Consider the following 144,179-nt stretch of genomic DNA (forward strand, 5'->3'; position numbering starts at 1 on the left):
AACTTTAGTTGAAGTTAGTGGCTTCACATAGAAATCATCAGGTCCTGCTTCCATGAAAGTTAGAAGTTACACCAACAATTTTAGTATTCACTCATTTGCTCGCAATTTTATTGTGCTCATGAAATAATAAGAAAATCAAATATACTTTAAGGATAGTATTTATTAGAGCTAAGTTCATAAAAAATGGTTATATATACAATTATAACGTATTGATATAAACTATAATATTTGGTATATTCGATATAATTATTCTTCAAATTATATTTTTTTTTTCAAAGAATAAAACAATAAGATATAAATATCGGTATTTTTCCGTTACCATTTACTAAAATTAATGCACCAATTCTAATTTGTTTATACATACATTTTTAGTTAAATTCAAATAATTAAATTATATAAACACGTAAAATTCTTTGCTAGTTGAATTTGATTTTAACAAATAGTAATAATATAATGAATGTGATACTTATTCAATATATATATAAATATAAAGTATGAGATATTATATATAAGATATGTAAATTATTAAAAATAAAAATAGGATAATACCATAGGTCCATTCATGATTATATATGTTATTATCCATTAAAAAATATCTAATATTAGTACACAATAAACATTTATGCTATATTGTTTACTAGTATATAAAACTTTATGCAGGAAACATAAACTGAATATTTTCATTGATTACATGCATAACAATTATTATAAAGAAATGTAATAAGAATTTAAAACTAGCACCAAAATACAATATGGTTTAAAATAATAGCTCACTGCTAATTTTTCTATGAATTTGAGAATGAATTTTGGTAATGACAATATCTACAATCTCAATATTTGTCTTTATATAATGAATCAAAGTAAGAATATTAAGTATTTGATTTAAAAAGAAAGCTATGAAGGTTGAGAAATGTTCATGAAATAGCATTACATATGACCGTAAAGCAAAAAAGTTAATAGAATATGTAAATCAAATCTAGTAAGTTGGATTTTTTTTTTTCGATTTTGTGATGAGAAAATCCAATGTTATATTTGTAAATTTAATTATAATTATTCGACATATTTTTATTATTAAAATCAATAAAATCCGCTCATAAAAACTTTTTTTTTTAAGAAAGTCAACGGCAGAACATTATCTTTATTTAAAAAGTATTCATCTAACTTTCACATTTTTTAAAATATAATAAAAACAAACAAATGAAGTCACGTAGTAAGAAATATAGAAAAATAAGTCCGTAGAAATTAATAATTAAAAAATATGTATATTTATAAAAATATGATCATATTTAAAAAGTCATTTATCACACTTTTAAATAACTTAAGTGAAAAATGTAAACATTATCTTGTTTGGTAAGAATATTTTCAGATAATTAAACATGTTAACAATCAACATCATAAATATAACTAATAAAAATTAAGATATATCCCAAAAATATGCCCAAAATATTTCATTGAAATAAAAAGAAAAGATTGTTATTTTGGAAAAGAAAATAATCAAGCACAAAAAATCAGTATGTGCTTATAAATAAAATAAATTGGTTAATGAAATAGAGCACAAATTTATTTTATTTTTTTTATAATTGTTGACATAAAATTATTGTTTATCATCTTTGTTGAAGTAAAATAATATATTTTATTATGAAAAAAATAAATTGATATATTTTTTTTGAGAAAAAAAATTAGTAGTATAAATTATATTTAATTATTCTCCCATTTCTTTTTCAATTGTGAAACAAAATTATAATTAACATTATAAATTATGGAAATATTTCTTCGAAATTTATTTATCTCATTAGTTAAATAGTTTATGTGTTATTTTTTTTTATTTACAAAAATTTATGATTTTGGGTTAAACTGTACTTCTGTATGTATTTTTATTTAAAGATTATTTGTATTATAGTTAATTATATATATGAATTAATTCATGAATATATGAATATACTTAAAAAATATTAATATAATTAAAAAGTTGATAGAATTATTAAATAATACGCATATATTCAGTTTTTGATATATTTATTTCTACCTTATTATCTCTTTTTTTTTCCTCTAAAAGAACCACTATTAATCTTAATTTTTAGTTTATTTAATTTTTCTCATAATATTTATTATATATAAATGGTTATATATAATCTACTTAGTGCTAATTTATGAATATAAATTATTATTGATATTATATTAAATTATTGATTAAAAAAATATAAAGTTTAATTTTGTTTAATTTTGATACCAATAAATACTCTTAAAAACTTAAACTTTGTAAAATGTTAATATACTACAAATTAAAAATTAACTTTAATTAATTTATATTAATCAAGTTTTTAAATTTTTTAAATAATCCAAATACATTAAGATATTTGCGAAAACTGGAAATTGAGGAAACATTTAAATATCTCGAGATAGTTTTTATATTTTAGACTTTTACAATAAATGAAATTCTATAAAATAATGATTCATGTAATATAACCTAACCATTGATATATACATACAAAACCTTCCATATATATATATATATATATAAGATACCTAACTATACATGCAACAACTCCTATTATATATATCCATGTATTTGTTAATCCAATGAGTAATCAAAATGGTATTAGCTGGGAAGTCTTAGATAGAAGACATAATAGTTCATATCCTACTAAAATGTCCAGCCAAGAGTTTGATGAGATTCAAATGCGCTTGTAAGTCATGGTCGACTATGATACACCATCCAAAGTCTATTGCGAAAAACATTCTCTTCAACACCAACAACAAGAATACCAACAGCACCACCTCCCAACTCCTCATCAGTCGTATCAACAAAAACCCTAATCCTGATGATAAAGAGGAGCCTTCTGTGTTTTCTCCTTGTTCTCATAATAATCTTCGTGAAATTTTCATAAAAGAAAATGGAACCTCGCAACTGGCGAGTTGAACTCCCACCACCTAAGTTTCAGTATTTTAATCGAGAAGGGAGAAACATCACTGTTGATGTAATTCTTTTTAGATTTGAGTACTTTCCAGAAAGTAAGGATTACAAAATGATAAAATTCATGGAAATTCCTATAGAAGCTTATTATATAGAACTCTACAGTTTAGAAGAAGATTCTTGGAAGAGAATCAATGTTCAAGGAACAGGTGCAGTTGAATTTTTCAAAAACTCAAGCATGATGGTAAAGGGAACCTTGTCTTGATTTACTATAAATTGTGCCAACGATGAAGGAAGAATCACAACATTTGATATGGGTAAAGAGGTTTTTGTGAACATAAGGCTGTCTGGTATTCAAATATTTCATTGGATATCTCTTAAAGTTTAAAATTAAGTGTTTAAAGTGTTCATGAAGAAAAGATTTAGTACAATAGTTGAAAATTAGTATGAAGAAAAGATTAAGATGTCTCATGTTTGGAAAAAAAAAAGTTGTCAAAAGGTTTTTGGTGGGAGGCTGTGAATGTGGTTGTTTGCAAAACAGGCCACCAACAAAAGCGTTAAGAGACAAGACACGTTATGAGGCTTGGCATGGAACTAAACCGACAGTGGAGCACTTGAAAATACTCGGAAGCATTTACTACGCCTACATTCTAGAGACCAAGGGAGAAAAGAAGACAAGAATTGGCATCATTTTAGGTAGCAGCAAAATTACCAAGGGACTGTTGGTAAATGTCAAAGTAGATGAGAAAGCACACTGGAAATGGAAGGAAACTGAGGTGGAGATCTCAAGAAATCAGTTTGTTGTTAGGGATGATGAAGAAACTTCCTTTGGACCAGCTAAAGAAGAGATACCAGATTTGCTGTGAGAGGAACTAGAAGCTTGCAAGATATTTACAAGAAGTGCAATGTTGTTTCAATGGCCTAATGGTTGGTTATTGTACTTAGACATCCAGTAGGCCGAACATCATGTACGCAGCTAGTTTACTCTCAAGATTCATGCAATCTCTGGGTGAACTACATTTCAGGGCAGGGAACAGGTTGTTGAGTTATATAAGAAGATTCCTTGACTGTAAAATTTATTATGAACCTGAAGTTAAATCGATGGGGTTCACTAATAGTGATTAGGGAGGATCCGTGGATGACATGAACAACACTTATGGGCATGTTTTTCACCTTGGATCATGTATGACAAGCTAGAACTTAAAGAAACAAGAATAGTGGCACAATCTACAACTTAGGCAGAGTATATGGCTGCAAAAAGTGTAGTGAATTAGACCATATGGCTTAGGAAGGTGCTTAATGATCATGACCTGAAGCAAAATGAGCCTACAGCCATATTTTGTAACAAAAAATCAGCTGTGTCCATTTACCAAAGGATTAGCTGTTTACATTTGATTTCCAAATGATGCCAGAATATTAGCATACTTAACAACTCTACAGTCAAACAAGCCAAAAGAACTGTATTAACAACTAAACAACTATGTCAATGACCTGCAAGTATGAAACCAATTCAACATATCAAAGACAATAAACAACTAAACAACTACAAAATGAAAATTCACCACCAATCAAGAATCTATCCATGGGGATTCCCTCGATTCATCCCCTAGAAAAGTTCCTCATTCCAGAACACCAACACACACATAGTCATAACTGCAGCACCAATGCCAGTTAGATCACAGTTGCTGCTACAGAAACTTACAATCCAGACCAGACCACACAAGCTAGCTGTGAGAAGAAACATACAAACAAACAGGCCCTGGAAAAAATAGCAATTAATATCGGAGACAATAAATGATAAAACAATTATATAAACCACCAATCAAGGCTCCATCCATGGGGATTCCCTCAATTCATCCCCTAGAAAAAATCCTCATTCCTCAAATTGTTGCTATGTACATTATATGTCTAGAAGAACAATCCATAGAGGAAAATCGAAGCAGAGAAGCACAAAATGAAAAATTTTAAATCAGAAAAATTTTCATCTCATTACATTGAATTTATCAAAGAGGCTCAAAGAGCCATATTCACTTACATCAAATTTCAACAGGACTCTAACAGCGGTACTCACCTGTTACATCAAATTTCTATCCAACGAAGCAATACAGGATATTACTTCTTTTCCAATGGTATAAACAAATCAATATGAAGCATTACATTCAGATAATTGATGTATCAAATTCTCTTCCCTAAGTGCAGCCCTCTTTCTTATCTCACTCATCTCAAGCTTAAGTTGATCGCTTGCCATCTCCTCACTTTTCATCTTGATCAGCTCAGCAGGTTTGATATCTCCACAAAGAACCTTTCTCCTCAAGTCTGGATTTTTTGCATCCTTCAGGTTGAACAGAATTGACCTGTACTTCATCTTTTGATTACCAATGCAAGTACCCATCTGAGTAAACATCTCAGACTCAACCATTGCAGCAACCTCAACAGGATCCCTCAAACACATATTGTTTCCAACCTTTCCCCTAGATTCTGATGCCACCTTTGAGAAGGCTTCTTCAAGCATGGCCCTGACTTTTTTTCTTGATGCATCTTCCTCTTTCTGAGATGAAGGTTGAACAGGAGTTTGCAATGGCATCTTGAGGCGAATGATGAGCCCTTCGTTCGAAGCTTTGGGGGACTCTACCATCTTCAGAGATGAGGGTTGAAGAGGAGGCAACTTTGAAACATTGTCAGAACTCGGTTGAGCAGTAGGCGCAGGTCGCAACTTGATGCAAATGATACCGGGCCGCGTCGAACGTTTTGAGAGTTCGACCTCTCTCTTCTTCCACACATCGATAAGCCGAGAAGCTGCAGAGCATATCTTTCGGCTCTTGTGCTTGCAGAGATTTTGAAGCTTCTTGTAGAGGTTGTGGGTGTTGATGAGCTCATTGTTTAAGGGACAGGTTTCAAGCTTTTTCAAACATTCAACGCATCTGGAAATTTCAGATGAACCCCGAAGAATACCCTTTATGTTTGCAGAATCGGCGGCTTTCTTGGCAGCTGCAAGAATCTCCAGTGTTTCATCCATCTTGAAATCTTTCTCGCAGGCAATAGAGAATCTGTAGAAGGAAAGGTTTCAACGGTTTGTTTGGAAGAGAGAAACGCTGAAAGAAAACAGAGACTGAATCTCTCTTCTCTTTATCACAGAAGCAAGGAAAGGGAAGCGATTTGCAGAAGAATGAAAACAATGGAAGGAAACCCAGAGAATGTCTTTTATTCCGAAACAAGAACGGAGACAAACTGTAAATCCCTTCTCTCGGTTTGGAACAGAGAATGACTAAAAGAAAACACAGAGGTTGAATCTCTCTTTTTCTTACCACAGAAGCAAGGAAAGGGAAGCGATTTGCAGAAGAATGAAAACAACGGAAGGAAACCCAGAGAGTCTCTTCTTCTTATTCTTGAAAACAAGAACGCAAACAATCAGTGAATATCTTCTTTGGATTTCCGCTTCTGATCCTTCTTCTTTCTTAGAAACAGAGACTCTTCTTCTCCTCATCGGATCCGGAAAATAGAGTATAAATTTTGAAGTGAATTTCCTATTATGCCCTCCACTTACCGTTACTTTACCTGTGTTGCAATCTCGGGTCGGGTCTTAGCTGTTGCACCCCGCGCCATTTACAGTTACATTAAGCATTTCCCCATGCCCATGCCCAGGGCCAGTCCCATACCAAGGCACAGGCCGAGGCCCATACCCATACCCAAGCCCAGACCCAGACCCAGGCACAAACCTAGATCCAAGCCCAGACCCAGACCCAGACCTAGGTTCAGAGCCAGACCCAGGCTCTTGTCCAGACCCAGGCCGGGCCCAGACCCAGGCCCAAATTTAGATTCAAGCCTAGACCCAGGCCCAGATCCAGACCTAGTCCCTGGTCCAGACCCAGGCCCTGACCCAGACCCAGGTCCATACTTCTCTTCCATTTACTAATTTATATATATATATATATATGTATATATTCCTCTAATGCGGAAAAAAGAATGAATGCTAGAATAAATTAAATATGACAAAACTTTAATCAATTAAAAATTATTGTTGTTAACCCAAATCTTTTCTAAATGCAATTTGTACTAGAAATTGTAAACATAAATTATGGTTCTCCATTCTCTACTCTAAGCAACCAAATTTGAGGTTTTCATTATTTTTAGTTCCTTTTTTTAAAAAAAAATAAAATAAAGTTTAGTCGAAAAAATATTTAACTCACGATATAACATAATTTTTTCTTTAAAAATATACACAGAAAAAAAATTTTCAAAAATAAAATCAAAAGTAATATTTTTCTAACAGCGTACGTATGTTATCACTGTTACAAATGACATCTTGATTATTTTTAACTAAATTGTAAATTTATGTTTTCAGAGCTCGCAAACTCTAAGTAATACATCAACTTGCATCATCATTTCGTAACATGTAATAATTATTTATTGAAGTTTGTCAAGTCATTATAAAGAAAGCATTGTTTTCCGGCTCTTAGCTATGGGGGGGGTTTGCTATACACGGGTTACATTATGGGATGGTGGTGATGCAAAGGGTCGTTGTCCAAGATTTGGTCTATAAATATTGCTAATTAACTCGTTCAGTTTAAGATGCAAGATAATTATACTTAAATTGTTAAATACTGTATTATTTAAATAGATCAATATCTTATAAATACGTCAATCCAACTCTTTGGTTTTCATTTGGATTAAGTAGTTTAATATGTATAAAAAATAGAATCACATATCACGAATTCGTTATTTACAGACAATAAGGTGGTTAGGTTCATGAGATTGAATAGAGATACTTATCATCTTTTACAATATCAATTTCTTTACCTAGTTAGGATACAAGTTCGAAACCAATGTATAAATTTATCTATTAAATTTTTTAAAATAAATATAACATAAAAAATAATATTATTTAGAGCAAATAATACACTTAATTATTTATACAAATTTGTAAATATACATATCAATTGATGTAATAAATCACTAATTAGAAATTATTATTTCTTCTTGAACTTCTTGAGTAAATTAGTAATCTTAGTTGAACTTTAATGGCTTCATATGGAAATTATCAAGCCCTACTTCTATGAAAGCTTGTTTCTCTTCGTCGCCATAGATAGAAGTTACACCAACAATCACGATACTCACTCCCATTGCTCGTAGATTCATTGTTGCCTATGAAATAATAAGAAATATCAAGTTTGCTGATACTGATGCCACTAAAGAGTTTTTCGCTTGTCTTGACATGCAACTTAACAAAGTGAACCAGTTTCATAAAACCAAGGAGGAGGAGTTTATGGATAGAGGAGAATCTATGAAGAAACATATGGAGATTCTCTTAGAGCTCAAAAATGCTATCAGGCAACAGCATGGTAAAGGAGCTTCTGTGGAGGACTCAAAGGAGGATGCTTCTCTATCATCCACCATTTCTTCTGGTAACTAATCAGCTTTCATCTCATTTAGTGAGGAACACAGAATGATTAAAAGAAATTCTTAATATGATTTGTGTTTTTATTTTTTGCTTATTCCTGATATGGTATATTACATTTTACTCATTAACCTTTTATACACATGCTGACAAATGCATGCAGTCATGAGCATACTACATATATATATATATATATATGTATATATAAGTTATAAAACTTGGAACCTAAATATGCAGAATTTGATACCCTGTACTTAAAAGGAAATATGTTATAGTGGGTGAATTCTGAAGTTGCTTAAAGTGATGAGGTAAAAGTGAATAACAGTTAAAAGTGTGAGACAATGAAGGTAAACATAATATTTTTCAGCCTTAAAGGGCTTATTAGTTTGATTTCCTTTCTGTTTTCCTTGAATATAGAGGAGGAATCTGTGAAAAATAGAACAGAAACACAAGAAGTACAAGAGGAAGATGGTAGCAGTGATTTGGAGAAAAGTGAGGAGCCATTTGTAAATTCCCCAATATCAGATGAGGCAGGAGGAGTATCAATGAAAACAACAAAAGATTATAGAAAACTGAGAACACCATCGGGTCTGTGTTTTCAACAAAACTAAGTTGCAACATGCAGAGAAGATGATTAAGTGAGGGTATATTGAACTCTACAAAGGATTGGATTATCTCAAGACTTGCAGGTATCATTTTAAGCTCATGAATAATCAAAGTTGGATCAAATCTACATATGCCGAGCTTTTTTAAAATATAATTCTGACTCACAGGAACTTGAACATGCTGGCTTTCATTAAGATTTTGAAGAATCTGACAAAGTAAGTGGATTAACTGACAATTATAAATCTTTCCTTTTGGTTCGCAGAGGTAATGCAACTGAGATTTTCTCTTCTTGTTATTTATTTATTTATTTTTATTTCAGGTCATTGGAAAAGAAATTCTTCCCATTTATTTAAAAATAGTTGAGAGTTCTTATTTCAAAAGCTCATACAAGGTGATTGGAGCCAAAGATTTCATAAAATTCTCATTAGAACATCACACGAACATATTGTAATTTCGCATGAACTTATAGTAATTGTTAAAGATATTTTCCACTAACTAGTCTTTTCGTCTGATTAATTTTTCAGTAAGTGTGAAGTGGCCATTGATATCCAAGTAAAGATATCTTTGGTTTTCTTAAAATCAATCATATACATGCTTGTCTGTCACTTTCTTGGCAGCAGAACAATGTTAAACTACTTGCTTACCAGCTTTTGAAAATTACAGGCAATAAATTTAGCAGATGAAGTTGAGAAGCTAATCATCAAACAATTTTGCAGAAGAAAACCGGAGAAAAGCCTATCTCAAACCTCGTCAACGAAAAGAACTGCGTTTTGTAACTTGTTTCATTGGTGAGTTCCTTGCAGTTTTTATTTGAAAAATTAATTAAAGATCAATGGGATTATGTTTTCAAAACAAAGCTTTGAGCTTGCTTTTGGCAGAATGTATATGGACCCATTAGAACCTGCAGGAGATTTATATTTGAGGAAATTCAATCAAATGTATGTTAAACTGGAAAACTCCTTACGGCAATCTGCATCATTTTTCAGGTTATTCTCAATATATGTCGGAAACCACAAATATTATTCATCTGCAATTTTAATCTCGAGTTTAGAGTTATACTAACGAGTTTGTGAAGAAAAAACAGTGTCAAAAATTTGGCCTACACACTCACTTTTGTTTTGGTGCCATAGACTCATCCGAAACACCAATTAATGCTTTAGTAAAACCAATATCTCTTCTCTTTTATAGAAATTTTAAAATAAACTAAATGTGAATCTAAAATATATTCATATGAAGTCGTTGATATTAAATCGGCAAACGAAAACGTACTTGAATCCATAACAGAAGAAATCAGATATCTGTTTAACTTAATTAACAAAAAAAAAATAACTATCTTTTAGAATTCTCAAATTTTCTTTATTTCTGGTGATGAAATAATAGAATAGAAAAAACTTTACATATGATTTGGGGACTATAACGCTTTTTTATATTCTTAAGTTTTTATTATTTCTAATTTGACTTATCACAAAATTAGAAATAACAATTTTGATCTCTATACATAAAAAGCTCATACTTCATTTGATGCATTAAAACTCAATATCCGTTTAATTTTAATATATCATTTTTAACCGGACCCACTTAAATTGATATTTATTTATGCATAATAAAATTACATATAAACTCATACGATTGACCGAAATTCAACATATTCAGCTCAAGTAATATTAATTATTTCTCTCAATTTTTGTGGCTGTGTGATCAGAACTTTTCAAATGTCTTGAACAAGCTTAATCTAATTAATCAAGTGAATTTAATGCTTTGTCAAGAAATATAAAATCACGCTATTACGATTATGTGAATCAATATAACGTGAGTGAATGCAGATTAAAAGGATAATGATAAACATTTAAAATGATTTTTTATGATCATCGAAAATATATAAATTTAAGGGACCGAAAACGATATCATCAAACGTTAGCCACAAATATTTCTCCTAAATGCAATCATAATTTCTTGAAGAAGAACTCTCTCTTGCTTTCTCATCTTTAAAAATAAAAAACATAATTACTCTTACATAAAAATAAAAAATTAATTATTATAATTCTTTAAATAATTTTAATTTTCTAAAATTTGTCCTAATAATTTAAATTATCTTAAACTATTATTTCGATTTAATTATTTTATTTATTCCATTCAGTGTAAATATTAATCTTAAGTTATTATTATTTTAATTTAAATAAATAATAATTATAAAATTAATAACAAAATTGAAAATTAGATTTTTGTTTAAAATTAAAATTATTAGTTAAAAGAATACAAAATTATTCATACACTAATTAAAAATATTCTTCTTCTAAATAATTTAATTTTAAATTAATAAATATTATTCTTTTTAACCAATTTTTATTTGTATTTTTTTGACCGAATAAGCACAAAGCAGAAGCTCCACCAATCACAGTTCATGGTCATGGTATGGCTTTTTCCTTTAGTAAATACAGGTTTATCTTCCAATTATGGAGCTCACAAATTCAGGTTGTTTCTTGGATTTGATCGTCGATTTCTCAATTCTTCATGTGTGATCTTAGAAAGGTGGCGTGCTTCTTGTAGGTGGAAGGAAGGAGGTGTTGAGCGGTATTTCCTTGGCATGAGAGTTTGTGGAATTCTTACCAATTTTTGGTGAGGATCATCGCATCTCTTTCATTTTATGGTAAACCTAGCTCTTCATAATTTGTTCAGCTTTTAGTAAATTTTTTTATTCGAAGAAATCGAGGCTTTCTTCACGCAAATTCACCGTTTCTCAGCTGGTTTATTCTGCAACGAGAGCTTTGTTTTTGTCTCCGTTTTTTTTTTTTTAAAAAAAAAATGGAAATAACTATTGAACGATTCTGTCGGTTGAATTATCACCTGCGAATATTTGGTGGAAAGTATAAAGACGTGTAGTTCTACCTTTTGATAAGAAAACTCCAGTGATCTATTCTTTAGGAAAGTTTGCGCCGGTTGTCTTTTCCTTGCTTTATGCTCGGTTTGCTAACATAAATGTTTTTCTTTTTCTTTTTCTTTCTTTTTTTTTTTTTTTTTGGATCTTCTTTAGCTTGTAAGCTGGGCAATCTGTCAACGGCTCCGCAAAAACTTGCTAAGCAATTAGAAGATTTTGGCAGTAATGAAGGTATGTTGATTTTTATTTGTCTTGTGAGAAATAAATAGTTTTTTTTTTTTTTCCTGTCGTAATTTGGAGAACATGTACATGCCAAATACTGAGACTCGTGTTGATTTGTGGTCTTTTTACCCACTGGAAGGGAGCGAGCAGTTAATTTATTTAGTGTGGTCAATTAGAATGTGGGTTCTCTTTACCAGTCTGCTACTCTCCTCTCAACTCTCTCGATTAATATCCATGACGCAACTCTCTGATTACTTGCTTTATCTTCACCCAGAACGGTGCAGCATGAGATTTTGAAGACATTCCAGTCGAATTCAGCATTATGCTGTGCAAGAATATGTTTCTTGCTGCTGAACTGAATTGTAACTCTTTACATGCTGATGGAACATTCTCTTCTCGTTCCTGGAATGGTCAGCTTCTGTTGATTGATGTCGAGCTTTGAGAATATTGGTTGCAAGTTATTTGGTACGCGAGCATAAATGAAAGAAAATGAGTCATTCGGGGGAGGATAGCTCAGTTTCTTAAAAGAATAAAATGAAGAAACCAGAACATCATGTAAACTTCTCTACTAGAGATGTCAAGCCGACAAGTGATCTTTGGATAGATGGGATCATTTGTGCTTTTGAGTGCATATTTAGGCATAAGAGATCAATGAATGCAAAATGGGGTTCAAAAGCCCCAGTCAGAGAGCCAGATGGTGAGTATTTGAACATGCATATGCCAACAAATGGACTAATTGATTCGCCTTCCTTAAGCTTAGATGGGAGCAGAATGTTGGAATCCTCTTCCCTCAGTGAGTTGAGGGACAATGCAAATCTTCCTTTCAACGACAAAGACAGTCAGATGTTTCAATCAGGACAAATTGAAAGATATGAAGGTAGTTACTGGGTTCCAATTGGGTGGGCTAGGATTTCAGAGCTTGCTCAAACAGTGCAAGTGAATGCAGTATGGGCATCACAGCAGTCGGGGCCAGTGGATGATGAAGAGGGAGTCACTGTGGCAGATCTAGCAGCTCCATACTGGGAACGGCCAGCAGGCCCTGTATGGTGGTGCCATCTGGCTGCTGGTCACCCTTTTGTCGAATCATGGCTCAGTAATGCTAAGTGGTTACATCCTGCCATCAGTTTGGCATTGAGAGATGAAAGTCGACTGATAAGTGAACGGATGAAACACCTTCTTTATGAGGTATGTGGCTTATTTAAGTCGTAAACATGCTTTTAATTAACAAAAATTAGTTTAATGAATGATGTGATTCTTTGTAGTTGGGCTAGTATAAGTTGGTCATCTGGCATGAATGATATGTGAAATTTTAGGGTCAATCATTTATTGATGATATGAATCTCAAAAAACCAATTCACTCGGGAGTTAGGTGGTTGAAACAGACAGGATTGTGTTTTTTTCTATGCAATTTTATAGCAAATATGCACATGGGAAGAAGAGGGGACGAGGCCAAAGAGAATTAACATCTGACTAGATTCTACTTGTTTTTCTTTTTCCTTTTTTAAGATTTTTTATTTATAAATAGTTGTCCTAGTTTTAGGCTTGTTTTTAACTTTTTAGAATTCTGGAAATAGTTTCTCTTCAGTTCTTTTCCATCTTTTTTTAAGTGGCTAGTTCTGCTTCAGTTGGTCGTTTCTCATTTGCCTTGTAATTGATGAGACAATTCTTTTAGCTATGAATGAAAAGTGAGCAGAAAACTATCCATAAAGTTAGAGTTTCTCGCAGAACTATGAGGTTGTCAAGTTCTCTTTGATAGTCTTTTCACTGTCAAAATAGGTTAGAGATAGAAAGGCTCCTAGATTCTCTAATCCTTATATAAGGTTCCCGAGCTTCGGATATGGTCACAGGGCTTGCTAATGTGAAATCCTGTAGCAAGCGGGTTGCTTACTTTCCGGTTTTCAGTTTTATTGGCCTTTGGTGAGTTTCGTTTGAGATAACTATTGATCTTTCAGAGAAGAACTCTTTGGATTAATAGCTGATGATTTTATTCATGATAATAGGTTTATTTATTGGAAAAGATAATTGAATTAGATCTCTATTACCATTCTAGGAATTATAATCCTAGTTCTGTCCCCATTCCTAATCTAAATCTAATTATAATTTTAGGAATCATAGTTCTAGTTTTATCCAATTTTCCAATTTAAATCTATATACTTAAACAAAATCCTAAAATAATTCTAATTCTTATTAGTTTCTTAAAGAAACCAACTTCCTGGCTTACTATTAACTCAAACTCCTTCACTTTGCTTAAGGGAGATTTGAGTCCTTGGAAAGCTCAAGTAAAGCAGAAACCACTTTGCTTCCTTACCTTCCGTAAAAATTGTCCTTGATAAAGACTGGGGCTTTTATTTTGAAATGGTGGTGGTTATATAACATTGCATAAATGCCTATTTTATCACTCACAGACCTCATTTTTTTTGGAGGGTATCCACACAAGAAGACTCAAGGATAGTCCTTTCTCTTTGCAAGGAAGATGAAATAACCCGCTCAAAATTATTCCTTGCATTGTCAGACCTGATCCTGTTAATAGAAACACTATGTTGTGTAATAATTGTTATGTGAAAAATTGCAATAATGTTTCATATCTCTGATTCTTCCTTTCAAGAGAAATAAATAGGTTGTCGTAGTGCAATTATTAATAAAAAGATATGAAATATTTGGTCCCTGAAATGTTCGGGGCTCTAGATTGGCTCCAAACTTCAGTATCTATCAAAGAACAAGGTGTAGTAAACCTTTTATTACTCAAGGGACATGATACGTGATGGTCTTTAGCAAGTTCACAAGTATCTCAATGAAGCTACCAACAGTGAAATTTTCAAAAGGATGGGGAAACATGTATCTAAGCAAATTAAAGGATGGAGCAAAATCTCAGTTATGTTGGAGGAAGAACTTTTTGACGAGCAAGAAAGGGCTACCTAGTTTTTCTTGCAATATTGTCTGAAGATATCTAATTCACTTCCCTCCTTCTTGAGTTCTCCAAAATTGTTGCTTTTGGGTTGAATTTTTAGACAAGATGCCATCTATTCATGACGTATGCTTGCTTTTTTCATTGTTTTAAGCCCCCCATTTTGGCTGAGAACTTGAGCTTTTCAATGGAGTTTAAAGCAATTCTTATTCATTTGTTGTGACTTCATATAATATATGCACCAAATTCCTTCCCAGTTAAGTGGTTTAGAGTACTAAAAATTTTTGTTCTCATTTGTACCATTATCTTAGAGCTTTAGTTGAGTCTATCATTGTGAATTTTGTAAAGATCATGATTGAGCTATTTAACGTTCAGTAATTGAGCATAATTTTTCTTCGGCTCTCCTCAGCACCAATTATTACAAAAGTCTCATTGGGGAAGGTAATGTCCCTTTTCCGCAAAACTGAAAGCATATACAATCTAATTCTGAATTAAGGCAAGCAATAAGTTCGAAAGTTTGTCTCTTTCATCATAACTCTTGAGGATTGCAGCATCCTCACTACATTTCATCTTAATATTGTGGTAATTATCCATCTCAAGTCACAAACTTTTCATGAAGTTTAGTATTTATAAATGAGGCTGTAGCTTGCTTAAATATATACTCTCGATTTTGTAGATTAGAGTGGCATCTTATATGTTAGAGTACATCTGGCAATTAGCTTTGCTGATCTCTAGATCAATTGTGAGAAACAAACAGTTCCCACTGATTGCATTAAATTCCAGAATGAACAAAGATCACCAAATCTTCCTCATTCCCGAATTAATCAATTAAACTTCAGATCTTCTAGTTTTAGAATGGTTCCAGTTTCGTAGCTTAATTTTCCTCTTCCCTTTAGAAGGGCTCTCAGTTTGTGACCATTGAAAATATATATATATTTTTTTCCATTTAGTATGAAGGATTAATGTCTTGCAATTTCCCTGATTGACTAATTTGGCATGGATCCAATATCAGTCATAGAGGGGTTCAATGAATTTTCAGAGAAATCTATCATTTTTAAGAAAAAGATAAAGGAAGTAACCTTGATATGAAGACCAATAATAAACAAAATGGATGAATTTTTCTGTTTAGCAGTGAAAGCTGGAGAAAGAGACGGTTCAATAGTGAAGGCTGTAAAAACATCCAGATTGGACTGCTTGGATACCATGTAGTCATTATTTATACAAAAAAGTTATGCCTAACTTGAAAATTTTGACCCTACAATCAATTCCTAAAATCTAGGGATTCTTAAGAATTATGAATCAATTAATCTAAGTGATGATAAGAGGAAAGATTAGAGATTGTATAAGATTTTCTAGCTATAGAAATAGATGAGAGGACTCTGTACATATCTAGGATGAAATCGACGCAGATTTTCAACATATATATATGTATTTATTGTTTGAAATGAGGTTCTGATGTGTTGGCTTCTTTACTGTGCAAATATTAAGGTTCCAGTTAGGGTTGCTGGAGGCTTATTATTTGAGCTGTTGGGACAATCAGCTGGTGATCCATTTGTTGATGAAGATGACACCCCTGTTGTACTGCGGTCTTGGCAAGCACAAAACTTCCTAATAACTGTATTGCATATCAAGGGAAATGTGTCATGCATAAATGTGCTGGGCATCACAGAAGTTCAGGTTGTTCATGCTTGTATAGATGTTCTCAATGGCAGTCATTACAACTTTCTATTGTCTAATGAAACAAGTTTATAGTGATGCCATAATTTCTTATTCAAGCTTTTGGTGCTTTGCTTTTATAGGAGCTTCTTTCTGCCGGAGGTTATAACATGCCCAGGACAGTGCATGAACTCATAGCACTTCTTGCATGCCGTCTTACTCGATGGGATGATAGGTATTGAATTTTGTTCTTTTCCAAATTCAGTCCAGCTGTTTGACCCTGCTGCCTTTTAATGCAATGCAATTGATATGACTAGTTCAGATTTATGCATATGGTCCCTGGAAATGCACTTTGACATATGTTTAGTTGCAAGTTTTGTAGGACGTTAGCAATATGCTAAAAGGAAATTTTATTTGTTGTTCGTTTTACTTCAAAATGTCTGTGAAAGGCCAGTCTAGGTTGTCTCTTCGAGAGAACATCTGATAAAATTGGAAGGTTAAAATCTAGCTTGCTAAATGGCAAAGGTTTTGTTGTACTTCGTCAATGCATGGTGTTCTCATCTAGTCGTTACTTTAGATGGTGAATATGTTTTTGACTTTGAACCAATATTAGGTTATTTATACAGAGAAAAGGAAAAAATTGCGGAAAATCGAACAATTATACAATATCTGTCTTATGTAACATAGGGAGTCTTGTTCACTTCCAGTGATATAATCAAACGTTTTTACCCTATCTTGGAAATTTGGTTGTCATAAGTCGTAAACCTCCACTTGCTACTGTAAAGTAAGATCCAATCTCTGAATAATTTTCTGTGGTAAACGTGATATATACTAGTGGCATTAAGAGACTCGTGATTAGCATAAGTTTTTATAGTAATGGTTTTCTACCTGTCTTTAATTTATTTCAGGTTGTTCCGGAAGTACATCTTTGGTGCAGCCGATGAGATTGAGTTAAAGTTTATGAACAGGTTGTTTGGGGACATGAATCTATTTATTGAGTTCGGACTGCCACTTCGTACTCTGATAGTGACAATTAGTTCCTTTTTTGCAGGAGAAACCAGGAAGATATGTATCTTTTCAGCATTATTCTGAATCAAGAAATAAGAAAGTTGTCAAGACAGGTATTACACTTTCTCCGTCTAGATTGAAAGTCATTTGTGGAAAAGTTGTCTTTCTTAGAATCTTTTTCTTTCCTTTGTAGGTAGGGTGTTGTGTTGGGAGGAAGGTTTTCATGCCTCCTGAGCATAAGTCATGAATTTGAAATCTCCTAGCTTTAGCTCTTTGACAATTCCAAGTGGAATTGAGATAATTTATTTCAAATTTCTCACTTATTTTAACGAAGTTCATTTCTTCCAAACTATGTTTTTACATGCTAGTTCAGAGATCTCTATTCGAATTTTTTCAGGATCTTTAAGAGTTCAAAATTGTTATTGATCATTAAAAACTTATGGTTGCTGTTGCAGGTCATCAGAGTAAAGTGGTCTCTCCATGCAAGAGAAGAGATTGTCTTTGAGCTTCTCCAACATTTGAGGGGAAATGTAGCCAGGACTTTGCTAGAAGGAATAAGGAAGAACGCAAGAGAAATGATTGAGGAGCAAGAAGCAGTTCGTGGCCGCTTATTCACAATTCAGGATGTTATGCAAAGCACTGTCCGTGCATGGCTGCAGGTTTGTGCCAAACAAACCTAAAAAAGAAGTTACATATTTAATTGACATTTGAAGAATGATCTTCATATTGACAGATTAACTTCTACACATTGCTATGTCTCATGCCTATGAAAATTGTTAAATTCAGGACAGAAGCCTGCGAGTAACCCACAATTTAGCTGTTTTTGGGGGTTGTGGCCTTGTACTTTCCATCATCACAGGGTTATTTGGAATCAATGTTGACGGAATCCCTGGAGCAGCTAACACACCTTATGCTTTTGGTCTTTTTGCTGCCATCTTGTTCTGTATAGGAATAGTGCTAATCATTGTTGGACTGATCTATCTCGGGTTGAAAAAACCCATTACTGAGGAGCAGGTAGAAGTTAGAAAATTGGAGCTGCAAGAGTTGGTTAAAATGTTCCAGCACGAAGCAGAAACTCATGCTCAGGTTCGAAAAAATATTTCTAGAAATAACTTGCCTCCGACTGCTGGAGATGCATTTATGGCTGGTGCAGATTATGTTCTTATCAAATAAGGTGTGTTGATTCTCTTGTTGCTTTTTATTCCTTTTCTTATTATGCTTTCTTCTGTACAATGATACCAAGTTAATTGGGAAATGGTCTTTAAGCAAATGAACTCCACTTTGTAATTGCTAAATATTTGGGGTTCTACCCTGTATATGGTGAAGGTGATTAATATTTTATCTATTATCTATTATTCTTAGGCTATTTTTGTAATATATCAAATATTTTGTGAAATTCAGTTAGGATGTGCAAGGTAGGATTTGATTTAAATACTCGTACAATATCTTTGTGCCTTTTGGATTCTCCAATTGAATTGTCACTATAAATTTGAATCTTGTTCTAATTTAAATCTTCTGAGAACCAGGACACAGTACACCATTGGTTTTGAAGTCAATAGAGAATAAGAAATTAGCTGAGTTAATTCTTCTCATGGTTTGAGTGCGGAATTTTGTTCTAACTCAGGTGTTTTGAAAACTATCCCGTCACGACACCATGTCATCGAGTAAAAGTTCGAATTCACTAAGATTATGCTATCATGACTTCTTGCAGGAGGATCTACTGATAGTCCTAACGAGAGGGCTCGAAAACTACGTACATCTGCAGAAAGTGTTACTCGCAAATCTGCCCCTTGCTAATAGCCAATTCTATTGGGTTGTTTAATTGCAAATTCAAATAGCTTCTGTTCATGCAATTATCATGCTGGTTAGGTAAGAACATTACAATGGCGATTCTCATGCACCTTGTACATGCATAATACACAACCCAAATTTTTTTTTCAATTGCATGATTCTCATACCCAATCATGTAGATAAGGTATAAGTAAAGAGCCACTTACATTCAATTACCCTAAAGTAAACGAACAGACCTTTGTAATTTAAAAGAAATGGATACACTTTTCTAGTTAATCAAACCAATGACTACCCTGTTAGTCTATGTAGGCAGACTGACAACGCAATGAGATGTACGAGTAATATAGATATACATATATATATGTATATATATATATATGTATCTTGATGGTCGTTTCTTTTAATTCCTCTTTTCACTTTTGAAGTGGTGTGAAAGGAAAGAAATTCGAGAAGGTTTGATGGAATTGATATTAACATTAGAGATTGGTGAATTTATACTTTTCATTCTATGATTTTGGATAATTTTGTAAATGTCATTGATCATATATTGTATATGGATGGTAACTTTTTAATACTTATATTAAATTAAATTATGGAACAATTTTAAATTAAAATTTTTTATTATGTTGGAAATAAAATGTTTTATTTAATGATTTTAGCAAGTTGAGTATTGATATATATATATACATTTATATGTATATATACATGATGAGATACTCTAATTTTATAAATTTTTGTAAATTTTGATAAGAAAAACATATTTCCTATGATGAGGATTCACACTTACAGAAGACAGGTTATTACATATTGTTTTCCCTAATTGTTATATAACACATGCATGATATAAATTTTCAAGAGTTGTATTTAAAAAATCTAGGCAAGTAAAAATACGTGAATAATTTTTTAATTTCTCAAGTTTTTATTTATGTCCAAACCCAACTTAATGGGCTTAAATACATATCAGAAAAAAAAGTTATTTTTAGGGTTACAAACAAGTTTATTTGAGAGTAATATCATAATTTCTTACTATTAAATTTAACTCTTAGCTAAAGATCAATATTTATTTGATATAAAACAAAAATAAATATGTTAAAAGTCTTAAATTTGAGATCAAATCACGAATTTATATGAAGTTAGCCTGAAATTAAAGAGCCAGTTGAAAGAAAAAGTCTACTATCTCCGAGGTTATTAAATGTATTGGATAAAGAGTAAAAATCGACGTAAATTTTAGTACTTTAGTTTACCTTAAAAGATATTTACTCGATTTTTTATAAACATAAATATTTAGGTAATTCAGTTTTACTATTTTTCACACACAATTTCTTATGAACACAAGTATTTAGATAATTCAATTTTATTATTTTTCATTACGCAATTCAACAAGTTTGATTATTAGTAATAATTTATCCAATCCATTTTTTAGAACTCCCGTTGCGGCCTTTTTTCCATCAGAAAACCCTCTTGTTCCTTTCTTCTCGAACAAGGTAGGTATATGTTAGTTAAAAGTTTCGGTTTTAATGAGAAATCAATCAAAAAAAGATGTGAGAAATATATATTTATATATATATGGAAGATAACTACTATTGGTTCTCCAATATTGATATTTCTTCTTGTATTTTCATTTTACCCTTAAAACTCAACTTCCTATTTAATTCATAAATAACTTAAATTCCTTACTGTATTTCATTCCTCACAATTCCATAAACAAAACCCTATCCAATACAGTAACTAGTTTTACTGTCACTATTCTTTCTTACTTTTGGTCTCCTGTTGTGCCTTTTTTGCTCTCAAACTATTGACCATAACGAACTACTTTGATGCACTACCACTAAACTATAAGGAGATTTAGTGATTCTTGGTGAAATATTAAACTGTATTAATTATTAAAGATCATCAGTCCTCTGCAACTTACATATTAACAAGCTTCACCTTCATTCATGTATTTGATTACAACTGACATTCACATGCTTTAGATTAAATAGAAATTAACATGGAAGAAGACATGACTACTACAAAGGAATAAATACACCCTGCCCAATCTTTTATTATCATAAATCTATCAAAGAATATATATGTATATACCGAATTCGTGGGTATAAAAAATAACACATCTGCAAAAAAAAAAAAAAGTCTCTCCCCGCCCCCACCCCCTAACAGCATCCATCTGTATCTGTGCACCAAGTATGTTTGCCAAATCTAGGGGAAGCTTTAATATCTGCACATCCTGATGCTCAAAATGCTTCAGGAGCATATCAGATAATAGGAGGAAGCACTAATATCTGCACATCCTGATGCTCAAAATGCTTTAGAACCAAATCAGACAATAGGATGCAGATGGTTAACTCAAGTATCTAGTATCTGGATGCGCATGATTCATGGGTAAAGAGATTACCAGTATCAGGCACTGAAGTTCATGGAACGTTTGTATATTCAACTTTTTTGCGAATTATCAAATTTTACAGTTTAGTGGCATACTGATTCTCTACAACTTCTGTTGTATCCTGCACGGCATTATCTATATCAGTGATGACTCTCCATGAGATCAGCAAGAGTGATTTTTCCGCAGTTGCCCGTATCTAGCCTGTCAAACTGGTTACAGATAGGGGAAATGTCTTTCTCTGATATCTTTGCCATCTCCTTGAGCTTGTATATGACATATTCTGATTTACTGCAAGTTTAACAAATGGAATCATCAACAGAAGCTCAAACTGGCCATTCAAGCATTGGCTTCAGTTCATACATAGTATATGAATAATTGCATAAAAGACATTGAAAATCCTCGATAACTTAAAATGAATAAACAGGGCTAATGTAGAGATCATGATATTCTCAAACAGTTGATCTCTATATTCATAGGTCATTGTCGTTTGACTGTTCAAAGTTGCTTTTCCCTCTCTAGGTTATCTCTCTACCAACTTATCCTTTTTCTTTACCTTCCTGGAGCTTTGCCTGGGCCATCTGTCCAGAGCTCCCTACCATTGTCAGCCCTCTGATCTGAAATTATATCCTTTTCTCTAGAGAACTCCTAGTAATTAAAAGAAAATCATTTGACATGGTATCAAAAGGAGAAGTGAATGACCTCCCTAGGCTTCGCAAAATGGGCATAGATTTGGTTCTTATTCCACCTTCAACCTGGAAACTTAATGGTTGTTCAGATCCTTGTGTGAGTCGTTCTGTGTCAGTTCTTTTGGACCAAAGCGACAATGGAGGAACCTACAGAGAGGAGTTGGTAGGGAGTTATCTTTACAGCTTGGCAAGAATAAAACGGGTAACTATCTAGAACTCAAGGAGGATAACAAAGGAAGAAGAATCATGACATTCCCTCAAGGTACAAAAGGTGAAGTGTGGTGGCGGCTCCTTTTTTGGTCACCCAGGTGTTCGCTTCTCACTGGGTACCTGGGAAGAAGTTATAGCTGATAGGATATGTACATAACATTACAACTGAGTCAGTATTCTAAATGTTTTCTTTCACAAAGTTCCACATGAAGATGGACTCTTCCTTGTATAAATACACTTTACTAATATCATGATTAATACAGTGAAGCAGTTCTGAAACTTTTCACAGTATTAAACTTACTGATCTTTTACCAAAATGAGCTCTGCATCCTTTCGCTCCAGCCCTTCTATCTCTTCTTTTAAAATTTCTCATCTTTCCTTTGGAGTATCCCATTAACATAACCAACAAAAGTTATGTTAGTGGGACTATAAATTTCACCAACTTCCGCGTATAAAATCTTTGTTCTTCTCCGTATTTCAAGGATATAGGGCTTTTGACCATACATACGGCATCGGTGTATGTCCTCCATTGAAATCAGAAATGAAGCAGGCAGGCACAAAGCAGACAAACCCCGAAGCCCTCCTAGAAGTCTAGTACTAAAGTTTTGGTAACTTCAAAATTTTATTATTTTTAGTATTAGATTTCCTATTTGTTTTAGTATTTTCTTTTTCTATTAGGATTAACATTCTTGATCTTTTTAGCAGCTGTATTCTCATTTTATTAAAAGTAAAATTCCTAATTTAGTTTTGGCATTTCCTAATCTAGTTTAGGAAAGACCTATTAAGTATTCTACATGTATGACTATAACCTTTTGAGAGGATAGTATTCAGTTATTCAATAATTTTTTTAGAATTTCTCAGTTTTCTGTTTATGTGATGCAATTAAACCTATAAATATGATACTTAAGATTCCTTAATGTGATGTTTAAGAAATTTTAGGCATGATGTCCAGGTTTTTAATCCCTAAATCTCTAATTGGACAAATCAATTCTATTTGTCTTACATCAATTTAGTACGAGAGCTAAAAGATTCATAAATCCAATTCTCAAAATCCTACACAGTCCTAAAACTTATCTTCGAAAAAGAATAAAGAAAAAGAAAACAGAATATAAAAAAAAAGGACAGAAAACCTAACCCAGTCTACTGCCGCCGCCCTAGATCACAGTCACTGATTGGAGTTGATCAACACAGTCACTATAACTAGTCTAAGAAGACCCCGCCTGGCAACCCAAAAACCCCACAGCATAAATCCACCACAAACCACCATACTCACCCGCGCAACTCCTCTAGTCGCTGCCTTTCATGAATCCGAACTTCTGCACTGTCATGTCCTACACTGACCTCCAAACGAAAATTAGCACCTCCAGTAGAGCCAACTGCCAAATGGCCAGTGCCATACAATGACTAAAAGCCAACGCATGGACCCCAAGCACCTGCACCCGCGAGTGGGCCTTTTGTATCATGCTCTGTTTTGACTTTTTCAATCGGGTTTGACTAAATTGATTACCCTAGATTGGCTTATCCCCTCTTAGGCTGGCATTTGGCAATTGAAAAGGAGGTATTCTTGTCTACCTCTCTTATTTTGCAGCCTCTTCTGCAAAAGTATATGATGGAAAAAGTTTAAGGCATGTTGAATCGTGAGGAAGAGAATAAGTCATTATTCAAGGATGATAGGATTGACAAGTTATTCTTGACTGTAATTAAGCATAATTATGCAGCTAACGTAGAAAAAGATCCAAAATATTCTCTAATTTTCCAAACTGTAGCTTGCTGTAAGAATAAATGTAAAAAACTTGTCATTCACAAAGAATGTTGCAGAATGTTCATTTTTTTTTTTTGAAATAAAAAGTATAATATGATTTATTAATCTACAAACACTAAGGGGGTGCCAACCCAAAGACGAAAAAGTATTTACATGTCAAACATAATATTAATAAGGTCCCCAAAATCTTTAATTGTATACAGAGAATGACTCATAACTAAAAAAACTAGGGTCTGAAACCACCTATCTATAACCCTATCAAATTCATCTTCCACTCCCTAAAAACTCTCATGTCTCTTTCCCCACCACCCAAAAGACAGCAAGGGGAATGAGACTCGCATGTTTCTTTCCTCTATTAATACCCCTCTAGACCCGAATTTCGTCCCTTACCAAATTAGCCATTGCCTTAACTAATCCCCAGTGACTTGTAAGCCATGGTTCATAACTTATGTGCAAGCGGGCACCAAAGAACGATGTGATTACAAGATTTGGCTTCCCTCTTGCATAGAAAACAATCATTCACCAAAATATTTCTCCTCCTCATCAATTTGTCAATAGTGAGATACATCGACAACCTCTTTCCCACGGCAAAAAAGTAATTCTAAATAGAGAATTAACTTTTCAAATTTGCCAAAAAGAAAAATTGGTCTAAGTGGGGTTATTCTTAATTAAATAATTATAGAAAGATCTGACTAAGATAGACCTTCTGGAATTGAAACTCTAAATTGGTTGATCATTACTCCCATTAATTGAGGCGAAGGAGAATGTATTGAGGTGAGTCTCATAATCATTAATGTCACATTCATTGAGGTTTATCATAATTTCCATGTACCACTCCCTTTTTCCCCCTATATCTTTGAATGACTAAAAAATCGTAATCTTTTTGTACCCTACAATGGCATATATCTAGGGAAACTGATCTTTGAGCTATCCCTCTCTAAGCCAAGCGTCTTGCCAAAAACTGATTTTGCCCCCAATATCAACCCTCCACCTGATGCGATCTTGAAATTTATTCCTATCCATGCATATTTTTTACACATCCCCTTTCCAAGTAGTCTAGTCAATACTTTTTTTTCCAATAAAAATGTATAGTATGTATTAACAAGACACCAAAAAGAGAGTACCACCCATGTACAAAAAATCAAATCATGTTAGTATATCAATGACATTCCCAAAATCCACTAATAATGTTATGTTCTAATAAAATAAAACTAAAATTATGAATTCACCTATCTTTTAATCTATTGATCCTATTCTCAATATTGTCAAAAGTCCTACCACTTCTTTCCTTCCAATTGACACAGAAAACAGTCAAAGAAATCAAGTTAGCAATTTTTTTTTTTTTACATATAGCTCATCCCAAGCCCATATTTCTCCCTCAACAGACCCAATTACGACCCAATCAATCCCCATAAGACTATATATCAAACACCATAAGCTGTAAACAAACGGACACCACAATAAGAGATGGTTCCACATTTCCTCAGCTTGCAAGCAACAATAGCAAACGTTAACCATCACTCTTCTTCTAATTCTCAACTTTTCAATAGTCAAAATCCTCTCCCAGAAAGTCTCCCAAGCAAAAAAGGCAATACGGAGCAAAGCCTTGGTTTTCCAAATTCGCTTGGTTGGAAAGTTCTGTCTGGCCACATTCACTTTTCAGCTTCGTTGATTGTAGTAAGACTTAACTGAGAAATTTTCTTTTTTTTTCAAATTTCCACACAATCTGATCTACATTACTGTCTACAACCTAACCAGCCAACGGCTTCATCAAACCCTCATACTCAACAATTTCTCAATCATTCAAGTTCAGACTGACGTTAATAGAACATACAATACTGTCATATCAGTCCGGTAGGCTTCTTCAACTGTCATCTCCTTAGATTATGCAATATTGAAAATTCTGGGAAAACTTCTTCTTAAACAGCTCTCCCCGATCCAATCGTCTTCCCAAAAAATAATCCTGTTCCCTCTCCCTAATGTCCATGTGACACATTGCTGAAAGTTGCACCATTGCATTAGAATTTTTCTCCATAAGCCTCTTCCATGTGTGTTTGGAATCCTACCGTCAACTGTCCTACCCATATACATACCCCACCGAGCATGAATAATTTTTCTCCAAAAACTGTTTTCTTCTTTCAAATATCTCCAAATCCATTTTCTCTGGAGTGCTAAATTCATATTAACCATGAACCTAATCCCAAGGCCTCCATAAATGATTGGGTCTTTGATATCCTCCCATTTTACAAGATGGTACTTTCTCTTATCATCACTATCACCCAAAAGAATCTACATTGAATTGTTTTTAGGTTTTTAGCCACTTTAAGAGATATAGTGATTGTCAAAAGATAATATATTGAGATATTAATCACTGCGTTTTTTACTAGGGTGTGTCTCCCCCTTTTAGAGAGAAAATTTCTCTTCCAACCCTCTAGTCTTCTTTCAAACAAATCAATAACCGGTTCTCAAGATAATTGATCTTTACACTTAGCACCAAGTGAGAGGCCAAGGTACTTGAAGGAAAATTTTATATCTTTACAGCCTAAAATCATAGCATATGAACTAGCAACCCCATTACCACCAATTCTGCCCAATTCAGACTTGTATAAATTAATCTTGAAACCCGAGACAGCTTGAAAACACACAAGTACAAACCTCAAATGTAGTATGTTTCTCAAATCCGGTTGACGGAAATTAGGGTATCATCAACAAAGAATAAGTGAGAAACATCAATTCTCTCTTTTTGTCCCGCTGAAACTCCCCTAATCAAATGCAACTCATGTGCCCTGTTGACTAACCCGTTTAAAGCCTCCATCACCATTATAAACAAAAGCAGAGAGAGTGGATCCCCTTACCTCAATCCTCTAGAAGTATTAAAGAAATTAGAAAAACGGTCATTTATTAATACAGTAAAAGATGTAGTGGTCATACAAGCCTCATCCATTTTCTCCATTTTAGGCCAAAAACCATCGTAGATAGCATGCAGTCTACAAAATTCCAATTCACATGATCATAAGCTTTTTCCATGTCAAGTTTACACACCAAACTATCCTTTTTATTGATCAAGTCATCAATCGTTTCATTAGCAGCCATAACGGCATCAAAAATCTGTCTTCCCCCAACAAAAGCATGTAGGCTTTTCCCAATTATTTGTCCCAACACTTTAACTAGTCTCCTAGCCAACACCTTGGCAATGAGCTTCTATATACACCCAACCAAGCTTATAGGACTAAAGTTTTTAAATTCATTGGCACCCATTTTCTTGAGAATAAAGGCAATGTAGTGTTTAAAGATTTAAGAAACTTGTCATTGGAATGTAAATCTTTGAAAACAGACACAATATCCTCTTTCAGTACATACCAGAAACTTTAAAGGAAATTCAAGCTAAAACCATCGGGACCTGAAGCTTTATTACCATCACATGATTTTAAACCCTCTAAGAACTCCTCTGCATTAAATTCAGCTTCCAGAAGCTGTCTGCTCTCTTCAGATATTCTGTTAAATGACAAACCATCCAACTTTGGTCTACAAACATGAATCGCCTTATACATATTTTCAAAATGTTCCTTGGCAGCCTCACGTAAAGTCGGATTTCCCCCAGTTTTCTTGTTCTCGGTAACAATTTCCTCAATGTAGTTTATTCTGTGACAATGGGAGGCCAAAGTATGGAAATATTTCGTATTCCGATTACCATCCGCCGACCACTTTTCTCTTGACTTCTGTCCACACCATTTCTTCTTCCTTCAAATATGCAGCAAGCTGTAGCTTTAAATTACCCCTCATAATTCTCCTCGTCATTCAATCCATTGCCTACCTCCTTAGAGTCCAATAAACTGAATCCGACCACTGTATTATCAAACCTGCTCTTCTCATTCTTCAGCTCCTCTTTGGCCCATGCTTTGATAACAGTCTACAAATTCTTAAGTTTAAAGGCTAGTTTGAAGCTGGTGCAACTCTAAACCTCACAATTTTTCCATGAATTTTCTACCAAATCTCGGAATTTATCCTTTTTCAGCCATTTGTTGTCTAACTGAAACAGCACAGGTCCCCATTGGATTCCCTCAACCTCTACGCATACAGGATAATGATCATATGTGAGTCGGGGTAGTGTTTTTTGGCTTACATTGGTCAACTCCAGCAGGAAATTGGAGGATACAAAGAATCTATCAATTCTGGACATACTCTTTCGATTAGACCGTGTCCACTGCCCTTTTGACAACGGCAAATCAGCCACACCAATCCCGTCCATAACCTCCTTGAATTCAGCCGCCTCTGAAACCAAAAACAGTTACCGTTCCTCTCCCCCGTCTCAATGTCGTGTTAAAATCTTCCCCAATAATCCACATACTACCCCGTCTGGTTTTGCAGTTCTCCAATTTATCCCACAAAATTAATTTCTCCGCTTTATTGCCTCTGTAGTAAACCCTGGTGAACATCCATTCTATGTCCCCTTTGCAATTCTTGAAGATGCAAGACAAGGTGCATTGACCTTTAAAGACATCTAGACAACTAACCCAATCCTTCTTCCAAGAAATAATCATCCCCCCAGCAGATCCTTTGGCCGGAATTGCATGTCAATCCTAGTTTTTCTCGCACCGTATGCTGTTAATCTTTTCTTTGGCATGATCTTCAATTTTTATTTCTTGCACACAAACTATAATAGGCATCTATTTTTTCATACAGTCATTGATGACAAGCCTTTTATCTCTGTCAATTGCCCCACAGACATTTCAGGACAAAATCTTCCCAATAATTCACAAATCAACCTGATCCCGCCTACGACCATACCTTCTTTTTTTCTTCCTTCATAATTTATGGAAGACTCCAATCTTTTAAGCTCCCTAGGGGTGCCACTTCTCACTCTCTTTTTCTCTATTAAAACAGTCCGTGCAGTACTTGGGGGCACTTTCCTTTTTTCTATTTCAAAGAAGAAAAACTAAGTTAAGTATTTCATACCTTCAAAGGATATGCCCATTTTCTTGTTGAATTTGTTCACATTGTTAAGAACCCACTGCGAGCAATACTTCACCTCCCAGGCAGAGATGTTGGCTCCCTCCAGATTCAGTTGAATGGTCTCTACAATATCAGTGTCTTCCCTTGAATCCAAAAATGTGGCATCTGTTTCTACCACCACTAAGTTTCTGGTCTCCATCGGGATTTCATGCTTGTCGCACAATAGGTCCATAACCTTTCGCCGTTCCCCTTCAAAATCCTCCATTGTGGAGAAAACAGAGCATGCGTCTTCTTCTTCTCTTTCTCTCAACTCAAATTACTCATCTTCATGACCTCTTTTCTCAGTTTCCTCGGCCAATTTCTCTTCGTCAAGTCATAACTTAGAAAAGTCTTTTTCTCTGCTATCAGTCGACACCAATTCCTTAATTTCTTCCACTTTCTTAATGCTTGATGTTTCACCTTGGGTCGAGTTAGCAACAAGACCCGAATCCAAGCATGCGAGTGTGCCCCTGGCATTATCAGTCTCCATCTTCGATTTCCCTTTTTCTCTCCATGTGTATCTTTTCTTATCACCCGGCCATTTGTATTGTCCTTCTGTGTTCGGCCCATCGTTACAGCTCCCTTAACCCTTTTTTTACCAAAACGACGCTTGACTTTGTCGTTTTGATCATCGACCATGTAACCCTTTTCATTCTGGTTCTTTCCATTTGGACCAACCCAATTTGACCACTCGAATTGACTCTGCCATACCTGCCTCACCTTGCTTTCTCTTGCTTGAAGCGCCGCCACGTAAATTTTTGTACCTTCGAATTCCATTGCTACATTGGCGTTGATCGGGGTGTTGCAATGTGGGCAGTGAAAGGAGGCTTTCCATGGAAATTTCATTTGGTTCCGACTCACCTTAAGGCGTTCAAGTTCAATATTTCGTTCTTCATTAACGATCTTGGAAGATTTGACCGGTTTATCCACTAACTCAGAAGTTGCCACCATTAGTTTCCACCACCCTCCCCCCTACAGTCCTTCCGGAAAGAAAATCTTTTTTACTCTTCTGCCTCCTTGGACAGTTAGGTTAAGATATTCCCCTCACTGATTTGAGTCATATGCCAACCATAATTCGTAGTTCCTCCTCACAATGCTTTTGACTCATGTGCCCGGTTTGCTTTTCCACCAAAAATCACCGAGCGCGTCAAGAAACCAAACAAATTCCTTCTTATCTAAATAAATCGATCTTCTGAACCCACGCCCATTCTCCGTGATTCGTAAACCTTCCGCCTTCTTACCTTCGCAACATAGGTCGATGGATTTATTTTCTACGTATAGATACCATCTACCATACAAGTTCATGAAGGTACTTTGGATGTTGTGGTCGGAGAGGCTGGACTAGGGTTTTAGAGAGAAGAGAGATAAACCATATTTTAGTCTAGTTAATACTTTCGAGTATCATCCTCTATAAATCTCTATATCACTTACCTGGTAAGATCAAATTCATCTCCATTAATGATCTCAACCCCAAACCTCCCTGAAACACTGGCTTTTTTATGTAATCCTAGAATTTTGTTTTAATATCTACAGCTGAAAATTTCAATTTTTAGATGCAATCACATCTCCAACCATACAAACTAGCATGGACGAGTAAATCAAGCATTTTTGGTAACTTAACAGAGTCTTGTTTCTACTTGTCATGGCACCTACAGTGATCCAATCTTGTGTGACATAGTTCCTATAATGTTCACACATTCTTCCAAGTTAACTTAGGCTTTATTATCAAAATATTCAGCACGATATGACTACTAACACTTACATTTTGTGTGTAGCATAAAAAATGTAGTTTTAAAGTCTCTTACCACAGAAGAGATGAATAAATATAAATGTCCAAAAAAAACTGCAGTTAGTGGAAAAGATAAAGAGAAGGAGTATGTTAGAATTGAGAAATGAGAAGAACTGGCATGTCTGCCTACAAGTAAAGATTGAGGTTATTCATTTAAAAAAAAAAAAGTAAAGACTGAGGTTATTCAAGATCTTTCACTACCAACAGAGAGTTCTATGGAAGTTTAATGCAAGGAGGAACCTAAACCAATAATTGGAACTAATGATGCTCAGCTTAGAGATGTAGTGCAAGTCTAAATATGGTCAATTTTTGACTTCATTCTCCTATCAAGATTTCATACTTTTTTTTAAATGAAAAGAAATTGCAGTGAATCCCATCAAGATTGCATACTCATCAACAATTATGTACTTTTATTATGTTTGCTGTTAAAGAAAATGACTATGTGCAAAGTTTGTTAAATTTTCATAAAGAAACTCAACAATCAAGGTTTTACATTGTTCGCCACTTCAAAACTCGTGGATGAGTTTTCTCCAATCAGGAAAAAATGACGTAGAATGAGTTATGCCTAAATAAATTAAAAGTTATACTTTTTTAAATGTAAAATTATTATACTGTTTAGGAGTCTATTAATATAGTTTGGTAACTTTAGAATTTTATTCTTTTTAGTATTTAGATTTCTTATATGTTTTAATATTTCGTATTTGCATTAGCATTAGTATTCCTCATCTCTTGAGTATTAGTATTCCCATTTTTTTAGAAGTAAAATTCCTAATTTACTTATAGTATTTCCTAATCTAGCTTAGAAAGACCTACTTAGCACTCTATAAATATGATTTTAATCTCTTGAGATGATAACATTCAGTTATTCAATAATATTTTTGAGAATTTCTCAATTTTCTGATTATGCGATGTAACTAAATCTTAAATGTGATGTTCAAGACTTCTTAGATGTGAAAGACAAAATAGGTGTGATGTTTAGATTTTCTTATCCCCAAATCTCTAATTGGACAAATCAATCCTATTTGTCGTACATCAAAGAATTCCTTCGTTGTGATTTTATTCTCTATTATCTCTCTCGTGTTTTTTTTTTTTCTGGTTGTTATTCTCTCTTCTCTATCTCATTCATTCTACTTCTCTCTATATTTCTTCACCTGTATCCCTAATTTCCTCTAGCCTATCTTTGTTCTTCTATTCTATTCTCTATACCTTCCTCTATTTCTTTACTTTGTTGGACAATTCTGGTTCTACCATTACTTGTCCTTCATCCGTTAGCATCAAAACATAAGTTCTATCCCTACCTTCCGATTTTTACATTGAAAAAAAACAAAACAAAGAAAACCTCAAATTTTCCCACCATATTAGATTAATCAAATTTGCATATTACAATCAATTTCACAATAGATCAGCTTCAATTCACATGGAACTCAATGAAGTTTTTGTTACAATTCATCATATAATCTAACCGATTACAAACAATATGTTGTACCAAGTTTTTGGCCCCAACAGATGCATAGAGAATATTGAGATACATTCAATCATTTGTATCCAATATCAATAATTGAATATGCCTTCTATGTTAAAAGCTATCTCAATAGTCATTGCATATATTAATAATTTATGTCAGTTAAAAAATAAGGACAAAATAAATTTATACACGAAAGTCAGGAAAGCATGAGATCTTTCACAAGAGTGAAAATTTGAACTTAGGAATAGAACTAATACTTCTCAAGCATTTGAAGATAAAGCTTGAAGTGCCTTCCAAACCACCAATAGCAATTCACAAGACATTGGCTCCAGTTGAAATTGTTTTGTTTCATGATGATGATGCTGAAGAACTTCCTTATTCAACAATCTTATTCTACCTCACGCTATTGAAGAGGTTCCCATTTATAATAACTACATTAAAGAGATTTCTTAAAATAACTTTATTTTGTCTCATTGGTTTCATGAACTCAAGGAACCTATAATTCAATTAACCTTCAAATGTTGTTTGAAGATTAACCAAAAGCATCAACTTTTTTTGAAGATTTTGGAGAACATATTCGAGCTTTTCTATTTTAATGCTCCGCCACTTCAAAATTCGAGGTCGAATTTTCACTAAGTGGAATAGAATGATGCAGAACAAAATATATTAATTTGGAAGAAATTTTTTATCAAAGAAATCTTATGTAATAATTACTGATATTGGATATCTGTAATATTTGTGAATAGTGCATGTATCTCAACACTTAATGTATTCAAAAGAACCAAATATTCAATACAATATATCATATATAACCGAGTAGGTTAAATAATCAATCGAAACCAAGAGTTTGCTTAATTACATGTCAAAGCTATCATCTTTAACCACGATCTACTCTAAACCCGAGTAAATGCATTTATTTAACCAACTAACTTCAAAAGTTGATAAAATAGGCTACAAAATCATAGGGACCAGCCTCAAGGAGGGAACACCAGTCTACAAGAGCCTGAACCGAACTAATGAAAGAGTGAGCTGGTGAGGGTCAAGCTTCCTACTGAAAGCTCGTTTTCAAAATGGTGATTGAAGTTCAGGCCTTGGTCTTCTTTTTGACAGCTAGGAAGACAGAGATCTAAGAAAGTTACCTATATTTCAGCTTTTCGGAGCAAATGATGCATTTTCTAGCATATTTTGCAGTTGGTGCTCCTGGTATGGATTGGCTGGACCTCTCTAGCCTAACTACAGCGGCAATGTCAGCTTCCTCCTGGTGGTGGGCTATATCTGATAATGATCATGGCTTTTGGGCTGCTTTTGTTTTTGTCTTGGACATCCTTTTCTTTCCAATAACTACTTTTATTGGCAAGAATTTTTTTGGTAGGATGTGGAAACTTAATTTTTCTTAAAGGAAATGATAAATTTAGTGAGGAATGTGAGGATAGAAACCTAGCTTTGCACCAACTTATGCAAGACACATCGCTTTGATACTAATTTGTCATCAGCATCGCTTAGAAAGGGAGAAAATTTAAGAGAAAAAGAAAAACTATTTTTTTAAAATAAGAGAGAAAGAAAAACTATAGATGTAGACTAGGAGAAATTGGAAATCAGGTGAAGAAATAAAGAGAAATGTAGACTGAGCAGAATAGGTTTGACAAAGCAAAAACCAGAAAAGGAATAAGCGATAACAGGGAATAAAAATCTAGTACAAAAATTCTTAATTCATCATCAGTTTTCTTCTTCTTGATAGCTACTAGTCTTTACATAGGAATTAATTACAACCAACAAAAAATTATTGAAATAATAAAAGAAAATCAAAATTTCTATATGTTAAATCTAATTAATAGACTAAGTTTTTATCTCAAAAAAATTAATAGCCTAAGTTTTTAATACTTACGATAAACCTAAACAGATTAAATAAATTAGAAGTACTAAATACGAAGAATAACAATTATAAAAAAATATATTTTAAATATAAATTTGTTTCAAATTAGAATCTTTTTCTTCTGCATAAAAAATTACATAATTTACAAAATGCTTTCTTAGTAGAAATACATTAAATTCCAACACTAACAAGGCATGACAACTAGTGTGCCTTGACTATGAAACTTATTAGCCAATTTTGAGCCAGAATGTTCCAAGCACACATAGAACTTCCCAGCCAACTTGATGTTCTAGAAAAGAGATTATATCAATCACTTAAAACCTAAATGTGAATATAGACTATTATCGTAATAGTATTATTCTAACCTCAGAATTTCTAATTAAAATACAGAAGGGATTTCAAACATTGGAAAGAAAAACTACAGCAGGCACTGATGCAATCCATTTAATTGTAAATTCACGTTGTAGCAAACACCTTTGTCCATGGGGTGTAAGGCACTTATGATATGGGCAAAGTGGTACTCAACAAGCACGCTTTCAGCTTCTGTTAGTTTCTATATCTTAATTTATTATGAGCCATTTCTATTTTAAAAAAAAAATTATTATGAAGCATTTCATCTGGTGAGGGAGAAAGAGGCAACAATCAACAAGGAATTTGATGGCATTCCAAGAATATCATTTCTTATGCATTGAATGATCTGATACAAAAATCCAATATCATTCAAAAGTCATTTTATACTTATCAATTACAAATGCAGCAATAGTTAATATGTTGTTTAACAACCAATCCTAGAGTATATAACAAGACATAATGCATCAACTAATTGCCAACTTAAAAACTAGTCCATGAAACCTTCAGAATAGATTAGAATTTTCTAAATCTTCACATGTAGTAGATGAGAAAGCTAGTATCATGCAAACTATCTAATTCAATAAAGCTTTCTAAAATATGAAGGCATGAAATCTGACATTTACATCGTATCAAAATGCATATTATTTGCTGCTTCTTTTGGCATCAAGATTTAATTCAAAGTTGCATTTGTTATTCTATACCATTTCAAGTAAAAACTAACTCCAATGAACATGATGATAAAACAAATTCCAACATATAGTATGGTTTAACGATCAATAAAAGTACACAAATTTCAAACAATTTAACAACTGAATATGCGTCTATAAATAGTGAATAACTTCTAGCCATGTATTCCATCAATGAAAACCTAATTGAGGACAATGCCATACCTCACAAAGCCATTGTTGTCAATATCTGCAGCAAGAAACTGGGATACAGTCATGTCCTGACCAAGTACCCACTTTGCCATCGTCCTATGCCGCTTATCCACCCTAGCCTCAACCAAATACAAAAATGCTCGTGCAACCGCAAGGGTAGAGACAAGCAACCAAATTGAAGCAAAAATTCGACCTGACAAAGTCTTAAAGGCCCTGTCACCATACCCAACTGTTGTCACTGACATAACAGAAAGGTAAAATGAATCTAACCATCCAAGCCTCTCAACAAAATGCATAATACTGACACCAACTCCAATGCAAAGCACCACAACACCCAATGCCAATGCCACCTTCATCCTTATCCTCATTCTCCCTTTCTTCACATCAATGATGTATGACCCTGCATTATCCTTCTGAGTCCCACGCTTAACGGCTCTTAACATGTAGTTCTCTTGCAAATCAAGCACATAGCTTACCATCCCGCTAAGCAATATATCGATAAACCCAAATCCCACCAACACAAACATTATAGAAAACAACTTGGTAGACACATTATTAGGGGTAATATCACCATACCCAATTGTGCACATCGTCACAATACAAAAATACAATGCATCAACAACAGGATGAGTCTCGTGAACAATGAAATTATCACGATTAAACCAATATATAAACACTCCCAATGACAAATACAACACCAAGAGAACAAAGGCTTGCCTAATAATAGACTGTGTGGCGAATTTGGGTTTCGTAATTGGAGGATGAATCACATCACTGAGAACCGCCATGGCGGGTGCAGTTTTGGACCTGTGGAGATTACTCTTGGTCCATGGACAATTAGGATCAATCAACCAAGCTTGTGGTGATTGTAACTGCGATTGTTGCTGTTGCTGCTGCTCTTGTTGGAGTTGCTGTTTGGGTATGAATGGTTCTAAAACAGAAACTGGGTCTTGAATTGGGGGCGGTTCTTGTGAAAAAGAAGAAGAAGGAGGTGAAGGTATGGCGGAGGATTTTTGGGAATTTAAGGACAAAGTTAAAGCATCAACAATGGGAGATGAATCTCGTGGAGAAGAACAAGGGCCAAAGATGAGGCGGTCTTTGAGCTGTGATGGGCTGATAGGCATTGGTATGGAGATTTCATCTTCCTCCGGGAGAGTAAAGAGAGGAGGTGAGGGTTTCATTCTTGGGCTGGAAAATGAGAGAAGCGGTTCTTTCTCCATGAATCCAGAAATCCACTGCTCTTAGAATGATATGTTCGGGCCGTGTAGTAATTTTTCCTCCATGTTGAAGATTAGAAAGAGAGCGAGGGAGAAAATTAGTGGTGAGGAATTATATATATATATATATATGGAAAATATCATATTTAAAAAAAAACCACAAAATCTATTAAAATATATATTTGACTTTGTTTTAAGAAAGTAAATACATGGTTGACTTTTTTAAAATAACAAAATGTACTTATGAAGAAAAAATAAATAAAAATTATTAATTAATTTTAATTACTTGCTAAAGATACACATAATATTACCAAATAAATTTTTTTTGTTAATTATAGAATAATTATATTAATTGTACTTCCACAACATTTTTTTTTTTACGTACATTGTTAATAAATTCAAATATTTCGTATCTTATCTCAATAATATTTTAAAAAATTCCGTATACTATAATTAATTTTTTCAACAATAATTTTCTTTCTTTATTTACGATAATTAAAAACACAAACTAAGCACGATGCATCACCTATCTCGTACAACAAGCTCAACCCGGGAAAGAATTTAAGATATAATATTATTATAGAAAAATTTAAGCTAGAACAAATGATAATGAAGAGAATAATGACATAACTTGCAAAATGAACGTAAAAAAATTTTGCATAGATAATCATTTGATTTATATTACGTGTCTGATAATACATAATAAATTAAAATTATTATAGATAATGTTAATTAATAAGTGTAATATTTATGATTTTTTTTTTTCTTTATTTTAAATTTACTTTAAGAGTATACAAAGTTGAGATTAAATTATTACTATCATCATTGTTAATTAAAAAAGCAAAAATATAACAAACAATACAAAGAAAAAGAAAGAGTAGAAAGGAAAAGAAAACACCAAGCCCAATTCTTTTAGAACCAAACCCAATTCAATTCAATTCAAATTTCACCCAATTCAAATTAAACCCAAAAAACCTGTCTGCGTTGTACTATTACATCATAATGGTCAAACAGGTTTTTGAGTTTAATTTGAGCTGGGTGAGTTCTGATTTAGACCAATTCAATTCAATTCAATTCAAAATTCACCCACCAATTCAAGTTAAACCCAAAAAACCTGTCTGACCCATTATGTTTTTGGGTTTAATTTGAACTGGGTGAATTTTGATTCAGACAAAAACCTTTACATACCAACCTTTATCAGTACGACTATTTTCAATAATTGTTTTTATATTACCTTGTACTTTTTTGCTCTGTTCATTATCGAAACAAGAAACTAATGTGATGAGAGAGAAACAAAGGGTGTGCACTTTTATTATCTATCTCACAGTTGAATCCTTTCTTCTTCCTGCTTGTTTTGGTAGAAATTTTGATGAATGCATTATATGTCAAGAGGTGTTTGTAGTGGGTGAGAATGTTATAACTGTCCTTATATGCAATCACTTTTTTCATCATATCTATACTTGGACTTGGATGAACCAATCACTTTATTTGTCCTCATGGTTGTCTATATTATGTTATTATACATTTTAATTTCTAATTCTTCTTGTAATTATTTTAATTAGGTTTATGAAATTATAGAAAACAGGCTATATTTGTAGAATTTTCTAATTTTTTTGTAATCTTTTTAGTTGGGTTTATGAAATTGTAGAAGCAAGTATGCAAGTCCTCTGTATGTTTTAGCCAGTTTGCACCATAAAATTAGATTGGACAGGTTTGTTCGATCTGAATTGAATTAGATCAAATAGTGTTTATTCTAATTCTCGTAAAAAGTCTAGTTTGTTCCAATATGATATTTTCTGATACGTTAATAATAATTATTTTATACATATTATATAATATATAAAGTATGATATATATATATATATATGATATATTGCCTAGCCTTTGTCTATAGAACCCAATCAAACATTTTGAAATGTGAAGTATCTATTCCTATATGCTAAATAATGCATATTCATCTCTTATATCTACAGATAATAAATATATTATGTTAGAGAAATAAATATCTAAATCGCTCACAATTTTAATAAAGTAAAAGAAATAAGAAAAAAAAAACATAATTTTAACATGATTCGAAAGTATAATTACATTCACGGATAAGATCGACAAAAAAATATTCTACTATGATAATCTAAAAGTACATCGATAATTAAATTAGTAAACCTATATATATATATATATAAATTTCAAACAAAAACTTTCTACAATATACATAAATTATATCCCTAAGATATACATAAAATACCTACTAGAATAAACATCAAATATTCCAAAATATAGATAAAATATCTCCAAAATTCAAAATTCCATCAACTTGTTCTAAATTATAATTATTTTGTAGTAAATGTCAAACCAGTTACAATCATCTTTCTTTTTTTTTTTCCATTTGTAATAGTAATGAATGTTTTTTTTCTCTCTCTCTTTTAAATATCAGTTACTTTTTTTAAGTAAGAAAAATTTTGAGTGGGAAAGAAGAATAATTTAGTTCCTTCATTATTAATAAAATTTATTATTATCTTCTTTCTTTTACATATTTTTACACATATTTCTCTAGAGGAAATATAACATAAAAACTGGGTTCAGTTGTAAATTTTATTAAAATAATGGATTTGGTTCTTACATATCCACACTTTAGGATTTTCAGAGCAATCTACTTTTTTTTTTTTTTTTTTGAAGAACATAAGTCATTTACATTGTTAACAAAAAACTTTAACTCAAAGAATCCAATTCTAATTTTATTCTTTAAATATTAAACCTAACCTTAATTAAACCAAACAATTCATAAATTCTCGTGTAAGTTATAAACCCATATACATATATATATATATGTGTGTGTGTGTGTGTGTGTATACACATATACATACCTATATAATTTTTAGTTTAAAAGAAAGAGTAAGGTTATACAAGGCAACAAAACTTCACAGTTTTGCTTACAAGGAACCAAATTATCTTGTCTTCCGACAGTTTGCATCTTTAACTTTCCAACAAACCATTTTTATTTTACTTTACTAACAAATTATTAAGAATAATTTACTACTAGCAAGCATTAGTCTAATTAGTAAGTTCAATTCTTGTTGATATCACTGTAAAATTAAAATTCTGATTAAATCAGATCAGATCTTAAGACTCCTAAGGCGAGACTTAATGTCAATCTGATTAAAATCAGAACCTAATGGGAATAAATATTTTTTCAGTTCCACCGCATCAAATATCTGAGCTTTAACTTTTGATTCAGTACCAGAAAACAGTGAAAAGATAAACAACAAAAAGAGGGTTGATATATATATATATATATATATGCGCCTACATGTATATAAATAATGAGAAACATCAAGAGATTTAAATTCCCAACATATAAGTCTTTTTAGCTTTTGCTCTCTTCTTATAAGATAGCTTTTACTACTTTTTTGCACCTTCCCTTGCTTGCCAATTTCGACTACCCAATTCCTCCTTTCTCAAGTTTTGTTTTATTCTTCCTTCTCTCTTGGTGTGAAGGAAGCTTTGATTCTTGAAAATTATAATTATTTATACATATATACGTATATAAGATATCTAAGGATGGTAGAGGACTTCTTGATTGGCCTAGTTTTATTATATATTTCATTCTTTCAAAATCTTGAAGCTCAATTGCACATGGCTTCCCCACTTGCCTCTTGTCTTGCACTCTTCCTCCTCCACCTTCTAATCAATTCAGGTCATTTCCTCTTCCTCTTCTAATTTTCATATATATGTATATATATATATATATGTATGTATGTATCTATATGAATATATGTTAGAAATCTTCATCTCCTGTCAAATAATTTCTTTTCTAGTTTAACAAAACAGATATAATTGTTCTCTAACTTTGATTTTCTTCAATAATTTACTTTTATGCGTTCGAAAAGAGTGCAATAAATGAAAATAACAATAATCCTTAATAACATAGATGAATTTGAAAATAGCAAAAATTTGTCTCTTCAAAAACTCAACAGCTTACATACTTAAAAGCAACATTCATACGTCCACACATGTTTATGAATGTATAGTCACACAAACACACACATACAAACATATATATATATACACACATAGACATCTATATAAAGAAATAAACCATTGATGATATAAAATTTAACTCCCAAAAAATTTTCCTAACTCTGGAAATTTTGGCAGAAATAATAAAAATTCTAATACATTTTTATATTTTTTTTCTTTCTATTCTTTTGAAAATTGCAAAAAAAAAAAATGATTAAGTTTAATAATCTGATAAAAGCATAAACACATTGTTAATAAATAGTTCAGCAAACTTGTTTGTTAAAAATTTTATACATATATAAGTAGCTGCAGCTCTATTTTAAACAATCATAAACCCTAATTACCAATCTCATTGTGTTGTGATTAGAAATTGGAGTCCCTTTGGTGTTTGTAACTTTAAAGACCTTACAATGCATAAGCAGCAACTTCACTAACTTTTTCTGTCTCAACCTTTGCAGCCAGTTTTTTTGTTCCTTTCCCTTTCTTTTATCTTGTTCTTTTGGTTTAAAACTAATACCTCAAGAGTGATTTGAGTTCAGCAGTAAAATTTGTGAGCATTTAAATAATCAAAGAAAAAGGAAAGAAGTCATTGTACCTCTTTGTGTCTTCAGGTTCAAGTATAGCAGGGAAACCTTCGCCTGAAGCAATTAGAGAACAGAATGAATTAGATGGTCATCGTAATCGGATCCTCATTTCACCTTTGTTCACCGAAGATGAACTGGATACAGCTCCGGGTAATATTCCCGTCGTGAATCCAACAACTCCCGTTGTGAATCCAACAACACCTACTGTACAGCCAATAAATCCACCTGCCGAGACAACTACACCCACACCTGTAACATCAGGAGGCCAATGGTGTATTGCAAGCCCGACTGCTTCCCCAACTGCATTGCAAGTAGCCCTTGATTATGCGTGTGGCTATGGAGGTGCAGACTGTTCTGCACTTCAACCAGGGGCAAGTTGTTTTGATCCCAATAATCTGCGAGACCATGCTTCTTATGCATTCAATGACTACTACCAGAAGAATCCAGCTCCTACCAGCTGTGTTTTTGGAGGAACAGCACAACTTACCAACACTGATCCAAGTAAGATGAATTCGGCAACTGCTATAATTCAGTCTCATATGATCTATACCATTCAGGAAAATATTCATATGGATACATGCTTCAAGTTAATTGACCTTTGATACTCTCTTGCTTGCACCAGGTAACGGAAACTGTCATTATGCATCATCCTCTAAATCAACAAGGTATTCTCTCAACACCAATCTTCACATTTCCCTTTTTCAAAAAATAAAAGTAAACAAGCATTTAGTTACTTCTTTTGCAATACAGCATGACTCCACCAGCACCAGTTATTCCAGCACCAGTTATTCCAACACCCACTACAACCACCCCAACGATTACCACCCCTGCAACAACAATACCTGGTGGGAACACAGTCTATGGGGCAGCAGAACCAACAGGCCTTCCCAGCTCAGCCACCTCCATCTCATGCAGCTTTGTGCTTTTTTTCGTTGTATCTAGTCTCCTGGGATCACTTCTTGCTGCAGATTGTCTCCAAACATATGCAAAATAAGTTCATTTACCCTCTCTACCATGAGATGGCAATTACTCATCAGCAGCATGATTAGTTCACATAAGCAATGAGATTCGAGAATGAGATGCTGCCTCGAGACCTTATTCTCATTATAAGTTGTGTCGCTATACTTCATTGTCACGTGCATTTTAGTAGACTAGAAGCCTTCGGGAATGAAGGGAAGTTAGAATCTATTAGGTTCTTGTAGACAATTTTAAATAGTTACTTTGTACGCAGTGCTAGCACAATAAATTATTAGAAAAGGCCATCTTGCCATAGGACTGTTTTCTTGAAAGAGACTTAGAAAAGCATGGATTAATTGATGGCTCCGAAAAGAGTAAGAATCCTACAGAATCTTATCTTATTTGTTGACCTACTAGAAAACGGGTTAACAAACTAGGACACACTAATGAGCACGATAAGCAAACAACTGATGTGTTGTCATGTTTATCGCGCATTGGATTAATATTGATTACAAAAAAAAAAGACAGCTAGCTTACTGGAAGGGAATGTTCCATATAGTACCACAGGTAGAGAATCCCAATCAAAGACCACCTCCACACAACCGTATAGCACAGTGAAAATATGATATCCTTGTTATCTACAGTCACTACACAAAATGCATTAATAACAGAAACACATTTCCAGTACAGCAGTAGGAAGTTCTAATCCTATCATGTTCTTCAAAGAGCACAAACTAAACTTGAATTTTAAGCATTGTTTGGTAAATGAAAACAATTATGCAGTCTAAATTATCTAAATTCATCTATTATATCTAAAAATATGTGGGAGTTAAAAATGAAATAAACAATGGTTAGAGAATTAGTGAAAATATAACAAGAATTCACAATGAATAAAAAGCTTTTCCTAAATATGCTTTTATAGAACTAATTTGTACTTGAATACGATATATAGACACATCATCATTTTTTTGAAACATATATAGACACATCATTATACATCTTATAAATATATATAAAAATCTAAGAAAAAAACTAAAATATATTTTGATGGACATAACAGAGCTTTATGGGTAAATAACATTTCACTTATTATGGTCTGGTCTAGTTATAGTTTAATATGGTTTTTCTACTATTATATATAAAACTATTATTGAGTTTTGTTTTCGTAATTTGATTTGTTTAGCCTTGAAATTCTCCTTCTTCTTGTTTATAAGTTCAAAGAAGTATAAATATCCTAAGAGAAATTGACAGTTCAATGTATATAAAAAAATAATCAAATCACAATATACTGCTAAAAGAAAATCACAGATATTGAGATGCAATCATGTTAAACACAAGAGGTGAAATCATGCTTTGTACTTTAAATAAAAGAAGAGCTGAAAAATAAATGAAGATATGTTCAGTTAATATTCTGTCTGAAGATACCTTATCCTTCATATTTGTTTGCTATTAAAGAATAAAGATATATCTCCAATGATATGATCAGCATCATAATGTAAAGCATTTGAAATGTAAATTAAAGATGGAGTTAAGTTTCTTTTCTTCAAGATGCAGCAAAAATGTTAAGCTCTCAAGAAAATTAAACAAGCAATTGAAAGGCCAGTCTTAAGGTCTAGTTAATTTTTAATAAACTTTCAAATATGTGTGGTAGTCTTAGAACTGAAACATGCTCAGTCGAATCGGGCATGCTATACAAATACATTGAAACTATTCAACAATGTCAAACCATACTCTCAAGTGCCAAGGGAGAAATGAATTTGCTGTCAATATTTCATGATTCTTGTCCTTATTTTATTATGACTTCAATGAAAAGAATTTTCAGGATTAACTTCACCATTGAGGGGGGACATAAATGGCAAAAGGATTCTATAGACAATAATAAGATTATCATTTTCTATTTTATCCTACTAAACACTAGATACCATCATAACTTAATCATGAGGACAGCAAAAATGAATGTGGAGAATGGAAAAAGTTCAGCAGCTCATAAGCAAAAGTATTAAAAGGAAAAAAAAAGTATAGAGGAACGCTTCTACTAGAGACTAGAAAATGGAAGTGTTATATGGAACTAGAATTCTCTTTCTCATGGTTACAACCATTTTATTTAAAAAAAAATACCGTACATGCATTTCCATTGTTCTCTATAAAGGATTCGCAATTCTAAGAAACAAGAAAGTTCCATCAAGTAGGGAAAAATCGTTTTAATTGAGGTTAATCTATTCAAAGGTATGAATAGAATCACATGATTATTTCTCTTTCTTCGAGATGTTATAATTTATGTAAAAGAATGCGCAAAACTGGTGGTGGGGGAAGTTTGGCATTTGTTTGTAGACAAAGCAAAAGGTCTACATACACATTCAACACTCTATTGAACTTAGCATAATAAGCTTATATATCATTGACATGAAAGTAGAGAACATTACAGAAAAATAAATAAAACAAAAAAACTAATAAGAGGATAACTTCCTCATTTTCCATCTTCTCTAATGGTTCAAAAATAAGATTCTGAAATTACTTACTATTCATCAATTCTACTTAGTTCAGATGATAAGCAAGCACGATACTGCAGTAATACAAATGATGGCTATGGTAGCAATAATTGAACCTTGGTCAAAAGCCTTCTTCAAGCTGCCTGCTCGTGAGAAATGCTGGAAAGCCAGATAACCTGCAATCATCAAGGAAGTAATTGCACCTGCTTGTCTTCCCCTGTGAGTGGGTAACAGCATGAACGTAAGAACAAATGAAAAATAAAGTCTTGTATCTTCTCAAACAGAAAATCCACAAACCTTAATTGCATAACTTGATGAGGAGCCACAATCACCATGAGTAAGGCTACCGATGGCAATTCAAGTTCACCTGTGAACAAAAAACGCCCAGGAATAAGATACGGATCATTTGATTTCTTCTATTGCAGAGTCTGACAAGATAGGATAAAAATATATGCAAATACAAGCTCTGCATTGAGTCACAATCACAAAAGAAAAGCTGAGATTACAAGGGCCAAAAAACTATCAAAACCCCATCCCCCACCTCCAGCACCCCCAAACCCCCGGGAAGGCAAGTTCTGTGATTACAAGGTCAATATGTTCCAGTAGCTGTTTTGTATGCAATCAAGGATTAGCAAAACAAAATATTCAATAAAAACATAAATGAGCTCGTATCACAAGAAAAAAGTCCCGAAGGAGGTAAACTATTGCTTTTTTTATGACTAGAATTCCATTTTTTATAGGAAAAGAAAACATATGAAGTAAATTCTTGAAAAGTCTAGCATTGTACTTCCTAATACATGCACAACAAGAAAGACAAATAAAATTCAAACATGTACCAGTTATTACCATATTTTTACTACATTTATTATTTTCTACATGATGAACTCCTGGTTAGGTGGTATGTCACACCTAGTATCCCAAACATAATTTAGGATATCTAGCTTAAAAATAGTTGAATCATTATGAACATTGCTTATGAATGAAATGATATAGATATTCTCTACCTTACTTGAATATAATTTCACTAAACCAGAGTGCCTTCATGCAAGGTAGACGAATCCTATATGCCTCATTAATTGTAAATGGTAGTAGAGTTTACTCCAAGGTCTAAAGGAAAAGGCTTGGTTCTTAAGCTAGACTTTGCAAAAGCCTATGATCCTGCTAGCTGGAGTTTCCTTGATGGATTCATGGAGCATAAGGATTTCAGGGTTAGGTGAAGAAGATGTATAAAGGGATGTTTATCTTCTGTTTCCGTTGCGGTATGAAAAACTTCAAGATTGTTTACGGCATCTAAAGGAGTTAGGTAGAGGGATCCCTTATCTCTATTCCTCTTCACTTTGGTAACAGATGTAGGTATTAGAATGTTGAATAGAGCATTGGAGAGAGGTAAGATGAGAGGATTAGGGGTAGAAAAGGATAGGATGAAGGTTTCTCATTTACAATATGCCGATGACTTGATGTTGTTCTTGCAACATGATAATAAGGCGATTAGAAATGCACTCACCCTCATCCAAGTGTTTGGACACACATTAGAGCTGAAAATTAACCTAACTTACAGTGACCTCATCGAGATCAGTGTAGAGGAGGATATAATCGATCAGACAGCAAATCAGATAGGATGTATTAAGTTAAAGTGGGCCATTATATACCTGGGACTTCCATTAGGGCAAATAATACGTCCTTTTGGGACAAAGTGGAACAAAAAGCTAGTAAGAGTCTCAAGAGTTTGAAAGGGGGTCTCTTTTCTATATAGGGAAGGGTCACTTTGATCCAGACTTGTCTCTCTCACATACCTTTTTACTTCATATCATCGTTTATGATTCCTGCAGGGATAACAAATAGGATAGAAAGGTGTATGAGAAGATTCTCACAGGTGTTGAGGGGAGAACAGGGACCATTTAGTAAGTTGGGAAGTATATTGTCAGTCCAAGAGATCAAGGGGGCTGGGCATTCGGAAATCTTAGATTAAAGAATCTATCTGTATTGCCAATGCGGCTTTGGCATTTCTCACATGTTTTAAGTTTCTTCGACTTTTCACTATTTACTTCTTTTGCTTTCATTTTGTTGTTTTATTGGGAAAACAAGCCCTCATCTTATGCAACTTTGTTCCCCCTACTCATACTTTTAAATTAAAAAGAAAGAGAGAAGAACATTTTGAGTTGATCTTTTACAATAATCAATTCTTCTTTAAAAAAAAGAAGAAGAATGTTTTGAGTTGATCTTGCTTAAATCTTAAACTCAATACAAATATTTAAGAAAACCTACCAGGAATAAAGAAGAAAAGACGTACAAGAAGTGCCAAGAATGCAGTCCAAATACCATAATCACCCCTGCAAAGCATACTCATATTTTTACAACGGCATGAACTCATCAAATATGATTGGCCTGCTTGAGTGATAAGATGACATTTCTGAGACTTGCACACACATGTAAAGCCCAATAAAGCAATTACAAGTTGATGGTAGTGTGATGTAATCCAAAAGAGAAAATAACAAAGTCTCCCATAAAGGCTTACTTAATCCATGAGATGATGCTTATTGGTGCTTGTAAAGCAAATAACAGAACAAGAAAAGATTTCTGAACGCCTGTGCCTTTGGCAAGCATTAAAATCCTATACAAAAAAACATATATCAGAAATGCACCTAGACTATACCAGGCAAATTACTAAAGAAACATATCAAACTAATAAAATTATTTTTGCATCCAACATTCCTTATAAGTCTTAAATGCAATTAGCACTTAATATTACCATTTGAATAAAAACTTTACATGAAAATTGAGTTTAACCCCCAAATATAAAGGAAAAATAGAACTCATTTGCAAATCAATATTTTCATTTGGTAGTATTTTAAGGAATGGAATTCACTTCGGAAGTAATTAAAACATCATTAAACAATTACTTTTCTAATTCTATTAAATTTTAATAAATAATTACATAAATTGTTTTTTATGTAAAAGGGAGGTGGAGTTGTGTGTGTAATTACACTCTTATAGTATCTGTGTATAAACTGTGGACCTTAATTTATGGGTTACTGGCATCAATTGGGCATCAATTGGATAATAGCTAGTTCGGTGAGAGAAGACAATTGGTGTAGAAGGATATTAGCAGAGAGAAGAAACATGTTAGTCAGATTCTCTGTTAGCCCCTAACTATCGAACAGTTAATTTTTTTTTATGAAAAAAGTGTCATAATCCATTTATGTTATATTTTTTACTTAACAATCATTTTATATTAATTTATAAGATATCTTTTTAATAAAAAATTTTCATTTCATATTTATCAAATTTGTCCTTTATTTTACTCTCTTCAACATGAGTTAAAATTCTCATTTAAAGAATATTAACTCCAGACAAGGGCTACAACATTTTTTTGTTCCCTTTACATTTTTTTTGTTCGATTTGATCTCTGCCTTGATTTTACAGTAAATTAATTACTGTATTTTCAAAAAATATTCGAATTAGTCTCTCTTAGTCAATGACCACTAATATCGTTAACACCTAATATCACTTGTCAAACCTTGCTATATTACATCTTGTCACTTTTTTGCATTAGATGTCACGTTAAATATCATATGACATCTTAATACGAACAAAAAATTTAAATGTGGACTGATCTGAAATAATCTAATATATGTATATATATAAAAGAACCAATCGGCCTCAACAAGTTCAGGTCTATCCAGAGTTGACGTATTAATGGTAACTAAGAGAGAATGACTAATTCGAATACTGCTTCAACGTACAGGAAGTAATTTTACGTAAAACTGAGGCAGGAACTTTGCCGTCCAAACAAGTATTTGTACCATCCTTCCTCTAGTCTATTCTACCTTTCTCTAAGATGCTTTGAAAATCACACTCTCAAACAAGAGACACGTTTATACAAAATTATGCAGAGTTAGGGAGCTCATACCCAGAGGAAACAATTGAGATCCACTGGAGATTAGAGGCGGTTAAAGGCGCAGCGTAACACACCGTACCTCCACTCCTCTTCTCCTTACACCTCTTCTTAACCATCACCATTTCCTTGTGATTAATCGACACTCTGGAACATATAATAAAAACAACAAGAAGTAAATTGAAACAATTTCTCTGATTTTTTACAAAAAAAGAAATTCAATCCATGGATTCAATATTAGTACCTGAGAGGATTGGAGACGTTTGAGATGGACGAGTCCCCAGTAGTGAGAAAATTGGCCTTGTGATGGAAGCCATTAAGAGATAGATGTGGCTTGTTGTTGGTATTGTTGAAGAGAGAAAGAGTAGGTGCTGATGAGAATGAAAGCGTCGTCATCTTCGTCTTCTCCACTTTCTTTGTCCCCGTTCTCTTAGAGGTTTTCTGGTGTCCCAACAATGGAAAGAGAGAAAGAAATAGCGAGGTACGCCCTCCGCAACACGTGTAAGAAAAAGAAAAAAATATGATTTTTCTGTTTTTTTTTTTCAAAAAAAAGTTACAATAAAAAAATTTTTAAAAAAATTATCTAATTTTTTTTAGAAAATTTATAAAATTGATTTTAATTTTTTTAGGAAAAAAAAAAGTTACAATAAAAAAATAAAAACAATTATCTAAAATTTTTTAGAAAATTTATAAAATTTTGATATAATTTTTAATTTTTTTATAAAATTATAAAAATTATGATAAAAATATTAAAAGGCCTTATTTTTATATACATATTTTATTTTTCAATATAACCAATATTATTCAAAATGCTTCTTAAAAAATTTATTGTATACTCCAATTATTAAAACCAAAATTAATTAAATTTAAAATGAATATTTTAATAAAATAATTTTTTTTTGTCACGTATCTCTCAAAAATTCAAATATCACAAGTTGAAGCACAATGAAATAATATTTTTTAAAATATTTTTCTTAATATTATTTCTCTCGATAGATTATTTTTAGAGAAATATTTTAAGTAATTACTCAAAAAATATTTATTTAGTTAATAAATTTTATATAAAAAAATTAAAAATAATTTAAATATCAAGTTAGTGACCAGAGTAGATAACGTAAAACTGTAATTATACTTATAATCTCTAATACATAATCTCTTTAATTTAAAACTTGCACTTCATTGGATGACATTCTTGAATATTTTTATTTTGTCATAGATATTGAAAATTTGAAAAACATAATTAACCATATCTTAGATTGCTAAAAATATTTGAGTTAATGATAATAATTTTTTACCAAGTTGATACAATATTATTCAAAATAATTATATATATTTTTTGTTAAATTTGATATCTCAAACACAATTTGCATTTCAATCTTAAATCTATAAACTAAATTTTTGTTGTTTTTCATCATATTTAATTTATCGTAATATTAATTTTCTTAACTAAAAACGAATATACACAGAATCGTTTGATTTTCTTTTAAAAATTTTTGCAATGTCAAACTTAAAAAGTAAAATTTAGGCTAGTGTAAATTAATGAAGAAGTACAACAAAGAGGAAAAATTGATAGGAGTTTAAATAATAATTTGTATTATTTTGTATTGGTTAATTTCACATAAGATTATATCAGTAAATTTTTAAATTTTATTAAAAAATATATAAGTAAATAAAATGCATTGCTGCCGCCGCACACAGACACCAAAAAACATCGAAAATACCACTCTGTGACCTGTCCTTGCACAAATCACCGCGTACAAGAACGCTTTGTCTCCTTCCTTGCTCGGAGATCCAGAACAGATCTCGTGGATATCGCGCCGTCATCGCGTGCGCTTGATTGTTTTCTGATTCGTCTTTTTCCTTATAGATCTATGATAGATCTCGTAGGAATCGTGTCGTCACCGCCCATGCTTCTTCTTCTCTATCTGACCGAAATAAAGCTGCTACGCTCATAGAATTGCCGCACAGATCTCACAACTCCCTGCATTACCTTTTGATTCCAAGGGAAGTCGTAGGCGTTGTCACTTCTTATTCTTTTTAGTGGTGGTCAAGTAAGTTAAAAAAATCTAAAGAGAAACCCTAGTTGTCAGGTCCCTCTTTTCTTTTTTATTAGTAGTATTCCATTTTTTTTTTATTCTTTAACCTTGCTCTGATACTAATTATTGAGAAAATAATCTTCAATACGCACACAATTACACAAAATAAAAAAAATATATATAAGATTTAACGTAATTTGACAAAGATGCATACTCCATAAGTAAGACAAATGAGAAATTTTTTATTGAAAAAATAATAGTACATATCCAATAGAGTTGTAGACACTCATAGATAAAGTAATAAGGTCTTTTTCAAAATATTTTTATAATATTTCTCAGAAAATAATGTAAAATATTCATCAGAATCAATTTATATCAATATAAATATCTTACCAACTAGATCTTATAAGAAAGATTAAAGATAGTTTAAATTTCAAGTAGGTTCATTAGGTAGAGAATGTAGAACTATAAATTCTGTGATACATAATCTCTTTAATTTACAAATTAATGACATTCTTGAGTACTTGTATTTTGTCTTAGATATTGAAAGTTTGAAAAATATAGTTCACAATCTTTTAGGTTGCCATATATATTTGTGTTAACAATAATAATTCTTGACTGAACTGATACACAAAATAATATTTGTGTAAACTAGATTCTTGTTGCTTTCTGTAATATTTAATTTATTATAATACTAATTTTCTTAACTTATATGTGTAATTATTCAACTTTCTTTTGAAAAAGTATCAATAAAATCTTATATTTTTTAAAAAAATTATAAGTAAATAAACTACATTATAAATTTTTGGATTGAAAACTTGCCCAATGATAATTTTTTTATTAAAATATAAAATAATTTTTTTTATATTAATTGTGTCTTGATATATCTGTAATATAATATTTTAAAAATATTTTGTTTCTTTAAAAAATTATTAAAATTAAAATCCAATCAGAATAAATGGTAACAGAACCCGACCCGAGATTGCAACCCAAGTGGATTAACGGTAAGTTGAGGGCATAATAGGGAATTCACTTAAAATTTTTGGTATTTAAATTATGTGTTTCTCTGATCGGACGAGGAAAAACTGAGAGGCTCTGTTTATAAGAAGAAGGATGAGAAGCATAAATCCAAATAAGAGATTCACTGTTTGTAAAGTTTTCGTTTTGAAGAGGAAGAAGAGACTCTCTGGGTTTCCTTCCATGTGTTCCTCTGTTTTCTTTCTTGTGTTGTTGGCTTTTCTTTCCTTGCTTATGTGATAAGAAGATGAGAGATTCAGTCTCTATGTTTTCTTTCAGGGTTTCTCTGTTCGGAAGAAATTGTTGAAAGCTTCTATATCAGGTGCAAGAAATATTTGAAGAATGGATGAAACACTAGAGATTCTTGCGGCAGCTAAGAAAGCTGCCGATTCTGCAAACATCAAGGGTATTCTTCTGGGTTCATCCGAGATATCCAGATGCGTTGATTGTCTGAAGCGGCTTGAAACTTGCCCCTTCAACACTGAACTTATCAATACACATAATATCTACAAGAAGCTGCAAAATCTTTGTAAGCATAAGAGTCGAAAGATTTGCTCTGCAGCTTCTCGGCTTATCGATGTGTGGAAGCAGAGGGAAACTGAAATCTCAAAATGTTCAACGCGGTCCAGTACTATTCGCATCAAGTTGCAGCCAACGGCTCCTGTTCAACCTTCTTCTGACAATGTTTCAGCGTTGCCCCCTCCTCAACCTTCATCTCTGAAGATGGAAGAGTCCGCTAATGCTTCGAACAAAGGACTTACCATTAACCTCAAGATGCCATTGCAAAGTAATCCTCAACCCTCCACTCAGAATGTGAAAGATACATCAAGAAACAAAGTGAGAGGCATGCTTGAAGAAGCCTTCTCAAAGGTAGCATCTGAATCCAGAGAAAAGATTGGAGAAAATGTGTGTCTAAGGGATCATGTTGAGGTTGCTGCACTGGTTGAGTCTGAGATGTTTAGCCAGATGGGTCCTTGTGTTGGTAGTCAAAAGAGGAAGTACAGGTCAATTCTGTTCAACCTGAGGGATGCAAAGAATCCAGACTTAAGGAGAAAAGTTCTCTGTGGAGATATCAAGCCTGATGAATTGATCAACATGAAAAGTGAAGAATTGGCAAGCAATCAAGTCAAGTTTGAGATCAGTGAGATAAGAAAGAGGGCTGGACTTAAGGAATAGGCTTTGCTACAACAATTATAATGCTGCATATTGATTTGTTTAGAGCATTGGAAGAAAAAGTAATATTCTGTATTACTTTGTTGGTTAGAAATTTAATGTAATAGTTGTATATTGATATGTTCAGATTTGATGTAAGCGAATATGATTTTTTGAGTCTCTTTCAAAAAGTGAATGACAGGATATTAACATTTAGCTGATTTGGAATTTTTGGTTTTGTGTTTCTTTGCTTCTATTTTCCTTTATGGAGTGTTCTTCTAGGCATCTATCTGCATAGCAACAATTTCTTGAATGAGAAACTTATCTAGGGGATGAACTGAAGGAATCCCCATGGATGGAATCTTGGTTGGTGGTGACTCTTTCTTATATAGTTTTATAGTTGTTTATTATATTTGATATGTTGAATTGGTTTCATACTCATAGGTTTTAAGTTCTTGGGATTTGAGAGCTTACTTCTTATTGTACCTGTTTTTTTTTTTTCTTGGTATGGTTTTAATTGTGAGTTTCTACAACAGCAACAGTGATCTAATTGGCATTTCTGCTGCAATTATACTATGCGTTTGTGCTGCAAATGGGAGTACTAATTTTCTTTTTAGTCTCTCAAATTAGTATATGTTCATTACTTGCATATTTAACTCTTTGATGACATTGAAAAACACTTTCTAAGGTTAGTTTCTCTGCTTCTCTTGGTGTTGCTATTACTACAATTCGATCCGAGTGTTGTAGCTGTGTGCCTGTTTTCGAACTAGCTAGTGTGGTTTTTTTTATAAATACTCAAATCTTTTTTAATACATAAATTTTTTGGGACATTCTAGTTTACATAAACATGATGATCTAATTTGAATTGTTAAAGATTAAATTTTCTTGGATAATTAGAAAGTCATTCTTCTACTCTGAAGAGGTTGTATGCTTGGGAAAGAAAACTCTACACATCTGGGAATCTTACATTAAACGTTGATTAAAAACATAAACATTTAACATATCCGAAAATCTTTACATTGTATATTGGCTGATTGAACTTTTGATTTATGTGATGCAACGAATATCCTCGTTTGTCTTATTTTCCCTTTGTTTGGCTTGACCGTAGAGTTGTTAAGTATGCTGAACATTTTGGCATCATTTGGAAATCAAAGATCAACCTTAGAGTTCTTTTTGGAGCCTCTTCAACATAATATTGTATTTTCTCTCTGTGTTTCGTTCTCGTTATTGAACACCGCTAATGCTTTTGCATATCCGATAAAAATAATTCAACTCCGTAGGATTTAACGTGTATGCACCTGTTTTTTCTATTTGTGCTTGTCTTGGTGCTGTTAAAACCTTATGCATGTGGTTTTTCTGTTAAGTGCTAAAACTTTTTCTAATATGTAAGCTTCTTGAGACATTCTCATTTATATAATCATGATGGTCTAATTTAACATTTCTCGACAAAGCATTAAAATTTTCGTGGTTCATTAGATTAAATTTGTTTAAAACATTTGGAAAGTTTGGATTAGACAGCCAAAACAATTGAGAGAAATAACTAATGTCACTTTATTTGCGGCTGATTTCTTCTTTGGACTGAATGGAGGAGACATTGGCTTTGTTAAAACCTTAATATGTGTTTGGGATGAGCCCATGGCACCAAAATGAAAGAGGATGTGTAGGCCAAATATTTGTCATTGTTGTTTCTTCACGAGCTCGTTAATGTAATTCTAAACTCGAATTTAAAATTATAGATGGATAATTGATTGGTAAATTCGTAAATACATGAAATCATTCAAGTAATGAAATGATAAGTAGAGTATCATCTCACATGAATTGTCTATCAAGTATCAAAATTTTAAAAATTCTACTATTATCTAAACACCGAAACTAGAATTATTAACAAAATTAAATTAAAAAAATTTAATTAAATTGAGAAAAACTATTAACAGAAATGCATTAGAGTAATTGATTTTACCTGAATTTTGGGTACACTCGAGTTTTAATTTTACAATCAATTTAATTTAATTTATAATGGTTGAACTATCATAATATACTTTGGGTTTCTCTCTTGGTATTTTCTAGATCTGTCAATTACTAGTTGCTAATATTTAATAACAGTTATTAATTTAATTCAATTAAATTTGAGATAATTCAATTAATCCACTCGATTATATTATCCTAATTCAACTCTCTATTGATACTTAACAATATAGGTCTCATTAATAAAATTTCACTCCCATTACTTTAAATCATCAATTACAAATAAAGCTGCGGGTTGACCAATTCTCACAATCCAATTAAGTCTAATATTGTTAAATTGCAACAAGAAGAAAGTTAAAAAACGAAACTTAAACATACATTCGATTCATGTTACATCAACTACTTTGGTAAAAGAAATTTAACCAAACATAGTTGATTGAGCAACAACAATTATCATTACGAAAAATTTAATTATATAATAATCTAAAATAAATTTCCAATAAATTTCAAACACTAGCATTCGAGTTTATCAGAAACTCGTGAAAAAATTCTATTCCAAAAAATATGTAATTCAAAATTTAAACATATATGATTTATTACTTTTCTCAGCTCCTTTCGCCATCACTTTGCTTCAAGTTCGCTTTTACTTTCTTCCTAGTCCGCTTCGACTCACTCTTCACTATGCTCTTCTAGTTTTACCTTCCACAAGTTCACTGCATTTCTACTTCTTCTCTAACAACTCGTGACTCTGCTTATGCAAGCTTCTGCGAGTTTCTGTGTCAAGCTCTCACCAGAGCGCTCCATTCTCTCCTGGTTTAGATTAATGTTGGATGGAATGTTGTCTCACAGTTTCTTGGTGTAGTTACTAGGTTCTTTAAATCATTTTTTCTGTGATTCATGGCCTATAAATGGTGTAGATGCAACTCGATAATTTGAATGTGTAATGTCCAAGTTTAAATTTAATGTAAATTAAATTAATTTAAATGTAATTTTTTAATTTTTTTAATTCTAATTTAGAGTAAAAATAAAGTAAATTTGATGGATGATGAAATTGAAAATAATTTTGAGGAAAATGGGGTGAAGTTTTAGGTTCTGAGAGTATTTTTGAAAGAAAAATAAGAAACCAGAGGTTGAAATGTAATTTTAAAAAGTTTTGCTATGTAAGATGCTCGATCAGTAGTCTTGATGAACCAGGACGCGCTGCGTGGCAACAGGCGCTGATGTGATGCCATGAGGGAGGCCACGCGGGCGATCCACGTACCCAAGATCGAACGGCTCATATCCATTCCCGCGCACATGAATGACCCGGATGCATTTCCTCCCCAAACGCGATCGGACGGTCAGATTTAAATGCGATCAGACGATCCAGATTACATCGCGATTAACGGTACAGATTAGATCGCGATGAACGGTCTAGATTCACTCACTTTTTAATCGCGATCGGAAGGTTAAGATCAAACGCGATAGATAATTTAGATTAAAAGGGAACGAGTATAAATAACTCTTTTCACACCAAACCCTAACCCTAGCCGCTAGTCACCCTCATCGGAGAAGAAGACCTAGCCGCTAGGAAGGAGAGCTGCCGCCACCCACCGTAGTAACGGAGCTACTTCTGACTCCCAAAAGAGGTAAAAAAAATTATCTTTTTACTCGAAATTTATTTTTAAACACTCCGATGGTCAAATCGGAGCAAAAGGACCGAAAAATTGACCGAAAGCTGCGGACAAAGCCTGTAACACCCATTAATTTTGTCATTTATTATTATTATTTTTAATTAATTTTTGAATTTATTTTATTTAGTTTATTTTATAATTTTTGAATTTTAATTGATTTATTTAATTTAATTTAATTTAATTTAATAAGAATAAAAATAATAATAATGATAAAATTGGGTAAAAATATTATTTGGATTTAATTGAAATTGATTTTAGGAAAAATGGGTGAAAATTAGGATTTTGGGGGTATTTTTGAAAAGAAAATCGAAAACCGGGGGTCAAAACGCAATTTAAAAAAATTGTGCCCCGTCAGCGCCACGTCAGCAGCCACGTCAGCGGCCCAGTCAGCAGTCCTGGCCAACCAGGACCTGCCGCATGGCAAGACCACGTTGACCCGGGAATGGGCCACGTGGGCGATCTGCGTGCGCCCAAACGGACGGCCCTGATTAAGCGTGCGCACGGACGGCCCAGATTCAATCGCGCACGGACGGCCCAGATTTAATCAAAATAGACAGCTGTGATCAAAAGGCAAAAGGGTATAAATAGAACCCCCACACCTGACCACAAAAACCCTAGCCGCCTGCCCTCGCCGGAGAAGACGAACCAGACACCGGAGGAGCCGGCCGCCGCCACCCGCCGCCGCACCGGAGAGTTTTCCGACCACCGATCGAGAAAAAATTCATATCTCCGGCTCGTTTTTCCATGCTGAGTTCCCCTATGGCCAAATCGGAGCTAAAATCCCGGCCAAATCGCCGGAAAACACGGCCGAAACCCAGCAGCGCTGCCGCGCCCCTCCTCGATTTTTGCCTCCGATGAGGCCCTTCCCGGCCTCCGTTTGATACAATTTTTATATCACCGTGATCACCATTCTTTTCTCTACAGGTTGATCGGAGCCAAATCACCAAGACATGAACCTCGCCGAAGAGCGGCCGCACCCGAGAGCACCGCCGCCGGTAAGCTTCGGTTTTTCGTAATTTTTTGGCCCCCCGAGGGCCCTAGGGTTGTTTTATGACAGAGACCGATGCAAGTGTGGCCAAATTCGGCCGGAAACGGCCAGAAAGGGCCAACCCGAGGCGAATCGCCGCTGCAAGCGGCGGCGCCGTCGCCGGAGCACGGCAGAGCCACCGTGCCGGAATTGCGATATTGGCCGAAAGGGGCCCTGGATCTAATTTGGGATCTTTTGGGACACGTGCAGGTACCAGTAGTGCATTTTAGTTCCCCGGAAAAAATTCAGGAAAAATTAGGGACAGCCTGTAGGCGCACTGTAGAGCCGTATTCAGACTCCGAAACAAGTAAGGACCCCTCACCCTATTTCCTATCACGGTATTAAAGTTCAATAAATGATAAAACAGTGTTTCATGAATCAGTAGATGTATAAAATTGTTTAAGGTCGCTAATGGAGCCCGAGTCTGGTGTATTTGTCGCTCAGTTGTTGTTTGTTCTATTTTATAGTTTTAAATGCAGTATGATGTCTGATGTTCTCATTTCATAGTTTCGTGTGCATAAATCACTGTTTTATTGATTATGGGTTGAATGACTGAGAACCCAATGTTGTATGTTGGCTTGTTTGGCATGAATTACTTGTTGCTTGTTTGTGTGTGATTCGATGATGCTGACTGAGGAAAAGGGGATTGAAAAGTTATGTAAATTGATAATTGTATAATGTGGTCAGCCTGACTAGATATCCTGGGAGATGGTGGACGGACCGAGTCCGTTGGGAACCCTACCAGGATTGTGGTCTCTCATACCGGACGGGGTATGGAGACCTTATGTGTTTTGGCGCCCATACCGAACGAGGTATGGGGACGGCCCGTTTCACCCTCATACCGGACGGGATATTGAGGTTTATAGTTTTGGCACCCATACCAAACGGGGTATGGGGACGGCCCTGGAATCTGATTACAAGTGTTAAAGGTTCACGGGTAGTGGGACCCCTATGGATCCCCATGGATACTAGTAGGCTGGTAAATAAGGAAAAATATGTTGTGTCATGATTGAGATGCAAAAGGCGTGATAAGTTATTGCTTTCATATATTGTTTTATGAATTTCACCGAGGTAAGTGGATAGCGAGAATTTTATTATTGATAAAAGAATTTGTTGTAAACTATGCTCCATTGGTCTTTTGTATTTTCTACCCACCTTTACCTCCGTGACGGTGAGATAGTGTGATGTCTTTACTGGGCTGGTGTAGCTCATTCCTTATTTAATCATTTCAGATCAGGAAGACATTGTTCCCGAGCCCGTTCCGCAGGAAGACGGCGAAGGGGACGCCTGAAGACTCCGTAGTCATATTTATAGCTTTTATTTTCGAGTTCCTCTTTTAGTTAGTTTGTTTTTTTATACTTTGAGCACGTTTTTGGTTTTAGTGTAAGGGATGTTTGATCAAAATTTTTATTTCGCTTCCGCATTTGACCTTTTTAATACACATGTTTCATTTCAAATTACTGGGGCAGTTACAAAGCCCCACGCCGCCGCCGCAAGAAATTTCACAAAATGCCTCCGATGAGGCCTTTCTCAATTCCTGTTCTGCGTAATGTTTCCATCATTATGACTACCGTTTCCTTCTCTACAGGTTGAATGGAGCAAAACACCCAACCGCAATATGAGCCGAAGAAGCTGCCGTACCGAAAAGCTCCGCCGCCGGTGAGTTTCATTTTTCGTATTTTTTCGGCCAACCGAAATCTCTTAATGTATTTTCTCGCAGGGATTGATGCAAAACCGGCCAAATTCGGCCGAAAACGATCAAAAATAACCAACCTGAAGCGGACAGCCGTTGCGGGCGTCGGCTCCGTCGCCGGAGCACGGCGGAGCCGCTGTGCCGAAATTCTAAAATTGGCCAAAATGGGCCCTGAGACGTATTTTGGGTTTGTTTGGGATATTTGTAAGTACTTATAACGCGTTTTAATTTTCGAAAAAAAATTCAGGGAATTCCGGGATCGCCAGTAAGCGCAATCAACAGTTTAGTCTTTCAGACATTAAATTGAGTAAGAATCCCTCACCTTATTCTCTGTTATAGAATTGAAGTCTAATTAACAATAAATACGGTATTTTGTTATAATTTAGAAAATGTTCATAGTTAATTACGAAGTACTAATGGAGCCAGAACCAGAAATTATCTACTATTATTCTATTGATTGTTTTTACAGTTTAAATGCATGATAATACTTTATTGATTGATTTTATAGCTTTGAATGTATGTATTATTTGATTTATGTGATTACCATTGAATTGAAAAAATAGAGACTAAAGAAAAATAAGAAATTGTATGATTAAATGAATGGATGAAATGACAACCTCACTGATATCCTAAGAGATGGTGGACGGATTAGGTATAATAAAGAACCCTACCATGAACGTTGTCTCATACCGGATGAGGTATCGAGACTTGATAATTTAACACTCATACCGGACGAGGTATGAGGACGACCCGTTTCACCCTCAGACTGGACAGGGTATTAAGGTTTAGTAGTTTGACACTCATACCAGATGGTATGGGGATGGCTCGCAATTGAGAATGTTGAAGAAAAGAGTTTATGTGGAGCGAAGACATCCCTATGAACCCCCATGAATACCAGCAGGCTGATAAAAAGGGGCAATTATTGTTTTGATGATTTGAATATAAAAGTACAATATGTACTATGTTGTCGATTATATATAAAATCACGATATGTATAATATTACTGTTTCTATAGGTTTTTTTTATAAATCTCACTATGGTAAATGGATGATAAATGATTTTATTATTGATAAATGAATTTGTTAATTTAAATACTCCATTGGTTGTTTTGATTTTTTATCAACCTTTTTTTCTGTGTCGGTGAGTTTCCGTGATATTCTTATTGGGATAGTGTAACTTATTTATTATTTAACTATTTCAGATCAAGAGAACTAGGATATAGAGCCCAATTCACAAGAGGGTTGCGAGTAGGATACTAGTTTTATTTACTTTTCGCTTATTTCTTTTTTTTTTTTTGTATTTCTTTCAAAAGGGTAATTCTTGTAATATTATTCCGTATTTTAAGTTATTGTGTGAGGAATATAAACCTTAACATTTTATTTCACTTCTACACTTAAATTATCATTTAATTCCTTTGAATTTACGGAGTCGTTACAGAATGAACTTCTTATAACACTTTGTACAGTGAATAAAATGGGAAAGTTCACTTCTTTCTTGATAAAGGATTCTTATTAATAGATTTGTCTACTATTTTAACTTGAATATGTTGAGGTCTTGCATTTTTTATATCACTGTTTTTTCTTTATGTGATACCTTCTTATAGTTTTTAACTGTTTGTTTTTTTTTCAAACATTTGGTATTGTTTCTGTTTCTATATAAGGTAAAAAAGATAGATGTTAAGAAATATATAACTATTTTAGTAGGGCAATTTGTCATACTTTTTGTCATACTTATAAAGACATGGAACTTAAACGAAAATAGATTCATAAATTTAATGCGGAAGTGATAAGTAAAATTAGGGTCTACATTCCTTACACAATAATTTAGAATACCCAATAGGACTACATGAATGTTCTTTCTAAAAGATAAACAAAAATTAAAGAAATGAAATGAAAAACGAATAATTAAACATTCCAAAATAACCTTCACTAGTACTTGAAGGGAGTCTGGATAGTACACTACTCGCAACTCTCTTACTAATCAGGATCTGGACTTTGGTCCTCTTGATCTGAAATACTTAATGAAATGGTGAGTTACACTAACACAGTAAAAATATCATGCTAATCACATATATGAAAAATTAAAAATTAGTAAAAATTATAAAACAAATAATAGAATATTTAATTTGAGTAAATTTATTTAATATAAAGAACACCGTTTATTCCGAACTTACCATAAAGAGTTTTCCAAAACAGCATATGAAAATTCATATCTATATCACTCTTCACTTTCACACATAAGAGAATAAGAAACAATAACTTTCTTCCTTACTTGTTTATTGGTACTTCTGGGGGTCCATAGGGGTGTTTCCCCTACTCGTAAACCCAATAGAGAAAAAATACAGCATGTAATGCCCAAATTTAATTTATAAATGTAATTCTATAATTTTATAAATTTTTTAATTTTAATTTAGTGTAAAAATGAAGAAAATTTTATGGATGATAAAATTGGAAACAATTTTGGAAAAAAAATGGTGAAATTTTGGGTTCTGAAGGTATTTTTGAAAGAAAAATAAGAAACTAGGGATCAAAATATAATTTAAGAAAGTTGTGCCACGTAGGATGCCTGGTCAGCAACGCCGACAGACCAGGACGCGCCGCATGGTAAAGGATGCTAACGAGGTGCCATGCAGGAGGCCATGCCGGCGATCCGCGCACCCGTGATCGAACGGTCCAGATTCGCCCCTGCGCGCACAGACGGCTCGGATGTGTTCCCTCCCCAAACAAGATTGGACGGTTAGATTTAAACGCGATCAATGATCCAGATCTATTCTCTACTTAAATGTGATCGAACGGTCTAGATTAGATTGTGATGAATGACCCAGATTCACTCCTTATTTTATCGTGATCGGACGGTCTAGATCAAACGCGATGGACGACCCAGATCAAAAGGGGACCAGTATAAATAACCCCTTTCACACCAAACCTTAACCCTAGCCGCTATACTCCCCTCATCGGAGAAGAAGACCCAGCCGCTGGGAAGGAGGCCACCGCCACCCGCTGCCGCGCCGGAGCCCTTTCCGACCGCCAGAAGAGGTAAAATTTTTTTCATTTTCTCAAAATTTAATTAAACACCTCCATGGCGAAATCAGAACAAAAGAATTAGCAGATTGGCCGAAAATTGGGGGCAAAGTCTGGCGGTGCCGCCGCGGGAAATTGCAAAAATTACCTCCGATGAGGCCCTTTCTGATTCCTGATCTTCATAATTTTTTCACTATTTTGATAACCATTTCCTTCTCTACAGGTTGACCGGAGCAAAACACCCGACCACAAAGTAGGTCGGTGGAGCCGCCGCACCGGAGAGCCCTGCCATTAGTGAGTTTCAGTTTTTTATTTTTTTTGGGCCAACCGAGGTCCCTTAACGTTGGCCCAAAAAATACGAAAAATCGAAACTCACCAGCGGCGGGGCTCTCCGATGCGGCGGCTCCTCCAGCTCACGTTGCGGTTGGGTCTTTTGCTTCGATCACCCTGTAGAGAAGAAAACAATGATCACAATGGTAGAAAAAATTACACGAAACGGGAATCGGGAAGGGCCTCATCGGAGGCATTTTGTGAAATTCCTTGTAATGGCACCGCCGGGCTTCGTCGGTATTTTTTGGCCAATTGGTTGGTCTTTTTGCTCTGATTTGGCCATGGGTGAGCTTAAAATTGAATTTCGTGCAAAAGAAAAAGTTTTTACCATTTTTGGCAATCGGAAAGTGTTCCAGTGTGGCGGCGGTTGGCTCCCTAGCGACTGGGTTGTCTTTTCCGGCGAGGGGGTCTGGCAGCTAAGGTTAGGGTTTGGTGCAAATGGGATTATTTATATTCATCTGCTTTTAATCTGGGTAGTCCATCGCGTTTGATCTGGACCGTCCAATTGCGATTAAATAGGGAGTGAATCTGAACCATTCATTGCGATCCAATCTGGACCGTCTATTACGATTCACTCTGGGCCGTCCGATCGCATTTGAATCTGGCCGTTCAATCGTATTTTGGAGGGAGCGCATCTATGTCGTCCGTGCGCACGAGAACGGACCTCAGCCGTTCGATCACGGGCAAGTGGATCGCCCGCGTGGCCTCACGCGTCATCGCCTCGGCCACTTGGTGCATCTTGGTTGGTCAGGGCTGCTGACCTGACGTCTGACGTGGTAAAATTTTTCTAAATTATATTTTGACCCCTGTTTTTCGATTTTTCTTTTAAAAATACACCCGAAACCCAAATTTTCACCTTTTTTCTCCAAAATTATTTTCAATTTAATCCTCCATCAATTTAATTTCATTTTTACCCCAAATAAAATAAAATAAAATGCAATAAAATAAAATAAATTAATAAAAATTATATTTATTAATTATTTAATTAAAACAAAAAATTTTGTGGGTGTTACATATGATGCCTATTCAATATATATATATAAAGTATGAGATATTACATGTAAGATATGTAAATTATTAAAAATAAAAATTAAAAAATACTGTAGGTCCACTCATGACAGACATGTTATTATCCATTAAAATAAGGTCAAAAGAAGCCCCTAAAAGAAAAAAATTAATAGCTTCCTCTTCGTTCTTTACTATTAAAGGATTTTACACCAGCCTTGTGAAGAAGTAAGTTATGCATCATGCAAATCATACCATCATCTTTAATAACCAATACTGTTATCTTCTTAGCATTGTCTAAATTAAGAGCTACATCAACTTTTTCATTTTCAACAAATTTTATATTTTTTGGAGCTAGATTCGCTATTAACAAAATCTATATTTCAATATTGGATTCTCCCACAAGCACAAATAAAAAAGATCTCATATTAATAGACAACTAAAATTAAAATACAATGAGTGTTTATGCTACGTTGTTCACTACTATATAAGACCATATACAAGAAATATACAATTGAATATTTTATTGATTACATGCATAATAATGATTACAAAGAAGTGTAATAAAACTTAAGGTAGTACCAAAGTATAATAAAATTTAAAATACATCACTATTAATTCTTCTATGAATTTAAGAGAGAATTTTGGTAACAACAATATCTACAACCTTAATAGTTATCTTTATATAACGAATCAAATCAATAATATTAAGTATTTTATTTAAAAAAAAAGTGTGAAAGTTGTTAAATATTTATGAAATAACACGACACGTGACAATAGAGCAAAAAAGTTAATAGAATATATGAATCAAATATAGTAAGTTAGATTTCTTTCTTTCAATTTTGTGAGAGAAAATCCAATCTTATATATGTAGATTTAATAATAATTATTCAAGATATTTTCATCATCAAAATCAATAAAATATGCTCATAGAAATTTTTTTCTTTAAAAAATTCATCGGTTGAACATTATCCTTATTCAAAAAGTATTCGTCTAACTTTCATATTCTTAAAAATATAATAAAAATAAACAAATGAATTCACATAGCAAGAGATATAGAAAAATAAGCCCGTAGAAATTAATAATTAAAAAAATATTTATGTTACAAGAATATGATAACTCAAGCAAAAAATGTAAATATTATCTTGTTTGCTAAGGATATTTTCAGATAGATAAATATGTTAATAATCAATATCATAAATATAACTAGTAAAAATTTCATTGAAATAAAAAGAAAAGACAGTTATGTGGTTATATATAAAATAAATTTATTAATGAAATAGAACACAAATTTATTTTATTTTTATATAATTGTTGACATAAAATTATTGTTTACCATTTTTGTTGAAGTAAAATAATATATTTTATTCTGAAAAAAGTAAATTGATGTACTTTTTTTGAAAAAAAAAATTAATTTAATTATTCTCCTTTTTTTTATTGTAAAACAAAATTATTAATTATCTACTTTCATCTCATTAATAGTAACCATTAAATATTTTATTAATGAAATTCAATTGGTATTAGAGACCGTATTGTTTATAACTAGCATTATTATTCTTTTGCAAATTAAACTAAACCACGGAAATATTTCTAATAAATCTATTTATCTTATTAGTTGAATAGTTGATATGTCACTTTGTAACGGCCCCGGAAATTTAAATGAAATGTATATATTAAAAATCTCAAATGCAGAAGCGTAATAAAAAATTTGATTAACATTCCTTACACAATAACCAAAACGTACTCAAAACATGAAGGAACAAACTAATTAAAAAAGATACTCGAAACAAAAACTATAAATATAACTATGAAGTCTTTAGGCGTCCCCTTCGCCGTTTTCCTGCGGAACGGGCTCGGGAACAACGTCTTCCTAATATGAAATGGTTAAATAAGGAATGAGTTACACCAGCTCAGTAAAGACATCACACTATCTCACCGCCACAGAAGTAAAGGTGGGTAGAAAACAAAAATGACCAATGGAGCATAATTTATGACGAACTCGTTTATTAACATAAAAACCTTTACTGTCCACTTACCTCGATGAGATCCATGAAAACAACATATGAAGACAATAACCTTATAATATCATGAAATCATACATACTTTATAACATAACACATATGATACCTTTACATTTCAATCATCAGAAAATAGATTTCCTCTTTTATCAGCCTACTAGTATCTATGGGGATCCATAGGGGGTCCCCGCTACACTTGAACCATTAACATTTACAACCTGATTCTAGGGCCGTTCCCATACCCTGTCCGGTATGGGCGCCAAAACACATAAGGTCTCCATACCCCGTCCGGTATGAGAGACTACGTTCCCGGTAGGGTTCCCTACAGACCCGGTCCGTCCACCAACTCCCAGGATATCTAGTCAGGCTGTCCACATTTTCCACTTATTAATTCACATAACCTTTTTACCTTTTTCCTTAATCTCAATCATCCAATCATACACAACATGTAAACCAATAATTGACACCAAATAAGACAATACAGTACTGGATTCACCATAATACAAACCCTAATAAAAGAAACCATAGTTCATGCATACGAGACCATAACATAATTACATCAAACATCATGCTGCATTTAATACTGGAAATTAGATCAAACAATAACAGACCAACACTGTATCAGACTCGGGCCCCATTGGCAAGAAATGATTTTATGATTTAAATGAATTTACTAAATTTAATGCTCCATTAGTGGGTTTCAATTTTATACCAACATTTACTTCTGTATCGGTGATATAATGTAATATTTATGTGGGTTAGAGTAGCTTTGTAATGATCCAAAAATCCAAAAAAAAATATATAATAATTTAAGTGCAGAAGCGAAATAAAAGATTAAGGTTTACATCCCTTACACAATAACTTAAAAGTACGAAATAAACATCATGAAATAAATTCTCTGAAAGAAACATGATAAATGAGAAAAGTAAAGGAAAATATAAAGTATCTAGCATCTACTCGTAGTCTTCTTGCAGATCGGGTTCGAGAACCAAGTCCTCTTGCGGATTGGGTTCGAGAACCAAGTTCTCTTGATCTGAAATGGTTAAATAAGGAATGAGCTACACTAGCCTAGTAAGGACATCACACTATATTACCGGTACTGAAGTAAAGGTTGGTAGAAAATAAAAAAACAACAAATGGAATACTAAATTTAGCAAATTCGTTTGTCAATCGTAAAATCATTTACAGTTCATTTAACATTGTGGAATTTATAAAAATAACCTATAAAAATAATAATATCATACAGACCAATATTTCATGCATAATCAACTATCATGATACATATTATAAATCCATATCCATTATTAATAAATCAAATCATAATCATTTCTCGTTTCACCAGCCTACTAGTATCCATGAGGTTTATAGGGATGTCTCCGCTACACGTGAACCCTTTTCCTTAACAGTTTTAATTATATAGCCGACCTCATACCCCGTCCGGTATAAGTGCCAAGACATTTAATCCTTAATAAATTTTTATCATTTTTTTTATTAAATTAAAATAAATTAAATAAATAACTATATAAAAAAATAAAAATAAAAATGAAAGAAATTTTTTGGGTGTTACAAGCTCATCCTTTATTTAACCATTTCAGATCAAAAGAACCAAGTTTCAGAACCCGATTCGCAAGAAGATTGTGAATAAATGGTAGATATTTTCTATTTTTTGTTTGTCCTTATTTTTTATGTTTCTTTCAAAGAATGAATTCTATAATACTATTTAGTACTTTTAAGTTATTATGTAAGGAATATAAAATTTAACATTTTATTTTATTTCTGTACTTAAGTTACTATATTTTTTTTTTGGGTATTTCTGGGGCTGTTACATCATATTTTTTATATTGTTACTATTTATTAAAATCGAATTCAACTAATAAAGATTTTTATGTGTTTATATAATTTAATTAGTCGAATTTAACTAAAAATGTATGTATAAGCAAATTACAATGGATGCATTAATTTTAGTAAATGGTAAAAGAAAAATATAGATATTTATATCTTGTTGTGTTACTCTTTAAAAAAAAAATTAAATAGTAATTATGTCAAATATATAAAATATTAGGATTTATATCAAGACTTCATAATTATATATATAATCATTTTATATCAAGACTTCATTTTGCTTTAGATGTTGAAAATTTAGAAAATCTAATTCATATTCTTCTTGAATTATCAAAAAGATTTGGGTTAACAATAATAATTTTTAATTAATTAAAATTTCCATCTCAAACATAATTTCCATTTTCAGCTTAGGAGGAATGTCTACATATATATATATATATATATATATATGTATAAGTTACTAAATGGAAGACAAGTATGGACCTGGGCCTGGGTCCGGGTCTGGTTCTGGACCAAGGCCAGTGCTTTGCTGGGCCTGGGCCTGTGTCTGGGTCTGAACATGGGCCTGGGCCTGTGCATGGACATGGGGAAATGCTTAATGTAAAATATTTATTCCTGTAAATGGCGCGGGGTGCAACAGCTAAGACCCGACCCGAGATTGCAACACACGTAAAGTAACGGTAAGTTGAGGGCATAATAGGAAATTCACTTCAAAATTTAAACTCTGTTATCCTGATCCGACGAGGAGAAGAAGAGTCTCTATTTCTAAGAAAGAAGAAGGATCAGAAGCGGAAATCCGAAGAAGACATTAACTGCTTGTTTCCATTCTTGTTTTCAAGAATAAGAAGAAGAGACTCTCTGCGTTTCCTTCCATTGTTTTCATTCTTCTGCAAATCGCTTCCCTTTCCTTGCTTCTGTGATAAGAAGAAGAGAGATCAGTCTCTGTTTTCTTTCTGCATTTCTCTCTTCCAAACAAACCGTTGAAACCTTTCCTTCTTCAGATTCTCTATTGCCTTCGAGAAAGATTTCAAGATGGATGAAACATTGGAGATTCTTGCAGCTGCCAAGAAAGCCGCTGATTCGGCAAACATAAAGGGTATTCTTCGGGGTTCATCGGAGATTTCCAGATGTGTTGATTGTTTGAAGAATCTAGAAACCTGTCCCTTCAACACTGAAATCATCAACACCCACAACATCTACAAGAAGCTGCAAAATCTCTGCAAGCACAAGAGCCGAAAGATCTGCTCTGCGGCTTTCCCGGCTTATCGATGTGTGGAAGAAGAGAGAGATCGAGGTCTCAAAACGTTTGACGCGGCCAGGTATCATTCGCATCAAGTTGCGGCCAGCGCCTCCTGCTCAACATAGTTCTGACAATGTTTCAAACTTGCCACCTCTTCAACCCTCATCTCTGAAGATGGAAGAGTCCACCAAAGCTTCAAACAAAGGGCTCATCATTCGCATCAAGATGCCATTGCAAACTCCTGTTCAACCTTCATCTCAGAAAGTGGAAGATGCATCAAGAAAAAAAGTCAGGGCCATGCTTGAGGAAGCCTTCTCAAAGGTAGCATCAGAATCCAGGGGTAAGATTGCAAAGAATATGTGTTTGAGGGATCCTGTTGAGGTTGCTGCAATGGTTGAGACTGAGATGTTTGCTCAGATGGGTACTTGCCTTGGAAATCAAAAGATGAAGTACAGGTCCATTCTGTTCAACCTGAGGGATGCAAAAAATCCAGACTTGAGGAGAAAGGTTCTTTGTGGAGATATCAAACCTGCTGAGCTGATCAAGATGAAAAGTGAGGAGATGGCAAGCAATCAACTTAAGCTTGAGATGAGTGAGATAAGAAACAGGGCTGCACATAGGGAAGAGTCTTTGATACAACAATTATCTAAATGCAATGCTGTATATTGATCTATTTAGACCATTGGAAAAGAAGTAATATCCTGTATTGCTTCGTTGGTTAGAAATTTGATGTAATAGGTGAGTACCACTGTTAGAATCCTGTTGACATTTGATGTAAGCGAATATGGCTCTTTGAGCCTCTTTGAAAGTTCAATGAAATGAGATGAACATTTTGCTGATTTGAAAATTTTCATTTTGTTCTTCTCTTCTTCTATTTTCCTTTATGGATTGTTCTTCTAGGCATCTAATGTACGTACCAACAATATGTGGAATGAGGAATTTTTCTAGGGGATGAATCGAGGGAATCCCCATGGATGGATTCTGTATTGGTGGTGACTCTTTTTTTTTTATAGTTGTTTAGTTGTTTATTGTCTTTGATATGTTGAATTTGTTTCATATTTGCAGGTCTTTACATAGTTGTTTAGTTGTTTATACAATCCTTTTGGCTTGACTGTAGAGTTGTTAAGTATGCTAAATATTATGGCATCATTTGGAAATCAAATGTAAGCAGCTAATCCTTTGGTAAATGGACATAGCTGATTGGTTGTTACTAAATATGGCTGTAGGCTCATTTTCCTTCAGGTCAAGGTGATTAAGCACCTTCCTAAGCCATATGGTCTAATTCACTGCACTTTTTGCAGCCATATACTCTGCCTAAGCTGTAGATTGTGCTACTATTCGTGTTTCTTTAAGTTCTAGCTTATCATACATGATCCAAGGTGAAAAAAAGGCCCAAAAGTGTTGTCCATGTCATCCACAAAACCTCCCTAATCATTATTAGTGAATCCCATCAATTTAACTTCAGGATTTTCTTCATAATAAAGTTTGTAGTTAAGGAATCCTCTTTTATATTTCAACAACCTCTTCCTAGCCTTGAAATGTATAGTTCACTCAGAGATTGCATGAATCTTGAGAGGGAAGTAGCTGCCTACGTGATGTCTGGCCTAGTGGATGTCAAGTACAATAACCAACCATTAGGCCATCGAAACAACTTTGCACCTCTCGTAAATATCTTGCAAGCTTCTAGTTCCTCTCATAGCAAAATTTGGATCAGATTCATCATTAGAATCTGATCTATCTTTTTCAGCAAGTTCATAGGAAGTTTCTTCATCATCCCTAACCACAAACTGATTTCTTGAGACCTCCACCTCAGTTTTATCTCAATTCCAGTGTGATTTCTCGTCCACTTTGACATTTCTTACAACAATCACTTTTTTGGGATTGAAGATAAAAAATTCTACATCCCTTGCCAATGTTGCTGATACCTAACATGATGTGGATTCTTGCATTCTTTTCTAGCTTATCTCCCTTGGTCTCTAGAATATGGACATCGGAAATGCTTCCAAGCATTTTCAAGTACTCCACTGTTGGTTTAGTTCCAATCCAAGCATCATATATGTCTCTTGTCTGTAAAGCTTTTGTTGGCAACCTGTTTCGCAAATAAACAACCACATTTACAGCCTTCCACCAAAAACTTTTTGGCAAATTTTTTTTCCAAACATGAGACATATAGCCATCTTTATAATTATTTTAATTTTTTTTTACTTAAACCATTTGGTTGAGTGGAATAAGAAAATCTGATTTGGTTTTGAATTTTAAACTGCTCATATAAATTGTTGAAGCTGTTGTTGCTGTACCTGGTGCCATTACCGAATCTTAGAATCTTTATCTTCTCTTCATACTGATTTTCAACCATCATTTTAAATCTCTTGGATACTTCAAACACTTCAATTTTAAGCTTTAAGAGGTATAGCCAATAAAACCTTAAAAAGTCATCAACAAAAATTGCAAGTATTTGTTTCCAACCATTGATGCTGCAATTATGACTCTGTGTGTGTGTCTATCTTGCAAATGGGTGTACCAATTTGGTGTTCTATATCTCTTTTTATGTATACATAGAGTTTACTTCCTACTGCTTTGATGGTGCAATTATGACTACTTCCTTGTTGTAGCTTAATCGGAAGCATACTTTAGCTCCTTTACGTAAACAAATCTACAAGGTATCAAATTAAATTAGAGCTCAAACTACAAACGAACTCGTGAATCAAATGTAATATTCTTCTACTTGATTGGAGTTTAGGAGAATAGAATAGGATATTATTATACAATAAGATAACTAATAGAATTGTTTAAGATGAAAGCTTTCTAGTTGTGCTTCTCTTGATGCTGCTCTTGCTAAAATCTGATCCATGTATTAAGCTGTGATCGTGCTTTCGAACTGACTGTCATGGTTTTTTTATAAATACTTAAATCTTTTTTAGTACAAAATTTTTTACATAGTCGTGATGACTTTACTTTAGATTGTCAAAGATTAGATTTTTTTTCTGGATTAATTATATTAAGTTTGTTGAAGACATTTGAAAAGTTTTTGTCGTAAATTCAAAAAAATGAGAGAAATAACTCGCATTGCTCGACTGGTGACTAAATTCTGCCCTGGGCTGACTTGGAGGAAAACCTTTGGTTGCTTAAAGCCTTAGTCGATGTTTTTAATGAGCATATGGCACCAGAATGAATCAGGTTGCATGGGCCAAGCATTCAACATTTCGTTGTTTATTCACGAGCTCGTCAGTGCGACAAACATTCTGGCATTATATTTTCTCTCTTTGTTATGTTCTGCTTGTTGAACACGGCTAAGGCTTTTGCTTGTCTTAGTGCCTGTTTTTTCTGTGTGTGCTTGTCTTGGTGCTGCTAAAACCTGATGCGGGTGTTATAGCTGTGTGTATGTCTTTGCAACTCATTTATACAATCATGGTGGCCTGGTTTCACATTTCTTGACAAAGCATTAAATTTGCTTGGTTAATAAGATTAAGCTTGTATTTAGTGTTTTAGAAGAGTTGTATTTAGTGTTTTTCCTTTTTCTTTTCATAGATTTTGGAAGCTCACACCGAGGTCAATAAAATCCAGAGGTTACTTCTACTTTCCTTGTTTTGTGTGTTTGACTTATGAAGCTGTTTGCTTATTGATCTGGTTATTAAAATCCTCTTTTATCTTAATTTACACAATCATAGTGGCCAGAACAAGAAACCAGATGAGGTAATTTCAGACTGTCTTCAAGTTATATTTGGTTTTTTGGGTGAACAAAACGTGTTGTCTTTCACTAACTTTTCTTAAGAAATAATTAGCAGGTTAAAATTTTCTTTGAGATTTTGCTTCTGTATCATACATTTTTTCATTTTGATATATAATTTTGTTGTTTATGCTATTTTGTAAGCTGGATGTGTTTGTTCCTGTAGGTAATATGGGTCAGCTAAGAAAAATAAGGTTATACACTAACACAAGCTTCCTACAACTTAAAAACACATTGTCAACCCTCCAACACTAACCTGGCTAACAACCAATCATCTTTCTCGAGGCTTCAAACTGTTCGGGAAGTGGTTTGGTAAGGGAGCAGCCAGTTGCTCTTCAGACTTGCAATGCAGCAAACAAACTTCTTCCTCCTCTAATTTTCTCCCACAATGATATTTAATCTTTGATGTATTTGATCTTTTCATGAAATGCAGGATTCTTGGTAACAGACACAGCTGATTAGTTGTTACAAAACACGGCTGTAAGGTTATTTTGCTTCTGATCAAGATGATTAAGCACCTTCCCAAGCCAGATGGTCTAATTCACTACCTACCTGCCGCCACATGCATACTCTGCCTTTGCTGTAGATAGTGCCACCATTCTTGTTTCTTTGAGTTCTAGTTTATCATACATGATCCAAGGTAAAAAACATGCCCATAAATGCTGTTCATGTCATCCACAGAACCTCCCTAATCGCTATTAGTGGATCCCAACGATTTAACTTTAGGATTTCTTCCATAAAAAATTTTGTAGTCAAGGAATCCTCTTATATACCTTAACAACCTCTTCCCTGCAGTAAAATATAATTCACCCAGAGATTGCATGGATCATGAGAGTAAACTAGCAGCATACACGATGTCTGGCCTAGTCGATGTCAAGTACAATAACCAACCATTAGGCCACTGAAACAACATTGCGCCTCTTACAAATATTTTGCAAGATTCTATAATGACGTGTCTCGAACACGATCTTCTCTCTCAGGCAATCTCCTCATATCTCATGTATATATCCTGCATATATATTGTATATATCTTAGCCTTGATTTCCGGAGACTAAGGAAAATTCTTACCTTTCCATGTAAATTTACTCGCCTATATGTTAGGCAATCATGTTTAATAGAAAACTCAACTCTTCTTCACAAAACCTTGCTGCAAACTTAACATTCTAGTTCAGAAAAACCTGGTTTAGATTCGTCATTAGAATCTGGTATCTTTTTTTCAGCAGGTTCGAAGGAAGTTTTTTCATCATCCCCAACCACAAACTGATTTCTTGAGACCTCCACCATAGTTTTTTCCCAATTCCAGTGTGATTTCTCATCCAATTAGACATTCAATGCAACAATCACTTTCTTGGATTGCGGATAAAAAATTCTATATCCCTTGGCAATGTTGCTGCTGTTGGGTTCCGAACAAAGATAAAATTAATTATGTAAATTAACGTAATTCTAAATTAATTAGCAGTAGCTAATAATAATAATCTCAAACCAAATTAATCCACAACCGAGTAAAAAAATAATAAGCAGATAATAACTGCAAAATTAAATAGATCCAGAATTTTATATGGAAAATCCTTCAGTGTGAATGAAAAAACTACAGTTTAATCTCCGAATCAAATCCACTATCAACGAAAATAAATGCAAGATAATCCACCAAAAATTAAATTTAGAACAACAATAAATAACTTTTTTTTGTGCAGAACTTGAAGAGAAAAGTAAACAAAAATCAAATTAAACTTTCTTGGAAAAGACGAAATAGTTCACAGTCACTGATAATGTTACCAATGAGAGAGAATGACAACTACCTTTTCCTTTTTTTTTCTCTCTTGGCCGCCACTCAACCTATATATACATATATATATATATATATATAACTTCCTTTCTCTTTTCTCCTCCTTCTCTCTCTTTCTTTCTGCACAACCACTCTTTTTTCTGAATTTTTCTTCTCTTTTGCTTGATCTATTTTTCCAGCTCTGCTACTCTCCTTTTACAAGCAAGAGTATTAGTTTAAAACAACTTCTCTACTCGGAAAGATTTCTGAAAATCTAAAATTTTACCTCATATTTTTTTCTGCATCTTTTTCTTGTTTTTTTTATTAATGGGCTGGACTTAACAGCTGCTACCTAACATGATGCCAATTCTTGCCTTCTATTCTAGCTTATCTCCCTTGGTCTCCAGAATATGGACATAGCAGATGCTTCAAAGCATTTTCGAGTGCTCCACTGTTGGTTCAGTTCCATGCCGAGCCTCATATTGATACAGAGAATGTAAGGAATATATTCTTGTGTTGTTTTCAAAGATGTTTCGAGGAAAATTTTCCACGCTTAAGGACAAAGTGGGAGCAGTAAATTGCGAAAAACAAAGAAGAAAAATATGAGCCAAAAGTACGAAGGAGAGATGTTAAAATACTAACATATTGATGCAGAGAATGGAAGCTCTGGGGAAGGTGGGAGCAGTATATACATTTGGTTGACATTGACATTGCTAATACTCAGATAAAATATTATAGCTGTTTGGGAGTGTTTTTTCTTTTTTTTTTCCGACTAGACTTCATAGTGTGGCTTTGTTTGTGAGTCAAATAATGCTTTAGGCTGACATGGAAGAAAACCTTGACTTCGCTAAAACCTTAGCAGCAGTGTTTTGGAGGAGCATATGGCACCACAATGGAAGAGGGTGTCAGCCAAATATTTGGCGTTGTTGGTTCTTCTTTAAGTCATTACTGTAACTTTGAACTCGAGCTTAAAATTGTAGAAGAAAAGTATGGCAAAGAAAATTTTTGTGGGTTTGGTTAAAACAAAGTTTGACATGAATATGATTGAATTTCCTTATATAAGTCTGCTGCAGCCTTCTAATATAGAATGGTCTAGAACTCGGGGCTTATTTAGTGAATACTTAGGTTATGTTTATAACAAGTTCAGAAACTTTGTTAAATTCTCTTACAAATTTTAAGCTTAGTTGTCTGTCGAACTCTCCAAGCTAAATGCAAGTGATATTAATCTTGTTTGTTTAAAGATTCATTGCAGATTTCATAATCTTCTTTTAGATATTGCTTCAGGCTGTTACCTTTAGCAGTTCCTTTTTGTTCCTGTTTGTTTATGGTCATGGCTCCAAATGTTTTCTTCTCTGATAATATCCTCAACTCAGTCTTTGTTTCTGCTGAGACTATCTTCTTTACGTTCTCAAGATTTAGAAGAGTTGTATTTAGTGTTTCTCCTTTTTCGGTTCATAGATCTTGGAAGCTCACACTGAAGTTATTAAAATCCTGAGATTACTTCTACTTTCCTAGCTTTGTGTGTTTGAGTTATGAAGCTGTTTGCTTATCAATCTGGTTATTAAAATCCTCCTTTATCTTAATTTATGCCAGGGTTGTACTATGGCTACAACAAGAAACCAGATGAGGTAATTCTAGACTATCTTCCAATTATATTTGGTTTTCCGGGTGAATAAAATGAATTGTCTTTCATTAACTTTTCTTAAGAAGTAATTAACATGTTAAAATTGTCTTTGGGATTTTGCTTCTGTATCATATATTTTTTAATTTTGATGTATAATTTTCTTGTTTATGCTATTTTGTAAAATGGTTGTGTTTGTCCTTGTGGGTAATTTGGGTCAGCTAAGCAAAACAAGGTTATATACTAACACAAGCTTTCTACAACTTAAAAACAAATTGTCAACCCTCCGACACTAACATTTCTAACAATGAAAATCATTTTTCTTGAGGCTTCAAAGTGCTTGGGAAGTGGTTTGGTAAGGCACCAGCCAGTTGTTCTTCAGACTTACAATGCTGTAAACAAACTTCTTCCTCCTTTACTTTTCTCCCACAATGACATTTAATCTTGATTTATTTGATCTTTTCATGAAATGGAGGATTCTTGGTAATAGACAGAGAAAATTAGTTGTAACAAAACATTGTTAATGTATTACGATTTTTCTTAGAAATGTTTAGATATTTTCTGTTTTGCAAGTACAAAGTACTTTGTATATGTATGGTCCTGCATATTTTTAACAGTAAGATATGCACATAATATTTTGCAGTAGGTAGTGTTATGATTTCCTTCCATAAGTTAAGGAAGTTGTTTACTTAGGTAAGAAACCTTCATTTATATATATACGTCACTCTTTTGTATCTGAAAAAAACAATCAATGGAAATTCACATTTCTTGCCATCCTTACTGTTACTTTTCTACTCTTTCTATTTTCTGTCAAATGGTATCAGAGACTTCTTCTTGACGGACCTGTGAAAGGTAATTTTGAGTGTTTGTAAGGTGAGAGTTCAAACACTTTGTAAAGTAATTGCAACATGGCTTCATCAAACTTTTTAGGAACTGGTCCTCCATTATTTAATGGAGAGAATTACCAGATTTGGGCAATTAAAATGAAAGCTTATTTAAAAGCTTTAAACTTGTGGGAAGCAGTTGAAGATGGAGGAGATCCTACAACACTTGGACCAGACCCAACATTGGCTCAAATTAAAAATCATGAAGAGCAGAAAGCCAAGAAACCAAGGGCCTTAACCTGTCTGCATTCAGCTTTTTCTGAAACTATATTTTTAAGTGTGATGGCATGTGAACACCTAAGGAGATATGGGACAAACTGAAGGAAGAATATGAAGGGAGTGAAAGGGTGAGGTCGGTTAAGCTTCTCACTTTGAAAAGGGAGTTTGAGATGCTACGAATGAAAGAGGGCGAGTCTATTGCAGCAAAGTTACAAGAAATTGTTAATAAAATCATGTTATATGGAGAAGCGTTTCCAGATTTCAAAATAGTTGAAAAGATTTTGATAAGTCTTCCGGCGAGGTTTTAGCCTAAGATTTCTGCTATAGAGGAATCATGTGATCTTAAAGCCCTCTCTGTTGCAGAACTTATAAGTAAATTGCATGCTCAGGAACAAAGATCAAGCTTGAGAGAAGATGAAGCTGTCGAAGGTGCATTTCAAGCTAGGCAGAAATGGAGACATCAAGGAAAGCAGTATAAGAAGGGACATACTGAGAAAGGGAAGGATACTGAAACTTTAAAAGATCAGGGAAAGAGAAATAAGTTCCATCCATGAAGCATCTGTCAAAGAACAAATCATCTTGAGAAAGATTGCAGGTTCAAAGATAAACCAAAGATTGAATGCAGGTATTGTAAGAAGCTGGGGCACATAGAAAAGAATTGTTGGGCCAAGAAAAATCAAGCAAACAACAAAGAGCAGCCTTCACAATATGCAAATTACACTGATGAGCAGGAAGAGGAAACTTCAAAACTGTTTATGGTCTCTCAATCCTCTCTCGACACTTGCAATCACACTCGGTATGTATATAGTGGTTGTACAAGTCACATGGCAAATGAAGAGAACATGTTCTGTGAACTTGGTAGAACAGTCAATACACGGGTCGAACTTGGAAATGGACAAGTGGTTGAATCTCAAGGCAAAGGTACTGTTGCTGTTCAGTCTCCAAACGGTACCAAAAATATTCAAAATGTTCTTTACATACCAAGCTTGAGAAAAAATCTTTTGAGTGTTGCACAAATGATTTCCGATGGCTATTCTCTGATTTTTAAAAATCGAAGTTGCTGCATATTTGATCAAAATAATCGCTTGATTGTTGAAGTAAAAATGATAGATAAATATTTTTCGCAGAAGTGAAATTCAGTCCTCGATAGTGCTCTTTATAATAAATGTGATGAAACATTGTTGTGGCATAGGAGATATGAACATTTCAATCTTGTATCATTGAAACAAATATAATCTCAACAATTAACGAGACGATTTTCAAGGATTAAAAGGATCAGATTTTGTATGTGGTGTATGTCAGCTTGGAAAGTCTCATAGACAGCCGTTTCCTTCAAATTCTAAATGGAGAGCAGGAGAGAAACTAGAATCAGTGCACACAGATGTGTGCGGACTTATAAGCATTGATTCTTTCAACAAGAACAAATCTTTCATGCTCTTCATCGATGATTGTACTAGAACGTTTTGGATCTATTTCTTAAGAAGTAAGGAGCAAGTATTTGATGTGTTTAACGGATTTAAAGCAATGGTTGAGCTGCAAAGTTGGTGTAGACTGAAAGCTATCAGATCAGATAATGGTAAAGAATATGCCTCAAAAGAATTTCAGAATTTTGGTGCTGAAAATGGCATTCAACATCAACTCACAGTTAGTTAGTCACCTCAGCAAAACGGAGTTTGTGAAAGGAAGAACAAGGCTGTTACAGAAATGGCATGGTGCTTAATGAATGATAAATCTTTACCTAAGCAATTTTGGGCTGAGGCAGCGTATACTTCAGTGTACTTATTGAACAGATTACCAACTAAGGCTGTGGAGGTTAAAACACCTATAGAAGCTTGGTCAGGAGTAGAGCCATCAGCAAAGCATTTAAAGGTGTTCGGTTCAGCCTGTTATATGCATATTCCAGCTGTAAACGAACCAAACTTGATGAGAAAGCTGAGAAGGGAATTTTCATGGGATATGCTGCTGCTTCTAAAGATTATAGAGTGTACAATTTGACCACTCAAAAAGTGCAAGTATGTAGAGATGTAATTTTTGATGAAAATTCACATTGGAATTGGGAGCTTAAAAGAATTGAGAAAGATGAACTTGAAGGGCCATTAGTTCACTCTGCCGAAGTACCTGAACCAGCTTTAGCTAATAATGAAGATGAAGATCCCAATTCTGAAGCTTTAAGTGAATCATCAAAGCAGAAAATAAGGTTGTTGTCTGACATCTATGAAAATTGTAATTTCATGAAGCTTGAACCTTCTACATTTGAGGAGGCAGAAAATATGAAGAATGGAAAAATGCTATGCAGGAGGAGATATCTATGATTGCCAAAAATAAAATATGGAGCTTGGTGAAAAGACCTAAATCAAAGAATGTTATAGGTGTTAAGTGGATTTTCAGAACAAAGTTGAATCCAGATGGATCCATTCACAACCACAAGGCAAGACTTGTTATCAAAGGCTATTCACAACAATCAGGTGTGGACTTTGGAGATACATTTGCTCCTGTGGCAAGACATTAAACTATCAGGTTGTTATGGGCACTTGCAGCTCAACAAAAATGGCAAGTCTTCCATCTTGATGTAAAATCTGCATTCTTGAATGGTGAGTTGGAGGAGGAGCTTTATATAGAGCAACCCGAAGGATTCAAGGCTGTTGGTACGGAAGACAAAGTGTATCGACTCCATAAGGCTCTTTATGGGCTCAAGCAGGCTCCTCGAGCCTGGTATTGTAAGATTAACACTCACTTGATAAAGTGTGAATTAATGAGAAGTAGGAATGAAACCACTTTATATATTAAAGCTGCTAAAATGGGGCAAGTGATCATTGTTTCTCTTTATGTACGTGACTTGTTAGTTACTGGAAATTGTTCCAAAATTATTTCAGAATTCAAAAGAGACATGGAAGACAAATTTGAGATGTCTGACTTGGGACTCATGACATATTTTCTTAGCATGGAGATCAATCAATCAAGAGAAGTTATTTTTGCGTCACAACAGAAATATGCCAACGAATTATTGAAGAAGTTTAAAATGGAGAGCTGCAAACAAGTTTCTACTCCCTTGGTTCAAAATCTGAAGCTATCGAAGGAAGATAAAGGTGAAAATGTGAATGTTACTCTATACAGAAGTTTAATAGAGAGTTTACTTTATTTGACGGCTTCAAGACCTGACTTGCTGTTTGCAGCAAGTGTTCTTTCAAGATTTATGCAAGACCCAGGACAAAAGCATCTAGTAGCAGCTAAAAAGGTGCTTAGGTATGTCAAAGGAACAATTGACTATGGCATTGTTTATACACAGACTAAAAATGGTGTTCTTGAAGGTTTATCTGATAGTGATTGGGCAGGATGCCCTGATGATTTCAAAAGCACTTCTGGATATGTGTTTACACTTGGGTCAGGGGTGTGTTCCTGGTTATCAAGAAAGCAAGAGGTGGTGGCGCAGTCAACAGAAGTAGCTGAATACAGTGCTGCTAGTGCTGCTGCAAATCAGGCCATATGGTTAAGAAAAGTTTTGCATGATTTGAAGCAAATTCAAGTTGCTCCAACTGTGATCAAGGTGGATAATCAGTCAGCCTTGGCTATGGTTAAAAATCTAGTCAATCATGGCAGAACAAAACACATACAAGTCAAATTTCATGCTATTCGGCAAGTTGAAAAAGAAGGTGAAGTTACTTTAGTTCACTGCAGCTCTAAGAACCAATTTGCAGATATCGTGACCAAGCCATTAGGGAAGGAAAGATTTGAAGAATTAAGATTAAAGTTAGGCATTTCTAAGAAAACTCTTAAGGAGGAGTGTTAATGTATTAAGTTTTTTCTTAGAAATGTTTAGATATTTTCTGTTTTGTAAGTACAAAGTACTATGTATATGTATGGTCCTGCATATTTTTAAGAGTAAAATATGCACATAATAATTTGCAATAGGTAGTGTTATGATTTCCTTCCATAAGTTAAGAAAGTTATTTACTTGCGCAAGAAACCTTCATTTATATATATATACGTCACTCTTTTGTATATGAAAAAATCAATCAATAGAAATTCATGTTTCTTGCCATCCTTTTCTACTCTTTCTATTTTCTGTCAAACATGGCTGTAAGGTCACTTTGCTTCTGATCAAGGTTATTAAGCACCTTCCTAAGCCAAATGGTCTAATTCACTACACATGCTGCAGATAGTGCCACAATTACCGTTTCTTGGAGTTCTAGCTTATCATACATGATCCAAGGTGAAAAACATGCTCATAAGTGCTGTTCATGTCATCAAAAGATCCTCCCTAATCACTACTAGTGAACCCCATCGATTTAACTTCAGGTTCATAATAAATTTTACAGTCAAGGAACCTTCTTATATAACTCAACAACCTGTTCCCAGCCCTGAAATGTAGTTCACCCAGAGATTGCATGAATCTTGACAGTAAACTAGCTGCATACATGATGTTTGGCCTAGTGGATGTCAAGTACAATAACCAACCATTAGGCCATTAAAACAACATTGCGCCTCTTGTAAATATCTTGCAAGCTGCTAGTTCCTCTCACAGCAAACTCTGGTATCTCTTCTTTAGCTGGTCCAAAGGAAGTTTCTTCATCATCCCTAACAACAAACTGATTTCTTGAGACCTCCTCCTCAGTTTTCTCCCATTTCCAGTGTGATTTCTCATCTACTTTGGCATTTACCAACAATCCCTTGGTAATTTTGCTGCTACCTAAAATGATGCCAATTCTTGTCTTCTTTTCTCACTTATCTCCCTTGGTCTCTAGAATGTTGACATACTAAATGCTTCAGAGTATTTTCAAGTGCTCCACTGTCGGTTTAGTTCCATGCCAACCCTCATAACGTGTCTTGTCTCTTAAAGCTTTTGTTGGTGGCCTGTTTTGCAAACAACCACATTCACGGCCTCCCACCAAAAACCTTTTGGAAACTTTTTTTTCCAAACATGAGACACCTTAATCTTCTCTTCATGAACACTTTAAACACTTAATTTTAAGCTTTAAGAGATATCCAATGAAACCATTGAAAAGTCATCAACAAAAAATAGAAGTATTTTTTTACAAGCAAAGAGGAATTACTCATAGGACGGATCAACTCCAGTCTCTTTGTTGTTCTCTAAGCTTGATTTTTTGTGAAAAGCTTACTTGCTTCACTTGCCAAGTTCACATGCATTAAAGACTCTGGGCAAGTCACTCAAAAAAGGCATGTTTTCTATAAAGGTTTTCTACTTAGACTCTTAAGATATTGCACATTGCAGTGGCCAAATCTCTTGTACCATAAACTGGAATCATCTACCATATCCACATTAGCATAAACATGATTCTAATGTAAAGAAAAACTTCTATTTTTCATTTCAACCGAAAATAGTTCACACCCACTAGAATCTACTGTAGAACATGTTTTGTTTTATGATGGGCCTTACTAAAATCTAGTTTTAGTGAAAGTTAACAAAGTACTGAATTTTCTTGGCTAACTAGATTAAACTTGTTCAAGACACTTGAAATGTTTGGATCACACGGCTACTAAGATTTAGAGAAATAACTAACATTGCTTGACTGGTGGCTGAATTTTGCTTTAGGCTGAATGGAGGAGACCTTGACTTGGTTAAAGCCTTAATAGATGTTTTTGATGAGTCTATTATACCAAAATGAAAGTGGATATGCAAGCCAAATATTTGACATTGTTGTTTCTTTATGAGTTTGATACTGTAGCTCTAAACTCGAGTTTAAAGTTGTAGATGAATAATATTTGTGACTTTACACATGAATTGCAGAAACCTGAAAAATGGTGCAGATTGTCATAGATGGTTTGCCATTAGTTTTCAAAATTATGGACCTGCGTCTCTTGATGAGCATGCATATTATTGGAGACATGCATATGATTGAAGTTCCTCAAATTAAGAAGTTTTGTTCAATTATTTTCCAAATTTACAGTTTTCTTCGAGTTAGTTCAAATTTTAGAATAGAATTATATTATAAATGGAATTAAATTTTTAAAATATTGTACGCTAATAATATGCAAATTCAATCTTATATATATGTTTTGCAAGTCAAATGAACTACGTTATTGAAACAAATAATTTTATCAACAAATAAATCTTTTCGGGATCCATTATGAGAAGGCAAACAAATTAATAGTGAAAAAGGAAGATGAGTGCCTCCACTACATACATCAATCCGATAAATCTAACCATCTTATTATTTATGAACAATTGAATTAATGATCTGTTATTCTATTTTTTATATATATTGAACGACTTAATATATGCAAAAATAGAAGAATTGAATTAAATTATTTGTAAGATATTAGTTTATTTAAATAATATATTACTTAGTAATTTGATTAAAATTACTTCGTATCTTGAACAGAACTAGGCAATTAGAAATGCTTGCAGAGCAAATCTTGGACAAAGACCATTTGCATTACATTTGCCAAACCCTATATTTGAGAGCAAGTAAATAATATTTTTTGCACAATCCTCTAAAAAACATAAAAGAAAACCTAAACTTAAGAAGAGTATTTATTAGATATTTTTAATGACAAATGACTTCATAAACTTCAATAAATATAGTTAGATATGAACAACGTATGTGTTTGTAGTAATTTACATTAAAAGTCTTATATACTTCTTTGTGGTTTTTATTTTTCGATATTACCTTCACTAATTGTTTATGATAATAACTAACTACCAACAAGTTATTTTAAGATATTAATTTTTTATTACTCAAACAAGATAGTTTGACTGGGATGATTAATTTTGACAGCAATAATAACTTCACGTTAAACATCAATAATAATACAATTAATAATATTACAATATTTTATTAAGAACACACATAACAAAACTTGACTCGAACCCACAACATCATAGAAAAATGTAAAGTACAAATTATCTAGCCAAAAGATTGTTTAAAAGAGAAATTAAAGAGAAAAATATCAATTGGAAGAGCCTTTGATAATCTTAATCTTACTCTCTTTATAAGAAATAATTTGTAAGGTCTTATATACTTCAATTGGGAGATCAGTGACTTATTGAGTGACTATGTCATATAAGACCATCTGTCCCTTACCATTATCAAGAAATACCTTTGTATTCTTCCAAAAACCCAAAGGATACCAATACATATACAACTCAGGAATTGCGTCAATTCTATACAATTTACTCCAAGACTCCTCAACGCTAGTTTCGAGCAAAAGCCACACATCAAACCACCAACCGTCCTCCATCCTTTGGCTATACTATTGACTAATTCAAACTGTTAAACATTCACCTAATGTATAGAACCAAAAGAACGTAAAAAATCTATTGGTATTACTAGGCAGCCTTGTGTTCACAAAAACCTCCTTACCCATATTAAATATTGTGATTCTTTTTTCATTGTTGATACAATTTACGATAAACCAAGACAAAGTTCCCTTCACCACTATGCTTGAGTTTTTGAAAAAATCAACTACACCTGTTCCTCGAACATCGATTCTCTTCTAAAAATCTTCTTCTAGGCTGTAGAGTTTTATATAATAAGCTCCTGTAGAAATTCCTATAAGTTTTATTGCCTGATACTCCTTACTCTCTAGAAGGTACTCAAATTAAGAAAGAATACATCAGCAATGACGTTTCTCCCTTCATGATTAAAAGACTGAAACTGGGGTGATTAGGAGACTTTTAACTCACCAGTTACGGGGTTCCATGTAAAAAATTATCTCCATAATAATCATGTAACCACACAATCCCGTTACATGAACTCACCACGTTGATTGTCGTTGACCCACGATCAGGTGAGTTGAGGGAAGGGAGGTTTTGGGTTGTAGACATTTCATGAAGATTATTAAAATAACAGAGAGAAAACACAGTAGGCTCATCCTTATCATCAAGGTTAGGGTTCTTGTTGATACGACTGATGAGGAGTTGAGAGGTGGTACTGTTGGTGTTCTTGTTATTGGCGTTGAAGAGAATGCTTTTCAGAATGGACTTTGGATGGTGTATCAGAGTCGACCATGACTTACAAGCGCATTTGAATCTAATCAAACTCTTGGCTAGACATTTTAGCAAGATAGGAATTATTATATCTTCTATCAAAGACTTATCAGCTAATGCCACATTTGACTACACTAGATTAACAAATACGTACATATGATTGTTAGATGTATAATTAGATATCTTAATATATATAATGTTTTGTATGTAAATATCAATGGTTAGGTTATATTGTATGAATCATCTTTTTTTAGAATTCCGTTTGCTGTAAAGTTTAAAACAAAAAAAATGTATCAAAGTATTTAAATGCCTCATCTATCTCTAGTTTTAGCAAATAGCTCAATGTATTTAGATTATTTAAAATTCAAAAATTTGACTAATATAGATTAATTAAAGTTAATTCTTAATTTGTAGTATATTAACATTTTATAAAGCTTAAGTTTTTAAGAGTCTTTATTAGTTTCAAAATTAGACAAGGTTAAGCTTTATATTTGTTTTTAATCAATAATTTAATATAATATCAATAGTAATTTATATTCGTAATTTAGTATTAGATAGATTATATATATCCATTAATATATAATGAATATTTTGAGAAAAATTGAACGAACTAATAATAGTGGTTCTTTTAAGGAGGAAAAAAGAGATAATAAGATAAAAAATATATATAAAAAAGTAAAGATATAAGAGGGAAGACCTAAAATTAACGAATTCTAAATAAATTTAAAATAGTTATGGCTATGTGTATTATTTAATAATTCTATCAACTTTTTAATTATATGAATATTTTTTTAGTATATTTATAGATTAGTGAATTAATTCATATATATAATTAACTACAATACAAATAACTTTTAAATGAAAATATATACAGAAGCACAGTCATACTTAAAGTTATGACGTTTCATAAAAAAAGTGACACGTCAATTATTCATCAAATGAACTAAATAGATTTAATATAAATATTTTTATCATTTATAATATTAATTATAAATAATACAGTCACTTTTGCCAATTGAATTACATTAACAAAATATTTAATTATTAATATCGCGACCTTAATCACTAATGAAATTTAAGTAAATAATTAAAAAAATTTATTTTACAATTAAAAAAGAAATGGGAGAATAATTAAATATAATTTATGCTACTGAATTTTTTACTTGATTTTTTTAAAAGAATAGTACATCAATTTACTTTTTTTCAGAATAAAATATTATTATTTTACTTCAACGAAAATGATAAACAATAATTTTATGTCAACAATTATAAAAAAAATAAAATAAATTTGTGCTCTATTTCATTAACCAATTTATTTTATTTATAAGCACATACTGATTTTTTGTGCTTTATTATTTTCTTTTCCAAAATAGCGAACTTTTCTTTTTATTTCAATGAAATTTTTTGGGCATATTTTTTGGATATATATCAATTTTCACTAGTTATATTTATGATGTTAATTATTAACATGTTTAATTATCTGAAAATATTCTTACCAAACGAGATAATGTTTACATTTTTCGCTTAAGTTATTTAAAAGTGTGATAAATGACTTTTTAAATATGATCATATTTTTATAAATGCACTTATTTTTTAATTATTAATTTCTACGGACTTATTTTTCTATATTTCTTACTATGTGACTTCATTTGTTTGTTTTTATTATATTTTTAAAAATGTGAAAGTTAGATGAATACTTTTTGAACAAGAATATTATTTATCCATTGAATTTTCTAAAGAAAAAAGTTTCTATTAGCGAATTTTATTAGTTTTAATGATGAAAATATCTTAAATAATTATAATTAAATCTACACATATAAAATTGAATTTTCTCATCACAAAATCGAAAAAAAAAAATCCAACTTGCTAGATTTGATTTACATGTTCTATTAACTTTTTTGTTTTATGGTCACGTGTAATGCTATTTCATGAACATTTGTCAACCATCATAATTTTTTTTTTAAATCACATACTTAATATTCTTATTTTGATTCATAATTTTTTTTTAAAATCACATCCTTAATATTCTTTCGAGAGTTCTTTTTAACCTTGTTTCAATGGATAATAACATATTTATCATAAATGGACTTACAGTATTTTTTTATTTTTATCTTTAATAATTTATATATCTTATATGTAATATCTCATACTTTATATATGTATGTATTTGTTGAATAAACATTACATTTTTTATACTGTTACTATTTATTAAAATTGAATTCATCTAGTAAAGAATTTTACGGGTTTATATAATTTAATTATTCGAATTTAACTAAAATTGTGTGTATAAGCTACTAATTTAAATTAAGTTACTAATTTACTCGAAAAACTTAAGAACTAATAATTTTTAATTAGTGGTTCATGACATCAATTAATATGCATAGTTATAAATATATATAACTAAATAAGTATGTTATTTACTTTAAATAAAACTATTTTTTACGTTATATTTATTTCAAAACTTTCAATATATTGATTTTGAATTTGTGTTCAAACTAAGCAAAGAAATTGATATGGCAAAAGATGATGACCGCCGCCGTTGGATCCTATGAACTTAACTATCTTATTATCTATTTTTCTAATTTACAAACTTACTCCAATGAATAATATAATTTTTAGTTAATAAAATTTTTCATCTCAAACATAATTTGCATTTTCGGCTTAAGAGGAATATATACATATACATACATATATATATATATGTTAGTAAATGGAAGAGAAGTATGGACCTGGGTCTGGGCCTGGGTCTGGGTCTGGGCCTGGGTCTGGGTCTGGGCTTGGGTCTAGGTTTGGACCTGGGCATGGACATGGGGAAATACTTTTATGTAATATATTTATTCTCTGTAAATGGCGGGGGGGGGAAACAGCTAAGACCCGACCCGAGATTGCAACACAAGTAAAGTAACGGTAAGTTGAGGGCATAATAAGAAATTCACTTCAAAATTTAAACTCTGTTTTCCTGATCCGACAAGGAGAAGAAGAGTCTCAATTTCTAAGAAAGAAGAAGGATCAGAAGCGGAAATCCGAAGAAGACATTCACTGCTTGTTTCCATTCTTGTTTTCAAGAATAAGAAGAAGAGACTCTCTGCGTTTCCTTCCATTGTTTTCATTCTTCTGCAAATCGCTTCCCTTTCCTTGCTTCCGTGATAAGAAAAAAAGAGATTTTCTTTAAGGCCTTCTCTGTTCCAAACCGAGACAAGGTATTTACAGTTTGTTTCCTTTCTTTTTTCGAAGTAGAAGACTTTCTATGGGTTTCCTTCGATTGTTTTCATTCTTCTGCATATCGCTTGCCTTTCCTTGCTTCTGTGATAAGAAGAAGAGAGATCAGTCTCTGTTTTCTTTCTGCATTTCTCTCTTCCAAACAAACCGTTGAAACCTTTCCTTCTTCAGATTCTCTATTGCCTGCGAGAAAGATTTCAAGATGGATGAAACATTGGAGATTCTTGCAGCTGCCAAGAAAGCCGCTGATTCGGCAAATATAAAGGGTATTCTTCGGGGTTCATCTGAGATTTCCAGATGTGTTGATTGCTTGCAGAAGCTTGAAACCTGCCCCTTCAACACTGAAATCATCAACACCCATAACATCTACAAGAAGCTGCAAAATCTCTGCAAGCACAAGAACCGAAAGATCTGCTCTGCGGCTTCCCGGCTTATCGATGTGTGGAAGAAGAGAGAGATCGAACTCTCCAAATGTTTGACGCGGCCAGGTATCATTCGCATCAAGTTGCGGCCAGTGCCTCCTGCTCAACATAGTTCTGACAATGTTTCAAACTTGCCCCCTCTTCAGCCCTCATCTCTGAAGATGGAAGAGTCCACCAAAGCTTCGAACAAAGGGCTCATCATTCGCATCAAGATGCCATTGCAAACTCCTGTTCAACCTTCATCTCAGAAAGTGGAAGATGCATCAAGAAAAAAAGTCAGGGCCATGCTTGAGGAAGCCTTCTCAAAGGTAGCATCAGAATCCAGGGGTAAGATTGGAAAGAATATGTGTTTGAGGGATCCTGTTGAGGTTGCTGCAATGGTTGAGTCTGAGATGTTTGCTCAGATGGGTACTTGCCTTGGAAATCAAAAGATGAAGTACAGGTCCATTCTGTTCAACCTGAGGGATGCAAAAAATCCCGACTTGAGGAGAAAGGTTCTTTGTGGAGATATCAAACCTGCTGAGCTGATCAAGATGAAAAGTGAGGAGATGGCAAGCAATCAACTTAAGCTTGAGATGAGTGAGATAAGAAACAGGGCTGCACTTAGGGAAGAGTCTTTGATACAACAATTATCTGAATGCAACGCTGTATATTGATCTGTTGTGACCATCGGAAAAGAAGTAATATCCTGTATTGCTTCGTTGGTTAGAAATTTGATGTAATAGACGAGTACCACTGTTAGAGTCCTGTTGAAATTTGATGTAAGTAAATATGGCTCTTTGAGCCTCTTTGAAAAGTTCAATGAAATGAGATGAACATTTTGCTGATTTGAAAATTTTCATTTTGTGCTTCTCTGCTTCTATTTTCCTTTATGGATTGTTCTTCTAGGCATCTAATGTACATAGGAACAATTTGTGGAATGAAGAATTTTTCAAGGGGATGAATTCAGGGAATCCCCATGGATGGAGTCTTGATTGGTGGTGACTCTTTTTTTTAATATTTGTTTAGTTGTTTATTGTCTTTGATATGTTGAATTGGTTTCATACTTGCAGGTCATTGACATATTATGTTTGGTTGTTTAGACAGTTCTTTTGGCTTGTTTGACTGTAGAGTTGTTAAGTATGCTAATATTCTGGCATCATTTGGAAATCAAATGTAAACAGCTAATCCTTTGGTAAATGGACACAGCTGATTTTTTGTTACAAAATATGGCTGTAGGCTCATTTTGCTTCAGGTCATGATCATTGAGCACCTTCCTAAGCCATATGGTCTAATTCACTACACTTTTTGCAGCCACATACTCTGCCTAAGCTGTAGATTTTGCCATTATTCTTGTTTCTTTAAGTTCTAGCTTATCATACATGATACAAGGTGAATAACATGCCCATAAGTGTTTTTCATGTCATCCTCAAAACCTTCCTAATTATTATTAGTGAATCCCATCAATTTAGCTTCAGGATTTTCTTCCTAAGGAATCCTCTTATATACCTCACCAACCTCTTCTTAGCCTTGAAATGTATAGGTCACTCAGAGATTGCAAGAATCTTGAGAATAAACTAGCTACATACGTGATGCCTGGCCTAGTGGGTGCCAAGTACAACAACCAACCATTAGGCCATTGAGACAACATTGCACCTCTCATAAATATCTTGCAAGCTTCTAGTTCCTCTCATGACAAAATTTGGATCAGATTCAGCATTAGAATCTGATCTCTATTTTTCAGCAGGTTCAAAGGAAGTTTCTTCATCATCCCTAACCACAAACTGATTTCTTGAGACCTCTACCTCAGTTTTATCCCAATTCCAGTGTGATTTCTCCTCCACTTTGACATTCTTGCAACAATCACTTTTTTGGGATTGAAGATAAAAAATTCTACATCCCTTGCCAATGTTGCTGATACCTAATATGGACATAGCAAATGTTTCCAAGCATTTTTGAGTACTCTATTGTTGGTTTATTTCCATGCCAAGCCTCATATATGTCTTTTGTGTCTAAAGATTTTGTTGGCAACCTGTTTCGCAAATAAGCAACCGCATTTACTGCCTACCACTCAAAACTTTTTAGCAATTTTTTTTTTCAAACATGACACATATATTCATCTCTGTAATTATTTAACTTTTCTTTTACTCAAACCATTTTATTGAGAGGAATAGGGAAATCTGAGCTGGTTTTGAATCTTAAACTGCTCATGATATTTGTTGAAGCTGTTCCTGGTGTTCCTAGTGCCATTATCGAATCTTGGAATATTGATCTTCTCTTCATACTGATTTTCAATCATAATTTTAAATCTTTTAAACATTCAAACACTTCAATTTTAATCTTTAAGAGATATATCCAATAAAACCTTGAAAAGTCATCAACAGAAATCACAAGTATTTGTTTTCAAGAAAATAAAAATTACTCATCAGACGATACACATATGGATGGATCAGCTCCAATCTCTTTGTGGCTCTGCAAGCTTTATTTTTTAGGAAAAGCTTACTTGCTTCACTTCCCAAGCTCACATATGTCACAAACTTTGAGCAAGTCACCTAAAAAAGACATGTTTTCTACCAAGGTTTTCCTATTTAGATCCTCCATAAATTGCACATTGCAATGCACAAATCTCTTGTACCATAAATTGGTATCATCTACCATACCCACATTAGCACAAGCATGATTCTAATGTAAGGAAAAACTTATATTCTTCATTTTAATAGAAAATAGTTCACACCCACTAAGATTTACTGTATAATATGTTTTATTTTATAATAGGCCTTATTAAAATTTAGTTTTAGTGCAAAAAAACCCTCGTCTAATATGCTGGTATTGTCTTAAACAGTAAAATAGTTCAAAAGCAATGAGGATAATATAAAAAGTCTTCTAAGAACAAAAGCCAATTGTGTATGGTGCACAATACAACCAAGAAATCCTTTTAAACAATTTGTCATGCTTTTGTAACTAGTTTCATGACAATATCGCATAAACTTATAGGCTGATAATCAGAAGGGTTTGTAGGTTGAAATACTTTTGACACTAAAATTATGAATGTATGATTCATCAAGCAAGTAGTACGTAATTATTTAAGACATTTAGTACAAAATAGTTCTCATCATCTTTAACAATATACCAAAATTTTGAAAAGAAGATAGGGGATATACAATTAGGTCTTGGTACCTTTGTAGGATGCATTTGTTTGAATGCCCCGTAAACATCTGCACATGTGCACGATTCTAAAAGTTGATGATTCATTTCTAATATCAATCATTGATCCTTAGTGCTTATGATACTTGTGATATTAAAAATATTATACATGTCAAAAACATCCTGAAATGGGTCACAAAAACTGTAGCAACTTGATCTAGATTTGTTACCTAGTCTCGACTACCATTTCTAATCTTTGTTATCCTGTTCCGACACCTCCATTGGGTAATTATGGAGTCAAATATCCTTGAATTGAATTTTTGGAATTATTGGTTAATGAGATCTGATGATTTTTTTGAGCAAAATATTACTAAATAATTTTACAATATTTTTATATGAAAAATTATTTTAAAAATAAATTTTTAAAATTTTAAGAAAAATTATAAATCAAAATCGAAGTTTTGAAATCATATTTTGTCGTACATCTCTCACATGCAACACATCATTGAGACAAATAGTGGGTCATGTGTCCTTATGATTGTATCACTCATTACACATTAGTACTATACACCATATGTATTTTATTACTTATAACAAATCTTTAACAACACGTACTAAGTCACGTATTGCCGGGAATGTGTCACGTACAATGTAACACAAGATGTGAAATGTTTTGCATGCCATATGTTATCACGAGAAACATAAATTCTTATGTGTGACAAGTATGTATTACTTACATCATGACAAATTTCACGATATTTGACTTTTCTGTATTTAATTCACCAAAATGTTGTCATTGATTAACTTTAACGGCTAATCAACTATTTCTCCTATAAATAACATATTTTTCTATATTTTTAAAATGATGTTGAAGGATATTAAAAGTGAGATTTAAAGAATTTTGCAGAAAGCCAAAAGAATATATCACCTTCATTGAGCCAAAACTTAGATCTCTTAGAGTCTTGCTTAAACTTGTATTATCAACTCATTGTGAGAGTTATTCATCTTTTTATTTTATAAAATACATTGAATTTGTAAAAACAGATGAAGAAAACCTCTTGTATGTGTTCTTGATGAGAAAAACTTCTTGAGTGGTGATATTGACGCCAAGATCACCAACTTATGTAAGAGTTTCCAATGAGAAAACTTTTTGGTTGGTGAGTTAGACACCAAGATCAACTGGTTTTCGTTAAAAAATTTTGAACGTAATGAAAATACTCAATTAGGAGCTTAAAGAAATTATGTAGGTACGTGTTGGTAGCTAAGCCTTTATAAAATTTTATTTGTGTTCTCTTTCACTACTCTAATTTTTAGACTAACAAACATCAATTTATTTAAATATATTAGAATTATGATAGAAATAATTATTGACAGAGACTGAAATACAAAATTTACAGATTAATAGAGAGAAATAAATGAGGAAGAAACACAATTTACCTTGTTTTAAGAAAGGATAACATATGATTGAAGGTTTGAAAGCAAAATTCAAGAAATAAGGGGAGCTCAACGGGAAAAAAGAAATTTGAGAATAACTATTTTAATTTATTCGATATCCTTATTTACTAAATAGTCAAATTGTTAGATATCTAATAAAAAATTATAAAATGTAGATATTTCAATAATTAGTCGAATAAATGTAAATAATATTTAACGCTTATAATATGAATATAAATAATATTTAATACCAATAATAATTAGATACGATTTGATTAATTTTTTAAAATTTTGATTTCTATTTAAATAAAATAAATTATGGATTAATTTGAAAAAAAAAATATTATAAGGGTGGATTAAGAAGGATTTCCCCCATTATTTTTAGTATTTTTAAAAATATTTTTTTTAATTCAATTATGTCACATATATATACAATGTGTATATGTATATATAAATTTTAAAGCGAGACTCAAAATTGGAAAAATGTAAAAAAAAAAAACCCTTCGCCTTCTACCCGCTACACCTTTCTTTCCACAAACGTGCACGTGTCAACGCGTCTGGCTGAGCTGGTTTCGTGCTACACGTGGCAGCATTCCACCGGCTCAAAGCGGCCACCAAGGATTCAATCACAGCCGTCCATTTCATCCAATGGAAGCCGACATTGGCTTCTCTATGTCTTGACCGTTCGTGGAAGTTAAGAGAGAGAAAACATTTTTCCTTTTAGTTTCAGGGGAGAGAGAGAGAGCGAGAGAGTCCTTGCCAGACAGGTATGTCTTTTTGCCTTCTTTTTTCTTTTTTCTTCTAAAATTTACTGTCTTTTGTAATTAAGCTTATTTACTGATTCTATCTTCGTCTACTATTTCCTTGATTTCTGTTTTCCGCCTTCATGTGTTTGTGCATGTAACTGGTAGTCGAAGTTGTATAACTGTCTTTTCAGCTGTTTTCCTGTTAGGGTTTATGTGGTTCTGAGTGAGTGGTGATTTTGGTTATATGGATCTTAATTGAGTCCCCGTTGCGTTGTGTTGTTCTGCTGTGGAGATAAGGTATGATTATCGAGTTTGACTGGATTTCAGAACTTGGTTGACTTTGGTTGTTGGGTTTTAACTTCAAGGATTTTGCTGTTCTGTGATGTGGGTTTTCGTTTTCACGAGTTTTTATGAAGTGGGTTCCTCTCTCCGCCTCTTGTTCCTTTATGGTTATTTTCTGTGACTAACTATGTTCAAGTCGTTTCCTCCTGAAACGAAGCTCAGTCTTCAAAATTATGATAGATTGTGATATTCATGAGATGGTTCTCCTCTGGTTCTTGTTTATTTTTTATTTTACTTTGTATTGGAACCTTGTTTCTTTAGGTCTAGTGCTTATAAGAAGGAAAATTTTGAGGTGGATTCCTTGCAGTTTATGAGTTTCATCATTTTGAGTTGGATTCCTTGCCTTTTATGAGTTTCATTATACGTCTATGGTTGTTCCACTAGTGAAAGCCTATATATCTTGCTTGGTAAGTTATTAATCTATATTGTGTTATGTATCGTTTTATTAGCTAGTGACTCGTAATGTATTAGGAAACGACTTAATGTATCATTCCAATTTTGTAAGTATTTAAGATTTTAAGATGGTAGAGAAAAACAACAGTTTGAGGAAAAAAAACAACAGTTTAAGATTAATTTGAATTTCTATCACATGTTTTTTTTTTCTTTTGAAATAAATTTCCATCACAAGTTTGCTTATGTTATTTAGTATTTGTGCTTCTATGTCATCATAACATTGTGTAATGAAACAAAACATGATTTATGTACTTACATTTTTTGAGAACATATTATTTTATGAAGTTGCATTTATCTGTTACTTTGCCTTTTGTTAGATTATCCTTGTAATGATAAGGGGGAGGATCTAGATTTCATTTTAATGCTAAGGAGGAGGCTCAATTAAATGGAATTTAACCAGTGATGGAATTACCTGGGAAAAAGCCTTTTTGAGTTCTGACAACAAAGTTGGTATCATGCCCTCTGCCCTTGAGATACAATTGAGATGGAAATGTAATTACAGTGTGCATGGAATGGAAACTGAGTTCCAATGAGGTTAATTTACTTACAGTGACTGGTTGATTTATACAGAGCTGTAGTAAACAATATAGGAGCAGTTATTGACAGGCAAAAAGGACTTTTTCGAAGAGTATTTCATACATTCTGAGATTTTTTATAAACCCTGTCTTTTGCTCCTGTACATCATGGGTTTGAGTATATTCCCCACTGACTAATATGAAGGAATAAGTAGGAGTTTGTTGTCAGTGATGATGCAAGCTGTATCAGAATCTCTTAGAAAATTAGTTCCTGACTCATCTATGAGGACATGGGAAATGAGACCCTTAAGAACATAGATTTATTGAACTTGAACTGCACTTGATTATGGGATATTTTATCTGCCTACCGAGTTTCTTTCTTGTAATCCTGCGTAATTTGTCTGAATCTTTTAGTTTCTGTATCAATGATCTTGCTAACTTTATAGAGACACAGAAAAATTAACTTCTTTCTCTTTGTTTTTAGGAAGTTCTAAGAACTTGAGTTTCTAGGGCTTTTTCTCACGCTTTCCTTTCTTCTTGTTAGTTTTAAATTACGTTAGTAGCATAGAGAAATAGGCATGTTATCACTTTATTGCCCTGAAGTTGCATTTTATTTTGTTTACCTGGGGGGTGGTAGATTCTCAAACCTTTTTGATAGACATCTGTCTTAACTTGATCATTTGTTTCTCACAGCCTTCCTGCTGGGTTTATTGGCAAGAGGGATCTTGTCTCCCCACTGATGTTCTCAATCCAAGATTGTGGTGCGTATCAAAGGTGCAGATCAAATGCCATCTTTAAAAATGAAGACCAAATTAAGCACGGGCTCTTTAAGAGAAAAAAATGGGCTTCATGTATGTCAAAAGTCTAATGCTATTTCTAAAACTTCATGTTCCCGTGCTGGAAATAGTCCACAGATTGCTGAACTGGATATCTGTATCCAGAATAGTCATAATGGTAAGCTGCTATGACTAAAAAAGGCTGATGGTGCACTTTGGTTCTTATCATTAAAGAATATTTTGTGTTTCCCTGTTCATAGTTTTCAAATCCAGTGCCATTTACGTAAGCATTGTTAAGTCCTAACAGATGGGGTAACCACAGTGCTAAGAATGCGTTTCATCTTTCTTGAAATGCTAAGATTCTTTTTCGTCTTTCTTGAAATGGGGGTTGTGTTTGTGATGGATCCTAGATTGTCAATCTCGCCTGGAAAGAACATAAAAAGAAAGAACAAACTTAGTACAAGCATAAATATGGTATTTGTTTATGCATGGTAACTATTGAACTTCTTAGTTTTTAATTTTTCGTTTTACTATCATTGGAAAATTTATAATTTTTGTGCTGTTGGCTTCCATTTAATTTCTATTGATATTATTCCTATTAGGATGATTAAAAGGTATGTATCACTTATAAACTAGGTATCATAATTCTCTCATTCATGTTATTCGTAAACTTCATTGAAACTGAATTCTGTGGAAAAAGCTGGGATTTGAAAATTAAGAACAGGAAATTTTCTAATCTGCCTTGTTGGTAAATTTTTCCTTTCTTAGAGAATAGATTTTTCTAGTCTGCTTACTAATATCTGGTGATAGTTGCATTGAGCACTGAAGGGTCTGCTCAAGATTTTGAAAGGGATGGAACCATTGACCAACAAGATTTACTTCACGAAGAAAGTTCTGAGTTTCAAAAGCGAGCATCTATTTTTCTTGATTCAACAACTATGGAAAGAGGGGTAAAGTTCTTTCATACCTCTACTGTACTTTCTATGGTTGTCGTAGCTCTTTAACCTTTCTCCCCTTAGGATGATGATAAGTTGATATGGCAACCAAAGGCTGGACAAGAAGGGCTAATAGCAAACAATAGTTTACAGGGTTGAGCATGATGAATTTTTTATCTCATGTTGCATCCTCCATATTATCATGAAGGAATTAGCATGTTGTTTGAAAGTTAAATTAGTCTCTTTTTAGAATGCTAATTCTTGATACATGCTCCATATTAACATCATAGAAAGAGCAAAAAACTATGGCCTGGCAGTCAACTGTTGGGAATCTTTTTTAATTAGTAAAGTATGGATTCTGTTCTCTTTAAACAATAAAAATGAAAAAAAAAAGAGGAATGGATTTTATTGCATGATATGGTACTTTGATGTCCAGGATGCATCGTACACTTTTTAAATTGTAGACCTCTATTTTTAATTTCAGATGAGGCTTGCTTCTTATCAAATAGTTTCTTTTAGCTTTAAATGTGAGGTTGTAACTATGAATTGGTAAAAGCGTTTAATAAACAAAGGTATAATTTTCAAATGTTTACCTTTTTCTTTGACTTATTTAAGTCTACCAGTAATCACAGCTTTGGTTGATGATCTAGGATTCATATAAATGTAGACTTGGTGCATTAGAAAAACTTGATGGTTCTTTCCTTATCCTTATTTTAGGAGCAGTTGCAATTTTTTTGCTTCTTTTAAGTTCCTAGTTCGTTGAGTGTATTGACACTGCTGGAATATTCTGTTACCATATATACTGATTTGATTTATTTAACTTCAGGAACCTACCCAAAACTCTGCATCCAATGTAGAAACTATTTTTTCTCCCTTTTTGGAGCCTGTTGAAGTCCATGGTGAGAAAAATATTGAAAATGATACAGGTATGGCTAAATGTTCTACTGTCAAGCTAATGACTTACGTTCTTATTCCTGGTATGGTTTGGGTTTGAAACAACATATACATATATATATATATATATATATATATATGAAAAAGTAGAAAAAAGGTTTTAATGAGTGCCTTGAACTTTAACTTATATTTGCTGCATACATATGGATCAGTTTTGTGCTCAAATGAACTTCTAATGTTTGCAAGACAACCACATAAATCATTTATGCTATTGTTGTGGAAACACTATCAATACTAATGCTTGCAGTCATTGTTTCTGTTTATTTATGATTACCTTTTTCTGCAGGGAATGCCAACTGTCCCGATATGCCTGGATTAGGAAATGATGACAATGATAATAACAGAAGTTCATGTGGCAACCAAACCTGCAATGTTTCTGATTTCTTTATCTCTGACATGATTATTGCAAGTTTACCTCTAGATGAGAATGGAATTGACGACTACACTGAACCAAGTCCCTTGGGTGATCACATATGTGCCGAGCCAAATATGTTTTTTGATATGGCTGAGCAATACATGATACTACCTTTCCTTGAAGAAACTGCCAAAACCAGCAATATGGATGATGTCAGATTTCATGGAGGCATGATGGATCCAGATAATACTGGTTTATTTCTTGCAATTGATCAGATGAAATCATGCAACGAGGAATCTGATATTATCTCTGTCTCTGATCAAGCTGAAGATTTTGATCCGCAGTTGTTTATCAAAAATCTGCCAGAACTATCTGATGTCGTGTCAAGTTTTCGGCCAACAATGTTACCAAGGGATGCACAGAGAAGAAAGGCTGTAACTCTTGTACTTGATTTGGATGGTAATAACAGTGATTTTTTGGCAATGGGTTCTCAATTGTGCATATGAACTTCTATTTTTTTTTCCTTATTGCAATCAGTATTTGGAACTTGCAGTGCAACATTCTCTTTTTGTTTTCAAGTTCACATTATTCAACTGACTTAGTTTTAAACCTGAGTCCAAATAAGGATTATGCCTTGCATGAATATCCAATTGTGCTAATCCAAATTTTGACTCAAGCTACAAGTTGCATTTTTATAATTTCCTGAATATCCTATAGAAATTATATCCTGCAATTGACCGCTTATTTGTAAGGAGGTAATTGGAACTGTTATTGGTAGTCTATGAAATGTTCTTGGAATTCTGAATAGAGTTAGAATAAGGGTATGACTTGGGACCTCTGTCCCAGGGAACTGCATAGTCGAGGTAGGTGGAGCTTGAGATTTGTGACTTTAGCACTGATTTTGTAAGGCATGGCCTAATTTTCATTTTCTTCTTTTATTTGTAATTTATTTACATAAATGACAAGATAAACCTTCTCATGCTGTTATCTATTTGCAGAGACACTTGTTCATTCTACACTGGAGCATTGTGATGATGCACACTTCACATTTACAGTCTTTTTCAACATGAAGGAGCATACTGTGTATGTAAAACAGAGGCCTCACCTCCATACATTCCTGGAGAAAGTGGCAGAGATGTTTGAAGTTGTTATCTTCACAGCTAGTCAGAGCATTTATGCTGCACAGCTTTTGGATATACTGGATCCAGATGGAAAGTTCATATCTCGGCGAGTTTATCGTGAATCATGCATTTTCTCAGATGGCAGCTACACTAAAGATTTGACAGTTTTAGGTGTTGATCTTGCAAAAGTTGCTATAATTGATAATTCTCCACAGGTATTTTACTTGCCAATCTGGTCATGAGCTTCTCCCTTAACCAGCCTTGTTATTTCCTGTCGTCTTATATCAGTCTTACCCTCTCTCTTATCCCTTGGTTAATAATTTCTCTGAGTGAATTTTAACTATTATTGGTTACCCAGTTAGATTATGCTTGTTTGGACCTACCAGTCTGTTCACAGTTAGGTAACACATGAATTGTTAAAATAGATCTTCCTAGTAGATATACTTCTGGTTTTTTAAACATCTTTCTCCTTTGTTGATTTCAGGTATTCAGGTTGCAAGTTAATAATGGAATTCCTATTAAGAGTTGGTTTGATGATCCATCAGATAATGCACTAATTTCCTTACTTCCTTTCTTAGAGACTCTGGTTGATGCTGATGATGTCCGTCCCATCATTGCAAAGAGATTTGGTAACAAGGAATAAGAGACCCTTGTTTTTCCTCCATAGCTTGAATTAGCTCCTTCTTCCTCCTTTTACATTTAAGCAAAATTGGCCTCTAATTTAGATGCGCAGTTTTCTTTATCTTAAATCTCTAAGATAATTAACTATCAAATAAACTGCAATAGTCCTATTTTGAGTCAGCCCTTTGTGTTTGTGCTCTTTCCTTTCTCTTCTCAGCTGACAACCTTGTGGAGTGCTCTTATCTGATTTTTTTTTTTTCCTGAAAGGTAGTCATAGAGAATGTCACAGTTTATTCTTACTGTACAGTTGGAGTTGCAATACTTGAGGGGGTGTATATGAATTATTATCTTGTGAAATATAAAATTCAGACTCTTAGTTGCCTTTGTATCTGTTCTTTTTTCCCTTCCCCTTCCTTCTCTTTTTTAGTTGAAATCATAGTTTTAGCTTGTTTCTATTTAGACCATGAAACATTAAAAATTCTTTATGCTCGTACTATGTTTTATGGACTAAAATTTTAGGATTTTGTTCAGCTGCTTCTCTATCTTAATATGTTTCTGGGGCTTTTGTCAGTGTAATTGCTAGGATTTGCAGAAAAGAAGTATTATAGTGTAACTGTCAGGGATCAACGCCTGTAATATTACATTTTGTGATTAGATAGTCTATAGAATGTTTTTTTTCCCTGAGCATAGATAGTTTATAGATTTTTTTAGAGTACATAGCTTGTAGAATGTTGAAGGGAAAATGTAACAGACAAATGGTTATTGGGGAAATTATGATGAATACTTTTTTCTTGGTACGCTGAATACAGAAGGGATAAAAGAAAAATTTGTTCTTAAAATTATCACTACAAACTTCAATTGAATGGGTACTAAAGGTTTGTCAACATTGTTTGAGGTGAAAACTCAAATTTATAAACAATTATTTTTGTCAATTTGGAACATATTCATAATACTACGAGTATTAACAATATTTTACCGATTTTATATAATTATATACTGATTAATTGGTAGCACTATCTCTAAGCTTAGATTATGCTAAATAAAAGATATAGATTTCCTAAATGCTTAGTAAAAACAATTGTATGATATATAAATGGTAACATTTAGTCAGTGTTTGTAATAAATCAACATTTTTGTTGTGGAAGTTTGTAGATTTACACAGTTTTAACTGGGAATGATGAATTTAACCTCTACTTGGATTTTTTAGGATGTCATCATATATATATATATACATATATTCCATTTTAGAAGAAATTTTTCCTAAATAAACATTTTTTATTTAACCCACAATGAATCTGTAATTGAAATTAAGATAATTGGGATAAAGAAAAGGAATTCATTAAAATGCTATAAGAGGCCTATTTATAGATGTAGACTATCTAAGCTTTAAAAGCTTGTTGTTTTATTTCTGAATTGAATGCTTTACAACTGAGTACTGAGGCCTATTTATAGATGCAGACCTTGAATTTCCTTAAAGGTAGAGGACTTTTAAATGATCAGTGATTCCTTACTACAATGCTTATCTTGGACGCTTAAAGATCATAAGTTACACATGATAAAATAAGGACTTGTTACGTTCCTTGATTAAGGATCAAGTCACCGAATGGTTACCAACAAAATCGTTTTCAAGTAAGGGATTAACACCCTTGTTTTAATTACGTGACCAACCTATTTTTGGTAAGAGATTATAGCTCATCATAGGGAGCTGCTACTTTAGACCTCGTTTGAGAGAACTCAAATTTTGTAGTTTGAGATAAATTTTAAATTTTTTTTATTACTAGCAAGTATACCCCTTTAAATAAAGATTACAATTCTTATTTAAAAATCTTAATCTAATTAGAAGTGTAATTCTAATTATGAATATTCTATTAAAATATTATAAATCTTATACTATTTATGAATCCAATATTAATGGAAAATCATATACTATTTAAAAACCTAATACTAATTAAGATTCTATTTTTATTATTTGAAAATTGAATACTAATGAGAAATCATATATTATTTAAGAATGTAGTACTAATTAGGGTTTTATATTTAATTGAACTTCAATTTTTTATTATTTAGAAATCTAATACTAATTAGGATTCCATGTTTAGTTGAATTTCAACCTTCTATTTAGTCATTACGTTGTTTCTTGTCGCGCATTCCATATTTACGTCCTATAAATGCGTCCATAACATTATTCCCCTCACAACTTCAAGGTTATCCTCGAACTTGAAATGTGGATATAGCTGGCTCATCGTTTTTCTTTTTTGTTGATTAGAACTAGTGTCATATAGTATCTCGAGTCAGAACAACCGTTTACATTGGTGATCTGGAACCAACGGCTTATCGCGGTTATAACACAACTCTTTCAGCCTCTTTTTTGTCATATCTACTTTTATTAGTTTCTTTATAAATGGAGAGGAAGACACCAGATTGCGTCATAATGTTGTTGTCATATGGAGCCAGTGTTTTCTAAACTGAATTGTTTGGTTTGGTAACGGACTGAGAAGGGTCACTATAATTGCCTTTGGTCAGGGCCCGCAACTGCTGTTTCCTTTCAAAAACTGTGGTTATGCTCATTATGTGCACAAGAATGGTAGGTGATTGCATCTCAGCCTCTAAATGAAGAAAATTGATCAGTCCTATTGTGAACACATCGACTTGCTGATGACAGCGTACCATAGAGGCTCGAGCCAACAGCCTTTGAAATTGTATTTGATATTCTTCAACCGAGTCTATTTGCTTAAGTTTGACCAATTCGCCCAATGAGTTGTTTTGCAGGGATGGTCCAAATTGTATGGTGCAATACTCCTCGAACATTTTCCATGCCATGTTTGGCTCTGTTTGTTGTAACTTATAGTTTGTGAAAAGCTGCTAGACTAACCTTGTCAGAGGTGGCGGTTTGTTGATTAGTAAAGAATTGCTCGCATCAATGGAGTCATATCAAAGGATCTTCTGTCCCGTCGTAAGTAGGGAAGTCCAGCTTGGTGTAGTGTGGGATAATTCATCTGTTACTCGACTCAGTGTTTGTAGTGTGCAATTTCAACTAGTTGTCAATGTGACTGGATTGGATTGTGTGGTTGTTTTTGGCTTTTGTTCCGCGTTCTAAATCCATGTTGCACGACTAGGTGGTTATTTGAAGAAAGAGTCTCCATCTGCTAAGATAGTTATTGCAACATGGTATCCATCCGAGCCTCTGATTCAGCTATTAGATTTTTTAGTTCCTCACGCAGTCCTTGCTTGCCCATGATGTCTGGCTTTGATATCAAATTATCACGTGCGTTGATTAAGGATCGAGTTACCAGGTGGTTAATAGCAAAATCGTCATCAAGTCAGGGGTTAAGACCCTTGTTCTTATTACGTGAACGACCTATTTTTGTGGTAAGAGATTATAGCTCATCAAAGGGAGCTGCCACCTTGAAGTTCGTTTGAGAGAATTCCAATCTCGTAGTCTGATAAAAACTCTTACTTATTTTTATTAATAGCAAACATACCCTTTAAATAGAAGTTACAATTATTCTTTAGAAATTTTAATCTAATTAGGAGTTTTAGTATAATTAAGAATATTCTATTAAAATATTGAAAATTCTATACTATTTAGGAATGCAATACTAATGGAAGATCATATTCTATTTAGAAATTTAATACTAATTAGGATTCTATGTTTACTATTTAGAAGTTCAATATTAATGGGAATGGGAAATCATACTATTTAGGAATTTAATACGAATTATGATTCCATATTTAATTGAACTTCAATCTCCTATTATTTAGGAATCTAATACTAATTAAGATTTCTTGTTTAATTGAATTTCAACCTCTTATTTAGCCGTTGTCTGGCCTCTTGTCGCGCTTTCCATATTTACGTCCTACAAATGCGTCCATAACATGACTTTTCTCTCATTGGTTGGCCATGACTTCTTATCTTCAAGTTTTTGTTATGACAAAAAGAATGCTTGGTAAGATCTTTGTAGATGAGTTGGCAACTGTTCGTGCTCGGTAGGATAAGAACTCTTGATTCCTTATGAGAGTTTAAAGTTGAAATCCAAATCTTTTTTTTGTTTGAGATAAGAAGTTGAAATCCAAATCTTGATGAGATAAGTATCCTTGATTTTTCTCATGTATAATATGTGTCTAATCAAGGAATAATGATTGAAAAGGAGAGTAGTTGAGTGACAACCGAATTTTAAGGACTCTTGGATTGGTGATTATGAAGAGTTGGAGGAGATTAAGGACTCTCATGGATGATTGGCTGAGAGTCCTTAATTTGTAGGATATTGAGTGGCCGACCCTCCCCTTGGCCGAATGGATTCTGGCTCCCTCCTTTATGGACTTCCAAGCTCGTGCAGGCTTTCTTCTTCATTAATCAACTCTTGAACAAAAGCTTGAAAGGCTTGCTTAAGTTTTTTGGCCCGTGATCTTGTGATAGGTCCACTAAGCATTATGATACTCCTTCCATGTGGTTCAGGTACATTTTGTGTGGTGTCCAACTTTTGTTCATCTCCATGTGGAAGTTGTTCATGGCCCAACCCGTTTTGATCTCCACTCATATGGACCTTGCCGTGAGGATCTCCCCTTGTATGGATCTTGCGTGAGGATTTCCCTTGTATGGATCTTGCTGTGATCTTCATCACTCATGTGGCCCAAGCTGCCTTGATCTTCATCATTTTTCATCACCTCCTAGTTGAACTTAGTGTGAATTTCCAGATGGATTTGGCAAGAACTGCTTATTTGTTCCTGCATTAGGCAGCTGAGGAGAGAAACGTGGTCTGCTGAAAAGCATGCAGTAACTTAAGAACAGAATTATTTGAGGGTGAAATGTTCCAACTGTCTAATTCTTTTATTTATAATGTTTATTTATTTTTTTTGAGATAAAAATGAGTAAGTATATTAAAAATAGGTACCAAGGGGATGCCACCCGTATACAAAAGATTTACAGATAGGTAAGAGTATGTACAATAGAAGAAAAATCAATAATATTATCAAGGTTGTGCCCAAGAACAATAGAACCAAAAAGGTGCAACCATTTATCCTTGATAGCAACAAAATCTGATTCTTTACCCCCAAAAGTTCTGTTGTTCATTTCTTTCCAACTAATCCAAAAAATAATCAAAAGAATGATTTTCAGATTAACTTTTCTCTTGCACAGGCCTTCTCAGGCAAAAAGTTCTTCCTTAACAGACCCAGTAGTAACCCAGGATCATTCATGATGTTTAAAACCATTGACCAGAGAGATTGAGAGAAAGGGCAGCAAAGGAGCAGGTGAGAGCATGTTTCCACACCAGTTTTACATAAAAAGCATCTATTAACCATAGTGATACCTCTCATTTGAAGCCATAGACCACCTGGAAAAGTTAGATATAGAATTCCCCACCTGTTTTATACTCTTCCATAGACTGAAGCCATGTATGCTGTGATCCAGAAAGTTGGAATTATGCAAGTCTTCCCCATACCATTTATGGACGATAAAATTTCTCCAAAGGCTATTTTATTCGTTCCAAAAACGCCAAGTCCATTTAAATGTGATGACAGATTTAATATCCAATCCTCCAGCGGCAATAGGTTTTTTGAGCTCCTCCCATCTGACAAGGTGGATTTTCCTTTTGTTGACCTCATCACCCCAAAGAAAAAGATTTTGTATTGCTTCCAATTTTTTTGCGATAGTTTTAGGGATGCACAAAACAGAGAGAAAATAAATCGGAAGATTCGATAGAGTGCTTTTTATGAGTGTTAATCTACCTCCCTTTAAGAGAAAGTTTCTTTTCCACCCAGCAAGCTTATTCTCAATAGGTTCAATAATTGGGTCCTAACTCCTCCGATCTTTGTAGCAAGCACCGAGAGGCATTCCCAACTATTTGATGGGTAGATTAGCGGTTCTGCTGTTTAAAACCTGAGCCAGAGACCGTCTGTTGCCTTCATTACCAATCTCCACAAGTTTGGATTTATGCAAGTTAATTTTAAGTCCAGAGACAGCTTGAAAGCATAGAAGAATACACCTTAAAGTGAGAAGGGAATTGACATCCGGTTGATAAAACATATAGGTGTCGTCGGCAATGAAGAGATGTGTGATTTGAATTTTTGAGCCGAAATTACCCACTTTCGATACACCTTAGAAATTGTAGAGTTCTGGCTTTTTCTATAAGTTTGTTTATTCCTTCCATAACAATTATGAATAATAATGGGGATAGTGGGTCACCTTGTCTCAATCTCCTTGAAGGCTGAAAGAAATTAGAGGGGCCACCATTTACCATAACAGCGAAATTAGACATGGAAATACAATTTTGAATCCACCTCCGCATTTTTCACCAAACCTCATTTTGTCCAACAAATAATCGATAAAATTCTATGAAACATGATCAAATGCTTTTTCCATATCTAATTTGCAAAGGACCCCCTTTTTAGTATTTCTGTAGATATCATCCACCACCTCATTAGCAGCTAGAATAGCATCAGTAATTTGTCTCCCGGATATAAAAGCCAACTGATTTGCACCAATGATCTTGTGAAGGCAATTTGATAACCTCTTAGAAAGGGCTTTTGAGAGAAGCTTGTAAATACATCCCACTAGGCTTATTGGGCGAAAATCCTTGATGTTTTTGGCTCCTGGTTTTTTGGGGATCATGACAATGAAAGTGGAGTTCAAAGATCTAACCATGGAGCCATTTTTGTGAAAGTCATTGGAAAAGACAAGAATATCAGTTTTGAGAACCTCCTAGTAAAGTTGCAGAAATTTAAAATTGAAGCCATCTGGTCCGGGAGCTTTGTCCTCATTACATTCCTTGAGGCAACTATGAATTTCAGCTTCTGAGAACTCAGCTTCCAGTTGCAGCTTGTCCAAAGTGTCTAAGCGATCAAACTGCAGACCATTTAATTTAGGTCAGCATTCTACCTCTTCTATATACAGCCTTTTGAAGTAAGACATGGCATGATCTCTCATGTTATCATTGCCTTTAATGCAGATCCCATCAACTTCAATTTCCTCAATATAATTGATTCTTCTATGGTTAGCCAAACAATGGAAGTATTTGATATTCCGGTCACCTTCTTTCAGCCACTTTTCTCTTGATTTTTGCTTCCAAGATACTGCTTCCCTATGCGTACAATTAGCCAATTTGATTTTGAGCAAATCTCTCTTGCCTCTTTCCTCTGCAGTCAAACCAGCTAGTCCCTCTATTCTTTCCAGTTCTCCAATTTCATACAGATAATCCTCAATATTGTTATCCTCGTTAATTTCTGCAACCTTGGCCCATTCCTTATTGAAATCAAATTTTCTTGGGTCCTTCTCTTTGCTTTTCAGATCTTCTTTTTTATTTTTTTTGTTTTTATATCAAAATTAGGGTAATATACTGTATGTTTCAATGAGGAAATCATTATAGATAGATCTCTTTATAAATTTCGCTGACCGATTATGTTACTAAGCTAGGTAGTTCATATGTCCTGCTGATAACTGAACAGAATATTTCCTGCCAATTCAAGGAAGCTATGTGATGGTCTGCATAGTCATGATTTTTTTTTGAAATAAAAGTAGAAAGAGAGTGAATTGCAGAAAAAACTTCTAAAAATTTGATTCTTGTTCTCCTAAAAATCAATTCGCAAAATTTATAGGGAGCCAATTTTTTCTGAAGAAATCTTTTCTACTTTAGTTGTCTTCTAGGGGAATAAAAATTTAAATTTATCTAGAGAACTCTTTACCCACACGAGGAATAAACTTTGGTTTGCTAATCTTTAGGAATGAAGACCCTTTCGTTTGTGAGAATAATGAGCTATCTTAGATGGTTAAATTTCTTGCAGTTATTGGAGAACTGGGATCAGATTATATGATTATTAGAAATTAGTAGGTTAGCCAACATGATATAGCTCTTTATTAGGAAACCTAGTCAATGGACCAGGAATATGGAAGAACCAATTGTAGCTTCTAGCAGTGTAGTATTATTTCGTGATCCAAATTGGTTATAGTAAAAGTACTTCCTGATCCAAATTAGAAGTTGTGAGTTTAAAGCGGAAAAGATCTTGCTAAGGACTCTCATAACTTTAAGCTATTTAATTAGGTGGTAATTACAGATTGATAGCAAACTTCATTTTCGTGAGAGGATGTAGAATTCTGATGCTGTGAATCTGGAAGAGATATTCTGACAGCTTGTTTACACATTACTGGTAAGGTTATTGACTTTGATGTTCTGGATTTTTGAGAGATTTGAATCTTATAGTAGTGGACAAATCACCTTAGCCACATGTTCTATGCGAGAAATTTCTGCTTTGCAGTAGGTGCTAATCAACTTAGCCACATGTCTTGTCACTCTTCATCATTTATCCAGTAGTGTGGCTATGAGCATTGACAGAAGTTGTCAAGGAGTTGAGAACTGTGGTTGAATATGTGACTATGGGGTCGACAAGGATGAAGTTGAATGGCAGCACAGCCTGGTGTCTCATGCCAACCATATTAGCAGCACAACCTGGTGTCTCATGCTAACCATATTTGACCTATTTAGTAGATGGTGAAAAGAAAAGAGTTTGTTTAAACTATATAGTTGCTACAATGAAGAATCTGAAAGTAAATGGTGACGGCTATAGAAAATAGTTGCCTATCACTGCTTGTCGTAACATAAATTAACCCTTAACAGATCTTTAACAGTTTTACAAGTTTCCATGCCTTGTATGCAGGTTATCTGACGAACATACTAGATTATCTGCCAATGGCAAAACTAGGTATGTATTAAAATTATATTGCAGTTTTATTTTTATTCTTCATCTGCAGTCGCTGTATTTGAGTTAGCCTGACAATTTTTTCTTGCCCTGATTTCTACTTCGAATTTTGAGCAATCTTGAGAACAGATTGGAGTTATGTAATTTTTTTGGACATGATAAGACAATCTTATTTTGTTTCTTCTCATTGTATCCTTGATCTCCTGGTCAGCTTGCAAATATTCCTTTTTCTTTTCCTGCTTAAGAAATGGTGAAGCCTATGTAATCCAAGTGTATCTGCCTGGTGTAATATGGGATGATTACTTCTATCTACGTTATTATTGAGTTTGTGTAGTGATTGAGGGAGTTGTAATGTATTATTCATGTGGGGGAGCCTCGTTTATTCTTCATGTGTATTGTTTCTTCTCCCAACTTGTACTGTATAGTAGGTTTATGATGCTTAAATGCTTTTGCTACTAACTTCCAGTTTGTATCTTATATGTTTATTATTATCTATCTTCCCTTAGTTGAGTTTATCTTTAATCTATTATTACTTGTAAATGGAATCAATCCGATCTAAGGTTGAGAAATCTTTTGATCTTTGGGTTGATACCGATCCAACCTTAGAAGTTTATGAATGCTGTAACTGTCACTCAGACATGGGTGCATGTTCTTTATCAAGTATATGCACTTTTCTGTGAAAGATACAAGTAGAAATTTGTATCCATCGGGTTGTATTCTGTGTGAGAATTGTGCAACTGCAATAAAGAAAATGGAGGGAACTCATTACTTGAATATCCTGCATTTGCAGATGGAATTTTGGGCCATGTAATTCCAATTTAGTTTTTATTGCTTAAAGTTTGTTGCTATGTTTCTCTGTTACCAAGTTCATGACTGCTTGTTACAGCTTGTCTACATTCATGGCTTTCAGTGTTCATATCTGGCCCTTACTGAGGAGGCAATGGATGAGCTAACTCCATTTTTGAATAGAAGTTAGTGTGGAGGGTGAAAGTTGGGATCTGTGAATAATTAAAAATTCTAATTTAGAGAATCAAAATATATGAACTAAATTTTATACTTGGGTTGCAGAATTATTATATGTAAAGAATCTAAATTATTAAGTTTTAGTTGGGAAGATTTATTGATTATTAAATGTTAGAGGTGGATTATGGTTGAGCTTGAGATTGTTTCAAGCCTTACATGTTTATGAATTTAGGAATTTATGAATATGCAACATTGCAGTGTACACAACTATCTAACACCAGAGAAAATGTATAGATTACATAATCATGTGTGTGTTTGTGTGTGTTTTATGAAAGTATATAGATTTACCCTTTACAATATAATGGTTCTAGAGTGTTTAACAATATAATGATCCATTCGGCTCTATTAATATTTTTATTTTATGTACTTTGCTAAAAGTAGTGTGGAAATGAGTACCAGTTAAAATTATAAAATTATTTAAAACTGATATTTGCAAGAACTTATTATAAAAAAAAAAATTAATGTAAAAGATTATATAACATTTAATTTAATATATTATAAATTATTAACAAAATTTTGGAACATAACATCGATTATTAATTCGATGATTTTGATTTTGTTATCGATAATTTAATCGACTTCGTAAATGAATTATATCCCCTTAACATTCTTACATTAATATGACGCAACACTTTCATTTAAAAAAAATAGAAATTATAAATCATTAACAAATATCAAAATAATACAAAATTTATAATAAAAGTGCAATTATTACAATTATTTAAATTATTTTAAAATATTTTGTTCACATAACTATTTTTATGTAAATATTAATTCTATGTTATTATTAATTTATTTTAAAATAAAAATTATTGGAAAATTTTTTCATAAACATAACAATGTTAATAATCAATCTATCACTGAGATCTCTTATTTTAAGAAATATTTAAATTAATATAATATAAAGTTAATAAATATACCAATAAAATATTATTAATCTCTTACAGGACAAGTAATTCATGAAAATTATTTATTTATCGATTTTGATTTTACATTATATCAGTAACAAAAAAAATTAATTAAGCTCTTAGAACAAAGCATTAATGTGTTTTATTCTTTGATCAGAGTTAGGTTTTTGCGGCAGTAAAAATTGGGTCAAACAGACGTTAAATTTTGTACTATGTGATTTTGATTTATCTTCTCTTGAGCTAATCTGAAATCAAATGTAAAATTCAAAATCGGAAGGATGCATTTGGTGCTGAATCCACATTTTAGTATTTACATCAATTTTTGATCAAATATTACCCAACCTTAGACTGAGATTCACCGGAGGATCAACATCACCGATTTACACCTTGCTAAGTCCATTCTGCCGCGATGCAAGAACACAGAAGCCAATGCTTCATTTCCATGTGTGTCGATTCCATCATTGCCCACAAGAATATTATTTAACAGAGAATCATGCCGTGCCTCCTTATGAGAATAGCGTTGTACCAGAAAGATGGCTGTTTTCATGTTAATGTGTCAAGAAATATTCAAAAAATGATAAGAAAAATGAAGACGAAGACAAAGACGAGAAGAATCAAGAACCAGAAGAGAGAAAAACCTGAACATAGAGGATATTTAAACTTGACTATGCATATTGCACTTCGAAAGATGTTCTGTAACATCCCTCCAAGCTGCACATGGATGGTTTCAAGTAAATCAACACTGTCCAACAAATTTCATGGCTGAAAAAGAAATTGAAGATAATTTATTACCTGGTAAATTTGCAAAATCAGGCTCAATGCCATTGCCATTTATGTCCATGTGATTGGGCGTGACATATTTCCCAATTGTGACAACAACCCCAGATCCATCTTTAAGCTCAAATACAGATTGAATCAAACCCTAGTAAGATTAATATCAACTAGTATCAAATGTATGGAAAAGCGCCAGCACTCTATCATGTTATTCTTTAGTCTTAAGGCCTAGGACAACGACCTTAGCAATTGAGACATGGATAACTGAAAAACCAAACAGGCACTGGTCAAAGACACTGTATGGAATACTTTCCAGATTTTCAGTCAATTTGGCATTCTAAATAGGTCTTTTTTGGTATGGAAAAAGAGTATGTTAAAGAAGGAAAGAGATAAAATATCAAAACAATGTCTAATTAGCCCGCACAGGCGTATAGCTTTGAGAAGTACAGAACGAAAACTTAATACTACCCTGAAAATCAATTTCATAATTCCCCCTTCCACAGAGAAACCAAAAATGTAGAAGTTGTAAAGTAGGAGTTCCGGTGCAAAATTATTCTAGACAGAGTTAGGAGTATCAGTAGCTTAAAAAAAAAGGAAGAAGAAGAGGTCTGCAATAAATATTTGCTTGCTTTTCTTTTTTCAATTCTACATTCTAAAAAAAAACATTATATTTTTAAGTCATTTTTATATTATTCAAGATTTGAACCTTGCCAAAAGTCTTCCCGCCAACAAGAACTGCTTTACAGTTATCATGAAGTGCAGAAGCAACCTGAAACATGAGAAATGCTACAATTATGAAAAGCCAGAGGCAATCAGTCATATTTGGTCACAGATGAACCACTTACAATTTCACTTGCACTCGCTGTTTTATTATTTACCAACACCTGCATTGACCGCAAGTACAAAACTTGCATATCAGAAGATTTATTGAATGATATTAAATGCGAACTTGTATCACCCGTTATATTTCCACTTTATTAAAGTTTATTATATTTCCATGCTATTCATAGATAATTATTTGACAAGCAGATTGTAGTTTAATATACACATCTTATGTATAATTGAATTAACTATATTCATATATTACCGACTAACTTCAGTCTAGTCGCTAGTGTACAGACCTCTTTATCTAAGAGGTTCCATGTTCACCATCTGCCATGGTGATGATTTCCATTTAGGACTGAGGATGAACCAATTTGGAGTTTGAATTCCAAGGGAATATTTTTAGTTAAATCTTATTACCTACACTTCCCAACAAGTGAGGATGCAAGTGAGAAGTTTCCATTGAACCTGATCTAGAAGGTGAAGACGACTCCTAGGGTGGCCTTTTTTGATTGGGAGCAATGTGGGGATGCATCCTAACTCTGGACAGGTTGATTAAAAGGGGAAAGCTTCAGGTCTCTTGGTAGGTTGACTAAAAGGGAAAAATTTCTGGTCAATGAATGTTATCTGTGCAAAAATGGTGCTGAGACATGCTATCATATGCTCCCTTGGTGTCCTTATGAAAGCCGCCTTTGCTCTTTGACTTATAGCTTATTGGGGTTGAGCTGTGTTATTGCAGAAACTGTGAGGAGGAGGTTGAAGCGTGGAAAGACATTTCAAGTGACAAGAAATAAGTCAGACATATCCATTTGACTATCTTGTGGGCTATCCGGAAGAAGAGCAAAAGGAGGGCATTTGAGGGCACACAAACTAATTTCGATAAATTTTAAAATTCAGGGTTCCAGACCCTAATTTTTTCAAGGGTCAGCTGCTATGTTCTAGCGAAGATATGGGGATCTTATAGCTATTTTAATAGAGTTGTAAATATTTTTACACATGGGCTTTACTCCTTTGGTACTATTGTGATAATTTTTACACACAGTTGGAATTTTTACATTATTCAGATATAATTACTTATAGAGTTCTCTGTTATTTTTTCTCCAAGTATTATGTTTAAGCTCTCTTTATCTCACATCAATAACAAGAAAAATGTTCTCCTAACATGGCAAATATTAAGAAACAAATTAATTCCAAAGAACAGCAATGCCCCTCAAAAGAATAGATCCCTCAAAGTATTAGCACATACAATAACAGGAGCTGTAACCAATGGTGCAGAATCTGCAGCAATAGTATTTTGGTACTGGGGATCCCTCCCAACCGTATAAATAACCTGAACATATATCAGAGGGTAAAAAGACCATGTTGATACAAAGGGTTGAGGAATTAAGATATACACATTATTACACTATTGTTTTCATAGCAACAGAAATAAAAATAATAATCCAAATGAGAAAAATCTTTTGTGAAAAAAGAAAAAAGAAATAAATAAATAAAACCTAAAAAAGAGTCTGATGACTGTCATGTTGCATTATCTTAAAGGAAAATAGTAGAGATATTTGTAGAATTAAACGGTTTGAAACAAAACAGAAATAAACAAATCTTTATAATTATCAAAATGTGATATAGCAGAATAGAGTTTAGAAGGTTAAAATTAAATAATAAAGAAAGATGCAATCCACAATCAAAAGCAGTTTCTTTTTCGGAAAAAGAATATGTTACCAATGCCAAGTTGATCAAAATGTCAAATAGATGCAATCCACAATCAAAAGTAGTTTCTTTTTTAGAAAAAGAATATGTTACTAATCCCAAGTTGATCAAAATGTCAATAAGGTCCAGAAAGTTCTCGATGGAAGTAAGAAGGCTACTCCCTTGAACAAAAAAGTACAAGGTTTAGAACCATAAATCTAGAACATGCATCTTCAAAAGTTCTATTGTTTCTCTCTTTAAATAACTCACAAGGTAACAAGAGAAACAAGTTCCCTCCTATTCTTATCCCCAAACACCCAGTCTCATCCAAATCTCATTAGCAACAAATCCAGCAATGGCATAACATAGGCCCGGAAGTTATGAGCAATGAACCAAAGCCACAAAGTGGAGCATTGCAAAAGAAGGTGACTAGGAGTTTCAGATGCCCTCTTGCACAGTTAACACCATTAACCAAGATCTTTCCCTTCCTCAAATTGTCAATGGTGGGAATTCTATCTGTCGTCACTTCCCAAGCAAAGAAAATAATTCTAGGAGAAACACTCAGTTTCCAAATATCTCTTTAAGGGATGAATTCCTAAATGGAAAGGTTTGGGCAGGCTAGTTGCATGCTAAATGATTTCAAAATTGCTGTACGATGCAGATGGTAATAAAAGGGAACCTTCCTTTTTTTGGAGAAGATGGTAACAAAATTGCTGTAGGATGCAAACTAAGAAAATTAAGGAAACAGAAAACATGTATCTTAAGAGTTCAAATCTCGTCGTAGGCACACCGTGTCTCCTTTGTTTAGAAAGAGCTTGGCAATTTCAATTCCAGCCTGAAAATGGTAGAACCAAATTAAATTATTCAAATAAAAAATGGAGCCACAATAATGCATGTGAATTAAGCAACCAAAACTATTCAGATATTCCCTCCATTTATTTAAACTTCCCACCAGGTATTTGGCATACAATTATAACAGAAGTCTTGCATCCTTAGTGGTCCATAACGAGTATAACATGCCCAGACATATTTCAAGAGGATTTGGTGTTTCTCTTCACTTCTTTACTTCAACATCTAGTCTCCTACTAGACATGTATTTTTTGTTTTCCTGTTAAAATAACACAAATAGCATAGCCACCAGAAGGAAGGCAACAGCAGCACTACTGACGACATGCCTAATATTGTTGTTGAATGAGGATGCCTAACCCCCAACATAGTTCCAGTTCACAGGTATAAGATAAGTTGTTGTTATCTTAAAAATTCTCCTAAATATGCAATTTTGTCTTACTATCACGGGATCAGAAGTTTGCAAGTAGTTTATATTAGTCTGACGTACACTCTTCCTTGTTAACTAGAGAAAAGGACATAGACATGCTGCCCTCTTGGGGAACTAAAAAGCTTACCGTTAATAAAAGCTGAAACCTAAAGTTCTATAATAATTTGGCAGACCATGTCAGTATACCTAAATATATTAAATAATAAAAGATAAAGAAAGGTATATTCAGCCAGAAACCTGCACTAGTCCGCCAAGATTATCTCTAAGATCCACGATGAAATATGAGGCACCCATGCTTTGAAGTCGGTTCATTGCTACAGAAAAAAATTAATGATAAACCATTGCTCCTCAAATAGAACAAGTAGGGCCTCCATGAGCAGGAGTTTGGCATGGGTGGGGAAGCACGGAGTGAGCTACCCCAAAATTAATTAACTAAATAAGTAAATTAAAAATTGCACAAGGTATCAACATAGAAAGAAACTAACATGGGCCTGAAGCACAACTTGACAGTTACAGGCTCAAGAACTTGAGAAAGGAAGAGAGAGAATCAACCAGTATCATGCCAGACATTGCATGAATTCCAATTTTTAGCCTGCTTCAGCACAATATTTTTCATTTTACTTCAAACCAGCCATTTTTTTTTCTTTATTTCATCTTTATTGTAAAGAAAAAATATTCAAAGTTCACTAATCATCAGAACTAATAGTCATACAGAACGTATTTATTCTAGACTTCCTAAATAGATTACGAATTATATTTGTAAAAATTTATTCTATTACTTAACAGTATATTATTATACTGTTAGTAACATTAAAATTTATTTGTAGTTATTGTTAGATTAGGTGAATTACTGATAATTTTCTCAATTGTTTTTGATTGTTTGATACAATCAAATATTGCAGGCCATGCACAAGAATTTCCTAACATGTTACTTAAGTTTAACCCTAATTCTCAAGTAAGCAAATTAACTTTAATTTATTCTACACTAAAATGTCAGTTAACAGAAGAAAATATTACTTGTTAAATTAAGTTCAGTGCGCCCTAGAACAATAGGTCAGCAACAAAATATCTACGATCCACATAAATAGAAGAATTATTACCAATTACCAAATCTTTTGTGGCTAATGCATTGAACTCTTTCAGGCGTATATACCCAACAGAACTGTTGCCATTATCAATTTGTTCCAGCCGGTAAAAGACTGGGCTTCGAGCAATTAATTGTCTCTGAACTTCTATTGTTTGGATAGGCCCACAATTGCCATGCTTGACCTGAAATTGAGTATGCATATTGAAATATCAAAGAGAAAGAAACCAAAAAAGAATGCTGAAATCCTGCTACTTCATGATAACAACCTTGATTGTGACATAAGTTTCATTTGGGCCTTGTAACAGGGATGATGCTTCAAAAGATGATTTCCCCCTTACATCCACTCCATTGACAGCTAAGATTTCGTCACCCTGCCAATAGAAACTACAATATGAGATATTAAATTATCTGTTTCATCAGTTGGTCCTTAAATATATAAAATATTCCAATTCCTGCTGCATGTATAATCATCATTCATGCTATTGAAGGAGATGAAGGAACATTACACTTCAAAAGAGAGAAAAGGAAGCCAAAAAGGCAAGAAGTTGGATAAGTACTAAATTAATCTTGTTTGCCCCTTTTCTTGTTTATTTTAGAAAATAACCATCAGGTTGAGAGAAGAAGAGTATCGGATAGCCAATTGAGAACAGGTACACAAGCATACACCTAAAACATACATTTGAGAGAGAAAAGAGAGACAGTGGCCATTATATACTTGGCTAGTGAAAGAAATATATTAGCCATTGGAAGAAATAGGGGATGAGAGGAACCAACTAATAGCGGCTAGGTTTGTTAGAAATAATTAGCTAAGTTGTTTCGATTAGTTAGAAATTAGTTTCAATTAGTTATTTTTTAGCTATAAAAGGTAGAAGAAGAAATATTATTAAAGATGGAAAGAAGAATATGAGAATCAAGGTAAATATATCTATTATTAACGAAAAACTTTTCAAAACTTTAAATATCTTGAGCAGAACTAATTAGTAATTTAATTATTTTAATTTAAATATATTATTCATAAATATGTAAGTAAATATCTACAAATATTTATAAATTTATATGAAGAACGTATAAATTTATAAGGAAAATAACAATAAAAATGTAAACAGATTTACTTTATTATTATGTTAAGAGATATAAAATTATAATATGACAAAAATATAGAATACATAATGTAGATAAAATAATATTAATACAGTAGTTAGAAAGCAAAACTATTATTAAGATTTACAATAATTTACCATCATTTCATTTTTAACCAAAACAATCACTTTGCCCCAACCCCAGAAATTTTATTTCTCTGGTTTTGCCAATGATATTGCAACAAGAAACTGAGTAAACCACAAGGTACAGATGACCATTAAGAAGCAGACTGCAGTTGTAGCTTTTTTACCTGCCTCACACCAGCAGTATGTGCAGGGCCATCCAATATAAATCCTAGCACCTTCAGTTTTACATGTCCATTGTCATCTGGAATCTCCCTGATGTTTATTCCAATACCAGTCATGTCATATCTCGCCATCTTGGAGAACTTTAAATGTGACAAGTGACATATACCATGTAATAAGAAACTGAAAAATCCATTAGTAACACGATGAACACCAAGGTATTCTTTTCCAAAAGAATGAGAAATCCAAAGAAAACACGATTTTATGTTAAACTTTCAACATTTTTTTCTTTGATAAGAAGAAGAAACAGTTCTTATGGGGTGATGGAACCATCCCAAGCACCAAGAAGACTTTAGAACCACCTATAGGCAGAAGACTAAAGATAATTGTTATCTGTACATTTACCTTTTTGCTTGATTTTGTTATGTTTTACTTTCTTTTTCTTCAATTTTTATAAGGATAAATTCGCATCTTACTAATGGCGGCAAGAATGATATAAGACCTTATTATGAATTGATTCTTGAAGTGCTAGGGTATGACTTGCTCAAGGTAGGTGGCAATCACACATTGCCAACTTTTCTCATCTCAAATGGCAGACTTGTCTAGTTGCTAAGGTTGATATTGGCTCTTTTACCATTTATTTTGCCTATATGAAGAAATTGGATATTACGGGGACAATGATGATGATTGGAGTAGAGTTGAAGCATTTCTCTCCCTTTCTTCAACCCATTTCTTTTCTTTTCTTTCTCTGCTTCCTTTCCCTTCTTCCCTTGCCTTTCCCTTCCCTCTATTCCGCTCTTAATCTCCTGTCATTCTACCTTAAGCTTCACTATAAAACTGCTGATTATTAGTTACTTACTAGTGATTATGAAACTGCCAAAGAGAATCCTAGTTTTTTTTTAATTCAAAATTTGCTCAACCCAAAAGATTGATACTGCATTTTGACCTCCATTAACAGCAATTCAACAGGTAACTGAAGTGTTGTCCTTGCAAGATGAGTAAGAGGAATCACACACACCAAATTATAACCCGAAAAAGCACCCCAAGAGGAGTTGCAATAAACCCAGGGCACCTCTCGCCACAAGGCAAGCACGGGAGGCCGGACGACCTTCCCAAAATCCCTCTCAAAACCTCCATGAAGTGCCACGAGCTGTCAACTTCTTTCCCATTACGGAGAAAGATTATGTGCATCCCAACTATGTAAGGACTAGGACGTCCTAGTGTGTGATTTGCTCCTTTCAAGCTTCTTACTCAAGTACTTCATACTCCTCAACACCCCCCCCCCCCCCCCCCGAAATAAAAAAAGACAAACAAGTGCCTTTACCATTCTCAAATACTCTTATGGAGTCAACAGTTCCTCCCACAAGAGAGATGAAGACTTATGCTCAATGACCAGAAATCTTATGTGTTGAAGAGACTAGCATTAGGAGATGATGAAAAACTTCAATGTTACTATGGATAGATAGATACATACTTTTGGTTTTTTATTGTTGGGTCATGATATTTCTGATGTTGATGAATTTGGAATGGTGCTAGATCATTTGATAAAGATGCAAATGCTGTGTAATTGGGTGGTACCCCCTTGGTACCGATCTTTTAATACAACTTCTTTTATTTCAAAGAAAAAAGGAGATGATGAAAAACAAACCAAAAGAGCCTAGGTTCAAAATGAGAAACAGTTCTAAAGAGCGAGAGTATAGAATACTATATCACCACCATGTTATGACTTAGTGTAAAGTATTTACAACGACTAACCTCTAGGATTTCTTGCTTAAAGGGAGTCCAATATGGTTATCTAGGAAAATCTTGATGTGCATGAAGTAGTACTGGAAACTTAACAGGAGACATAAAATGGAGGAAGAAAGATTTTTGTTTCATATTTCACACGAACCTTAATACATATAGATACTAGTGACATTTACGTAGAATTAGCTAAATCTGGTTACAGAATTATTACAAAATTAAAGCAGAATGCTTACACAAGAGAATTATGAATAATACAAATGGAAAGTTAGGATTCTGGAGTTATGGCAAACATCCTGGAATTCTGATAATCAACACTCTCTCAGGATGGTCCATAAATTTCCTTCATACTCATCTTGAAAATCAATCCATGGAATTGTTTACTGCAGAGGCTTTTGCTGAAGGCATAAACTAGTTGATATCGAGTAGTCACAACATATACTTGGAACACCATTGTTTATTTTTTCCTTGATAAAATATTTATCAATTCCAATATTCTTAGTCCTGTGGCTTTTGAGCTTTGGAGTCTTATTTATAACCTTTTTGGTATCAACTGGGTTATGTCAGGGCCTGTTAGGAAGGAATTATGGGCTTGGGATGGTATGCATTTAGATAGGAAATTGACTAAATTAATTCCATTGACCATTTTTTGAGTTATTTGAAAAGAGAGAAATTCTACAGCTTTTGAGGGTAAGGAGGTTGAATTGTATGGATTGAGAGATAAATGGATGCATTATTTTGGGTCTATTTTACTAGAACATGACATTATTAGTGATGAGCATTTTGGGAATATCATTAACACATTAATTATCTTGTAAAACTTTTGTAATGGGTGGTACCCCCTGTTTTTTGGTACCTTGTTAATATATATTCTTTACACTTCTTATTTCAAAAAAAAATATTCTAAGTTCTCTTATATTAAATAGAATTATGTGCAATGCAGATTGTTACTGTTCTCCCAGTATAATATTAGACTATTTGTTTCTATCATTCTCAAGATATATAATAATTTCTGCGACAAAACTAGTTTATACAGGCCCTGTATCATTGCTTTATATTCTACTTCTGTAATAGACCTGGCAACAATAGGTTGTTTTTATACTTCTTAGGTAACTTGCTAAGTTATCTCATAGAAAAGTGCAACAACTAGGTGTAGACATCTTACCATTAAGAGATCCAGCCTAATCTGCATCTATGAATTCTTCTACTTTGACGTGACAATGCTTGGAAAAGAATAAGCCTTTCCTAGGACCAGACTTCAAGTATCTGAAAATTTGATAAACTACCTACAAGAATGGTTCTCAGGGTCAATGCATGTATTGTTCACCAACTATGTCCGGCCTAGTATGTGAGAGATGTATCAATCTCCCACCTAGCCTTTAATAACTCCCAATTTCAACTGGCTTACCACTGTCAATAAAGAATATGATCAAGTAAAATTCAAATCCTGGGAAAAGACAAGTTACCATCTCTGAATAAAGCAATATCACTAGTTAGTGCCAAAGAAAGCAGGAGAAGAGTTATGCTAGAGCCGTGCACTACTGATAACTCAGAAATGGCCACTAAAGGCTCTAAACCACGTCAACAAGGGAAAGAACCGAGTAACAACATAAGCTCAAGAGAGAATAGCGAAAATTTATGGTGTATTTTCTGTAAAAATTCTCAACGCATGATAATTAAGTGTTGGAAGCTCCATGGGAAGCCAACTACCGCAAACAAAGAATGAGGGTGCAAAAACACTCTACAGAACCCTTACAAACAAACCCATGCAGTTATCCAGCATGAAGAAGACAAGCTCTTCGAATTGATTGAATTCAAGACTGAAATTGAACGGCTAAAAACAGGTTCGAGGACCTAGAGAAGCCCACAGATAAAGGTCTGTTGGCACATTCAGGAATCTTTTCTCACTCATATGGTTTTAATATCTTAGATATATCATTTGAGAAATCATGGATTATAAACTCAAAGGCAACTGATCATATGACTAAAACATGTTTACACATATTACCATATCCAAGTAGTCGAAAAATTATCACTGCAGATGGATCTTTAAAATCATTGCAGAAACAGGTACCATCAAAATTAGTACTAATATTATTAAAATGTGCTACATGACCCTAAATTTTGTACCAAACTTGTGGAAGTCACTAAATTGACCAAGAACCTGAACTACAAAATAACTTTTTTTCCTTCTCATTGTGATTTTCAGTGCCAGAACTTGAAGAAGATGATTGAACATGTTGAAGGTAGGAACAGACTATACTGCTTGGATGCTCCTGGGCTATCTCTCTCTGCCACAACTTTAGACCTTACCACCAAGCTCTAACTCTACCACAAACGACTTGCTATCCTTTCTTTTCCATTTTGAATGTCATGTTTCCTTTTTTACTTAAAGACTCTATTGATGGAAATTGATTTATCTCTCACATATCAGATTAGATATTAGTTTTGTGATTAGTATGGTAAGTCAATTTATGAATAACCCAATTGAAGAACATATGGAGGCAATGTTTCAGATTCTCAAGTATCTAAAAGTAACAGCTAGATAAAAAAAACAAAGAAGCCAAGGAATTGAAATATATACTAATGCATATTGGATTGGTTCTCTAACTATAGAAAAGTCACATCTGAATAATGCACATACATATAGGGAAAACTAGTTATTTGGAGAAGCAAAAAGCAATTTGTGGTATCAAGGAGTAGTGTTGAGGCTATGTTTAGAGTTGTAGCACATAGTATCTGTGAAGGAATATAGCTACAGAGAGTATTGACTGAATTCAGAATTCTCTCTTTAGAGTTTATGAAAGTGTTATGTGATAACCAATCCACAATTAATATAGCAAAAAACTAAATTTATCATGATCGAACTAAGCATATGAAGATTGATATACAAAAGAAAAGATAAAGTCAGGAGCATTATCTTTGTGGAACTAACAGTCTTTCCATTAAACTGTGGATATTTCATCAAGGCATTACCTAGGAAGACTTTCAAAGATTGAGTTGAAACATGATTTGTTCGACATCTTTAAACCAGCTTGAGAGCGAGTTTAGGAATTTGACTTCTTGCAGAAATCCAATTCCTACAGATGGTATCTTCAAAGAAATCTCCATACAAAGCAGAATCATAGTCGATTTTCATAAACGGAAGTTCTTTTTCTTTTATAGAATTGATTTATATTTAGTTTTTTATTAAAACTCTCTCTAATCTTCTCCTATATATATTCGGTTGTTGTAAATTAAATATTATAAATAAAAATTCAATAAACCAAAAAACTTTAATTATAAATTTTCAATAACAAAGAACCTTAGTGGTTCTTTAACTGACTGAAATTAATAACTTTACTATGCATCAAAGAAATGTATAATAAAAAAAAAATCAAAATAGGAAATTCATTCACATTTAATTAAGTCATTAATTAACTAATAATAATAGAAGTACAATAATATCATTGAAAGGGGCCAAATACTGAACAACCACATACCTCGGGTGGTGAAAGAAAACGAGTATAAGGGTCACCCAAACTGGCTAACATTCGTCTAATTAAATCATGAGCCTTGGATCTTGTCTGAATTGAAGTTTCAAAAATATCTTTCCTTTTTTGCTGCAAGAATACATAAAAAGCATATTTATCAAACTTATAAAGCCAAAAATCCTTCCTCGAGACCAATATAAACTTTAAATGTCATTTAAACATACAATCACAATTAGCTTATCCTCAAATATGTGTTGACTGCATTCAGTTGTAGAACAGTGTTCTTCACAAATTTTTCATATAATAAAAAACTAATAAATTATACTCAGTTGTTAAAAAATAAAAAACAAAATTTTTAAAAACAAGGTTCTTCAATGAATATAAAGAAAAAATTAAAAAGAAAAACTAAAAGTTGCATTTGATATATAAAATCATTTTTAAACTTTTACTTTTTATACTCATATATCTATATGTATATACATGTTTGAAGATATATATGTAACTAAGTATTTTCTCTTTCTCCAAAGAGAGTGTTTCTGTCAGAAAATATATATATATATATATATATATATATGAATGGATAATTATATGCATAACATATATACACATGTATTTATATATGCATGTGCCTACATGGATAAAAAATGACGGTAAAATTAATATATATATATTTATATTAGAGATATTTTCAATTATTTTTCCCAAAAAGACCTTGTAGAAAACATACGAATTTACAGAGATGCAACACAGTCGGGCCATACCCGTCAAGTAGTTAAAAATGAGGGATTACAGAGACAATTCATCCAAATAGAGCTGAACACACATAGAAGATACCTGCCAGGAATCAGGAGTCCAGCGATGGCGCCCGGTGTCGAGGAAGCTTTCATTCACTATCTCCCAGGCTTCTTCAACGATATCTCTATTCGTGACAGCTTCAGGCTTGACCTCAACTCTCTGTTGCAACTCATTTGCTTCTTCTTCGCGGCAACTATCCGATGAAGAATCGGAGAAATTCAACGATGAATCAGAAGAAACTGGAGATTGCACGAATGGAGGGGAATGGATCGCAAGGGAGGTAGGCGAGGAGAGTAAGATGGTGAAGGAAAGTACTCCTGTTAGGGCATCAATTAGGGTTTTTTTCGCCCAGCTGTTGTTATTGTTGATGATAACAAGAATTGGGGATTTTGGAGGGTGTGATAGTGAGGGAGGGAGTGGGAGTGAAGAGTTGCAGGGCCAGAGTCTCATCTTGTTTGGTACTCTGAGGTGTTTGTTGGTTAAAGTTGGTTGGCTGAGGCTATGGAAGGCCAAGCTTATGTTTTTATTGGGTTTCATTAAAAATTTAAAGAATAAATTTCTTTTTAAGGATAATAATAAACTAATTTATTTTAAAATTTTTTAAAACATATTATTTTAAACAAAAAAATAATACATTTTCAAAATATCTCCGATATTGTTTTGAACGACAATCTCTATAGTACATATTTAACATTCTTATTATTTTATTGTTTATGAAAAAAAAGTTTTAATACAAAAAAATTCAAAATATTTGTCATTATTTTGAATAAAATTTGTTTTAAAGTTCACTTTCTAATATTCACTCTATTGCTTCAATGCCTATTGGTATTTTAGAAGTGTGTTTTTAAAGTCTTGACAACGAAGAAACTAAATGTAAGGGTTGTACTTGTTTTGGGACTTAATATTTTACTATACGAGCTGACGACAATCATATACTAGCTATGTTTATATTATTAAAGTCATTCATCTCTTTTAAGAAGATTCACAACATGTCAAATTTTGATAAATTTCTTTGCTTTACATCGAATTAAACTACATGCTTCATCGCTTATGTGGACTCCTTTGATTGAGAATAATGAAAAAATAATTTTTAAATTTTTTTTTCTACTCATTAATTTTCATCTTTTTAATTTTTAAGTTTTATCATTTCTATTTCTCATTTTTAAACCATGACAAAAGGGAGGGTCACGAAGGAGTAAGATAGTTTTGAGTTTTGATATCTATATTGATTGAGAAAAAGCAAGGGCAAGTAGTGTAGCAATGGAAAATGGTGGTCGAGGTCCTGTGTTGAAGCGACCGATACTAAAAGAAGAAAGATAGAGAAGCAAGGGCTGATGAATTTAAGTAGATTGTCATTTTAATAATTTTATTATGCTCGTAGGAAAGTCAATATGCAAAAGGAGAGTTTAAGCTAAAGAAGAAATTCATAAATATCAACCAAAGAGTTGTTGATGCAAGAGAGAGCATGAGGATTAAAGGTTGAGCAAGTAGGAGGAGGCTTAGTAGGAAATTTTTGGTGCTTATAGAAAAATAAAAGAAAAAGGGATGAGGAGATGGTTAGAAATTGGTGAAAAACACTAGTGTTTTATGATGTTGATTTTATGATGGTTAGAATTGAAACCTACTTTCATTCTCTTTTATAGCTTTTTTAATGTTGTAAATTGCTCTGTTATTATAAGTACATATACAAAGGTTTAAGTATAAGTATATGTGAAGAATAAATGTTTGTTCATTTGATTCAATTAAATATGAGCTTCCAAGATTGTAATGCACGTTACTTGTAGATTTCTTTTATTAATGTTTGTTAAGTATATACACGTATTTGTAACATTACAAGCACCAAACCTATAATTGAAAAAGACCTAGAAGGAAAAAATATATTAAAAAATACAAAAAACTAAAAGAACGATAATAATCTACATGACTCACAAAGAATTTTTATATTGAAATACTATTAGGAATTCCCTTGCCAGTAATTCCGATTTCGCTAGTTGGATAAAGCAAGGTGTATGGCATCTTGACCGGACCAATACGGTTCTTCAACATCTTGTCATTGTTCCTCTCTAGAATTTTTTCTTCAATCTCGACTAGTTTCTTTCCAAACTTCTTAAATGCCCCCAAAGGTTCTGCATCAGATGTCCATTCTGGTGCATCTCTTTGTCCCAAATAGATTTCGTCCGAGGAATGTTTTGACAAAAGTTCAAGGAGTGACATGCCAAGAACAGTTTGCAGGTGTGAGGTGATGGTTCTCAAGAAAACATGTTCTGGGTTGGACACGAGTTCATCATATTCAGGGGTCCCTACCTCTGGCATGAATCTACGGCTTATAGTAGGGCGGTTAGGGAGGTACCCTGCATAAGAGTACTGTCCGAAGTTTATAGCTGCATGAAGTGCAGATGCTATCCATATAATAATGGTGCAAATGTTCACCAGCTCTTCACAAGTACGCAATTTAGGCCACCACAGCTCGTCTTTCTTATCACCGTGACCTTCCTCTCGAAGCTCTTTCCACCAAGTCTGGAGTTCAATGTCCTCTTGAACTATTTCATCAGTTTTGTAATAGAAGTTGCAATAATCTCTTACCCACATTTTAATAGCTGACCATATTTCAAGTCCATCAACAGCATACGGGTAATCTTTTATCAGTAAACTTACACCATGTGGTGAATTTGGATCATCGACTGCCATTCCTCTGTATAAAGCATAAACAACGTCAATTACATTGACATAAAATTAACACCACAAACATCTTAATTTATTTCTTGAGGTAATTCATGATATCATATAGATAATAGTTTTAAGCAAAGTTAGATATTTTTCCTAAATCAAAAATATTTTTGCTAACAAATTGTGAAGTGATTTATCCTATCAAGAGAGGGGAAAGTTGTTTATAGTTCTAGTTATATATTTTAAGATCCTGAAACTTTAATAAGAACAAGTTTTAAAGATTGGGTGAGTAATTAAGTATAGATACATAACTAAATAGAATAGTTACCTCTTCTTGAGATCTTCAGGGAGTGCTTGTTCAGTAAAAACCCATTTCTTATAAAGAAAAGACGATAACTCCATGGAATATTTGGCAGGAAAAATAGTAGCCTCAAAAAGTCCACCAGCATTAAGGAGCGCTTGCCGAGAAAGTGCATTGATATTCATTGTGTCGCGAAAGTGAGGATGAAGAAGCTTGTGGATTGGGTGAAGCACACTCAATTGTCTATTTGTTGCAATAATAAATGGCTCTATCACTGCATGAGTGTGCAACCTGTGACCAAAAGTTAGATGCTTATTAGTCAAAGTCAAATAATAAATTCGACTATATCTTTTACTTGTCGAAGGATGTACCAGTGACTAATGAGTTGATGATAGCCAGCGTCATTAACAGAAACATAAGCTTTTGCCAGTTGCCACATTGAGCCTTCAACACCGTCTTTAGCTGGCGTGTACACTTTACTAATAGCACCAAGTTGATCTTTCTCAGGATGAGGCAAGCTTAACTCAATAGCCAGCGGCTTTAAAGTCCCATCATCCTTCAAGAAGAGGAGTGTTCTAGATGCATATGTCTTTGTCGAAGTAGTATTTATTCTCCTCAAGTATGGCATCAACGGATCGTGATGATCTAATATGAATAGCCTATTCTCCTCCAATGCCTGTTTAACCGAAAAAATAATAATAATTCTCCCTTAGAATGGTTCATCTTTTAAGACAAGTTCATCATAAATTTCAAAGTAATTACCACTCCTGTGCTGAGCCCGTCTAGGTTCTTTTCAATGTGGCTTTTGTTAATTGAGCTACTCTGGTCACCATATAGTTCAGGGTCTAGCTTGCTTGTTGGAGGAAATTCCTACAATCAATTTCCACCAAATCAAACCTTTCAAAAATAAATAAATAAATAAATAAAACCTCAAACCATTATATACTATTTTAAATTTACCTCAAGGAGGCAAATAACCACAGGGTTTACTCCAGCTAACATTTCCCTTGCAAATTCTTCATCCGTTCTCCATGCTGACATATCCTCTGTTTATTTTCAGATTAAGGTAAGGATGATCAAATTAACCAAACCATATAAAGGGAATAATATTTAATTGATACTCTTTATTCTGTACTTGCTGAAGGAAGTCGAACATCTTCCTACCTTTAATGACTCCAGGCATTGGAAAATTGAAGTGTCTTTCACCATCTGTTCGCAAGATTTCCTTTAATGTCTCAAGAGGGATGTTTTCCCTTATACAGTCAATTAGAGAACTATGGAACGAGTTGCTTCCTTCTCCGTAAAGTTTCATCATATCTTCCAAAGAGTCAAACTCATTAATGTTCTTGCCAAATAAGGCTCTAATCTCCGGTTTAATAAAGTGAACTATAAGTTTAAATGCATAGGCAAAGAAATCGGACATCTTCAAATGATTAAATCTCTCGTCTCTTGGAATATAGATGTCTAAACTCTTTATAAGTGGTATCCTGCTTTCGCTTTTAGGATCTGTTACAATAAAAGAATAACGTTAATACTTATGATAGCGAGCCAACAAGTCGCACATATCTTTGTTTCAATTTTAATTGATAGAATACAAATTTACCACATAAGCCAAGTGAATAAAAAAGTATATAATTTGAATCTCTAACCTTTCTCTGATGGTGCTCGACCTGTTCTTCCTCTTCGAGGGTAAAGATACTCAGTTGATCCTCCAAGAACGGGTCGGGGATTCTTTCCAGGTTCTCCCAAATCGTTATAGTAGGCATAGTCATACACTCTATCTCTTTCTTTTAGTTCCTTTTTCCCATCTCCTCTCAAGTTCATCAATTCTTCTTCTCTGTACTTGCGCAATGGCACTGGGGTCTGGCTTGGGAGATATGTCTGCAGAAACAAAAAAAAAAAATAATTAATTTGCTTTACCTAACATTAAACAGTTGCTTGATCTAAAACATTGCTTGCATGAAATGGTTCATTGTATAACAAATCCAAATGGCAAGTTCACTTAAAAAACAATCATTCAACAAATACTATATGATACTTCAATCATTTTCTAAGAGAAAGCATATTAGCTCCATTTGGCTAATGTATTAAGCAAGTGTATGAATCAAATGATCCTAACAGCATTACTGACCCAAAAAAAAGTAAATATATAATTATGTGGCTCTTTGAAACAACACTGAAACTTCCATAAGAACTAATATCATATAATATACCTTATTGATAAAAAAAATACGATATTTCTCATGATCGTTAGTAGGATAAATCCACGAGTTGCAAACAAAATGCATCCGGCCTTCACCAGGAACATCTTCAAGTGTAAGAGTCTTAAGATAGAACTCATTGCTGTGAGCATTGCATATTAAGAATGCTCCGGGAATTCCGATATCCTCATCCCAATCAAAGGTGACCTTATATGCAGATTCATCCGTGATTAGAAGAGTGGTGTTAGCAATCCAATTTTCCAAAAATGCTTTCTTTCCTAATTTTCCTTGCAACTGATCTCCTGCATTAGAACATAAAATCAGGTATTATTAAGCTGCTGATAAACTTGCACTCAAACACAATTAAGATATACGGTAAGCTTTAAAATATGAGGGAGAAAAAGTAGAAAAGTAGCAACAAACAGGTATCCAAAATGTTGATTGCTAAATTATTGGTCTGACATGTGTTCGTTCTAAGGAAGTTGAAAACATTAAAAAAAAAAAAAAACACATGTAAAAAGTAACTAAAGATATGATTTGAAAATGATCAGAAATCTAAAGGAACACGGAACACTTCCTGAAAAGGAATTAACTCTCCTAGAATTCAAAATCACTTGCTAATACTAAAACTTTCCAGAAAGACAAATAGTCAAATGATATTAGCAACTGATGAATCTAGGGAACTTTTTCTCGGCAGATAGGTTAGCTTACAAGAATCTCTTAATGATGATCATGATCTTCACAGAAAACGATCAACCCCAATATTAATTTCTTGAATTAATTAATTGAACAATGAACGTATTACTTTGATTGCTAAGTTAAGCTATGCTTTGGAATTTATGAAATTTATTGGTGGAATTCTTTTGAAACCTGCACTTCATTTAATTAGAAAAAATAAAAATCTCATCTCAGATAATAAAAATTAACATCCTAAAACTTTCAAGTAGATTTTAAATACACAGTCTCGGTTATACAGGATAGTTTTATTCTAATAGACTTTCTATTCTTAATTAACTAAACAATTTGTGAAATTCCAAATGAATTTAAAAAAATAATAATTGATTTGCTTCAAACATAATCTTTAATTGGTAAACAATTATATATAAAAAAGTTGCTGGTACTCTGTGTTTCTTTTTAGCAACATCGTAAACTAATTAATTAACAGAGGTCAAGAAGCGAGCAAATCAAAGTTCAAAAGGCGAAAGCCACTTACCAGCTGCAGAGTCACTGTTTCGAGCACTGACGAGCTGCAGAGAGACTCGGTTGCCAAACAGCTCGTGAAGATCGTCAATCACCAATGCACCCAAGTCGGCGACCTCAACTACATTCTTCTTCATCAAAACTACGGTGCCTTCAATCTTCTTCCCGCCGCCACTGGCGACTCTCTGCTTATTCCCCCCCTCGACACTCCCATATTTGCCAGCGAAAGCCTCGGTTGTTTGCTTCAACATCGCTCCCAATATGTCTCTCTTTAAGATTAATAAGTCGCTAACGAAACAAGAACTCTACTCGGATCTCGGTGACAACAACGGGTAATCAGATGAAAAGATTGAGTAGTTGTTCGAATCTGTGATGGCAGAAAGGATAAGAGAAGCACTTATTTATAGAGTACCACCAGACACCAGCAGGCTCCAGCTTATATTGGAAATAAGAGGTAAACGCTGTTCAATTCCGGAAACCTAATAAAAAAGCAACGGAACTATCAGTGAAAGTTTCCTTTTCTGTTCAATTGAAATCAACACAATTTTCCTTTTCCATTGAAAGTTCAATGCCCCATAAACTATTCAGGAAACCTAGAATTCCTTTTTCTTATCTACTCAGATGAAATTAGATTAGGATAGAAATCTTTTGAGGATTAATTTGTGTTAAGTTCCGTCATGAAAAAATTTTTAGAACATAAACTGAGAAAACTAGCAAAAGGAGAGAGAGAATTACCTTATCGGCTAATTTGGATTTCTTATCGATGGATTTTTTTCGCTGCACTTGCACAAAGAAAAGCTCAGAGTCACCGGCCTCTGTATAATCCTCCTCGTCCGCGAAATCTTTTTTTAAGACCAGATAACTTTCGCCTCCTGCACCACTTGCTCTCACTTCATACCAGCTACGCCAATTATTTAGATGTCTCTGTTCGCCTTCTCGAGACCTCCATGTAGGGAAAGTGGAGACCGCCATTGCTGCGAAGTTCGAAGCTCTTATTGTACTGTGATTGAAGACTTTTTGCGAGGAGTGGAAAAACGTAGATCATACAATGTCCATTTAAATGAATTTAATACGTGCGTACATGTAATTAATTATTTTTAAAAGCAAATATATGTAAATAAATTTTTTTGGACGGTAATTATATTGCTTTATGAATTGTTTATAGATTTATTGACATATTGGAGTTTTGAATTCTCACTAAGAATTTAATTTGGATATATATACATATATATATATTAAACTTTTATATATATATAAAGTATATTATTGTATGTAAAAATTAAGTGGTAAAAGGGATGATCAATGAGAAAATTGATCAATAATTTACAAAACAAAGTAAAATGATGAGGCAAACTTATTATTTTCTTGAATATTTTCGGACTCGAAATTAGTAAAAATAGATATTGCATAAAAAAAAATCACGTACGAATAACTTTTTTTCAAATAAACTTTTAATACAAATAATTTTAAAGTAATATATAGTAACAGAAAAATACTGACTAATTGTTATCAATCGAAATAAAAGAGAGTATGTTGAGAAAGTTATCATTATAAACTATTATCAACTTAAGTCTTGATTTAATATAACAATAATTTATAACGACGATAATGATTATTGAAAAATATCAATATTTACATATTATGAGCAAATGTTACAAAATTTTAAGTCAAATCTACATAGCACATACTATAAGAATTCTTTAATATTATTGTTTGTAAGTCTACACATTTTACTAGATTATAATTTAATTTAACGAAAAATAAGACACAAATTTCATGAGATTTGTTACTAATAAGTTAGGTTGGTATATTTCATATAAGTTTGTTTCTATGGATTATATAAGTTGTCTATACATATATATAGTACCGTTAAAATATAATTTGTAATTAGTGAAAGTTTGTTGTCATAAACTTCTCATTGAAAGATACGAGATAAACAACCTATATATTGAAGTTTAAAATATATAGAGATAGATCAAATAACTTATTTCTTTTAAATAATCAAAGTACTTAGAAATTATCTTAACATAGTTTAACGTCGAGAACTCTAAAAAAATAAGATACTTGATAGTTAGTTATGGAGTGAATATCTTAAAAATAATGATCTTACAAACTTTTGAAGATAAGGGGCACATATATAATTCCATATGTCACGAAATGTGATCCATTATGTTTATCATGTCGTTGTTAAGCCTGATGTTAAAAATAAATTTCAAGTAAATTATAATTTAGATAATTAGAAGATTATGAAAAAAAAAATCTACAAATATTTGAAAAAGATTAAAACTTTTAAATAATTTTGTGGACAATTTAATTTTGTTGTAATTGCTTAGAGAATAAATTTATAATCAAATAAACATTCAAAGTTTTATTGATAAAAATAACATAAATTTTACAATATTCACAAAATAAAAAACCGACCCGACCCGAACCGACCCAGCAAATCAGAGGTGAACCGGTTCAAACTGTCGCACGGATTTACTGCCTTGAAACGACGCCGTGAAGCTGTAACAGATCAATGGAGACACTTATTTTGAAACGACGCCGTGGAGCTGTAAATCAATGAAGACAACTCGTAAAAACGGATGTAAAAGGCCACAGTACTCTCTTCCTGCTTGTTATACTTTCATCTCACAAATTGAGCATTTCTGTGATGCCGAGCTGGTTGTGATGGAGATTCCTAATACAAACATTGAAACAGAGTCCAACCCTGTGTCTTCCGAGAAACCCTGTAAGGATTCTATCTCTTTCTCTTCTCTAACTCTCTCTTGTCTCTTCGTATTAATTCTTAATCCACGTATTGTTATTTTGAATGTAAAGATATACTTGTCTGCGCCTTTAATTACGTGGTTAATATCCATATAATGACTTTCTGAGATTTGGGTATGCTCAGCTTCCGTATGAATTTCCACGGGAAGCTTACTTTTTCACGTACCAATATTTGCCCCAGTAGTTCCTTTGGGGTTTTCTTTTTGGGACATTTTGTTTTGTTTTTGTTTATTCTAAATGTTAGTTAATAGTTAATTTCTTGTCTGCTTCTTTTTCTGTTCAATTGCATCATGGTCAGTTCATAACGTAGTTGATAGAGGTGTTTAACCTTTGTATCCTGTAGAGTTTACTTTATGTAAAACGAGAGTTGGGCAATGCGTGGAATGTATGTACTTGAATTCATTTGGAAGCCAACATTCATTTTAAATGTGAGAGGATGCAAAAATTGATCTCAGTCAGTTCCAGGCGGAATTGATGCCGGAGATTTAAAATTCTGTTATTGGTTTAGTCACACTTTGAATTGGTTAGAAGGTGAACTTTTACCATTTTATAAGTAATTTGCATTCTCTCGTGAGTTAAGTTAATTTGTTTCGACAATAGCCTTAAGACTTAAGAAAAGTAAAAAGAAGCTTGAAAGCTTGAGTTAGGAATTACGAAATGATACTTGTCCTGTTTGTCATAATCCTTGTATTGTTTTAAAAGACTTAGCTACGTACTTTGTAATTGATGGCTATGGCTTTTGATAGGGTGGATGATGTGAATGGATTCAATATTTTCATGAATAGATGGTTTCATACTATTGGTTTTTTGTTAGTGAGTCAAGTCAATGGAGAATTTAGGGAACCTTTTTGATAAGTTGACAGATCTGTGAATAACTTTGTGCATGGGTTGGCACTCCCATGGTGCCCATAGAAATATAATTCTTAGATTTTTTATTTCTTTAAAAAAATTTGGTGTTATTGTCTTTGTCTAATTTGTGTGCCTATTATCTGATACTTTTCTCTGTTTTGGCTAAGATCAAGTTTTGCCTACTGTCTGCACTGTCCATGCCGCGTACTGCAAGACATGCTTGTGCTTTTCTGTGATCTTAAATAATAATTTTCTTATATATTGATGCTCTTTTTCATTCTCCTATTTAATTTAAGGACATGAGATATAATATGTAGTTTATTATTTTTCCTTTTATCCCAAGAAACAAACTGAAGCTTGAGCTTTATTTTTTATTTTTTTATTTTTTTTAGTTTGACTTTTAAATGTGTGAGGCAGGATGATTTTGTCATAATCAGATCTTTCTTACTCTGCAGCTGGTTTTGATGAGGATAAACTCAAGAAAGTCAGTGTTGGGGGTTCATTAGATTTTGATGAATGGACATCTCTTATCTCTAATGTAGAGACTTCATTTCCTGTAAGTTGGATATCTATTTTGTGTTTCTGATTTATTTCTACATTTTGTTGTAGAAAAGACAGAAAAGGAAGCCAAGCTACCCTCCAATAACACTAGAGAAAATGCAAAGAGAGAGAAAAGATCCATCAGAACAAGACAGTAATCAAGTCCCTTTGCAAAATAGAGAAAGAAAGTCCCTTAAAAAAATCCATGAACCTAGCCCATAATGATGCAAAGAACATTTCCCTATTTCAAAAATCTTTTGAAAATTCTGCCATTCTGCACCAACTATTATACAAATATTAGAGAGGCATAGAGGTGGTGCTGCTGATGTATGAAGGAGTTTACGAGAAAGTAGAAGATGAAGTGCTACAGGTCTCCTAAATTATCTCCATATTGGAGATTATGATCTTTGTAAAAGATTCAGATGAGTCTAGTATCAATAGCATCTAATTATAACAAGAGGAGACAGACTCTTTAAAGTCTTTATATTTCTTTTTGGGTCTTGAATAAAAGGAAGTATTTTTCGGAAGATAAAAAAATAGAGTACATAAAATGAGTATAAGACTTCAAACAGTACAAAAAAAATAAACAAAGTAAAATCAATACAAGACAATAGCCCAATCTCTCTGGAAATAGCTAAACAGACCTTGAACGAAACTATGGGCCATAACTGGAGGGATACTAGAAACTAAATGGCACAAAGTAATGTTGGGGCCTGGAAATCATCTTTACTGACTCTAATAGTCTTCTGCAGCCATAACACAAAATTCACAAACACACTCACTCGTTCCTTCTCCTTGTTCTTATTGCACAATGAGGAGGAAATAGAGACTTCTAGGAGAGGGTAGCATACCTAACTCGCATAAGAGATGTCATAGAGCCTAGCACAAAGTGTACAAAGCACAGTATAAAACTTGGTGACTGCGGAACTTGAACATATTAAAACAGATAATAACCACATTCTTAGATAACACGTGATTGGGTTTGTGTGTCTAAAATGTATCCTAGTGTTAGGAGACGTTTGGGACCGCTGTAACTTGTGCGGTAAGTTTTAAAAGCATCCATAATCAACATATTCTTGTCCTGAGCAATGGTTAAAATCTGTGGAAACTGGACCTTTGGCCTTCTATCCCCTAACAAAGTGTCATGCCAAAAGAGAATCTTATCTCCTCTACCTACCTTCCTTTAATCACTGGCCACTTCTACCAATATCTACCTCCATCTTTGGTGATAATGATGATAGCCTGAACAATTTAGATAGCAATATGAGAACTAATACCATTAGAAACAAGGCAGCTAGGTAGAGTCTACACCTAATTCTGAATAGTGGACTCAGTTGAGGTTGCCTACCTCCTGTTGTTGCCTTCATTTCAACTGTGTGGCTTGTTGCAAAGGTGATGGTTGATTGGGTAAAAAATTTTAGGATCACTTACCTTCATTGCTTCCTCTTGGAAATTCAACAAGGTCGACTTTTTAGCTAATTCAAGTCAAAAGAGTTTCTTGCAAACACAACCTAAGTGTGTATGATTCACTCTCAGTTGAAACAATTTACCTTTTGGCGTTGGTCTTCTGTCTCTGCGCAACTCGATTTCTTAGTAACCAGTTATTTGGCAGGCACAATCAGTATATGATTCTTAAGTTTAGCATGATAAAAGCATTTCTCTCTTTGTTGTCCATAAATGTGTCAAACTCATTAGTTATTCTTACATGAATGGACCATGGTCTTTGTTCCATACATATATATATATAAATTTTTTTTTTCTTTTTTAGGAGATGTCTTGTCCTCAGTGATGTGTTTTCTCCTTTCTCTTTTTTTTTTTTTTTAATAATACTTCTTTTAAATATTGTTTTCACAAAAAAGTACTCAACATATAAGCCATTTGGTTTTTACTGAATAATCTTGGATAATATTTTGCAATTACTACAGGATGATATTGACAAAATATGTATAGTGTATGACTCCTTCTTGTCTGAATTTCCTCTGTGCTATGGCTACTGGAGGAAGTATGCTGACCACAAGACACGTCTATGCACTGTTGGCAAGGTCGTTGAAGTTTTTGAACGAGCTGTGCAAGCAGCAACATATTCTGTTGGTTTATGGGTTGACTACTGTGTCTTTGGTGTTTCTGTCTTTGAGGATCCTAACGATGTCCGTAGGTAAGCTAAATAAATCTTTCATACTTTGAAACTGTAAATTTGTGGGACAACTGCCTTTTTTTCCTTTGTTTATGGTCTTGGAACCTGGTAACATTTCTTATACCTTAATATTAGTTTCTTCTATGTATGTTTATAGTTTTGAATCAGCTTTAGTAAAGAAATGTCTCCTTTCTGAACTAGGAAGACTGACAAATTTTAGTAGTTATTGAGGGATCAATATTGAATACCAGTTAACTGTTTATATCCTTAAAATTGCAGTTTTTTTTTAAATAAAAAGTGTAAGGTATATATTAATAAAGTACCAAAACGGAGGTACCACCTATGTACAAAATATTTATAATTGTGTTAGTATATTTATGACATTTGCAAAATTCACATCACTAATAATATCATGACCTAATAAGATAGAGTTAAAATAATGCATCCACTATTTTTGAATTTACTGTTATAACTTTCGACACTATCAAAAACTCTACTATTCCTCTCTTTCTAAATAATCCAGAATATAGTTAAAGGTATTAAATTAACAATCCTTCTTTTACATAAACCATTCCACGCCCAAATCTCCTCCCTAACCGACCCAGTAATAACCCAATCAATCCCTAAAAGGCCATAAATCATGCACCACAAGCTGTAAACAGTAGGGCACCACAGAAGAAGATAATTGCACGACTCCTCTGCCTTCAACCAACAGTAACAACCATTCACCACATACTGTCCTCTGCTTCTCAGTTTGTCCAAAGTTAAAAGTTTCTCCCAACACGCCTCCCAGGCAAAAAAAGCAACCCGAGGAGGGGCCTTTGTTTTCCAGATTTGATTAGCCGGAAAAATTCTACTAGCAACACCATTACTGCATAAATGTCTATAAAAGGAGCTGACAGAAAATTTCCATTATTTTCCAGTTTCCACCAAATCTGATCCTCCTCATCAGCGATCTGTTGACCCGCTAGAATCAGCCGTTCTTCAAACTCCCCCAACGCCCAATCATTCAGGTTCGGTTCATGTTAATCGACAAGTCTACATTCCCATTTGAAACAAAATAGGCCTCCTCTACAACCATATTCTTAGATTGGGCAATATTGTAAATTCTGGGGAATCTACTCTTGAGGCATCCCTCACCAACCCAGTTAAAATTGCAGTTAGGATTCCCTTCATTTGTATGTAGCTCTTTTTAAAAGAAGGTGAACATCTGTTCTGAGCAGATTATGGTAAAATGTAGACAATGACAAGGAATGATAACCAAGCATATCATATTCTATATATTTCTTGTGGTTGTTTCATGGATTTGATTTTCCTTGTAGGTCTAATGCCACCCTATATTCTCTTTTCAATATAATAAAATAACAGAGTTCATTCTTGCTCTCTCTCTCTTTCTATTTTCCTTGTAGGTCTAGTGCCACCTTATATTATCATTTCAATATAATACAACAGAGTTCATTCTATCTCTTTCTCTCTCTCGTCTGAATGTGTTTTTATGTGTTTGTACATATAGGATTCAAACTTTCTCTCTGTTCAGAGTACAGTTTGGTGGTTGGTTTAATATTTGGATAGCTATGAAGTACACTTGGTATACTTCTCTACACACCTTCTCTATGGTGGAGATGTTGAAAATTGGTTTCATGGAATCCAACAATCTCTCTTTTTTTTTTTTGAAATAAAAGTATAAAAATGTATTATTCACAATGGTACCAAAGGGTATAACCCGTATACATATTATTAACAGGTCAATAAGGTAATCAATGACATCCCGAAAATCATCAATCCTATCAATATCATGACCCACAAGTATAGAACCAAAAATGTGGAGCCATCTATCTCTAATATTATCCATCTCTTTCTCAATACCCTCAAAAGCTCTAGCATTTCTCTCTTTCCGCACAACCCAAAAAATAGAGAGAGAAATTAGTAATAAAAAGTGTTTCTTTTCACACAAGCCCGCCCAAACACACAACTCATCTCTAATCGATCAGCCATTACCCAATTAATTCCCAAAAGACTTTACACCATGGTCCAAATATAAAAATCATAGGGCACCAAAGAAGGATGTGATGGCAAGATTCCTCCTGCATTTGACATAAAAAACATCAATTAACCACCTGTTCAGCTTATCAATTGTCAAAATGCAATTCTTACTTGTTTCCCAAGCAAAGAAAACAACTCTAGGAGGGGCATTCGTCTTTCGCATCTGTTTTGCCAGAAAAGGAACATCCTCATTGCCATGTCCACAAGTTAAGTGCTTGTAGAAATTCTTATCCAAAAAAATTCCATATTTACTCAGTTTCCACATCAGCTAATCATTACAATTCTCAAGTGGGATTTTTGATAGCATAAGCAACAGTTTTTCATATTCCTCGACCTCCCAGTCGTTCAAGTTTATGATTACATTCACGGACCATTCCCTCCTACCACTCACCTCCTCATAAGTCTTCTCCACCACCATATTTCTAGAAGTAGCAATGACTAAAATATTCGGGAAATGATCCTTTAACCTACCCACACCAACCCACTCATTCAACCAAAACCAATTCTATCACCCTTTCCCACCTTTCATTGTGTACAATCAAAAATTGTTGGCTTCCCATGCTGATTGTTTTCCATAAGCTCATGCCATGCAGTCTGTACACATTTCTGAGTTCCCCCTGCCCATCCATTTTACCCCACTGAGCCTCCATAACCCTTCTCCATAGTCTCCATTCTTCTCTAGTAAATCTCCACAACCATTTTTCTTGAAGAGCAGTGTTCATCTCAACAATTGATCTCACCCACCTTTATACAATGGTTTCTTCACATTGTCCCATTTCACAAGGTGAAATTTTCTATTGCCTTCATCATCACCTCAGAGGAATCTACATTGAATATTTTCTAATTTCCTAGCAATCTTAATTGGCATTGTCAAGACAGAAAAATAGTTCATCTTCCATCCAAGTAGTCTTCTATCAAACAACTCAATCACAGGATCCCAAGTCTTCATGTTTTTGTTTCTAAGTTCGAGAGGGATCCCAAGGTATTTAATAGGGAATTGTACTACTCTGTGCATCCCAACACCCCCGCAAGTTCCTCCTTATTCCTCCTATTACCAATCCTCATCAACTCCAATTTATTGAGATTATCTTCAGCCCCCGGCACCACTTGTAATCATAAAAGCACATATTGGAGATAAAGCATATGTTTACCTCAGGTTTACAAAAATTGAGTGAATCATCAGCAGAAAACAGATGAGAAACCTCCACTCTCCCATTACCTCTACCAACCTCAAACCCCTTGATCAAATTCACCTCCCTTGCTCTTTCCAATAATCGGCTAAATATTTCCATAACAATAATGAATAAGAGTGGAGAAAGAATCTCCCTGCCCTAGCCATCTGGTCGCCGTGAAAAAAGAGGAAAAGCCACCATTCACCATCACGACAAATGAAGTAGTAGAAATGCATCTTATCGCCCATCTTCTCCACTTAACCCCAAAACCGAGCCTCCTCATCATATACTCCATGGAATCCAGCAATCTCATTTTTTGTTTACAGATTTAAGCATGCACGATCTTTGGTTGTAAACTAATCCTTGGACAATATTTGGGTAATAACCGATTGCATTTATTTATGATATTTGTGGATCGAGCTAAGGTTTATATGATCCTAGCCTAAGAGAACATTTTGTGGCAAGCTTGGTGATTACATGGAATATAGTATTTCTTGGTTGTGGTTTTAAGGGTGAGATCTACTATTTGATCTTTACTTTTTGATAATAGCAAGATTTCTTCGTACTTTCAGATTTAAATTTCAACTATGTTATGAGTTTTCCATTCTTTTCCAAATGCTAATGTGTTTTATAAGAAATAGTGGTTTCCCTTGTGATGTGTAATTCAGGGAGATACCTCATTAAGATAATTTTTCCGTCTTTATAACAGTGCATACTTGTGGTTCAGTATCTGTTTGTTGATTCAATAGCTTGAGTGATATATACTTTCTTCCAGCATCTTTGCTATATTGTATTTTCTAATTTTTGGATATTCTTATATCATAAAGAACATTGAGAACCAAGTTAAGGAACTAACAGTTTCCAGTGAAAATGATGTGACAGACTATTCAAAAGAGGCATTTCCTTTGTTGGGAAGGATTATTTATGCCATAAATTATGGGATAAGTATATTGAATTTGAGTTCTCGCAGCAGCATTGGGACTTACTAGCTCTTGTTTATGTCCAAGCTCTCAGATTTCCTACCAAAAAGTTGCATCTATATTATGACAGGTATGAATAAAGATCTCTTTTTGGTTGTTCATTAGGATTACACTGTGTCCTGAGAGTTATGCATGAGAGCCTCATTTCAGATCAAGTAATAGAAGGTTCTTAATTCTTAATAAACTGGGTGCTATCTTTTATTAAGTTTGTGATTCATATTTAGAGAGTATAATATTCATAATAAGCTGCAAGGAAGCATTTGATTAGAGAGTTTGTATCATGGAAATATTCTTGTTATTTTAGAATTTCTTCTTAAATCCTTTTAAACACAAAATACTATTTTTGAGATTAAATTCTCCAATGTGAAAGATTATAAGTGACTTTCGTGGAGTTAGACAACTTTCCAAATACTTAGAATTATGTGCTTTCTATATCTCTTGCTTTTACTTTAATATGTGGTATAGCGAGAGCAATTCCCTATGATTTGATGATATTAAGTCATTCAAAGATAGGCACTAATCTTGAATTTCTAGCATGATAAATGTTTGGATTGTTTGACAAGAAAAAAAAAATCAACGGAAGCTTGATTATGTCTGGCCCTCAATTTCTAAAATGATATTCATCCATAAACTAGAAGAATTTTTTAGGTCATCTTTTCAAGTTCAAAAGATACTCTAAAACCTAGAAGAAAAGGCTAATGATTTTTTTTAAGGTTATTACATCTGTATGGACAAGCTATAGTATATGGGAGTGCTAGCAATGACTTTCTTGATGAGTGATTAATGGCCTTTTTGATTAATGTTTGTTTTAATACATCTTTTCTTGTCATTTTGGGAGGTATAAGTCTAATAATGGTTGAAGCGAAGTCCTTCATAGTCTTTTTTTTTTAAAATAAAAGAGAAAAAATATTATCATACATAAAGTTACCAAGGGGGTACTACCTGAAAGCACAAAATTATAAGTCGATCAGATGGTTCATGACTGTCCTAACAAATCCTTCATAGTCATTGTGAGGAGGGAAAATATTTCTCTAATGTCTGCATAGTTGAGATTACTAGAGTATCAAGGTACTAGATTATGATGGTAGAGAAGGAGTTGGATGTTTGATAAGAAAGGATATACAAGTAGTAGGTTAGTCTGGATGTTTTATAAGAAAGGATATACAATTGTTGAATCACCAAAAAGGACTCTTCGGGAGAGGAGCATAAGAATTCAAAAGGAATGTTCTTGAAGGTTTCGTAATACTAAGGTGAGGGAGGAATGAGGTAATTATAATACCACAAGGTAACAAGTGTGGAATGATGGTTGATGCTAGCTGCACCCGCAGAATAAATGTGACAAAACAGAGAAAAGTAAGGTAGAAGGTCAGGAGCAATGACATGGGTGATGATGACGAAGGAGTAGGGGCTAGTGGGGAGTTGGCAATGGAAATTGGTTTTCCTTAATTTTTGAAAATGCTAGATTCTCGCCTAATATTAGACCATCGAAGAACGTGGGAGATGTGGAAGTCAAGGACGATGACTGGGTAACTAATTTTCATCAGGCATTAAACCTAGTTTTCTTGCTATAGCGGTTACATCGAAGGGAGGGAGAGGATAAGTTGAGCTTTTTTTTTTGGAAAGAAAAAAAGACTTCATTCCGGAGGTACCAAAGAGGTACTGTCCAAGATACAACAATTACAGCTCAATCAAATGATCTAAAACCATTCCCAAATCTTCTAGGTTCTATATATCATGTCCCAAAGAGCCAAAAAGATGAAACCATCTATCCCTGATGCTATTAAAATCATTTTCTATCCCCTCAAAAGTTCTTGAATTTCTCTTTTTCTACACAACCCACATTAGAGATAATGGAATCAGCATTAAATATTTTTTTTTCTTACACAATTTGTCCCATGCCCACTTACCTCTTATCTATGCCATAACTACGAACAAAGCTGCTATTGTAAGGGAAGCTGCAGGTTTTGATGGCAGCATTTCATGGAATGTCCCAGTTGCAAGGAATCTTAATGATTGGGAACTAGAACAATATGAATCTTTACTCTCTACTTTGGCCAGTATCAATCTCAATAACAGAGACGAAAAATTATTGTGGAATCTCACGAAAAAGGGCCTCGTCTCAGTCAATTCACTGTTCTGTTTTTTAGATGGTCACCACCATCATAGTCCAAGAACTTTTCCTTCCAAAATCATCTGGAAATTTGGTGCTACCCCAAGGATTTCTTTTTCCGCATGAGAGGCAGCAAAGGAGAAGATTATCACCTTGGACAACTTGATGAAAAGAGGTCACATAACTGCCAACAGATGTTTCCTCTGTAAAAATGCCTTGGAATCCTGCAACCACCTTCTTTTGAGTTACCCAACTACGCATAAACTTTGGAGTATGATTTTTGGACTGCTGGGAACTTCATGGGTTATGGCTGGTAACGTTTGTGCTGAGTTAATGGCCTGGGAGGGTCTTGGCAGCAACAATAAATCTATTAGATTCATTCCCCTCACCATATTTTGGGTCATTTGGAAAGAAAGAAACAAAAGAGTTTTTGATGGAATTGAGTCCGATTTCAACAAAATCAAGGATAACTGGTTTCACTATCTTGGTTCTAACTTATTACGGCATAACCTTAATTGTTTTGAAGATTTTGGTGATATTGTATATATACTAATTGAGATGTAAATTTTATACATGGGCAGTGCTCTCTTAGCACCTTACATCAATACAACTTCATACTTTTCTTTTTTAAAAAAAAAATCTAGCCCATGCCCACAATTCATCCTTAACCAACCCCGTTATAACCCATTTGATTCTCAACATTCCATAAATAGAAGTCCATAGATCATAAACCAGCGGACACCACAATAATAGATGGTTACAAGATTCAGCATAACATTTGCACATATAACATCCATTCACAATGCATCTCCCTCTCCTCAAGGGCATATCTATAGTTAAAACACTTCCTCTGCATGTTTCCCATACAAAAAAAAGGCATTCTTGGAGGTGCTTTAGTCTTCCCTACTTGCTTAAATGGAAAAACAGATTCAGCTTTCACCTTTCCACCCCCAAGGTGACAATATAGGGATTTCACAGAAAATATCCCATTTTTCTCCAACGTCCACTGTTTATAATCTTCCCAGCCACCCACTTTTAATTCAGATAATAAAAGATATAATTGCTGAAAATCATCAATCTCCCAATCATTCAAATTTCCCTTCACCTGCACATCCCACCATCTATGGTCTCCACTTTCCACATACGCCTCCCTTACCGTCATATTTCTGTTCTGAGGATAAGTTGAGCTTTTAAGCGGTAAGGTTGTATATTTGCCGTAATCCTTAGTGAGACAACAGTACTAATCTAGTTCTTGCCACTAATTTTTCAATAGATTAGCATACTCTTTCACTAATCTACTTGCTTTATTGACTAAGTTTTGATTGCCAGCTCATATATCTAAGCTGCATACTTTTACTATGGAATAGGTTTCTCTGATTGCTTCCCAAATCTCCTTAGGAGTGGTAGGAAACATACAAGTGTTACAAATCTTTGA

At 33.5% G+C, this 144,179-nt stretch overlaps 10 protein-coding genes and 1 pseudogene across 30 annotated transcripts in view; 7 read left to right on the forward strand and 4 right to left on the reverse strand.

The window, feature by feature from the left end:
- Positions 1–11,241: 11,241 nt before the first annotated feature.
- On the forward strand, positions 11,242–19,653 carry LOC110819666 (uncharacterized). Of its 7 annotated transcripts, none has more exons than XM_088211139.1 (11): positions 11,242–11,325; positions 11,463–11,562; positions 11,947–12,021; positions 12,287–13,197; positions 16,406–16,594; positions 16,717–16,808; positions 17,482–17,541; positions 17,625–17,694; positions 18,037–18,240; positions 18,368–18,755; positions 19,293–19,653. In XM_088211139.1, exons 4-10 carry the CDS (start codon positions 12,547–12,549, stop codon positions 18,752–18,754), a joined length of 1,653 nt encoding a protein of 550 aa, XP_088067265.1. In that variant the 5' UTR covers positions 11,242–11,325; positions 11,463–11,562; positions 11,947–12,021; positions 12,287–12,546; the 3' UTR covers position 18,755; positions 19,293–19,653. The 7 variants fall into 7 exon arrangements, with proteins under 7 accessions (XP_088067265.1, XP_088067267.1, XP_088067266.1 ...); XM_088211141.1 differs by having other exon boundaries at positions 11,463–11,531; XM_088211140.1 differs by having other exon boundaries at positions 11,285–11,325; positions 11,441–11,531.
- Positions 19,654–21,285: 1,632 nt separating this feature from the next.
- Positions 21,286–37,075, reverse strand: LOC110819817 (two-pore potassium channel 3-like). 3 transcript variants are annotated; one of them, XR_015816179.1, is made up of 3 exons: positions 35,771–37,073; positions 21,765–22,040; positions 21,286–21,660 (listed from the first exon to the last, which is right to left on the reverse strand). XR_015816179.1 is itself a non-coding variant. In XM_088210956.1 (2 exons), the coding sequence occupies exons 1-2, from the start codon at positions 36,976–36,978 to the stop codon at positions 21,893–21,895; spliced, it is 1,356 nt and encodes a 451-aa protein (XP_088067082.1). In that variant the 5' UTR covers positions 36,979–37,073; the 3' UTR covers positions 21,286–21,892. The 3 variants fall into 3 exon arrangements, 1 of the variants encoding a protein (XP_088067082.1); XR_015816180.1 differs by lacking the exon at positions 21,286–21,660 and adding an exon at positions 23,784–24,242 and having other exon boundaries at positions 21,999–22,040; positions 35,771–37,075; XM_088210956.1 differs by having other exon boundaries at positions 21,286–22,040.
- Positions 37,076–40,511: 3,436 nt separating this feature from the next.
- LOC110819780 (uncharacterized) lies at positions 40,512–42,905 on the forward strand. Of its 2 annotated transcripts, XM_088211076.1 has the most exons (4): positions 40,513–40,669; positions 41,604–42,077; positions 42,199–42,241; positions 42,327–42,905. In XM_088211076.1, the coding sequence occupies exons 1-4, from the start codon at positions 40,534–40,536 to the stop codon at positions 42,568–42,570; spliced, it is 897 nt and encodes a 298-aa protein (XP_088067202.1). In that variant the 5' UTR covers positions 40,513–40,533; the 3' UTR covers positions 42,571–42,905. The 2 variants fall into 2 exon arrangements, with proteins under 2 accessions (XP_088067201.1, XP_088067202.1); XM_088211075.1 differs by having other exon boundaries at positions 40,512–40,669; positions 42,199–42,905.
- Positions 42,906–44,907: 2,002 nt separating this feature from the next.
- On the reverse strand, positions 44,908–49,403 carry LOC110819778 (cold-regulated 413 inner membrane protein 1, chloroplastic-like). Of its 2 annotated transcripts, none has more exons than XM_088211078.1 (6): positions 49,162–49,403; positions 48,933–49,064; positions 47,538–47,633; positions 47,288–47,352; positions 45,320–45,389; positions 44,908–45,198 (listed from the first exon to the last, which is right to left on the reverse strand). In XM_088211078.1, the coding sequence occupies exons 1-6, from the start codon at positions 49,311–49,313 to the stop codon at positions 45,144–45,146; spliced, it is 570 nt and encodes a 189-aa protein (XP_088067204.1). In that variant the 5' UTR covers positions 49,314–49,403; the 3' UTR covers positions 44,908–45,143. The 2 variants fall into 2 exon arrangements, with proteins under 2 accessions (XP_088067204.1, XP_088067203.1); XM_088211077.1 differs by having other exon boundaries at positions 44,908–45,239.
- A 2,909-nt stretch (positions 49,404–52,312) lies between these two features.
- Positions 52,313–53,146, forward strand: LOC110819777 (transcription elongation factor TFIIS-like). The gene has a single exon (XM_022049089.1). It carries the CDS (start codon positions 52,313–52,315, stop codon positions 53,144–53,146), a length of 834 nt encoding a protein of 277 aa, XP_021904781.1.
- A 15,551-nt stretch (positions 53,147–68,697) lies between these two features.
- Positions 68,698–69,685, forward strand: LOC110814847 (transcription elongation factor TFIIS-like; annotated as a pseudogene).
- Positions 69,686–88,147: 18,462 nt separating this feature from the next.
- LOC110825542 (transcription elongation factor TFIIS-like) lies at positions 88,148–89,739 on the forward strand. The gene is made up of 2 exons (XM_022056009.2): positions 88,148–88,299; positions 88,490–89,739. Exon 2 carries the CDS (start codon positions 88,521–88,523, stop codon positions 89,394–89,396), a length of 876 nt encoding a protein of 291 aa, XP_021911701.1. The 5' UTR covers positions 88,148–88,299; positions 88,490–88,520; the 3' UTR covers positions 89,397–89,739.
- A 4,189-nt stretch (positions 89,740–93,928) lies between these two features.
- LOC110819776 (uncharacterized) lies at positions 93,929–109,311 on the forward strand. 6 transcript variants are annotated; one of them, XM_088211891.1, is made up of 8 exons: positions 93,929–94,064; positions 96,047–96,307; positions 96,940–97,079; positions 97,891–97,990; positions 98,305–98,832; positions 99,372–99,709; positions 108,765–108,809; positions 109,018–109,311. In XM_088211891.1, exons 2-7 carry the CDS (start codon positions 96,139–96,141, stop codon positions 108,771–108,773), a joined length of 1,284 nt encoding a protein of 427 aa, XP_088068017.1. In that variant the 5' UTR covers positions 93,929–94,064; positions 96,047–96,138; the 3' UTR covers positions 108,774–108,809; positions 109,018–109,311. The 6 variants fall into 6 exon arrangements, with proteins under 6 accessions (XP_088068017.1, XP_088068016.1, XP_088068012.1 ...); XM_088211890.1 differs by having other exon boundaries at positions 108,765–109,311; XM_088211886.1 differs by lacking the exons at positions 108,765–108,809; positions 109,018–109,311 and adding an exon at positions 99,979–100,503.
- A 1,932-nt stretch (positions 109,312–111,243) lies between these two features.
- Positions 111,244–124,293, reverse strand: LOC110819656 (Peptidase S41 family protein). 3 transcript variants are annotated; one of them, XM_088211882.1, is made up of 13 exons: positions 123,818–124,292; positions 122,993–123,112; positions 117,773–117,910; positions 116,649–116,753; positions 116,396–116,564; positions 115,533–115,609; positions 114,810–114,854; positions 113,580–113,663; positions 112,357–112,395; positions 112,218–112,280; positions 111,530–111,659; positions 111,376–111,448; positions 111,244–111,274 (listed from the first exon to the last, which is right to left on the reverse strand). In XM_088211882.1, exons 1-12 carry the CDS (start codon positions 124,226–124,228, stop codon positions 111,393–111,395), a joined length of 1,437 nt encoding a protein of 478 aa, XP_088068008.1. In that variant the 5' UTR covers positions 124,229–124,292; the 3' UTR covers positions 111,244–111,274; positions 111,376–111,392. The 3 variants fall into 3 exon arrangements, with proteins under 3 accessions (XP_088068008.1, XP_088068010.1, XP_088068009.1); XM_088211884.1 differs by having other exon boundaries at positions 123,822–123,962; XM_088211883.1 differs by lacking the exon at positions 112,357–112,395 and having other exon boundaries at positions 123,818–124,293.
- A 1,253-nt stretch (positions 124,294–125,546) lies between these two features.
- Positions 125,547–131,193, reverse strand: LOC110819775 (putative linoleate 9S-lipoxygenase 5). 2 transcript variants are annotated; one of them, XM_088211875.1, is made up of 10 exons: positions 130,883–131,193; positions 130,161–130,514; positions 128,960–129,249; positions 128,396–128,627; positions 127,911–128,252; positions 127,707–127,792; positions 127,509–127,616; positions 127,118–127,422; positions 126,774–127,037; positions 125,547–126,470 (listed from the first exon to the last, which is right to left on the reverse strand). In XM_088211875.1, the coding sequence occupies exons 2-10, from the start codon at positions 130,396–130,398 to the stop codon at positions 125,717–125,719; spliced, it is 2,619 nt and encodes an 872-aa protein (XP_088068001.1). In that variant the 5' UTR covers positions 130,399–130,514; positions 130,883–131,193; the 3' UTR covers positions 125,547–125,716. The 2 variants fall into 2 exon arrangements, with proteins under 2 accessions (XP_088068001.1, XP_088068000.1); XM_088211874.1 differs by having other exon boundaries at positions 130,161–130,626.
- Positions 131,194–132,694: 1,501 nt separating this feature from the next.
- The window catches only part of PRP39-2 (Tetratricopeptide repeat (TPR)-like superfamily protein), a 32,301-nt gene continuing 20,816 nt past the window's right edge, over positions 132,695–144,179 (forward strand). Inside the window, exons 1-4 of one of the 3 annotated variants that reach the window (XM_088211869.1) lie at positions 132,695–132,878; positions 134,221–134,321; positions 136,231–136,460; positions 140,537–140,704. In XM_088211869.1, the coding sequence (XP_088067995.1) occupies positions 132,710–132,878; positions 134,221–134,321; positions 136,231–136,460; positions 140,537–140,704 (668 nt within the window). In that variant the 5' untranslated portion in view covers positions 132,695–132,709. Of the gene's footprint in view, positions 132,879–134,220; positions 134,322–134,374; positions 134,676–136,230; positions 136,461–140,536; positions 140,705–144,179 lie in introns of all 3 variants that reach the window. The other 2 variants (XM_088211870.1, XM_088211871.1) reach the window with 2 other exon arrangements.

Source organism: Carica papaya, chromosome 9 (genome assembly GCF_054855325.1).
Source record: "Carica papaya isolate Zhongbai chromosome 9, ASM5485532v1, whole genome shotgun sequence".
Classification (NCBI taxonomy): Eukaryota; Viridiplantae; Streptophyta; class Magnoliopsida; order Brassicales; family Caricaceae; genus Carica; species Carica papaya.

Bases quoted from the DNA above. Each gene is read 5' to 3' on its own strand.
- LOC110819777 (XM_022049089.1), top strand. From the start codon at position 52,313: ATGGATGAAACACTAGAGATTCTTGCGGCAGCTAAGAAAGCTGCCGAT.
- LOC110819775 (XM_088211875.1), bottom strand. From the start codon at position 130,398: ATGTTGAAGCAAACAACCGAGGCTTTCGCTGGCAAATATGGGAGTGTC. The intron at 127,617-127,706 runs GTAAATTTAAAA...AATTGATTGTAG, and splicing joins TGGTTATTTGCCTCCTTGAG to GAATTTCCTCCAACAAGCAA. The intron at 127,423-127,508 runs GTAATTACTTTG...TCGGTTAAACAG, and splicing joins ACGGGCTCAGCACAGGAGTG to GCATTGGAGGAGAATAGGCT.
- LOC110819817 (XM_088210956.1), bottom strand. From the start codon at position 36,978: ATGGAGAAAGAACCGCTTCTCTCATTTTCCAGCCCAAGAATGAAACCC. The intron at 22,041-35,770 runs GTATGGCATTGT...TTAAACTTGCAG, and splicing joins GACAACAATGGCTTTGTGAG to TAAATCAGAATATGTCATAT.
- LOC110819666 (XM_088211139.1), top strand. From the start codon at position 12,547: ATGAAGAAACCAGAACATCATGTAAACTTCTCTACTAGAGATGTCAAG. The intron at 13,198-16,405 runs GTATGTGGCTTA...GCAAATATTAAG, and splicing joins TGAAACACCTTCTTTATGAG to GTTCCAGTTAGGGTTGCTGG. The intron at 17,542-17,624 runs GTTGTTTGGGGA...CCTTTTTTGCAG, and splicing joins GAGTTAAAGTTTATGAACAG to GAGAAACCAGGAAGATATGT.
- LOC110819780 (XM_088211075.1), top strand. From the start codon at position 40,534: ATGGTAGAGGACTTCTTGATTGGCCTAGTTTTATTATATATTTCATTC. The intron at 40,670-41,603 runs GTCATTTCCTCT...TTGTGTCTTCAG, and splicing joins CCACCTTCTAATCAATTCAG to GTTCAAGTATAGCAGGGAAA. The intron at 42,078-42,198 runs GTAAGATGAATT...TGCTTGCACCAG, and splicing joins ACTTACCAACACTGATCCAA to GTAACGGAAACTGTCATTAT.
- LOC110819776 (XM_088211886.1), top strand. From the start codon at position 96,139: ATGCCATCTTTAAAAATGAAGACCAAATTAAGCACGGGCTCTTTAAGA. The intron at 96,308-96,939 runs GTAAGCTGCTAT...ATCTGGTGATAG, and splicing joins TATCCAGAATAGTCATAATG to TTGCATTGAGCACTGAAGGG. The intron at 97,991-98,304 runs GTATGGCTAAAT...CTTTTTCTGCAG, and splicing joins AAATATTGAAAATGATACAG to GGAATGCCAACTGTCCCGAT.
- LOC110825542 (XM_022056009.2), top strand. From the start codon at position 88,521: ATGGATGAAACATTGGAGATTCTTGCAGCTGCCAAGAAAGCCGCTGAT.
- LOC110819656 (XM_088211882.1), bottom strand. From the start codon at position 124,228: ATGAGACTCTGGCCCTGCAACTCTTCACTCCCACTCCCTCCCTCACTA. The intron at 112,396-113,579 runs GTATGTGCTAAT...CGGTCAATGCAG, and splicing joins TGGTTACAGCTCCTGTTATT to GTGTTGGTAAATAATAAAAC. The intron at 111,449-111,529 runs GTAATAAATTAT...ATCCATGTGCAG, and splicing joins TGATTTTGCAAATTTACCAG to CTTGGAGGGATGTTACAGAA.
- LOC110819778 (XM_088211077.1), bottom strand. From the start codon at position 49,313: ATGACGACGCTTTCATTCTCATCAGCACCTACTCTTTCTCTCTTCAAC. The intron at 47,634-48,932 runs GTATGAGCTCCC...TTTTTTGTATAG, and splicing joins ATCTCAATTGTTTCCTCTGG to GATTTTAATGCTTGCCAAAG. The intron at 45,390-47,287 runs GTAGGTTTTCTT...TTTTGTTCACAG, and splicing joins TCTTTTCTTCTTTATTCCTG to GTGAACTTGAATTGCCATCG.